The sequence below is a fragment of the Symsagittifera roscoffensis genome, chromosome 5 (assembly GCF_963678635.1).
Source record: "Symsagittifera roscoffensis chromosome 5, txSymRosc1.1, whole genome shotgun sequence".
Classification (NCBI taxonomy): Eukaryota; Metazoa; Xenacoelomorpha; order Acoela; family Convolutidae; genus Symsagittifera; species Symsagittifera roscoffensis.
The window spans coordinates 33,259,539-33,403,717 of record NC_087066.1 but is presented as its reverse complement, the minus strand read 5'-3'; the positions used below and the strand labels follow the sequence as shown (position 1 = coordinate 33,403,717).

Here is a 144,179-nt window from a genome sequence, read left to right as displayed (position 1 = left end):
TGGTTTATTGCGGCTGCTGAAGTGCTCGGGAGAGTCCAACTAATTTCTAAGTTAAATTCAAATCTCTCTGGTGCTGAAATTACAAGTAACTTCAGCACTTACAAATAAGTGGGTTGTTAGTTAGATGGATCATGATTGGTTAATATTAAATACTTTACATTGGTAAAACATTTAATTTATCCAATCATAATATGTAGTTTAGATCAGGTTCCATAAAGTCGAACTCTTTTGTAACAATGTCTTTTTTCTTTTTGTCGAATGTTTTTTCAATAAACTCCAATATTTTTACGTCCTTTTTACTGTTACGTGAAACTCCCTGTTCGTCTTCGGTTGTTGTGTAGTTGGCTCTTTTTTCCCAGGAATGCCAAGCTTTTCTTTCAATCTTTCAAAATGATTTGATTCTGTGTTCAATTAGAAGCATGAAAATTTGGGCAAGCTGCAAGTCAGTTTGATTGCAGTTTTGTGTGGGAAACACTTACAATTCGAAGTCACAAACCAAAAACAAAGTTGAACCCTTCTGTCGCAATGTCTATGTTTTTTTTGTCGAGTAGATCATCAGAAAAAATTAAAATTAGGAATCATAAGAAGTAACGAGTGAAAAAAAAAGCAATGAGTGCTCAAGAATGATTCTAAAACAGCAAACATCCAAACCTAAACTTGCAAGAAATTAAACTCATAATTTGCATCTTTCAGTTTTTTTTCACAATTTTGGATGTTGATAAAGTTCACAGAACATCTGGAATATTTTTCACAAGCTCGCAAAGCAGTTAAAACATTTTAAGGACACAGATCACTTCGTCGTCAATTTCTTTGGCGGTTTATGCTCCCATTGCTTACCTTTTTTTCGACGGAAAAACGTGGAATTATTGAGCTTCTGAGTGGTTTTGTTTCAGTCAAACTTCGGCAATCGAATTAAAAATAATTTTTATTTTCCATTGGAAATATTGAGTTCCTGCATTTTACTGCAACAATATTTTTTACCTTTGATTTTTTAAATTTATTTTTTGGTTATTTGAAAATTGCCATTTAGCCAAGCTCTGATTAAATTAGGCGCATTGCAAAGATGTTAATCATCAAGCTGAAAGCGTAAACATAATTTTACTCACCAAAATTGTTGTAAGCAGAATTGAGTCAAGCTAATCGGTAATATTGGTTTCGTACTACTCAAAATTTCAGACTTGAAATTATAAAATTTGGACAATATCAAGAATCATCAGTTGTGTTGTGCGGGAAAATACTGTAAGTCAAATGTCAGAGAAACTTAAATGTCGGCGAAAAAATAAATAGTCTGTTGTGATTTACATCATGTTTTGCAATTACTGCAAAACATATTAGTTTATTTAACTGGTCACTTTATTATGACCTTCATTGGTCATTCTCTCCGGCGGAGAGAATGATCTCTCATTGTTTTAATGTTTTAACTTACCGACTAATTCATCTTAATTCCATATTCTTTTTATAGTTTTAACTTAGAATTAGCTACAACAAAGTAACATTTTATCATGGCGCAGTCAACTAACGAATCTAACGTGAGAGGAATACCTCCTTTTTGGCAAAACCATACGGTAGACCCTCCCATTCCATGGGAAGACTGGAGCGATCTGTTTCAATTAGCTATCATTGCTAAGGAAAACATTGACATAGAAAATCTATTCAATCCGTCGGAGAGACAACGCCCATTACCTCCAAATTTGGAAAACCCGACAGACGGTGAAACAGATGCCCAAAGACGCTCCAGATTAGAAAGAAACACTCAAGAGCAAAGACGGTATGACGAAGAAGAAACTGCTTCGATAAAAACTGAAACCAAGAAATTCAACGGAATGCGAATAGAAGAAGCAGACAAGAAATTACGTTCGGTTTTATATCTGGCACTGGGTAATGAAGGAAAAAGGATCTTTGGACAAAAATTTACCAAGGTGAAAGTTCTGCAAATTTCTTTTAAGGAATTCTGAGAGTTCTTAGCGATTGCATTCGTAAGAAAAACAAATGTCACATTTGAACGACATAAACTATTAAATAGAAAGCAACGAGAAAGAGAATCCCTTGAACAATTTTGGGGTGCCTTAGCCGAAATGGCCAAAAAGTGCGACATATCCGCAGGAGAAGAAGAGTGGATAAGAGACATTTTCATAAATAATATGAAAAACTACGACATTCAAAGGAAATTGTTAACAGAAACCCTCACTCCACGCGAAGCACTAAATGTTGCACTCATAGATGAAAAAGGAATTTTAAACCACCTGAAATTAACAAATAATTTTAAATCCAACGGATCATCCGTACACAGACGAAGAAACCACTTTAACGTCAAAAGAGAACCAACCCTTAACATCGAAAAGAGTAATAACTGTATGAAGTGCGGCGGTGTATTCTCGAAAGGTCATTTAGCAGTTTGCCCAGCAAAGGACACGACTTGTACTTCTTGTAAATTCAAAGGACATTTCACTAGACTTTGTAAATCTCGTCGCAAAAATGTAACGATTGTAAATACCCAAATTGTAGATAACACAGATTTTAATCCGTCGGATATTCCGGATGTAAATACTGACCTCATCGATAGAGAATGTTGTGGTGTAATAAACGCATGGTCAGAATCTGGACAAAGTGAAAATGACGATTATTCTGTACTAAATGTAACTACGATTTTCGATAACGATGGAAAAGAATTAAAGAAATTATTGAACATTGGACTCGGAAAAGAAAACCAAGTAATTTTAAACATTCAAGTGGATTCAGCAAGCCCGGTGAGCTTCCTTAAGAAAAACGTACTTCACGAATTAAAGTTACGAGACCCTTACTTGAAAATCTATCCAGTGGATAAATCAACTAGAGACTTATACTGTGGATTCACAGATAATGCCATAAACATTACTGGAAAGGTGAAGCTTCCGATATTTTCAAACGGCTGGTCAGACAACGATTGTCAATTCTTCTTAACCGAGGGACACGAGAGAAATATCCTAGGGAATGACAACCTTCCAAAAGTGGGGATAGAAGTCTCTCAGAAACACTTTCCACATTTCCAGACTAACAAACAGTGTAAGTCAATAAATTCCATCTCTCAATCAAACCAGGATAGGGAAAGTTTAAATATAACAAAATCTTTCAAAAATTTATTCCTTCGGATTGGAAAAATAAAGAATCAAATGAAAATCACCCATTTTCACGAACCCTTAAAACCAATCCAACTAAAGGGAAGACGAGTTCCCCTTCATTTACTGGACGTGGTAAAGTCTGAATTAAATAGACTAAAGGCGGAAGGACATATCAAAAAACTAGAAAACTGCGACGAAGACAGATTTATTAGTCCAATAGTCATTACTTGTAAAAAAGATAAATCCATCAAATTAGCCTTAGACTCCAAGTTCATAAACAAACAGATTTACAAGAACAAATATCAAATGCCAAACATCCACGAACTGGTAGACAATGTCGCGGCACAAATTACTAATGATTCCGTTGGAGAAGTGTGGTTTACAAACTTAGACCTGAAAAACGCGTACAGTCAATTAGCATTAGATAAATTCACTAGTAACCAATGTAACTTCAGTATCGTGGGTGGCGACATTACGGGTACTTACCAATTTTTAACTGGTTTTTACGGCTTAGGGGATATGCCTAACGAATTTCAAAGAGTAATGGACTCTACATTAGGTTCAATCCCATTTACCAATTGTTATTTGGATGACATTTTAATCGCTTCCAAAGGATCCTTCTTAGAGCACAAGAATATCGTGTTAAAAATTTTATCAACTCTCGACGAATATAATTTCGCGGTGAAATGGTCACAATGTAAATTCTTTCAAAAAGAAATAGAATGGTTGGGATTCAAAATCTCTAAATCTGGTATTACCCCATTATTCGACAAATCGAAAGCCATAAAAGACTTACCTATTCCGAAGAATTTGAAAGAACTACGTTCGTTTTTTGGTTCTACAAACCAATACATAAAATTTGTCCCAAACTTAGCATCCTTAGGAAGTCCACTTCGACCACTTTTAAATAAGAAATCATTATTCCAATGGAACGACGACCATACAAAAGCGTTTGAAAAAATTAAAGAGGAAATCGTAAACCTAACAGAATACCCATTTCGACGTGAAACGTAAAACTAGAGTAAAAACAGACGCTTCTCATAACGGACTTGCGGCCTCGCTTGAACAACTCCACAGGAACGATTGGAAAACAACCTCATTCGCTTCGCGCTTTTTAAACCCTCACGAGTCTAAATATTCTACGAACGAGCTCGAACTTCTAGGGGTTGTATGGGCCGTCGAACATTATAAGAACTATCTTTACGGATCAGATTTCGAAGTAATTACCGACCATAAAGCTTTATTATCCGCGTTATCACCAAATCACGGGAATAAAACCTACCACAGTAGATTAACAAGATGGGTAGACAGACTATTACCTTTTAATTTCTCTATCAACCACATTGCAGGAAAAGACATGGGTTTTACTGATCTTATTTCAAGAATCCCATCAGGAAATGCCCTTCCAATATCACACTACGACGAAGAATTCGTAGTAGCAAACATTAATAAGATTAATAAATGATTAAATCCGCCGGAGAAACTAAGAACTACCTGCTCAGCCATTGGTTTTAATCTTGAAAATTCCGATTATGCTTTATTACGTAATTACCTAATAGCAGCAGTGTTAAAACTCATTAATTCGTCTTTTCCAATTTGCTCATTTAATCACAAAAAAACAGAATTTTGTACTTCAAATTGCATTCCAACGGATTATTCGAATACAAATACTCTAATTATTTCAATTTCTAATTCCGCATTTCTTTATTTTTTAATCTCTAATTGTAGTTTAATTAATTCACCTGTAGATAAAAAAATTGTAGATACTGTTAATATGAATAATAAGAATATTGTAATTAATCCCACCACTTCCGGTATTTCCGTAGATTTAGACTTTCAACTTTTATCAGACCACGCTAATCTCGTTAAAAAATACCGTGAAAACTTGAAGTTGCCGGATCGACCCTTGGATTTAAATATTTTATTTAATGCCAAGTTAGTAGCTCTCTTGACAGAAGATGATCCCATGTTAAGCCCAATTGTTAAAGCACTTCAAAATAAGGTGGAGAAGATTAATGCAAATTCTCCGTATTTCAAACATTTTACCCGAGACCTGCATGAATCCGACGGATTACTTTATATGGACGGTAAACTTGTTATCCCATTTACTCTACGAAACGCAATGATGAAGACCTTACACGAAACTCACCCCGGGTGTAATAAACGCATGGTCAGAATCTGGACAAAGTGAAAATGACGATTATTCTGTACTAAATGTAACTACGATTTTCGATAACGATGGAAAAGAATTAAAGAAATTATTGAACATTGGACTCGGAAAAGAAAACCAAGTAATTTTAAACATTCAAGTGGATTCAGCAAGCCCGGTGAGCTTCCTTAAGAAAAACGTACTTCACGAATTAAAGTTACGAGACCCTTACTTGAAAATCTATCCAGTGGATAAATCAACTAGAGACTTATACTGTGGATTCACAGATAATGCCATAAACATTACTGGAAAGGTGAAGCTTCCGATATTTTCAAACGGCTGGTCAGACAACGATTGTCAATTCTTCTTAACCGAGGGACACGAGAGAAATATCCTAGGGAATGACAACCTTCCAAAAGTGGGGATAGAAGTCTCTCAGAAACACTTTCCACATTTCCAGACTAACAAACAGTGTAAGTCAATAAATTCCATCTCTCAATCAAACCAGGATAGGGAAAGTTTAAATATAACAAAATCTTTCAAAAATTTATTCCTTCGGATTGGAAAAATAAAGAATCAAATGAAAATCACCCATTTTCACGAACCCTTAAAACCAATCCAACTAAAGGGAAGACGAGTTCCCCTTCATTTACTGGACGCGGTAAAGTCTGAATTAAATAGACTAAAGGCGGAAGGACATATCAAAAAACTAGAAAACTGCGACGAAGACAGATTTATTAGTCCAATAGTCATTACTTGTAAAAAAGATAAATCCATCAAATTAGCCTTAGACTCCAAGTTCATAAACAAACAGATTTACAAGAACAAATATCAAATGCCAAACATCCACGAACTGGTAGACAATGTCGCGGCACAAATTACTAATGATTCCGTTGGAGAAGTGTGGTTTACAAACTTAGACCTGAAAAACGCGTACAGTCAATTAGCATTAGATAAATTCACTAGTAACCAATGTAACTTCAGTATCGTGGGTGGCGACATTACGGGTACTTACCAATTTTTAACTGGTTTTTACGGCTTAGGGGATATGCCTAACGAATTTCAAAGAGTAATGGACTCTACATTAGGTTCAATCCCATTTACCAATTGTTATTTGGATGACATTTTAATCGCTTCCAAAGGATCCTTCTTAGAGCACAAGAATATCGTGTTAAAAATTTTATCAACTCTCGACGAATATAATTTCGCGGTGAAATGGTCACAATGTAAATTCTTTCAAAAAGAAATAGAATGGTTGGGATTCAAAATCTCTAAATCTGGTATTACCCCATTATTCGACAAATCGAAAGCCATAAAAGACTTACCTATTCCGAAGAATTTGAAAGAACTACGTTCGTTTTTTGGTTCTACAAACCAATACATAAAATTTGTCCCAAACTTAGCATCCTTAGGAAGTCCACTTCGACCACTTTTAAATAAGAAATCATTATTCCAATGGAACGACGACCATACAAAAGCGTTTGAAAAAATTAAAGAGGAAATCGTAAACCTAACAGAATACCCATTTCGACGTGAAACGTAAAACTAGAGTAAAAACAGACGCTTCTCATAACGGACTTGCGGCCTCGCTTGAACAACTCCACAGGAACGATTGGAAAACAACCTCATTCGCTTCGCGCTTTTTAAACCCTCACGAGTCTAAATATTCTACGAACGAGCTCGAACTTCTAGGGGTTGTATGGGCCGTCGAACATTATAAGAACTATCTTTACGGATCAGATTTCGAAGTAATTACCGACCATAAAGCTTTATTATCCGCGTTATCACCAAATCACGGGAATAAAACCTACCACAGTAGATTAACAAGATGGGTAGACAGACTATTACCTTTTAATTTCTCTATCAACCACATTGCAGGAAAAGACATGGGTTTTACTGATCTTATTTCAAGAATCCCATCAGGAAATGCCCTTCCAATATCACACTACGACGAAGAATTCGTAGTAGCAAACATTAATAAGATTAATAAATGATTAAATCCGCCGGAGAAACTAAGAACTACCTGCTCAGCCATTGGTTTTAATCTTGAAAATTCCGATTATGCTTTATTACGTAATTACCTAATAGCAGCAGTGTTAAAACTCATTAATTCGTCTTTTCCAATTTGCTCATTTAATCACAAAAGAACAGAATTTTGTACTTCAAATTGCATTCCAACGGATTATTCGAATACAAATACTCTAATTATTTCAATTTCTAATTCCGCATTTCTTTATTTTTTAATCTCTAATTGTAGTTTAATTAATTCACCTGTAGATAAAAAAATTGTAGATACTGTTAATATGAATAATAAGAATATTGTAATTAATCCCACCACTTCCGGTATTTCCGTAGATTTAGACTTTCAACTTTTATCAGACCACGCTAATCTCGTTAAAAAATACCGTGAAAACTTGAAGTTGCCGGATCGACCCTTGGATTTAAATATTTTATTTAATGCCAAGTTAGTAGCTCTCTTGACAGAAGATGATCCCATGTTAAGCCCAATTGTTAAAGCACTTCAAAATAAGGTGGAGAAGATTAATGCAAATTCTCCGTATTTCAAACATTTTACCCGAGACCTGCATGAATCCGACGGATTACTTTATATGGACGGTAAACTTGTTATCCCATTTACTCTACGAAACGCAATGATGAAGACCTTACACGAAACTCACCCGGGTCAATTTGGAATGAAATACTTGGCTCAATACATCTGGTGGCCTCATATTAACAGGCAAATCTACTTCCACGGAAAAAATTGTTCAGAATGTACATCGGCGGGTAAGAATTTGAAAACTGTCATTCCTAAGTCACAAATTAGTGAACTTCCTCCACTATCGGAACCGAATGAAGAAGTAAATTTAGATTTCGCGGGTCCTTTGGATTCTTACTGGGGGTCAAAGAAATACATTTTACTCTGTATTGACAGATTTTCTAAATTCCCGTCAGCAAAAATTACATCGTCCACTTCTTTAAAAACAGTCATAGAATTTTTACAAGAATACATATTCTTACACGGGATACCTTATTCTATAAGGGTAGATCACGCTACTTGCTTCACTTGTCAAGACTTCAAATCATTCTGCGATTCCAACAACATCAAAATAATCTTTTGTACAGTAGGCGACCACCGTTCCAACGGATTGGTCGAAAAATTAGCACACACCGTGAAAATTAAACTACTGGCTATTTCAGAAGAACATGATAAAAGCACTCTACAGAATGCCGTTTCAAAAATCATCTGGAATTTACGTTCTTCTTATCAATCAAAAATTAAATGTTCACCCTTCGAGATACACTATAACAGAAAACCAAATACCATTTGGAAACAATTAGCATCCGGTAAACCCTCCTTTGGAATTTTAGACAAAGGGAAATCAATACTGTCTAAGGAACGAGCTAAGGATTGAAATGCAGATGACAGACTAGAGGACGGCTACAAGGACGACTTGATAGCCAAGAAAAACCAGAACCCGATCGAAAAAGGCTATGACACGGACTATGCTTCTTCCTCGAAAATCACCGCCAATAGACTACCAATCAAAAGTCCATTCAAAGGTGAAATCCTTCGGAAATACAACGGCAATATAAATCGAGACTGTTTCTATAATGAACTAAATAAAAGAATTATAAATTCTTCTACTTCGACTGTAAAGTTATCCGACGGAAAAATAATTCGAAAATCCGATATTGCGATTCCGATTTATACCTCAAATAAAATCAGACCTTTTAAAGGAAACATTTCATTCCCGTATTTTCCTGATGCGAATGTTGAAGTAGGTCAGAAACAGAAAGGACCATCACGGAAACCAAGATCAAGAAAGCCAACCAGAAGAACGGCAAGACAGTTGAACCCGACCACTTCAGACAACCTAACTAGGACATACGTATCAGGGTCCTCACACAAACATACCAGAAGACAAACACATCACGCAAAGAAGTCTACAACACCCCCAGGTTACTTCGCTTCGGATGAATCCATGATAATTCCTTCGGATATTTCGGACACTAGCGAATGGGAATGGATAGCGGGCGGTTTTCCTTGTAGAGACGTAGCCAGGGAACGCTTTATTTCAGACCTAAATACACCTCACGTCTCAATCAAAAATAATCATAATTCCGCTATAACACGTCCCGAAATAAAATCTGAGGTTTTAGAAAACTACATCGACCCTAACAGCGAACAACCTAGAGAACAACCTTACGAGTGTCCAATAAGCATAATACCCGCCGGCAGAACACCTAGTACAGAGGAACAGAAAACGGTGACCCAGGGAGGGGACAACGACAATTCGGAGCATCAAAACGGACAAGATGAGTGTAATCCAACGGACAACAACTCGGTTACAGACTTCCCAGTCTACGAGATTAACGACTCATCCGACGAGTGCACTGTACTTACCGATCCTACTACTAAATCCGGTAAAATTACCCCTACCATCCGTCGTTCTGGTAGAAATGTAGGCCCACCAAAATTTTATGGCAACGTTATTTTATTGATGCAGTAGATAACATACAAGAAACATCCGGTTCGGCGACCGATCCAATCGTGATTGAAATTGAAGAACCACATACGTCAGACAATAAGACGACTCCGGCGGAGCTAATCGTTCTTGACTCAAGTTCATCATCTTCGAACCAAATATCAACCTCATCAACGGACGAATCACTAAGGATTGAACTGGAAAATTTTGGGGATCATTCTGATCTAGATAGTGAACTTTTCAACAAGGAACTCGAAAACTTTTTAAACGATTATAAATCTTTGTAAACAATTTGTTATACATATCCCAGTCACTTGTCTGTCTCATTTTCAAAGAGCTCATACTACCCTATAATCGGTGCTAACCTCAGAGATCAAAACGTTCTTCAGTAATTTCGGATACGCTACCAAAAGGATAAGCGATCCTTTGGATAAACCGTCAGTAAAAGGAAAACAAAAGAAATTGGTGCTCTAAATTTCCCTAATTCGACCTGCTTTTAGTTGGTATAACTCAAACCAGTTATTTCCACCCATAAAACTTGGTGATAATTTTTTTTTTCATCTCGAATTCTTTAAACCCAGCTCATATCCGTCGGAATCCGGATAATTAATTCACAATTCTAGTTTTGAATTTAATCATATAGTGGCGCTTCTGTTTAATGTCATCTCCTTATTTATGGCGCTTGATTTCCTCTCTTTCCTAGTCTTTAAAGGAAAAACTTACGGCAATTTGGCAGTTGGTGTATCTAAAAGCATTACTTCACACATAAAACTCGACGACATCTACTCCATACTTCAATTTTTTCAAAATTCATCTCATATCCGTCGGAATCCGGATAATTACTTCTCAGTTAGTTTTCGAATTTAACCACTTAGTGGCGCTCCAGTTAATGTCAATTCCTTATTACAGCGCTTAATTTCTTTCTTTCCTAGTCCTAAAGGGGGAGAAAGGAGTCAGACTTAGTTAGTTATGGTGCTTATTTTACTCGTAATTTAAAAAAATTTTCCTGCTTAGGGGAATGTTGTGATTTACATCATGTTTTGCAATTACTGCAAAACATATTAGTTTATTTAACTGGTCACTTTATTATGACCTTCATTGGTCATTCTCTCCGGCGGAGAGAATGATCTCTCATTGTTTTAATGTTTTAACTTACCGACTAATTCATCTTAATTCCATATTCTTTTTATAGTTTTAACTTAGAATTAGCTACAACAAAGTAACATTTTATCATAGTCAGATAAATATACCCAAGCTTAATTCTTGTGTTAACTCTGGCCATACACGCTTGCGTTGCATTACTTCAGAATCATTCAATCGAGTTTTTGTTAACTTGAGATAGAAATTCAAAAAACGTTTGATTACGGTATATCCATATGTCCGAATTTTTTTTGGCATACTTTTTTGGAATACCGTGTACGTATTCCAGAAAAGTATGCCAAAAAATATTCGGACATATGGATATACCGTAATCAAACGTTTTTTGAATTTCTATCTCAAGTTAACAAAAACTCGATTGAATGATTCTGTTTGGTGTGTTTTAGAGTTTACCGAAGAAACTAACCAGAGGAGTCAACAATAAAACACACAGTTAGTTGGAGCTATGCATCACTTGCGATACGATGCAAGCATAGCAAGGCAAGCGGGCAAATAGAAAAAAAAATAAAAATTATTTTTCCATTCTTTAACGTCTTCTCGTTGTTTATTTACAATCTTTTCTCGCAAGATTGTCATCACAAAATTGTCTGTTCCCTTCCAAAATTTTAAATTATTTTTGTTGTACATTTTATCTGTTTTTTGGTAGGTTTTATAACTTTGAAATGTTGAAAAGTTTGAAAAACTTTTGTTATTATTTTGATCACCTCAAGGTTAATCAAAAAATTTTTGTAGCATGCAATGACTCTAAGCAAAACTTTGAATTTGCTTTCTTCGAAGTCAAAGAGTGCTCAGTAGTAGTATCAAAATAGCAAACACGCAAATATAGCTTTCGAGCATTAATTTAAATAAGTATGTCGCTATTTTCAGTATTCTTTCAAACACTTGGGATAATGAAACAGTTCACATTACCGAAACAATGGCAAAAGTAATCAAAACCGAAAGTAAAGTTAACCATACAGCTTAGTTCAACTTCCCTGCTGCGGAGTTATTTAGCTTCGAGTGGTTTTCATTCAGTCAATTCTCGGCAATTTTAACACCACTTGAATGACCCAATAAAAACCTTCACTCCCTGAGATCTAGTGTAATTTAAAAATTTAATTTTGATTCAATATTGTTAAGTTCTGTTTGTTTGACAAAAGTCAGTTTTCTTGACTAAATGGCGCGCTCTATGAGTATTTTTATTCATAAAACTGAAAATAGAACGCAAAAAAGTTGTATGTAAAACATACTTGCACGCCTCAAAATTGATCAAAACTGAGTAGAGTTAAGATAAATGGTATGATCAATTACATGCTACTCAAATACTTAAAATCATTAATTGAAGGAAATATCAAACATCATCGGTTGTGTAAAGCGGAATTAATTTGTACGCAAAATTGCGTTGTGTTACGATCTGGCCAAGCTCTGATTAAATTAGGCTTGAAACAAAATTGAATTGAAACAAAAAAAATTAAAATGTGTATTTGAGTATTTTCGAATTAAATATGGTGCTTATTATTTTCAAGTATGTCGCTTATTTCAAACACTATCAAATATCTGTTAACTTGAGATAGAAATTCAAAAAACGTTTGATTACGGTATATCCATATGTCCGAATTTTTTTTGGCATACTTTTTTGGAATACCGTGTACGTATTCCAGAAAAGTATGCCAAAAAATATTCGGACATATGGATATACCGTAATCAAACTTTTTTTGAATTTCTATCTCAAGTTAACAAAAACTCGATTGAATGATTCTGTTTGGTGTGTTTTAGAGTTTACCGAAGAAACTAACCAGAGGAGTCAACAATAAAACACACAGTTAGTTGGAGCTATGCATCACTTGCGATACGATGCAAGCATAGCAAGGCAAGCGGGCAAATAGGAAAAAAAATAAAAATTATTTTTCCATTCTTTAACGTCTTCTCGTTGTTTATTTACAATCTTTTCTCGCAAGATTGTCATCACAAAATTGTCTGTTCCCTTCCAAAATTTTAAATTATTTTTGTTGTACATTTTATCTGTTTTTTGGTAGGTTTTATAACTTTGAAATGTCGAAAAGTTTGAAAAACTTTTGTTATTATTTTAATCACCTCAAGGTTAATCAAGAAAATTTTGTAGCATGCAATGACTCTAAGCAAAACTTTGAATTTGCTTTCTTCGAAGTCAAAGAGTGCTCAGTAGTAGTATCAAAATAGCAAACACGCAAATATAGCTTTCGAGCATTAATTTAAATAAGTATGTCGCTATTTTCAGTATTCTTTCAAACACTTGGGATAATGAAACAGTTCACATTACCGAAACAATGGCAAAAGTAATCAAAACCGAAAGTAAAGTTAACGATACAGCTTAGTTCAACTTCCCTGCTGCGGTGTTATTTAGCTTCGAGTGGTTTTCATTCAGACAATTCTCGGCAATTTTAACACCACTTGAATGACCCAATAAAAACCTTCACTCCCTGAGATCTAATGTAATTTAAAAATTTAATTTTGATTCAATATTGTTAAGTTCTGTTTGTTTGACAAAAGTCAGTTTTCTTGACTAAATGGCGCGCTCTGTGAGTATTTTTATTCATAAAACTGAAAATAGAACGCAAAAAAGTTGTATGTAAAACATACTTGCACGCCTCAAAATTGATCAAAACTGAGTAGAGTTAAGATAAATGGTATGATTAATTTCATGCTACTCAAATACTTAAAATCATTAATTGAAGGAAATATCAAACATCATCGGTTGTGTAAAGCGGAATTAATTTGTACGCAAAATTGCGTTGTGTTACGATCTGGCCAAGCTCTGATTAAATTAGGCTTGAAACAAAATTGTATTGAAACAAAAAAAAATTAAAATGTGTATTTGAGTATTTTCGAATTAGATATGGTGCTTATTTTTTTCAAGTATGTCGCTTATTTCAACCACTATCAAGTATCTGTTAACTTGAGATAGAAATTCAAAAAACGTTTGATTACGGTATATCCATATGTCCGAATTTTTTTTGGCATACTTTTTTGGAATACCGTGTACGTATTCCAGAAAAGTATGCCAAAAAATATTCGGACATATGGATATACCGTAATCAAACGTTTTTTGAATTTCTATCTCAAGTTAACAAAAACTCGATTGAATGATTCTGTTTGGTGTGTTTTAGAGTTTACCGAAGAAACTAACCAGAGGAGTCAACAATAAAACACACAGTTAGTTGGAGCTATGCATCACTTGCGATACGATGCAAGCATAGCAAGGCAAGCGGGCAAATAGAAAAAAAAATAAAAATTATTTTTCCATTCTTTAACGTCTTCTCGTTGTTTATTTACAATCTTTTCTCGCAAGATTGTCATCACAAAATTGTCTGTTCCCTTCCAAAATTTTAAATTATTTTTGTTGTACATTTTATCTGTTTTTTGGTAGGTTTTATAACTTTGAAATGTTGAAAAGTTTGAAAAACTTTTGTTATTATTTTGATCACCTCAAGGTTAATCAAAAAATTTTTGTAGCATGCAATGACTCTAAGCAAAACTTTGAATTTGCTTTCTTCGAAGTCAAAGAGTGCTCAGTAGTAGTATCAAAATAGCAAACACGCAAATATAGCTTTCGAGCATTAATTTAAATAAGTATGTCGCTATTTTCAGTATTCTTTCAAACACTTGGGATAATGAAACAGTTCACATTACCGAAACAATGGCAAAAGTAATCAAAACCGAAAGTAAAGTTAACCATACAGCTTAGTTCAACTTCCCTGCTGCGGAGTTATTTAGCTTCGAGTGGTTTTCATTCAGTCAATTCTCGGCAATTTTAACACCACTTGAATGACCCAATAAAAACCTTCACTCCCTGAGATCTAGTGTAATTTAAAAATTTAATTTTGATTCAATATTGTTAAGTTCTGTTTGTTTGACAAAAGTCAGTTTTCTTGACTAAATGGCGCGCTCTATGAGTATTTTTATTCATAAAACTGAAAATAGAACGCAAAAAAGTTGTATGTAAAACATACTTGCACGCCTCAAAATTGATCAAAACTGAGTAGAGTTAAGATAAATGGTATGATTAATTTCATGCTACTCAAATACTTAAAATCATTAATTGAAGGAAATATCAAACATCATCGGTTGTGTAAAGCGGAATTAATTTGTACGCAAAATTGCGTTGTGTTACGATCTGGCCAAGCTCTGATTAAATTAGGCTTGAAACAAAATTGTATTGAAACAAAAAAAAATAAAATGTGTATTTGAATATTTTCGAATTAAATGATTTAAATGCCAGAGTTTGACAAAAAAAATGCAACTATTTGATCACTTTTTGAATCAAATTTTATTTATCAATATTGCTGACTGCTGAACATCTATTCAAAACATTGCCCGGGCTTAACAAAACTTCTAATCATACGTTATTAATAAACAAAAAAAACATTTGTCATACTTTTTCTTATACACTTTACACTCAAAAAGATAAATAGAATCTTCTTTTGAAACAATTTTCATGTGTAAAATTGTAGTGGAATCGCACTATTGCTTCCGCACTTTTGGTGGTCAAACTTTTTCCGGTAGATTTTGACCATTTCCAAAAAAGTGTGTAGGGTTCAAACATTGTATCATAATAAAACTTATTCATTTCTCGTTTATGCAATTAAATCACAGGATACCCAGAAAAGGAAACAGAAAGAGTTAAATACGAAATAGATTGTTTTGAGATCCGATGAACCATGTGAAAATTTTCATGCTTTTGAGTTAGGACCGAGTTGGTTAACTCATAGAGTAATTTCGGATAGGGTACACCGTCTGCTCGTCACGCTATCTTATTTTCGGCCGGATAGATTCGTGCAACTTCTTAGTCTAATACCGATCCTAATCTTACTCTTATACTATCTAGTCTCAGGTTGTTTAACTAGTCTCTGCTAGGCTCAATAGATCTAGGGTATACTGGTTTATTGCGGCTGCTGAAGTGCTCGGGAGAGTCCAACTAATTTCTAAGTTAAATTCAAATCTCTCTGGTGCTGAAATTACAAGTAACTTCAGCACTTACAAATAAGTGGGTTGTTAGTTAGATGGATCATGATTGGTTAATATTAAATACTTTACATTGGTAAAATATCTAATTTATCCAATCATAAAATGTAGTTTAGATCAGGTTCCACCCATCCGGGTTTTACAGAGTTTTTTAGAATAGTTCTTCTGCAATTTGAAGGATGGATGATGGACGTTGGTTTTTGGCGAACATCATTTTCTTCCGTTTCCTCTTTGTTAAAGAAGTTCCAGGAAGCTGGAGTTAGAGACATAAGACGTTGTGTCTTCTAGTGACAACGACTAAGTCTTTGCCACAAACTCAAATCTGATTTCAGAATGGTTGGCTATGTCAGGTTTTTCTGTTCTGCGTGGAGAACTTCTTTTGTGTCTGATCTAGTTTGGGAATGGCGTGGAGATTGTGCGTGGAGGGGATGCCTGGTTACTCGGATCTGTACGTATACTTGAACATCGAGGTGGTCATTGGTCTAGTTCAATGAAGTCCTTTTCTGCGAAGTCAAGTCGTACTCTAAATCCTTTGAGTTGTGATTGTGAGTGGCATATCGATTGTGGTTGGTCATTCTCTCTCGAGTGTAGTGGGATCTTTTGATGTTCGTCCTTGGTGTTGTATTCTGATCTATGTATTGCATAATGTAATTTACACTTTATAAAACATTTATTAGTTTAATATTTTTTAATTATGATTTTAGTTAGTTGTTTTCACAAAAGCTTTTTGTTTTAGTTCGGTTATTTTGAAGAGTTACTCACACTTGAGTAGCTCTTATTAAAAATAGAGGTGTGGTCACAAAGCGTGGATGTAGCGCGGTGGGTTAGGCCGGCTATAGAGCATGCTCAGGACGTCCTTCCTGGTGGGTTAGGCCAGGAATGGGAGTATGATTTCATGCGGTTTTTGTGAGGGGTCCTGTTATGTGACAACGTTTTATGTTGGGTTTGTTGTGGTTTTTCTTATGTCTTGTTGGTTATGTCCTTTTTCCAAAAAGTAAATTGTTCGTGGTATGGGTTTGTCTTTCGACTTTTTTGTGTTTTATTATTTCTTTCTTAGACTTTATAATAGTCTTCAAAAGAATAAATTATCCAGTTTTAAACTGGGTTAATCCGGTTTGGGTACCGTTGGTTTCCTTTTCTTAGTCATGCTGTTATTCTATGATTTGTGGTATTTAGTAAGCTGCGTTGGTTAGTTTTGTTTAGTATATGATTCCTTTCCAACCGGGTTAAAGGAAGGTTTGAAACATGTTATTATATGTTAGAGTTGTTGAGTGTGAAAACTTGAAACTGAAATTCATTATTTTAAACAATTCTTCGTGGGCGAGCTGTGCGAGTGTGGATAGAATTTCTGTGCGAATGAATGAAAATATCAAAAGGTTAGTACTGCAATTGCGTTTTATTAATTTACTGCATAGAATTTGGAAATTTACTGCTAGTTATGGGGGAATTTTAAGTTACAAATTTTCATCATAATTAGATTTACTGCTTGTGGGGAAAATTTTAGAAATGAATTTATTGCATTGGTATTAAATTTATAAATTTATAAGTGTAAGAGATTAATAGAATTTTTGAAATCTGTTTGATGAAATTTGCGATTTTTATTTGTCTTTTGTGGTTTTTGTAGGTGATTGTCGGATGAAGGCTAAAAATCTAAAGTAAACATGAATAAAGTATGGTGAGTTTTTTAATATTTTAATTAGTTAGTAATATTGATTTAATTCATACTTACCTGTTAGTCGTCGGGGAAAAAACCGTGGGGGAAGATGTCGTGAATTAGTTCTGAAGTTGTTAGCAGTTTAGCTAAGATGCGGATGATATTTTTAGTCTGAAGCAGTGGCCAAAGCAATTGGAGTGCCTTGATAGTGGTTAGTTCTTCAGTGCCAACTGCAAACTCATAAGGTGTGTTTTGGATTAGATTATATAATTTGTGATTGAATTTAGTGTTGTGGATGAATTCTAAAATTGGGATTTCTATAGGTTGTACAAACTCGTGCGGGATAAGGAAGGGTCGGGATTCTTCGGCGTTGAAGGTCTTGGTGATGGGACAGAAGATGTACATTTGGGTTATGGGGTCATAATTACGAAGAATACCATGAAGGTTAGTATCTTTAATGCAATATGTGAAATTTAGGAAAAATGGTGAAGTGTATTTGGAATTAATGAATTGAAAACGATGGTGTGGTTGTCTAGAGGGTGTGTGTAGGTCAAAGTGATTTTGGATGAAGCGATAATAACTATATGTGTGGGTTTGTTTAGTGCGCAACATAATATCGTGTGAGCAGTGTAAATCTCTTTCGTGTGGTGCAAGGAAATGAAAGGTTAGTGAAAGTATTTGGAAGCGTTCTTTAAAACTTTCGTATGCTTGTGTGTCTGTTAGTGCTTCTGAAATAATGTGATCAAACTTTCGGTCGAAGATGTTTAGTGTGAATATATATGGTGTCTTGATGAAAAATTTCTCGGTAATTTGTGGATTAGCGAAGCGATCGTCGTCTAAGAATTGATCTTGGTTAGCTCTGATGATGTTGTGATCATAGTATTCGAGTGTATATTCGTTAGCTCTAGGTGCAGTGTGTGTTTTTAGTGATTTTTTATATCCAACGTAAGTAAATTGTCTAGCGGTTAGTGGTGTAGTGAGTCGATATAGCATGTCCGTATTTCGCTCTATATCGATGTGAGTGTTAGATAAAGGTAAGCAAAGAGGGTTAGTAAAATGATAATATGAGGTCCAAGAGAGGGTGGGCATTAAAACGTATTCATCTACAAAGTTGCGTGTTTCGTTAGTGTCGTGGGGGGTATTTAAGGTGTATTGTGGGAATGAGGGTAAGGTGATGGCTAAAAATTCTTTTGTGTTAGTATGCTTGGGGTGGTTGACGTATTCACGGGCTGTTCCTGGTTTTGCTGGGAAAGGATGGTTGGGGAACTTTCTTTTAAAAGTGCGGTAAGCTCTATTAGTGTTGAGTGAAGATTCAGTTGATGTGGATGATGGTGCTAATGATTCAGTATAATTTGAAGAGGGTGTAGGGGTAGGGGGGTTGGATGAATTTATTGTGGAGGAGATTTGGTTTATGGTTGGGGTATTAAGGTGGTAGGGTTGTTGTTGAAGGGTAATAAAATTATCTAGCTCTGGGGAGATTCGGGGGGTGTCTGGAGAATGAGATGATTGGTCAGAATGGTATGAGGAGTAGGTTGGGGTAACTTGGGAAGCATAAGAGGGTGTGGGAGTGATTGGGTCAGGGTTATTGGATAATATGGGTTGAAAAGGGGGTTGAGAAAAATTAGAAGAGTTATGAAAATTATTGGATGGGGATGGTTCTGAGTCGGCAAATTCATCGGGGGTTTCAATATTCGGGTTATTGAGTTGTGAGATGGAATATAAAACTGAGATGTGTGAATTAGTGTCGGAATTCATGCCTGATGTTACATTACTAGATGGAAAATCGGGTGGCGGAAAAGCAAAAAGTGGTATTATTGGGATTGGAGAGGTAAGATTGGTTGGGTGGGAATTTGATCGGTGTAGTGATCCAAGTTGGCGGCTCATCGTGGGCTAAAAAAATGATTATTTTGAGACTGAAAAGCGGTGGTATGGGGTTGTTCAATAATTTGTTCATAAGTATTTTCATCTTGTGACTGGTGTGTCATTATATGTTGGATGGGACTTTGTGATGTGGTGAGTCGAAAATTTGGATTATGTGTGATGGCTAAATTTCGAAAATTTCGTGGGACTAGGGATAGTGGATGGTTATTTGGTAGGGGTGGTAATTGTGGTGCCGTTGGCGTTATGTCTACATTGTTATGTTCTTCGTCGTATGTATTTTGTCGTGTTGCTATTTTTGTGTTATATTCTTTTATTTGTGCGTCTAAAAGAATTTTGTTTATAGATGTAGAAAAGATTCCAAAAAATCCTGCAAAGAGTATGCGTGCTACGCTTGCTTGTCTGTTTACTTGTGTGTGTATAGCACATGTGTTGTAGATTCCTTTTAAAAGTGAGAAAAGAAATCCAATAAAGTTAAACATTGCGTATAAAATAGTCAATTTTTCTAAGATGTAATAGGGCCATCCTAGAAAATCGAGGATCTCATTTTTGAGTGTAACAAAGCTAAAAATGTTAATTGGTGATATATCTTGGGGACGGTATTTTTCACCGTTTAGATATATATAATCTTTAATGTCTTTAAAATATCCGCTATAGTCTTGCGTGTAGATATCGGCAAATCCTGCGGTTTCTGCAAGTTTGCGTAAATTTTGGTCTATTGATTGTCTTTGTATAGTGTCCATTTGTGTTAATAATTCTTGGAATTGTTGTGTTCTAATGTGATGTTGAATATCTGATTTTGAATAGATTCCTATTGATTGTAAGTCTATATTTGGGTTTCGAGCAATAGCGCGAATGCTTTCTGGTGAAAATTTTTTGAGTGATTGCATTAATGTGGGATATGGAGTGAGAAGATAATATTTATTTTCATCAGGGTTTAGTTGTACTACATTGTGGCTGTTTTCTGATCCACATGGGACTGCGGTATCCCAGAAATAGGTTCTTCGTGAAAGTGTATCCACGAAATGTACTTTATTCTTATAAAAGATAGGGATTCTTTTATAACATCTTTTATCTTCAAAAACGTATAGTGGTGATATTTTTTTAGTACAAGTATAAAACCATAAGATGTTTCCTTCATAGTCTAAAAAATTTGATCTATTTCCAGATAATAAGTATCCTGCATAGGGTATTTTTAATACTGCTAGTGCAAGTGATTGTAATATTTGTGTTCGTTCTAATTCGCATAGTTGGTGTAGTGTTTCTAATTCGGAGAGTGACATTTCTTGAAAAATTCGGCTAATTGTATAATCTAGTTTCATATCTAAATGAATATCATAGTGGATATTACCGAAATATGTAGTATTCATTAGTGATAATTCTTGTAAGCGTGTGCTTCTGGTGTCATGGGGTTTTAGATGTCCACCAGGTTGTCCGTTGCTTTTTTCAAAATTAACTGGTATATAGGATGTTCCTTCGTTTGGAGGATGACCTGTGGCATATGGGTCGATTTTTACTTTTCCAGTGGTCATGTCGAATCCTTTTTCGTATTCAACTAATATTTCAGAGTATTGTGTTCTGTGAAGTGGATTCCTGTATTTACATGCAAGTTCTGTTTCTTGATATATTTGAAAACGTGTCAATTTATTTTCTATATTGTCTATGTTTCTAAAATTAGAACTTAGTTTTCGTGATGGATGGACTTGTTCATATGGAATTGATTGTATAAAATATTTTTCGTGAAATTTTATCATACGAGCGTGTATTCTTGCTACTTGAAATGTTGTACATGTATCTTCGGGGAACCAAACAATTGTTGCTTGTGTTCTCGTTGTAGGGTCGCAATAACCTTGATCATTTTTACAAGGTAATCGGATTCCTTGATAGATCATTGTATTATCTGATAAATCTCGTGTTAGTTGTATTTTTTCGAGTTGTATTTTCCAATCGAAAAACATTATTTCTTGGTATCCTTTATTTTTTGTGTCTGCTTTGCAGTTTGATGGGTCATTTATACCAATGTGTGGTATCCAATGTTTATCGTGTAGGTCATAGGTTAATCGTCCGTGTGCGCCGTTATACGGGTATTTTTCGTCTAGTTTTATATTTCCTTGGTGTCTTTCAAGTTGTGATTGATGTACAGAGTCTGAAAAAACTTGAAAATTAACTAACTTTCTTGCGGAGTTTTTATTTTGTGTGATGTTTAGTCTAAGTAATTCATTTTTACAATCGTCGGGATTGAGATGTAAAAGACGTTCTATATTACTTTGATAGAATGATTCATGGTCAAGTCGGTTTTTGTTTCCGTTCGAGACTTGTGAACAATGTACTTTCTTTTCGGAAAATGTTGCTGTGAATTTATAACCTGTAACTGTTGTTGCTCGGGCTTTTGAATAGAGTGTTGCTATTACATTTGTGGTTTCTATAGCTTGTGGTTCTGTTTCACATTGTGATACTTGATTTATTGCATATTTGTGTAGTGTTTTTTGTTCATTTTCTTCACAATCGTAATGTGTTACTAATAAATCTTGTGGTCCTGTACGAGGGGAAGGGTTTATGTTTTGATTTGAGATTACTAGAAAAAGGAGTTGGAGAAAAATTAATAATTTTAGAATATACATGTGTATGATAATCCTGAGTATGGATTATAAAATGTAATGTAGCCAATTGTGTTTTTGGTATATCTGTCGTATTTGTATATTACTTCAGTAGTTATAAACGGTGGTGGTAGTGATTGAGCTGTTATGTTAGGTGGATTTAATGGGTAGGGATGTTGGGTAATATTATTTAACTTAACTGTGATTTCAAACTTTAATTGTAAACTGTTTTGTTGGAGTATTTGAATATTGTGATCACGGATATCGTTGTGAATATCTTGGCGATATTGTAATCTATTAAGTGCCCAGTTATGAAGGCGGTTACTTTCTTGATGTTGTCCAAATAGTGGTGGAGGTGCTGTAAATGTATTCCAATCTAGTCTTAAAGGAATATTTATTGATGATTGTTCTCGATATCTGGCGTCGAGATTATTTGGAAAATTTAAGTTAAAAGGTGGTGGTGAAATCTGGCTTATTGATGGTGTTGATGGTAGTGATAATGTTTCTGGTAGTGATGAGGATGTTGTTGTATCCGTAGAAATATCTATTGGATTATTGACTAAATTTAATTCACCTTGTGGAAATGAATGTGTTGTCCAATATGGTAGTCGTGATGCTTGGTTTGGGGGGTTAAAGGGATTTTCACGTATTTGTTCAGATGTTGGTGTTGAACCTAAGTAATCTGATGGTAGGCTTGAGGTGCTACGTTGTGAAAGAAGCGTAGGGGTTTCTGGTAATATACCAATGGGGTTTTCTGGAGTGTTTTGTGATGGGGATTGAGGTATATCAAAATGAACTCGTGGAGTTTGAAAATTTCTGTTTCGTCGAGGATGTATAATTTGTCTATTTATTTCGACTGTATTTTGGTTTTGACTAGGATTTCTTATTCTACTTAGTTCTTGTGGTAGTGTTGGGTATAGGTTATATGTTGGTTCGCTTAGAGGTGCTTGTCGTTGAACTGGTTCTAGTGGTTCTGATAAACGAGCATGTCGTTCTTCAAAAGTGTATGGATTGTCTTGAAAAGAAATTCGTGTAGATGTTTGAGGATTTTGAGTAGTTGAAGGTGGTGTTTGGTTATCTTGGGATGATGTCGGTGAAGACTGATTCTGTGACTGTTGGGTAGCAATTTTTGATGGATTTTTGAATTGTTACTTTAGTGGGAAGGTTTATGTTTATTATAGTATTCTTCCAAAAAAAGAATTAGAAGGATTGTTGCTAGGGCAAATGTGAAGATTGCTTTCTTTATACATTTACATATTGTCAAAATGAGGGATGATAAAAATGTTATGAAAATTACAAACAATAAAAAAATATCAGTTCTACTGAAAATTGTTCGTATCATTTAGACAAGTTGTATAAATCGTACCTGTGGATATAATCAAGGGTTTTGGAAAGTTGGAGGAATAGTTCGAGAATAGTGTAGAAAATTAAAAAAATGTTACAAAAAATGATTAGGATTATTAGAAAAGATTCAAGTATATCAAAAAGAAATATTATAAAGGTTTCAAGTATTGTAAAAAAATGTTTAATATTTATGAGTATTTGAGTAACTGATTGAGAGAAGAGCATTTAAGAAATGATCTCTTGGTCGAATATTTTTTGCTGTTTGAGGCGATTTTCTAGTGTGGTCGGATTATTTATTAGTTTTTTGACAAGTGGGTCGAGTTTTGTAAAAAATTGTTGGGGGCAATTTTCATGGTGATTGGGAGGTCGTCTTTTTCTTTATTTTTGTTTGTCAAATGATCCGGGGTATGGTGAGATTTTTATACTTTAGGCTAATTAAAATGTTCATTTTGTTACTTTAGGCTAAGTTAACAAATTTGCTTTGGGGGTATTCGTGGTCTGAGTTGGGGAAATATTGTTGATCTTTGGGTTATTAGATAAGGGAGGGGTACGGTATTATGGTGATATTTATTTTAGTTGTCAAGTTGGAGTGGTTTGCTTATTTTTGACCTGGAGGTCGTAAAGTTATAGTTATAGATGTGCCTGGAGTTCTATATGATTCGTCTAATTGGTCTTAGTTTGAGTTAGAGAAAGTGACGGATTGGATGAATCCTATTGGTCTATTTTGAACTAGAATTATTACGTACTTGTCAGCATGTTATTTTGAAAAATGTAAATGAAAAATGTTTCGGAGGTTTCAAGATTGTGAAGCAAATGTTAAAATTACTTTTGAAATTCCACTTTCTTTAAAATTTTAGATTGGGGGATGAATATTTTATAGTTTTTACGTGGTTGATTTCGGAGTCTTGTTGTTTTTCTATTTTCTGATTTGTCGATTTGTTCTTGGGGTATTATTTGTTCGGTCATTTTTCTATTTTTTCTTTGTTTTGGAGATTCTTTATGGTTTTGTGTATTGATTTTGGTGGCGGTTGGTTTTGTGTTTTGATTTTCGGTGGGGTTATCATTTTGTTCTGTGTTTTTCAGATGTGGTTCATTTTGAATGATTTTTAATCCTGTGAAAGAATATAATTGAGTTAATTCGCGGAGTGCGTATTCTTTTGGGTAATAAGGTAATAGGTTGTTTCGATGTTGAACGATTTCTTTTTTGTTTGAGTCGGTAATTTTATATGTGACATCAGTGGGTTTTGCAATTATTTGGTATGGTCCTTTTCGAAGGGGTTGTAATTTTTTAGAAATTCCTTTTTGAGTATTAAAATTAGGTATTAAAACAAATGTTCCAATTTTTAATTCGGAGGCTGGTGTAAAACGTGAATTGATTTGTTCATTAATGTTTTGTCTTTGTAATAACTTTTTTGTTATTTTTTGATAAATTTCATTGTGTTTTTTATCTCTATTTAGAATCCATTCGGTGTGTGTACCGGAGGCTAGTTTAAGAATTTGTGGGTGATGAAAATGATCTTCATCGTGTGTATGTAAAGGTAGGTTATAACAAATTGAGTCTTTATTTGGTTGACAATAACCTTGTGCGTTTTTATGAGAATTTGCTGTAAACATTATTGGTTTGCGTGGCTTTTGGTTAAAAACCATTTCGTATGGTGACATTCCTAAAGTTGTCGTAATTTGTGAATTATATGCTAAGGGAAATAATTTTACATCTGCTGACCATTCGGTATATTTTGTATCATTTCCGTTGATGATACATCTAAGATATTCTTGTAATGAACGGTTCATACCTTCGACTAAGCCGTTTGTCCAAGGTGCATGAGATGTACGTGGTTTGTGTTTAATGTTATATAAATGACATAGTGTGATAATTTCATTATTTATGAATTCTGTACCATTGTCTGTAACTAAAATTTCTGGTAGTCCGAATTTTGCTATCCAGTGTTCATAGAGTGTTGTGTAAGCGTAATAAGCGTTACAATGTGGTACTGGGTTAAGTGCTACATAATGTGTAAATGCGTCAACAATTACCATAATGTACGAGTTTCCTTCTGATGAGGGTGAAATTGGTCCTTTAGTATCAAATGAGATACGATGATTAAAGTACAAACTTTGTCCTTTAAAATCTTGTTTTTGTGCTATTTGTTTTTGATTTGGGTAAGGTTTATTTAGTTGACATACTATACAGTCATTGCATAGTACTTTTATCCAAATTGGTGCATTTGGGAAATAAAAGTTTTGTATAAAATTTGAATATGTTTTTTTCTGATCCAGAGTGTCCTTTAATATTTTGTGTATGTGAAATATTAAAAGCTATAAGAATCATACTTAAAGGGAGACATGGAACTGTAGATTCATTCAGGTTATACTCTAAAAGGTCTGTATTTTCGTTAATTGTTGTGTTGTTAAATTTGCGAAAGTATCGGAGGAGTGTTTTGTTTCCTAGAATGGTTGAATCTGCTTTGATAGGTTTAGTTTTATATTTGTGCCATGATTTCAGTTGTCGAATTACTGGGTCAAGGTTTTGATATTGTTTCAGTGTTGAAATTGTAATTGTTTCTGTTGGGGGGAGAAAAATGTTTTCGATTTCTAATTTAGATAAAGGTATTGTATCAAGTGGGTCATGGAGGTCAAAAACTTGATTTATTGTGTATTTTGAATCATTTGTTTGTGGTCCTGATAAATTTATTTTATCAGTTAAATCTTCTTTTTCAATTAGTGGAAAATGGTCTTTTTTAGGCGGGTGTTGTTTTGTTCGTTTTTGTTGGGTGTTATTTTTTATCCATTGAGAATATGGGATTGGTTTGAAAGTTGATGTTCCAAGTAAATCAACTTCATAATGATTATTTTGACAATCTAAATAAAGTGGGAAATGTTGTAAGCTATTTATTTGTGATTGTTCAATATCAGTTTTTACTGCATATTTGCATTCCAATCGGGGTGATGTTTCGTTTTCTGCAAGGTAGAATTTTATGTTTTTGGGTATTTCAACTGTTGTTTTTCGTGTAAGTAATTCAGGTGGTGTATTTCGACTTAAGGTGTCTGGTAATGCAAGATTTTTTCCTGCAGTCCAAACTATATGTAAGTTTGGAAATTTCATTAAAATTAGTTGAAATCTGTAAACTCGGTGGTTTGGGTTAGATTTTTGTGTAAAGAGAAAGATGATTGGTTTATGGTCTGTGAATAGAACTGTTGGATGTTTTGATCCAAGTATCAGAAATTCATATTCTGTCAGTGTATTTATTATGGCTGTACATTCTCTCATTAGAGTTGAGAGTCGTAGCTCTGCTTGAGTGAATAATCGAGAATTTGCTGATATGAGGTTCATTTTATTTGTACCATTATGTGATTGTAATAGTGCTGCACCGATGCCAAAGTTCGAAGCATCGCACATTGCATAAAATGGTTGATTTGAATCTGGAATTGTGTTTGAAATTTGTTCAGTTAAAAGTTTCTTTACTTCTTCAAATCGTGTTTGATGTTCTGTGTTCCATTCAAAATTATTTTGTTGTCTAAGGATGTTATAAAATGGTCGTAGATATAATTGCATTTTATAAACATATTTACTTAAAAAGTTTAACATTCCAAGAAATTCTTGGATTTTCTTTTTATTTGTTGGTGGTTGAAGTTTTTGAATAGCGTCAATGCGTGATTTCAATGGAGTGATTGTTTTTCTTTCTATATTATGTCCTAAGAATTTAACTCTTGTCAAAAAGAAGTGTGATTTATCGGGGGCGGCCTTCAGATTTTCGTTCTGAAGTATTTGGTGATATTTTTCTAAAACATTGAACATCTCGTCTTTTGTTTGTGATTGCATAAAAACATCGTCTAAATAGGTGATTGCGTTTTTCTTGAGTATCAGTGGTCTAAAAATTTTGCTCATAAAAGCTGAAAATGCTGCTGGTCCTATGGATATTCCATAGAATAAGCGGTTGAATTCATATTGTTGGTTTCCGATAACAAATTGTGTTAAACGTCGTGATTGTTCATCTAGTGGCATTTGATTGTATGCACTATTCATATCGGCGGTTGTAAAGTATTTGCCGTTTATTTTTGTTAAAATAACTTGTATTGGTTCAATGGGCCAATTACATTTTGATTCATCTATAAGTGAATTGAGGTATCTAGCATCGAGAACGATTTTCAATGATTCTCCTTTAGCTAGAATGATAACAGGGTTGATAAATGTGTTGCCTTTTGGTTGTTCTTCTTTGTTTACTGGTGATATAATGTTGTATTGTTCTAAAATATCGAGTAATCTATTCACTTTATCATGTAAGTGAATTGGTACTTTACTTGCTCTCTGTTTTTTGAAAACTGCGTCTGGTTTTAACGGGAGATGTAGTGATGAACTGATTTTTCCAACATCGAATTTTGATGTTGCATAGACTGATGAATATTTAATTAGCTGTTTGGCTAATTTTTCGAATTCGTCTTGTGTTATTTGTGAATGTTGGAAATTAAACATTGTTAAAAATTTTTGTTGGTCCTCTGTATAGTTACTTATGTTGAATGTAGGTTTGAAATATGGAGTTTTTGTGAAATAATCCGTATTTCTGTTTTCGTTACTTATTATATTATTTATAGATAATTCTTCATTAAGAATTGTAGATTGGCAAATATCTAGTAATTGGAGTATATTATTTACGCGATAGGCTTTTTCGTGTATTGGTGATATTGTAGCGTTGGTTTCACAATATCCTAAAAGTCCTAAAGGTAATGTTACTTGGTAAGGTGTGTTGTTATAGACATGTAAGGAAATGATATCGGAATTCGAATTTTTCAAATATTTTATGGATGAGATTGTGATTTTGAAAAATTTGTGAATAGGTTTGAATTCAAATTCTGACATATAAAATTTTTGTTTGTTTTGTTCTTTATCATATTGGTGAACTTGTTTGATTGAAAAATTATAGATATTTCCTGATAGTGGTTTTAGGTGTTTTCTTTGTTGGTTAAATATCGGGTAGAATTTTGAAAAGAATGGTGGTTGTTTATTTAATCTTTGAAAAAATGTTAAGGATGTTTCTTTTGTTTTTGTATATTTATCTTTGATTAATATTTTACTATTTAGTATGTTAATTGTTGGTATATACTTCGAAATAAATGGTATTCCAATGATATTATATTTAATGTCAGTGATATGGAATATTTGTTTAAATGGCTTATTTAAAATTTTTCTTTGTTCCATTGTTCTGGTGGGGAGGAGAAATAATTGGATTTTTCCGTAGTTTATCAATGTTGATCCTTGTGCTGTTGCTAACTTACTGGAGGTTTCAAGAGGTGTTAGCTTTGGGTGTAAAGTTTTTATTTCATTCCATGTGGGGATGTTTATTATGTTTGATTCTGCTCCTGAATCAATTAAAAAATCTATTTCAAGGTCTGGTGGTTGAAATTCTTTATTTCTTGGGCTTTCTAAGAGAAATGGTATTGTCCAAATTTTTTCTTTGGGTTATTCTTTTTGTATATTTTGATAAATATGGTTTGTATTCAAGCATTTTGTTTTGGTATTTTTATTGGTTTGATCTGTAGTGTTAATCTCGTTTGTTTCTTGCGTCGTTGGTGTGGAATTTATGGGTGTAGTGTAATAATTTTGAAGAAATTCTGATTGGTTTTCATATATGTGTGATGGAAAGGGTTGTTCATATATGACAGATTCATAGTCATTTTCGACTTTTATCATATTGATAGAAAGAAAGTTTTCAGTATCACTTTCTGAATCTGATGATGTACAGTTTATTTGATTGAGTTGTAACGTATCAGTTACTGTGTCATCAATACCTGGAGGGTCTGATGTTGTTTCTGGATTTGACTGTACTTGATTGATTTGTCTTTGATGTTTAGGTGTACTACTTCTGTGGCGATTATTAGAATTATTATAGTTATTATTATTCCGGTGTGGTGATTGGGAATAATTTCTATAACGATTATTATAACTTGAGTGTCGATTTTGTGAATTATTTCGCGATCTGTTTTGGTAATTATTGTTTGGTCTGTTATAGTTCGATCTATTATATGAGTTATTCCTTGATTGATTGTTCGGGTAATTCTGGTTTCGGTTGTTTGAATAACTTCTATTTCGATTATAGGAGTAGTTTCTATTCCTATTGTATGATGAATTTCGTGATTGGTTGTTTGGATAGTAGTTATTTCTTGATTGGGAATTAGATCTAGAAACAAATCGTTGTGTATTTGAATTTGATCTGGAGTAGTTATTTCGACTATTTGGTCTATTGTAGTGATTTTGTGATGAATTATTCGTGTTTCTTCGTTCTGGTGATCTTCCTCTATAACTTGAGTTATATGGTGATTGATTTCTTGTATAATTTGTATTGTTCGGGAGTGGTTTTCCTGAACTGTTGTTGCTGTAGACTGTTTTGTTCGGTAGATTTTGATCTTTTTTCATGTATTGATAGAATGATTTATTTGGTTCTTTATATTTTTGAGGTTTATTTTGATTGTCTTGCTGTTTTTGTCTACATTCGGAAATACTATGTCCGTATCGTCGGCAATAATTACACCATTTTTTGAAAGATGGTTTGCCTTTAAAGTTTGGGTTCTTTTCATAAATATTGAGTATTTCAGTGATTTTTTCAACGAGGTCTGTCTCTGATTCCTGTATATTATTAATATTAGTGGGAGTCGTTTCAATTCTGTTAACGTATTGTAATTTCAGATTTTCCGTTTCTTCTAGTTTCATCGTGATTTCTGCTTGTTCTAATTTGTCTACTAGTTTTCGAAAATCTAAATCGGGTTCTCGAATTGAAGAAGGATGGGATGCTCTCTTTTTTATTGCTATTTTCCTTAATTGTGGTGTTAAGGTCATCATTAAGATTTCTGTCATCTTTGTGTTTTTATAGTCATGTGTATTTAATGAATATGCTTTTCGAACTAGTGTTTCGATTCGTACTGCTATTTGCTTGATGGTTTCGTTTGGTAATCTGCGAATTTCATTACATAAAACTCTTTGTTGTTGTTTGTTTCTTTCGGAGTCAAACATTTTTGAAAATTCCTGTGTAAACCTTTTCCAGTTTGATTTTATTTCTAGAGGTAGTACTGAAAACCATTTTTGGGCTGCGCCATCTAAGGTTGTTTGTATTAACGCTGTGCGTCGATGTATCCAATTTTGATGTAGTGGCGTATTAATTGGTTCAGGTCCAATATTTAAAATCAGGTTTGCTGTTACTGCATTTAAATAATCTTCTACAGAATATTCAGGGTCTGTTCCTGTGAAAACCATTAAAGGTTTGTTTGATGTTATTGATGATCCACCCATAAGGTATGGATTCATTGTCATTTGTAATGATTCTGCTGCATTTGGCATTTGAGAAAAATTTGAAAGTTGGTTTCTTGTTATTTCATGTTGTTGGAGATAATATGGGAGTGGTATTTCATTTTGCATTTGTGATGCTTGATACGAGTGTGCAGTCATTGGATTTTGTTGTTGAATTGGTTGAAAAGATTGTGTATTAATTAGATTTTGTTGTTGAATTGGTTGTTGATGTTGTGCATCTATTGGTTGTGGAGAAAAATTTCTATGATTTGTACGTGTTTTCTGTATTCCTTGTCTACGATATTCTTGAGTATTTGGTGCAAATATATCTGGTTGTAAGAAATCATCATCTGAGGATAAATAATCCATTTGATAAGATGTCTGTTTTTTATTTTTATTTTGTTGAAAAAATGGGTAATTTTCACTGTGATCCTGTGGAGGATTTGTTTGGAAATTTATTGAATTAGGTTGGGTCATTGGGTTATCCCAATTTCGAGATCTTGTATATTGGTTCAAAATTTCTTTGTTGTTGATTATATGTTTTTGATGGATGTGTATAATTATAATTATGGTCTGTAAAGTTGTTTCTAGTGAATGTTTTGCGTGTTTTTGATGGTATTGTCATGGGTCTGTATGTTTGGTAATCCATATGTGAATATTTAGGGGCAACCGAAGGTTTAACGGTTGATTGTAAGGTTACCTGTGTTTGTGAAGGATTTGTATTTCTTGGTGTTGTTAAATTTGGGCGTATTGGTGAAATACTTTGTTGTGTAGTTGTTGTGTGTACAATTTCTTCATTTATGAAGTGTGATGGTGTCTGGATATCTTGTTGAGTAAGATTCCTAGTTCCATTGAGGTTTTCATTGTGTATAACTGTAGAGTTTAAACTATTATTTTGTGTATCGGGCAAAAATGTATTATAGTTTAATGGTGTTGCATCAATGGTTAACGGTATTACTTTTACATAATCTCTTATGTAAGATATCGTACTTATTGCTTGACTTGAGATTGTTTGTGGGAAGCTTATAAATGCGGGATGAGACCATTCGGGGTCCCAAACATAATCTGATTGTTCTGTGATAGCTGTATCATCGTTCGAGTTTTGGGGTCTAAAATTTTTTCTTGCTTGTGCAATTAAATCAATATTGTGTGTGAAATAATCTATTATGAACCATGCCAAAATTTTTTGTAGATCGTGTTTTGTATGTTGTGAAACGTCGTCTTTCGTGAAATTTTCTTTAATGATGTTTAAATAACTAGAGAGTAGTGTGATTTCATGTCGTACTCTTAAATGTTTAGATGTTTCTGTCGGTGAGACATTTGTTATTGGGATTTCGTTTTCTAATATCGAAATATAACTATATATTATTGCGAAAACTTCATTGGTGAATATGGAGTTTGCTCTTTGTGAGTTATGATATTGGATGCTTTTTATATATTCTGAAAAAACTTTTGAAAATTCTAAATCAAGATCGTCTGTTTGAATTGTATATTTTCTATTATTATGGTTTGGTGAGGTGAATTCTATGGAGTAGATTCCATACTGTTGTGTTATGTTGCATATATCTTTTAAGTAGTGGTCTATGATTTGTCTTTTGATTTTTACATCTGGGAATTCTGTTTTACATGGACTGATTCCGGGTTCAAATAAATTTAATAGTAAATTTTTGCAAAATATATGCTGTCCTCTATCAGTGGTTGCATCTACTATAAAAGGAAAGATTTCATCATCATCTGGACTTTCTTCACCTGGGGTGTGCGTTGAGCTCATTTTTTCGTTCGATGACTGTTAATATGTAATTATCAATGTGTCTAATTGGTTGATTCCAATTGTATAAATGTACTGGTTTGTGTTTATACTGCTTTTTTATTCTTCTTTTTCCTCTTTTTGATGAATTTGAAGTTGTTTCTGAGTCAGAAAAATATAATTGATCGTGAAGTGGGTAATTTTTATCTATTGATTCTTTTAGTTTGTAAAGTTCGTCTAAACTGTTGGTTTCTGATTCTGAAAATGCGTTTCGATTTTTTGAAAATCTTTTTCGTGTTATTTGTCTTTGTTTCGTTATTATTTTTCTTTTTAGTGTTTGTCGTTTTGTTCGAATGTATCCAACTGTTTGTGTATGAGGTGTGATTACAAGGTCGTATTTTTTGTTATCTATTTCACAATTGTGTAAAACGATTGTTTGTTTATTTCCTAGGTTTTTAAATGACATAAGGTTTAGGATGACGGATGCAAAAGGTTGTTAAATGGTTTCTATTTTCTTAAACTGTTAGTTCTTACGATTTTTTGGTTAGCTTAACCTGGGTCTGTTTGTTCAGGGTTGGAGAGAAAAGTATATCGATTCCGAAGAATGATTTTTTACTTTCTCGTGGCTAGTATAAGTTAAGGTGTTAACTTACTTAATCTTACTTAGGGGTAGTGATTGTGTTCAAGGGTTGGAGAATAGTAAATCGATCCACAAGGTTCAGGTATAATTAGAACGCGAGTAGTTCGTTAGATACTATTTTAAACTTACTAAGTCTAAGATTTATCCTGGGTCTGGTAAGAGGGGGGGTCAAGTGAAGGATGAATAACCGAAGTTCTTCACTGTTTATCCTAATTTGAATGATTAGTTTTGTTTAAAAATTTCTATTAGTCTTGGGTCTTTAGAAAGGGTTGGGTAGTGAATCGACGTTTGAGGTCGTTAGACACTAATTAAGTGGGTGGGGGAGAACAAAGTTGTTCTGTTTGATCCAAGGATAAGCCTTGATGATCAAATTTGAAATTTAATTAAGTAGAAAATGATTTAAGATCCAAGGATAAGCCTTGATGATCTGGTTTTAAAATTAAGTGAATTTAAGTTTTAATAAAATTTTAAATGTGTGTAAAGGAAAGATTTAGTGTTTTGATGATATTAGTGGGTTTATGATTGCTGTTATGTTTTAGATGATGGAGCTGGAACAACAGGATGATTTATGATTACTAACCATTTATTGTCATGCTACTAATTTTTATTTTTTATTTTTCAATAAATATTTTTCAAACATGTTTTGTATATTACTGCAGAGTTTTAGGAAAACGATCTTAGATCTTTTTATCAATCGTTATTGTATATTAATAATTTTGTTTAGCGCCTGAAATGATTTTGAACATTGACTTCAAAATTTTATGTTTGCAAATGAAAATCTAAATTCATTGCTAGTAGTATTCTAAATACAAAAGTTTGTGTTGGCTTTTGCCGAACTATCATATAACTATATGGTAAGTTTCTACTTTGTCGTATGTCGTCTCTGGTTCGAGGTCTTCTTCCAATTCCGGGTAGTTCTGTTATGGTTCGGAATATTGGCTCTGATCTATTGAGTCGTAGAGACATTTCGATTAAATTATTGTCGTATAACATTTTGTAAATGTTTTTGTCTAATTTCTAATCTATTTTGGTTAATTCTAAGCTATTAAGGTCTTGTTCGAGACTTATGGTCGCACCAGATGAGTTAGGACCGAGTTGGTTAACTCATAGAGTAATTTCGGATAGGGTACACCGTCTGCTCGTCACGCTATCTTATTTTCGGCCGGATAGATTCGTGCAACTTCTTAGTCTAATACCGATCCTAATCTTACTCTTATACTATCTAGTCTCAGGTTGTTTAACTAGTCTCTGCTAGGCTCAATAGATCTAGGGTATACTGGTTTATTGCGGCTGCTGAAGTGCTCGGGAGAGTCCAACTAATTTCTAAGTTAAATTCAAATCTCTCTGGTGCTGAAATTACAAGTAACTTCAGCACTTACAAATAAGTGGGTTGTTAGTTAGATGGATCATGATTGGTTAATATTAAATACTTTACATTGGTAAAATATCTAATTTATCCAATCATAAAATGTAGTTTAGATCAGGTTCCACTTTCGTTCCAGTAAGAATCTAAAACATTGTTTTTGCTTAAATTTGATTTTCTGCGGTGCGATTTTTGTTTTCTTTTTAAGGTTTTTTTTCCTTCGTTAAAACGAGTCCAATTCCACTAACGAACAGCAAACAAGTAAAATTCAAGAGAAAAGTGGTCGAATTCTATTTCGAGAAAGGACTTAAATTTTCACATTTCTCAGTCGAAAAAAAACTTCCAGTTACTGACTCAAACTTTATTCAAACTGAGTTACTTTTACTACAAATAAGTCGATCAAAAAATGTGGTCAAAATCTACGAGTTTTGAGACCAGATACTATTAACTTTAAACAACGAAAATTGTTGAAAAGATATATTTTTCCTGCGTACTTTTACTCTTTTCCTACTGTCTGTCAGTTGGCTATATTTTCATAATTTTCTCATTGCGTGCGCAGCTACTTTTCATCTTTTTTCCTTTTTTTTTCTTTTTTTTTCATCAGTTCTATATACTTTCAAACAGCATTTCTTGCGCAGGTATTTTTTGCCAATGAGTGAAAACTGCATTATTTACTGCCTCCAGGTTACTGATAGCTGTTTTTTTTCTGTGGCGGTTTCGGATGCTAGAGTGCTGATATTGACTATCCGGACAAAATGAAAAAAAAACTCAAAAATCAACACGTTTTTATCAATTGGGTTGACTTTGCACAATCACCAAGAACACAAAACTTGTTTCAAATTTTTTTTTTAATTAACAAGCTTTACTTTCTCATGCAAAAATCAGGTCCAAGATTTTATCCCTGAAACGACTATTTCCGGCTACTGTTAGCCAGTCGAAAATTACGCCAAAACTATTGGTTCAATTGCTGACTAAAGTATATCTCAGTGAATGTCTTATGTAGCTCCACAAAATTGAAGAAGAGTAGAATGTCCAAAATTTGGAGCAAAACGCCTAAAGTTTGTTTTTAGTTTAAAAATTGTATTTAATATAGCAAAATAACATTTTTTTGGTATCTAAAAATAAAAATAAGCTCATTTATACAAAAATGAAAAAGAAAACCATGTTAATTTTTGTGAGGTTCACTGGGTTATTATAATGTCAGAGGCTAAACTAATAGTTTTGGGGTAATTTTTGATTGACTAAAAATGTCAGAGGTTAAACTTACAGTTTTTGTGTAACTTTTGATTGACTATTAAATGTTGGACCCTAAATTTACAAAAAAAAGAATATTATTTCTGCTGAAATTTTTTGCAAATTTCGTGATTATAAGTTTTTGTGCAAATTCAACCCAACTTGAGAAAAACGCGTTTTATTTTTGAAGTTTTGTTCGTTTTGACCAGCATTAGTTTAGCTCACTCGTGAAAACAAATTCAGCGCGAAGGAGCTCTCGTGAAAAAGATTTTAAGCGCGTTGAGCAGGCATTCATTACCTGTCAATTGTGGAGGCACTTAGCATAGCGGTACACTCTAAACAAATTGAGGTAAATTTACCTTGTGGGGGACTACCTTAAATTTTACCTTGTACTACACTGAATTGCTCCAAAAAGATCAAAAGGCTTTTAAATTCTTTCGATTAAAAAAATTACCTCCGAAATAGTTTTTCCAAAAAGTTAGCAAAATTTACCTGAACATACGTTAAGTTACCTTTATTTTTTAAGGTAAAGATTTATCTTAAGTAATTTTAGGGTAGACTTGAGGTAAGTTTTACCTCAACAACCACTTACCTTAAGTGACTTAAGGTTTAAGGTAACTTTACCTCAACTTTTTTTAGAAAGCACGAAAAAAATGGAAAAAAGGACTTTGCTTAGAAACGCCTGATAGCTTTTCATAAATCCTCTGCTAGTCGCAGAGACCCCGATAATTTTTTGGTTTCTCAACTTTTGCAACCAAATTGAAAAAAAATAGGCAATGGAAACGACAATGATTGATGCTGTTGCTGTACGAAAGCGCCAGCCAATATACACTAAAGTTGAGGCTGGAGGGATTCTTTTCTCAAAATCTCTCAAAACTGCCTTAACGCGTAATTTTTAGCCAGACTTTTGTGCAAAAAATTATGGCACAAAAAAGTCTTTGGTATTTTGTTAGACCTCAGAAAAAGAATATAGACCTCGGCCTATAATTAAAGAGTGACAGACTTGGTCGACGAAAACCAGTCCTTGATCCGCTCCTGAATTTTATGATCAGAAACGGCGATTCAACTCTTTTTCGTTTTCCCCTACCACGCAATTCTCGTGTTTCTGTTTAAACTTGAAATCTTATGCCTGGATACCATTTTTGTTTGAACTCAGGTGATTTGTAAAACATACGAAAGACGAAACCGATCAATTAAGCAATCAATTGACCGATTGAAATTTATTTTATATGCGTGATCGACAAAAATTTTGAAAAATAAAAAAAAATCGAAATTTGATTTAAAAAAAAAAAAATTGTAAATTTTTGTTTGGGCGACTATTGCCTCATCAAGGAAGGCAAAATACCAGGGTTGATGCTCTAGCCTTGTATCTGAATAGCAAAACCTGTTCTCCGCACCACCTTAATGTTGTACGCCAGAACTTGTTTCCTTTTAGGAGAGAAACAATTAGCTTTACTTTCCTCAGTTTTTAAGTTTTTTTTTTATTCTTTTTACACTCTCTTGTAATTTTTGAGCTTCGATATTGTTAGTATACTAAGTTTAGTGATTTAGTTGGAGAATCTGGTTTGTGATTTCATATCATTCAAACTATTTTCAACTGATTATAAACATGTCTCAAGTACCTATTGAGCTATCTCCCCGAAGTCATTTTGGGTGTTTTGGAGTGTTTTTCGAAGTCATTTTGGGTGTTTATCAATATGTCTGCTTTTATTATGCTCTGCAGAGAATGGGCGCCTTGTAACCATTCCTGTAGAAGTAATCGTATCTTGGAGGGAAGTATGGCTTCAGTTCGTACACGCCATTGTTTTCGTCCTTGGCCGACAGCGCGAGAAGCGGGTAGTTGTCTCTATCTGGCTCGTCGTAGTCGTACCCAACCCAAGAAGGGCGTCCGTAGGGCACTATTTGGGGCGAGGAGGAAGGAGATATGCCAGATATATTTAGTGATGACATCCAGTTAGTTTTCCACTCAAACTGCTTCTCTTCCCAGTCAAACTTGGCAGCCAGAGAGACCAACTGGTCCGGAAGTCTTTCGTTGAATTCTTAAAATAATATAATTACAATCATAAAAATAAAATGTTTCCGAGTGAAATCATTATACGAACAGAATTACAAAGAATAATTCTTTCACAAAAACATCACTTGAGAGAGTGTCATATTAAGCTTTAAATTAACCCGGGTTGACCTCCATACACCGAAAATGCTTGTCATACAATTCTATACATAAAATTTATCGCAAATTGTTCGTCATAAGGTTTTCGTACAATTTCGAAAAATGGTTGAAAAGAGAAATAAACTAACCCGCACTGACAGAAATGGTTTCCGGTCGATCCAAATCGATTAACCATGTACATTTTACGAACTTAAATGGATTTTAAATCGATTTAAATCGATCTTTTTGAAAATTTAAATCGATTTAAGTGTCTAAAAAATCGATTTAAATCGGTTTCGATGGATTTTTTGACTCACTAAAATCCATCCGAATCTCACTTAAACCCATCAGAATCTCACTTAAATCCATTTTAAATCGATTTAAATTGATCTTTTTGAAAATTTTAATCGATTTAAGTGCTTAAAAAATCGATTTAAATCGATTTCGATGGATTTTTCGATTTTTCTAAAATCGATTTTTTTTGCTAACACTGCGAAAAAACATATCCTTTGAAAAAACTGTTGGAATTTTTTATTCTCGATTTTTTAAACATAAACACTCTTGCCAGATGTTACAGATTTCATTAAAATGATCCACATAAATCAGGTTTTAAACTCAAAAATTTGCGATAAAATCATAAAAAACCATGTAAATCAGATTATGGGCAAAATCTTCTGTAACAAACCAGAAAAGGGTCAGGTAAAATTAAATTGCGATCTCAATAATATGCAATAAAATTATAGAAAAACATGAAAGTAAATAAAATCTTAAGCAACAACTTATGAAACGAATCAAGAAAAGGGTAAAAATAGATCAGTTTTTCAACTAAAAATATGCAAGAAAATCATAGAATTTTATCAATATTTTGGTCTTTTCATTTGGTCTTTTTTATGCTACTATACGCTATAGATGAAAAATGAAAAATCATAGGCAAGAAGAATGCATAAAATCAATTTAAATCGATTTAAATCCATTTTATTCCCCTTAAAAATGAAAACAACTTCAGACTGGAAAAAATGCATTTAAATTGATTTAAAATCGATTTGGATCATTTTTTTAGCTGCGATTTCAGATCAATTTAAATCGATTTCAAATCGATTGAAATCAATCTTCATCTTTTTTTATTTAATCTTCGTACTTTTTTTATACTAAAATCGATCTAAATTTAATCAACGTATTTTTTCATACTAAAATCAATCCTAATCCATTTTTGTCAGTGCGGGAATTTCTGCGGCTGTTTGATTCTAATATTACAGTCGGGTGATGGAAAAAAGCGACTTTTTTGTTTATTGAAATTGCCCCAAATTTTTTAAAGTAATTTTAAAATTGCCCCATTTTTTTTATCCGCAAATCGAATTTTGTACTCAGACAAACATTTTTCAAAATTTTTTTGTGCGTAATGTAGCTCTAGATACACTAATGTTTGCTTTTTTTCCTTTTCGCTTCACAATTATCGCTTCACAGAACAATGAAAATTACTATTTTTTGTATGCAAGTTTATCAATGTCTTGATTAATGCACTATGTGATTAGCGTATGTGATTCACTTTTACTACAAATTTATCGCAACAAAATCCCCGCAATCTGGCAACCAATGGAGTTTTTACAGTAGACTAAAGATTTTCGGATCGGTTTCAATTGAAAGTTTCAAGACAATTTGAACTCGGTTGTTGCTGGTTTTATCATCAATCAGAACCTTTGAAAATGACAGAACAAGAATAATGACAAAAAACTGTGAATTTTTTACTAAAAATTTTTCAAATATCGTGTATAGACTTTTTAGATTCAGTAAAAAAATATTAATCAAAAAATTTTCTACTTTGTTTTTATTTAAAAAAAAAACATATCAATTTTATCTTTTCTTGGAGTGTGTTTTGAGACTGCTGACCACATAATTTAACATTATGTTGACAATGCTTCTTCTTGGTATGATCAGTAAGTTCCTCGCTGCTATATGTATAAAAGTTACAATAGGAACACTTTAAAACAACACAGTGCTTTCGATGTCTTGACGCATCTTTACGTGTGTATTCTCTTCCACATTCAAGACATGCAGTTCTTTCGTTTCTATTCAGTGATGGCATCTAAATAAGTAAAAGAAAAATGGGAGATTTAGATTGTCCCAAATTTTCAGAAAAGAAAAGTTGAAGAGGCTCAAAAAATGAATAAAAGTGAATAAAAACAGCAAATTTCTTAAACAATTGTTTTTAACGTGAAAGAAAATCAGAATAGATATGCTATCTAGTCTAGCTGAAATAAAAATCATCCAATCTAACCATAGATTTTTCAAAAATTTTGCTATCAACCAATCAGAATCGAGCATTCATTATAAGGAAATTTTTATCTTTTTTGATATCAACCAATCAGAATCGAGCTTCAATGATCATGGAATTTTTAATAAATTTTATGTCAACCAATCAAAACTGAGTTCTACTTCTCATGGGTTTTTCCAAAATTTTGATATCAAACAATCGGAATTGATTATTTTTTTGGTAACACTGTTTGTTAGAAATCAACTAATCAGAATCCAGCATTTTCCAAAAGTGAACTGTTTCTTATTTAAAAAAAAACTTTATCATTATTTGAAAAATTTTTATCAAAAAACATCCGATATTCCTCGAGTTACTTAACAAGAAAAAAAAATTCCAATTGATTTTCCTATTGATAAAATAGATGTTGAATCTTACTTTTTGCAAAATTTTTTGGACGTTTATGTTGTCCAAAATAGAATTCTCCGACTAAGTAAAGGTCTCTTCAGAGAAACTTACTCAATCAAAGGGTTAACTTTTGATCCACATAATGCGTATCAAAGCTTCAAACTTACGGCTGAATTACACCTCACCAGGAAAGAAGTTTTGTTTATTCTCGAGAATTTGAAATTAATCAAAAAGTCGTACGATAATATATCAAAATCTCTTTTTATCCCCTACCCAATACCCAAATTTGTAAAAACTCCCCAGCAAAATTCTCTATTCCTTCTTTTCTTTAAGGATTTTCAATGTTCAAATTCCTGCTTGATTAGGTTTGGAATCAGACTTCCAAATTTTTGCTTTGAAAAAGTCATAAACTTTGAGTTATCCTCCAAAATTTACATAAAAATTAAAGAACTTGACTATCTACTTGAAAATCAGCAATTTCTCATTGATTACATACAAAAATTTCAATGATCTTGATCAAAAAATTTGTAGAGAAGCTGCTTGTTTGCTATTCTTTTGTTACTTGTATCAGCAAAATTTCCTATTTTTAAGGCAAACAACTTTTGGTCATTTATTGCTGCAATTGCTTCTGTGTATATTTTTACTTATTTGGAAGATTCAAGTTCTTAATAAGTTCCTCTGATTGCATACGACAACTAGATCAAAAATGAATATTCTTGTGATTGGAAACGACAATGCCCAAAATGGAACTTTGCTTCAGATTGGACACGACTTTTATTCAAAAATTCCATAAAAGGAAGGAAGCCGAAATCTGATTGGACACGACTACAATCCAAATAAGGAAAATCAATTTTGATTGGTTAAACCCACACATTCGAGTTGAAGGTACCCCTAACTCCTAACTAAAAATCATTTTGTTTTCAACTTAACTACCGTCAACTACCTCCTCTATCAGCTCTAAATATCTTAATTTCAACTTATCTTCCGTCAGCTACCCCCTCTCTCAGCTCTTTCTTGTTTTTACACTTTTACTCAATTTATTGCTCAAAATGTTTTTCTCAGTGCAAAACAGCAACCTCATATACTCTGTAGAATTTTCGCCTGATTTAGTACAAATCCAAGTGCGAGAAACAGTTTCTGAAGTTTTTCTGGCACGAATGGACATCTCAATCCAAATCTGGCACACGGTGGAAGTGATGCGAAGGGATTTCAACGAACATCATATGATGCAAGTTCCCATCACAGAGAACCAACTTGAAGAAATGCAAATGATGGAGGAAGTTTCTGATCATGTGGGAATGAACTACCCCGAGATTCCTGACTCAAGATTTGTAGCTCAAACAGTCGACGACTTCCTCTTTCCGTGGGAGGAAGTGGGATCAGCCTAAAACCCCATCACAATAGATGAAGATGAGGGTTTCTCAGAAACAATGTCGCCTCCAGCTCCACAACAACCATCAGCAATGGAACCTCGTCCAGCTCTGCATTCTATAGAGAACCTCCAGAACTCTTCTGCTGCTCGACAGCTTTTTGATTAAATGTCTTTGTAAATAATTGTTGTTTGGTGTTGTTTTTGTTCTTTGTAATTAATTAATTTCTTCAATTTCATTTTAATTATGAGAAAAAATGAGAGGTTCAGGGTTGATTGAAAAACAATAAGAACTTAATTTAGTGTTCCGAACTTGCACATTTGTTAAGAAACTCGAACAATTTTGCACACATATTCGGAAAAACACTATAAAAAATAATACACAAGTGAAAAATACCTGATAGTTTTTGCATCGTGACAAAAAAACTCAACCATTTTCGCACTTTATGGAAAAATAGAAAATTTTTTCGCATTTTGTCAAAAAAAGTGAAACACTTTTCGCATATTGTCAAAAATATTGAAACACTTTTCGCATTTTGTCAAAAACAATGAAACACGTTTCCCATTTTGTAGGAAACAAGTAAAACACTTTAAGCATTTTGTCGAAAAAATTGAAACACTTTCCGTATCTTGTCAAAAAAAGTGAAACACTTTTCGCATTTTGTCAAAAACAATGAAACCTTTTTCGCATTTGTAGGAAAAAAGTGAAACATTTTTCGCATTTTGTCAAAAAAATGAAACACTTTTCGCATCTTGTCAAAAAAATTGAAACACTTTTCGCGTCTTGTCAAAAAAAATTGAAACACTTTGCATTTTGTCAAAAAAACTAAAGCACTTTCCGCATTTTGTCCAAAAAATTGAAACAAAATTCGCATACGCTTTGAAACATTTTTGCCATCTTGCCGAAATAAATAATTACAATTTTTCTTGCACAGTTAATTACTAATCTTTATGAAATTTTTATTCAAAATATAATCCATCAGAAAACTAATTTTTGCATGTCTGTTCATCAGAAACAATTGAAAACCAAGATATTAACATAGGGAATAGCGAAAAAAGTCATCAATATAGAAGTTTTCTAAGCAATAAGTCAACATGCGTTTTTTGCCGCATCACTCAAAAATAAAATTAAAATTTTACATAATTTTTGAAAAAACCAAGAAAAAACGTGCATTTTACCAAAAAAAATTCTTATATTTTTTTTGCATTCTGCAAAAACTCTTGAGAGAATTTTTGGTACACGTAAAAATAATTTTTTCTTTATATTTATATGTTAAAAACTGTTCAAGCTGGAAAAAAAAATTTTTTTTGACAAGATTCTTGTAACAAATGTTCAATTATCATAAGAAAAATTATTTGAAAAAGCCACTCAGAGGGTCTGACATGATTCCTCTACAGAGCTAAGAAGGCGTGTTTTAAATTATTTAGGTAATAAAAAAGTAATTCCACCTGAAAAAATGACGTCATTACACTTTAACTTTTATAGAACAGTAAAAGTTGTGGATTATTTCCAACAGAGAAATTGACGTCTTTATTCATAACATTTTAGAATCTTCTAATTCAGGTTAAATCCTTGAATTTTTTAAAAAGTCATTACACATTAACAAATAGATTTTGCACAATCTTCTAAATTCTAGAAACAATCACTAAAATTTAACCAATCAGAATACCAGAACTAACTCTAAGGTGATGAGGTTGTTGAAAAAAACTTGTGGATATTAGTTATTTTGCTAGTTTTTTAAATATCAATAAAGATACGCAACCAAGATTGTGAATAATAGGAATAGTTTTCAATGAAATTCTTCCCTTTTGAAAAATCTTAGTCAACAAAAAATTCAGTTTTCAGTTTTTTTATGAGAAAGTTTTTTTTTGAGAAATTCAGCACAATTTACAGCTGAAAAACTATATATTTTATTTCAATTGAAAATCTCCTGCAGTTCAGTTCATTTTACCAACATGAGAAGAATTGTTAGAAGAAACGGAAATCTATCTCAAATCTTGAAACCAATCATAATAGAACGGATGAGTAACTGCATCCAGTTTGAAATTGGCACCGAAACTGTCAAGATTCTCAAATTTAATAAAATCTACCAAGCTAGTGAGCAAATTATCATAGATCTTTCGGAATGGAGAGAGCTCGAGACTAGAAGAGTTAGAGATTTTAGAAAAGAATTGGTTATGTCTAAGTCACCTTCGAGAAAAACGTATGGGTTTTCATATGATTCAAAAGAAAAATATTTTGATGAAGTTGTGGATCTGGGATACGGAGTAGTTTTCATTTGCTTACAAGTGAACATTGACTACAAATGACTATTTTTGAAAAAATGGTTGAGTTTGACATCTTCTACCTATATGACTGGCAAAAAATTGAAACAATTCGTGATAGAAGATACAAGACATAAAAATTGTTGGTTGAACTGGATAACATAGCTCTGTTTAGAAGAAAACATGGTGTGGCACATGAAGAAGAAAGTGTCAAGGAACTCGAAAATTAACTCATTTTTTTGATTTTTTACACATTTTTTCAAGTTTCCCATTGAATTGTAAATTGTTTTTTTTCGATCAATTGTATAAATTGTTCCTGAACCAAAGCTTTGTTTTTTAAAGGTTTATCTTTGTAAACTTTTAAGAGCAAATTTGAAGACAATTGATTATTTTATCACAAAACTTACATAATCTCTATGCACAGAATCATGACAATCAATAAAGCAATCAATAATCATGAACAAATCAGAATCATATTTTGAGTTATGAATTTTTCAAATTCTATCCAGAAACGCTGAATCAAGAGTTTGTGTGGAAGCCAGTTTCTGGTTGGAACATAAATAATGTCTCTTGAATTTTTTCCGAATTAGTCGTTTCTTTGCTATACTAGGCATCTTTTTGGCTCTTTTCCATTTTTCCATCGTAAATTATGTTGAACTGCTCGTCTAAGCTGATTGAACATTTCTCCGCATGACGTAACAATACTTGAATAGAATCTGTTTTTGAACAAAGTGTAAAGACAGTCAATTCTTGATATACGTATACATATTTATCTATTCTCTGAAAAATTTGGCTAAGAGATATTCCTATTACAACCAAATGGAACTTAGAATTCTCCAAAGAACATAATGAGTTATGGGTAGAGAACTATGTGTCAAGCTCTTCCCAGCTTTTATTCAGATTATTGTAAATAATCGCTATTTATTTCCGTTTCCAGTGATTTTTACGAAAAATACATAGTAACACATGATTATTGTGTCTCTACCCACGTGTTACTATGTATTTTTCGTAAAAAATCACTGGACACGGAAATAAATAGCGATTATTTACAATAATCTGAATAAAAACTGGGAAGAGCTTGACACATAGTTCTCTACCCACAACTCATTATGTTCTTTGGAGAATTCTAAGTTCCATTTGGTTTTAATAGGAATATCTCTTAGCCAAATTTTTCAGAGATTAGATAAATATGTATACATATATCAAGAAATTGACTGTCTTTACACTTTGTTCAAAAACAGATTCTATTCAAGTATTGTTACGTCATGCGGAGAAATGTTCAATCAGCTTAGACGAGCAGTTCAACATAACTTACGATGGAAAAGAGCCAAAAAGATGCCTAGTATAGCAAAGAAACGACTAATTTGGAAAAAATTCAAGAGACATTATTTATGTTCCAACCAGAAACTGGCTTCCACACAAACTCTTGATTCAGCGTTTCTGGATAGAATTTGAAAAATTCAAAACTCAAAAGATGATTCTGATTTGTTCATGATTATTGATTGCTTTATTGATTGTCATGGTTCTGTGCATAGAGATTATGTAAGCTTTGTGATAAAATAATCAATTGTCTTCAAATGTTCAAGTAAAACAATCACACATAGCAGCAGCTATTGGGAAGAATGTTTTTGCTGAAATTAAGGATTTATATAGGAGAAGTAACGCCTACGCGATTTCGGTATATGTAAATTTCAAACAAAATATTCCATACTTGGTATTACTTCCATATATGGAAATCATGATGAGTCATACTTCTTACTTCCATTTTCATTTAGTCTCAAAATCATTTTTCTCATTTTTCTTCATCTGATCAGTCTGTTCTTCAAAAATGTACTCAAAAAAAGACACTAGTCCCAATTATTTTGTGTTCTCAAAAAATCAAACAAGAATTTGGAGGATTTGTTTGGTTCAAAAAATTCTACAAGGGGAAATTTCATTTTGAGCCCTGCTTTCAACTATTAAAAAATAACGATTCGGGACAAATTGAAAATTCCCAACAAGTCTATCTAAGTGAAAAAGAAGGAGACGCATTATCGACAATCCGGAATACTGTTATTCACGATGCTGAAAACCTTGGACTCGTATATACATATGAAGCCAAATCTGGCAAAGAATCAACTCTGGATCAGGAGCTGGAGATCTGTAATAGAGTATATGAAATAGCAACATACAACATGAAGAGGGTGTGTGTCACAATCAAGAAGTACAGTGTGAACAATCCACCCCACATTCAGATTCGACTCTTCACTGCAAAAGATAATGAAGCAATGAAACAAGTTGCCTATGTCAACTATACTTTGAACGAACTCAAAGAACTGTTCCAAACTATGGGAGACTTTATGTTTGTTGACAATTGTAAGCCTCAGTAAGGCTTTGTGATGTTTTGTATGTTTGTTAATTGAAATATTGTTGGTTCAAAACTATCTTTTGTCACTGAAGTGCACAATTAGAGCTGGGATATCTGAGGAAAAGCCAGACAAATTTAAAAAATTTAATCAAAATTGACATAAAACACTTCCATTTATCAAGAGATTTTCCAATTTTGCTTAGGAAATTACTGAAAAGATTATTCAATAACTGCTTTTATCAAAAGTTAAGTAAAATTTGTCTTATTTGGACAAAATTGCAAACAAAATGTATAGTTAGTTGTAACATTATCATTATTTTTCGATTTCTGAATTTCATTGGTTGTTTTCAATTGCTTTATTTTGAGGTTTTGATTGGCTAGAATTTACTTAAAACTAATCAGTCTCTAAATAATGGAAAAACATTTCATGTTGTTTCCAAAATAAGTAAAAATGGTTCAACAACTCGAGTTTTTTCAAGTTTCTTTGTTAAATTCAGTAAGAAATATGTTTCTATCAAAAGCGTTTTCAATGTCTGAAATGAACATTTATCAGATTTTAAGGTTGAACTACTACAAAGAACAAAAAGGGTGGTGGACAGAAATTGAGTGGTGGATCAGTAAAAAACAAAGGAATGGAAGAGTCTATGAAACAAATAATGAAGATAAGGAACATCATTTCGATTACTGTTTTGAAATTGATACAAATGCAAAATCTAGATTTGTCAGATTATTTTTTAATCGACTATCTAAAATTAAAAAACTTTCGGTTGTTTATATTACAAAATACCAGAAAGAAAACAACAAAAATGTATATTTTGGTAATTTCTCTTTTCACTAGTTAGAAATAGAACAAATCGAAAAAATTTTGAATGAAATTTCAAAATTTGAATTGAGCAATGAAAAAACAAAATAAACCAGACAAGAAATCTCATTTATCTCATTTTGGTGTCAACTGTATTTGTTAGTTAGTTATGTTAGAACAATTCATATAAAATGATTGATTGGGAAGTTTCTTAAAAATATTTTGGTGCTGATCTACACAGTATTTTAAAACCTGTGAACACTTCATTCTGATTGGTTATTACCACAAATACTACCTGTGAAGAAATCCTTGATATCTACAAACGATATCAACATTATTGAAAAACCCATGAGAAGTAGAACTCAGTTTTGATTGGTTGACATTTATTTAAAATTCCATGACCATTGAAGCTCGATTCTGATTGGTTGATATCAGAAAAAATCAAAGTTTCCTTATAATGAATGCTTGATTCTGATTGGTTGATAGCAAAACTTTTGAAAACTCCATAGTTAGATTGGATGATTTTTATTTCAGCTAAGCTTAGAAGCATATCTATTCTGATTTTCTTTCACGTTAAAAACAATTGTTTAAGAAACTTGCTGTTTTTATTCACTTTTATTCATTTTTTGAGCCTATTCAACTTTTCTTTTCTGAAAATTTGGGATAATCTAAATCTCCCATTTTTTCTTTTTCTTTTCTTTGAGATGCCGTCACTGAATAGAAACGAAAGAGTTGCATGTCTTGAATGTGGAAGAGAATACACACGTAAAGATGCGTCAAGACATCGAAAGCACTCTAATGTTTTAAAGTGTTCCTATTGTAACTTTTATACATATAGCAGCGAGGAACTTACTGATCATATCAAGAAGAAGCATTATGAACATAATGTTAAATTACGTGCTCAGCAGTCTCAAAACACGCTCCAATAGAAGGTAAAATTGATATATTTTTAATAAAAACATAATAGAAAATACTTTGATTAATACTTTTTACTGAATCTGAAAAGTCTATACACTATATTTGAAAAACTTTTAGTAAAAAATTCACAATTTTTTGTCATTATTCTTGTTCTGTCATAATCAAAGGTTCTGATTGATGATAAAACCAGCAACAACCGAGTTCAAATTGTCCTGAAACTTTCAATGTAAGTCGATCCGAAAATCTTTAAACTACTGTGAAAACTCCATTGGTTGCCCGATTGCGGGGATTTTGTTGCAATAAATTGGTAGTAAAAGTGAATCACATACGCTAATGAGTGCTTAAGTGTTTGTTGAAATACTATAAAAAACTGAATATTTATAAAACATCGATTAATTGAAAGGTTTTATCTAATAACCATTTTAAAGTTTTCCTTGCTTAGTGCTTGTAAAAGTAATCAAAGAGTAGTGCGTAGCAGCTATTAGGGATTGATTTACTAAGAAATATGGTTTCCTTTTGCTTTTTTTTTCTACGATTCAGAAAAGAAATTGATGACTGACCTGCAAAAAGTATGTTTTGTTAGCTTTTGAAAATTTCAAAATAATACATCATTCTCAACCAAAAATTTACTTGAAAATAGAAATTCAGAGTTGAAACAGCAATATACAGTTCTAGGTCAAGAAAAGTGTTTCAAAAAGGATTTATGGTAATAATTCTGCTTCGGATTAATGAACGTTCGTTGAAATGATACAATTTTCCCTCTAAAACTCAATTTTCAAATAAAACTTTGTTGGAATTGGATTAATTTGGAAGATAGTAGATGAAGCAGAAACTGAGAAAAAATCAAATTGAGATAGAGACTCAATTTAATTCACTAGGAGTTTCGAGGTTTTTTTTAAAATTTAGCTTATTTAATACATCTTGAGAAAAAATCCAACATAAAAGTGTAATGTTTGGAAAAACTTTTATCATTGATATACTAGGTTAACTTATATGAAAATTCAGATTTTTTGAAAATAATTTGTTGTGAAGTAAACCCAACTCCAACATCTTTTGGAAGATGATACATGAAGCATAAATAAAAAACGTACCCTCAAGATCTACATTTCATTTTTTTGGATAAAAAAGTTTGATGTAGAAAGATTTTTGGAGAAAATAATATGGAGCCTGCTGAATATTTCTAAGCAAACTAATATTTCAGCAAAACCAGATGTTTGATCTCTTAATTCTATTAATTTTAACAAGAAAAATTTCAAATAGAAAAACAGTAAAAAATTAGTTCTGTTTAGCTTCAATTTTTTTCTTCAATTAGAAAATTACGTTGAATTATAGAGTTTTTGCTTAATAAATGATTTCCTTTCCTTAATCGATGTTTTAGAGAACAGATCTTTTCGATGTTATAAATGTTGCAGAAATGTGGAACTTAGTTCGCTTGCGTAATGCTACTTCTAAAGGCTTGGCAGATTATAAGTAATAGGACTGCTCTTAACTTATTCTAAGAATTCAACGTAAAAAAACACCTTTATATTCTCAAATTATACATGTGCTTTAGAGTACTTAAATTAGCAGCAATTCTTTCTCACTTTGACTTTTTTGAGAAAACTTCCGACAAAAATCAAGAACAAAAAGCGAATTACAAATTATTTTGCAAGAAAAGTGATAGTTAATGATCTCAAAAGTTGCGTTTTTGCTGAAATAGTTTGCTGTAGCAACTAAACAAGGGAACCTAAAACGAGAACATGTACAAAAAAGATGGTAGTATTTAAACGATATTAGTTCTAATTTATCTCTGCAAAAAATTGTTTGTTCAATTGATACTACTTTCTCCTAAATTCCACAGTTCTGACTAAAATTTCTTGCAAAGTGAGTTCAAGAGCGAAAACATGCAATAAGCAGAAAGCAAAAATAAGCTAAGGATATAGAAAAATTCTACGAAAAAACCATGAAAATTTTGTTGTAGAAGCAACAGAGAGATAATCATCAGTTTTGAAGAAGATTTTGTTGAATATCATACAATCTAATATACTGTTAAAAGAAATATACCCCATTTTTAGTCATTTTAGCAGTAAAATGTTCAATTTTTATCAATGAGCTGGGTCTTATTATTATTAATAATCTTAAAAATGTCTCAGAAGTTGTAATTTTTGTACAAGTTTGGGTGATTATTCCGGAAAAAACTGAGGAGGAGCTGGATCATGGAAATTGATCTGGAAGTTTCAATGAGTATTGCTCTTATAGTTCAACTGAATTGAGTGGTCGATCAGTAAAAAACAAAAGAATGGAAGAGTCTATGAAACAATTATTGAAGATAAGGAACATCATTTCGATTACTGAGAAATCTAAACACTATCTTAAAACATGGTAAGATTGGGCGCCAAAAATTTTTGTGAAAGTTACCATCTCAAACCTTACCATCTTAATTGGGAAACCTATTCCCTATCTTAATACATAGGAAATCTATTCCCTATCTTAAATCATAGCTCGGAGGTCGGATACTCTATTCCCTATCCCATCCCCCTGATCGCCTCACACATATCTTACTAACTTCACCATTTTCCCTAAACTTCACCTATTGTATACAAAATACAAAAACGCGAGGCATCCAAAACTATAAACTATAAGACAAACGTGCATATTCTGCCCACTAAGCAGATAATTTCATGTTGATGAATCCCGCCCACTAATTGTCCCCCTCAATTATATACAGCCCATCAAAGTCCAAATTCTAGAATACTTTCATAATACTAAATACAACCACAAGCAAAAAAACCTAGTTCAAAAACTAAACGCATGAATTTTCCCTAAAAAATGGCGAGCACAAAATCATCCGAGCACTCGAGCTTGTATGGCTTCTCCTCTAAACTAAATACGACATCCTCATGCTTGCCAAACTCCTCGCATCGTGCGACACAATTCGCACTAATTTTCCGAATGGATTTTTTTGCCGATGACGACCCTTTGTAAATATAATTGAGAAATCAAACTAGAAAATTTCAAAGACTACTACACCTTCATTTTATGTTTCACTTTTATTTTTTTTAGAACTAAATCAAATTTTAGAACTTATTTTTCAGTCGTCTAAATCAAATAAAAACAAGTAAAAAGTTGTAAACTCTATTCTATAACTTTTCAAATTCAATTTAACAATTGGAGTATACAACTGAAGTAATCAAAATTTTCTTCCCAAGCAATAAATTCATAAGTTTAAATCACCATAGCAGTAAATTAATATTTCTATTTAGTAAATTCACAAAAACCTGCAATGAATTAAAGAAAACTATCCTTTTTACAAGACGTTTTTTAAACAAGTTTGAATCCTTCATTCGCCCATAAATCACACACTCTTTCCACAATCGCTCAGCTCGCCCACGAAGAGTTGTTAAATAATGAACTTCAAGTTTTAAATTTCATTGATAACAACTCTAATTTGTTTTCACACGTTTCAAACTTTCCTCTAACCCGGTTGGAAGGATCTATGTAATGAGCTGAACTAACCAACGCAGCTTACTAACGCCACAAAAACACAAACTAATAGCATGACAAAAAAAAGAAAGTCTCACGGAACCCAAACGGGATTCAACTCGCAAAAAAATCAGACCGCAGTTCAAACCCGGAGAGGAAGGCGTTGGTTCGGGTTGTGTGTGTGCGTGGGGGGATAATGGGTAACTCATGTGGCTGTCAGGTGGGGTGAATCATTTGGGGGGATGGTTCAAGTGGAGTGGGGGGTTTGGTTCAAGTGGGGGAGAGAGTGGTTCAGATGGTCAGGTTGGGTAAAAAGTTTAGATGTGGAAAGAGAGGGGGTTTGTTGTAGTGGGGGTGATTCATGTGGAGAGATAATGGGTTAAACACTGGGGGTGGGGGTTGTAAGCAGTTAACGGAATCTTGTGGTGAAACATTGTAACATTGGGGTGAAGCAATCAATGTAACTGTCAGGCGGGGTGAATCAGTTGGGGGGATGTTTCAAGTGGAGTGGGGGGGGGGGGCGCTGGTTCGGGTTGTGTGTGTGCGTGGGGGGATAATGGGTAACTCATGTGGCTGTCAGGCGGGGTGAATCATTTGGGGGGATGGTTCAAGTGGAGTGGGGGTTGTTTCAAGTGGGGGAGAGAGTGGTTCAGATGGTCAGGTTGGGTAAAAGGTTCAGATGTAGAAAGAAAGGGGGTTGGTTGTAGTGGGGGTGATTCATGTGGGGAGATAATGGGTTAAACGCTGGGGGTGGGGGTTGTAAGCAGTTAACGGAATCTTGGGGTGAAACATTGTAACATTGTGGTGAAGCAATCAATGTAACTGTCAGGCGGGGTGAATCAGTTGGGGGATGTTTCAAGTGGAGTTGGGGGGCGCTGGTTCGGGTTGTGTGTGTGCGTGGGGGGATAATGGGTACCTCATGTGGCTGTCAGGCGGGGTGAATCATTTGGGGGGATAGTTCAAGTGGAGTGGGGGGTTGGTTCAAGTGGGGGAGAGAGTGTTTCAGATGGTCAGGTTGGGTAACAGGTTCAGATGTGGAAAGAGAAGGGGGTTGGTTGTGGTGGGGGTGATTCATGTGGAGAGATAATGGGTTAAACGCTGGGGTTGGGGGTTGTAAGCAGTTAACGGAATCTTTTTGCAATTTGAGAAACTTTAGGTTTAGAAATCCAGTAAGCCGTACACTTGCCGTAACTTCTGCATTGCTCATTTGCGAATGCAAAACATCTTGCAAAATTTCGCACGGCGAGAAAGAAATTAAGGTGAAAATTTTTTTTAAATTGATTTGAACGCATTCTAATTAAATAAAATTTGATTAAAACTTTAGTTCATTATCGATTATTTATTCCATTTTGTTCTCTAAGTGCAAAAAAAGGAATCGATTATAGTGATAAAATTTTAGACCACAGAAATCCAAGAATTGATTTCTTTTCACTTTTTGTATATGCGGGTAAGTCTGTTTATTGTGAGTCTGTCTGTAATTTGTGTGCGGGTATATATGTGAGTAGTTTGTTTTTGTTTTATTAATTGCTGGTGGCGAATAAAAAACATCGGTCATTATTTTTTGCGCCATAATATTATAATCTTTTTTTTTGCTACCCTTAATGTCGTTTCCGTTCACGTAATTCATTTTCAGTAACTCTGAACTGCTGTTTTCTGCTTTTTAGTCTCTGTTGTTGCTGTTGTTGTTGAATATGGAGGGGCGTCAGTGAAAGCTGCTTTTGCAGCGTCTTCAATGCGGTTGCTCTCGTCAAGCTGGTGCTGGTTCCTCTGTCAAATTGTCGAGACTTGTGACCGTCGATCCGAAGAACTCAAAGGGTGCTGCTGTCGGGTCGTGGCAGAAACCCAGTGTTCTACATTATCCTATCTTCATCACATTTTCTTTACGTAGGGTCAATTGAAGTGTCCATCAAGTTCCTGTATGCTCCAAACGCTGCATGGTGACTGGACCTCAACCGAGCTAGGGTAATTGCGTCTTTTCGTGTTTTGTTGGCTTCTTTATCTGTCTTGCGTGAGAGTTTACTATAGATAGCGGCCACTCTGGTGTGGGAGGGTGCACCGTCTGTGATAGTTTTCTTGATATAGGTCCTTGCCGCTGCTAGAGACACGGGTTGTGGCGGGTCTTCACTTTTAGTTGCTTCGTTATCAAGGGTGTCGGCCATCTCGTTACCGGGTATGTTCACGTGGCTTGGTATCCATTGTATAATTAGCTTCACTGAGACATTTTCATGGTTGTTTCTATGCTCATCTGCATCAGTAGATTTGTTGCTAAGGGACTGCACTAGAGATTGACTAGCCGTGCAAATCAGTACTTTCCGGACATCAGGCTTCGCTTTTCTGATCAACGCCGTCGTGCTCAGCATCGCTTCTCTTTTTTCCTCTTAGGGCGACGTCAGCTCTCTGCCTTTGATCCTCATCTCAGTGACCTGTCGGGTTTTTTGGAACACTTCTTGTGACGACAACTCCTGCTCATTCCTTGCTGATGCCTACCGCAGCTGATACGTCGGTGTAGATCACGACGTTCACGCCATATTCTGTGATGAGCTTCAGTACGTTGCCGCTCCGCTCTCTGTTATGTTCTCGCCGTCCATCTGAGTGTGCGCCTTCCAAATATATTGCGTTCTTTCCAGGGTGGTTGCACTTGCCTTGGACCATCTCAGCCCAGAGCTCGATCGCGACCACCGAGTCACTGGACGAATTTACAGAGCAGAGTCACCACTGAGCAGATACAGATGGCAGAACAATTTAGAAAACAAAATACAGATGGCAGAACAATTTTTTGTTTTCTTTTACTGTGTTCGTTCTATAAAATATGCGTGAGTAGCTAAATTTTTATTTTCCTCACATCAAAAGAACGTGACTTGCACTGCTCACATGAAAAAAGTTACGCACTAAGCAAACCCACACATACACATATTATGAATTTTTTCAACATTTTTATATAACTTATACACCATCACGAAACCCACAACATAGATTCACATTTATTAACTCCAAAAAACTCACCATTCTCCCTAAACGTCATCTATTGTATAAAAAATACTAAAACGCAAGGCATCATCCAAAACTATGACCTATAAGACAAATGTGTATATTCTGCCCACTAACCAAATAATTTCATGTTCAAGAATCACGCCCACTAATTTTCCTCCGCAAATATATACAGCCCGTCGAAGTCCAAATTCTAGAAAAGATTCATAATACTAAATACAACCACAAGTAATAAAACCTAGTTCAAAAACCAACCGCATGAATTTTCCCTCAATAATGACAGCACAAAATCATCCGAGCACTCGAGCTTGTATGGCCTCTCCTCTAAACTAAATACGACATCCTCACGCTTGCCAAACTCCTCACATCATCTGACACTAATCGCACTAATTTTCCGAATGGATTTTTTTGCTGATGACGACTCTTTGTAAATATAATTGAGAAATTAAACTAGAAAATTTCAAAGACTAGTACTCCTTCATTTTATGTTTCACTTTTTTTTAGAATTCACCATTCAGTCTTCTAAATTAAAAAAAAGTAACAAATTGTAAACTCTATTCAGTAAATTTTCAAATTTAATTTAACAATTGGAGTATATAACTGAAGTAATCAAAATTTTCTTCCCAAGCAATAAATTCATAAACTTAAATCTCCATAGTAGTAAATTAATACTTCTATTTAGTAAATTCATAAAAAAGTGCAATAAATTAAAGAAAACTAACATTTATACAAGACGTTCTTTTTTATAATTTTGAATCCTTCACTCGCTCATAAATCACACACTCTTTCCACAATCGCTCAGCTCACCCACGAAGAGTTGTTAAATAATGAACTTCAAGTTTTGAATTTCATTGATAGCAACTCTAATTAGTTTTCACACGTTTCAAACTTTTCTTTAACCCGGTTGGAAGGATTTATGTGATAAGCTGAACTAATCAACGCAGCTTACTAACGCCACAAAAACACAAACTAATAGCATGACAAACAAAAGAAAGTCCCACGGAACCCAAACGGGATTCAACCCGCAAAAAATATCAGACCGCAGTTCAAACCCGAAGGGGGAGGCGTTGTTTCGGGTTGTGTGTGAGCGTGGGGGATAATGGGTACCTCATGTGGCTGTCAGGCGGGGTGAATCATTTGGGGGGATGGTTCAAGTGGAGTGGGGGGTTTGGTTCAAGTGGGGGAGAGATTGGTTCAGATGGTCAGGTTGGGTAAAAAGTTCAGATGTGGAAAGAGAGGGGGTTGGTTGTAGTGGGGGTGATTCATGTGGAGAGATAATGGGTTAAACGCTGGGGGTGGGGGTTGAAAGCAGTTAACGGAATCTTGGGGTGAAACCTTGTAACATTGGGGTGAAGCAATCAATGTAACTTTCAGGCGGGGTGAATCATTTGGGGGGATGGTTCAAGTGGATTGGGGGGGGGGGGTTGGTTCAAGTGGGGGAGAGAGTGGTTCAGATGGTCAGGTTGGGTAAAATGTTCAGATGGGGAAAAGGAGCTCGAATGGCCTCTCCTCTAAACTAAATACGACTTCCTCACGCTTGCCAAACTCCCCGCATCATCCCAAACAATTCGCACTAATTTTCCGAATGGATTTTTTGCCGATGACGACCCTTTGTAAGTATAATTGAGAAATTAAACTAGAAAATTTCAAAGACTACTAACCATTCATTATATATGTCTTATTATTTTTTAGAATTCATCATTCAGTCATCTAAATCATATGAAATTAAGTAAAAAGTTGTAAACTCTGTTCTATAAACTTTTCAAATTCAATTTAACATTTGGAGTATATAACTGAAGTAATTAAACTTTTTCTTTCCAAGCTTAAGTTTAATTCACCATAGCAGTAAATTATTATTTCTATTTAGTAAATTCACAAAAACTTGCAATGAAATAAAGAAAACTATCCTTTTTAAAAGACATTTTTTAAACAAATTTGAATCCCTCATTCGCCCATAGATCACACACTCTTTCCACAATCGCTTAGCTCGCCCACGAAGAGTTGTTAAATAATGAACTTCAAGTTTTAAATTTCATTGATAGCAACTCTAATTTATTTTCACACGTTTCAAAATTGGAAGGATTTATGTAATAAGCTGAACTAACCAACGCAGCTTACTAACGCCACAAAAACACAAACTAATAGCATGAAAAGGGAAAAAAATCCCACGAAACCCAAACCGGATTCAACCCAGATTAAAACTGGATAAAATATATTTTTTTTGAAAATCACTCTCAAGTTTTGATGATGATTCTACAAACACAGTTTTTCATACCATCTCACAATTTAATAATTCCAAAATTGACACCCAAGATGAATTTCAGAACTCCGTTCCCAGCCCGTCCACTTTTTCGCAACCGCCATTCCGTCCACCCCACTCCAACTCCTGATGAACTTTCCCCTGCTCCTTCTTCCTACACCGACGCAACCCCAATTCTCTCCTCAATGACAAGTGACCAACCCGATCCCCCTAGCTCCGTCATTGAAGAACTAGAAAACGAGCTTGTTATTTTCATCACCTAACAAGAACAGCTTCAAAACCCTTACACATTAAAAATTCTTCGCTTATCACAATCCATTTCCTCCTCCGTATCCTCCAACCCAGCCACAACGTTAGAGGAAACCCGAGCCCACCGAGTTTTCAAACGAAAGCATCCCAATACCCAAACACTCCACTACCCCCGAACACCTCGACTATTTCCCTTCACCCGCTCCCCAAAAACACTCAAGAAGTTTTACAAAATAGCTTAGCATTCTTTCCACAATATACTTACTATCGGACCACTAACAACGACCAACAAACTTACGTTGACGAATATAGTCTGGTTCCCACACTCTTATGGATATCATACTACCATTCCACTCACCCATTAGCACTTCCCTTATACAATAACCCACGTGACAATGAAATATGTCAACCTCGATTACAACACCTAACCACAAAACTGCGTGAAAACATTACACAACCATAGGACTAACGCAATCAAGAAACAGGTTGGTTACGCAGAAAGCACACCGATTCTCAATTAACCACTATGATCACGGTTTTGCACGATATCTGGAAGATACAATCTTAGGAGAAGACGAAAAAATACTACCCAACTAACCGAACGTTTTTTCATTAAATCACAATATTTATTTGTCATTAACAGCATGAATAAAAAGATTTGATAATATTGTTTCTACAGCACTCCGAGACAAAAAAACCTAAGGATTCTTATTTTAACAAATTTAATCACTTTTCACTGACTTTTAATTTCCTCACATCAAAAGAAGGTGACTTGCACTGCTTTGCTTGAAAAAATGTTACGCACTAAGCAAATCCACACAACATACCCTTATTATGAGTTTATTCAACACCACTATATAACTAAAACAACATCACAAAACCCATAACACAGATTCACCTTTTCTAAGTCCAAATAAACCTCACCATTCTTCCTGAACTTCACCTATTGTATAAAAAATACTAAAATGCAAGGCATCATCCAAAACTATGACCCCATAAGACAAATGTGTATTTTCTGCACACTAACCGATTGTTTTCATGTTGAAGAATCTCGTCCATTGATTGTCCCCCGCGAATATAAACAGTTCATCGAAGTCCAAATTTTAGAATAAATTCGTAATACTAAATACAACCACAAGCAATAAAACCTAGTTCAAAACACACCGCATGAATTCTCACTCATATGTGACGAGCAAAAAATCATCCGAGCACTCGAGCTTCTATGGCGTGTACTTTAAACTAAATACGACATGCTTGCCAAACTCCTCACATCATCCGAAACAATTCGCACTAATTTTCCGAATGGATTCTTTGCCGATGACGACCCTTTGTAAGTATAATGAAGATATTAAACTAGAAAATTTCAAAGACTACTAAGCATTCATTATACATGTCTCATTTTTTTTAAAAATCATCTTTCAGTCATCTAAATCAAATAAAAACAAGTAAAAAGTTGTAAGCTCTATTCTATAAACTTTTCAAATTCAAGTTAACAATTGGAGTAAATAACTGAAGTAATTAAACTTTTTCATTCCAAGCAGTAAATTTATAAATTTAAATCACCATAGCAGTAAATTAATTTTTTCATTTAGTAAATTCACACAAAATTGCAATAAATTAAAGAAAACTAATCTTTTTACATGACGTTTTTTTTAACAAAATTGAATCCTTCACTCGCCCATAAATCACACACTCTTTCCACAATCACTCAGCTCGCCCACGAAGAGTTGTTAAACAGTGAACTTCAAATTTTAAGTTTCACTGATAGCAAATCTTACTTGTTTTTACACGTTTTAAACTTTCCTTTGACCCGGTTAGAAGGATTTATATAATAAACTGAACTAACCAACGCAGCTTACTAACGCCACAAAAACACAAACTAATAGCATGACAAAGAAAGAAAGTCCCACGGAACCCAAACCGGATTCAACCCAGGTTAAAACTGGATAAAAAGTTGTTTTGAAAGCCACTCTTGTGTTTTTTTTGTTAAAACCAAAAAAAAACACAAAAAACGAAAGACAAACCCAAAAAAAACGATTGTACTGTTGATAAAAGGACACAACGAAAACAAAAAAAGAGTTAAACACGTAGTGTAACAAAAGGTTGGACGTATAAAGAGACTCTTCAAAAGGAAACCATAAAATAAAGCCCACTCCTGGCCTCACCAACCGGAGGGACGTCCTGCGCATGCTCTATAGCCGGCCTAATCCACCCACCGCGCTACAACCACGCTTTGTGACCCACACTCTACTTTTGCTGAGAGTTGCTCTAAATTGAGCGACTCTTTGAAAATACCCAAACTAAAATGAAAACGCTTTTGCGATAACAATTAAAAATAAGTCACAACTAAAACTTAACTAACAAGAAGTAATTATATATATATGCTAGTACGTAAACATTTCTTAGAGCCCAAGGAACGAGCAGCAAAGGAGATGACACTCCGACTCCATTCCAACTCTGGAATGGCAAATTTATTTGGTTTGCTGCAAAAGTCACTACCCTCAAAAGATTTTAAGTATGAGCTCAACATCGCAGCATAGGAAACCCATTGAACCAGAACATTGGCCATCTCGATAATGATCTCACATACCGATCCTAGTAACTTGGCACTTCACATCAACGAGAAACTTCACCCTGCACGTAGTCTCTCTCTAAACTTAATGAAATTGATACATCATTGCATCGATCAGAAGTCTTGACACAATCACCCAAGACTACCCACTATCAACGAGACTCATCTTGAAACACGAACAAAACAATCTTCTTCCATACACACGAACAACTACAACTCTCCCCTTTCCAAGAAGTCACTTCTCACAACTTCTAAAGAAAGCTACATCACTCGTCCTTCGTTATAATAAACAATTAAAAAACTAAAAATTCTCTAAACGCCGGATGGGTGGAACCAGTTCTGAACTAGTATTTATAAACCAATTATATTATTGATAAAACGATCACTATAAAATAATACTAACTTACCAATCATATTCCATCTCTAACATTGACACTTATTTGTAAGTGCTGATACGACTTGTACGTTCAGCACCAAAACAATTTGAATAAACCTTTGAATACAGTTGTTCTCATTCTGGATAAACTCCAAGAACTAACTCGCAAAAACCAGTATAAACTAGATCTATTGAGACTAGGATATATAAGAGTAATATTAAGATTGGTATAAGACTAAGAAGTTGCACGAATCTATCCGGCCGAAAATAAGATAGTGTGACGAACAGACTGTGCACTTTATCTGAAATCATTCCATGAGTACAGGCCATAAAGGTCATAACTCAAAACAGTAAAGATGGGAAACCTTGAAGTTGCTTTAAGAGCAACTGCTTCTCTTCTTCGTCTTGAATCTCAGCATGTCGTATGTCGCGATCTGGACCGTTGAGGAAGAAGTTGGTCTTGGCAGCATGTTGACACACTTGATCCGCATCATGCAACGAGGCCTCCTCTTTTGGTACGAAGAAGATGCTCCTCTGGGGTCTCTCGGGGGGACCCATTTCGAACACTACTCTGTTCTTCTCCAGGATGATGTGGATGAGGGACAGTGGCACAGAAGGAACATACTCCGTCGACTGAAATGCACACTAAAAAGCCTCAACAATTTACGGCCCCAAACTCAAAATGAGCTCAAGAAGATGTTAGATTAAGAATCTTACAAATAGGCTTAATAGTCGTAATTTTATCCAGTTTTTCTGGTTAAAAATATGACAAGAGAGCAGTGAATTTAGAGGGTTAATGCACAACAATCAAATGCTTAGACTGGCAACTCCCAGGAGCTGTCATGAAGCTATCACCTCAATAATGATTGAGCACGGATATGAAAAGGGCGTTTCAACTCTAAAAAACGTCGAATAATTGTAAAGCATTGCCTGTCGAATTTCTCCCTTGCGAAGAAATTCGAACCGTTGAAAAACTTTGACAGAATATGGATCACCAATTTTGGGCCCAATAAAACAACACTTGATGTTCATCTGAGACGGAACTATTCAATCGAACAGTAGATGAAATGGCTAACCGTATTTTCATACAAATAAGTCTCAACAAAAAACATCGAGTTCTCCCCACCGAAGTTTCCCCGTTAATAATCAATTATCTGGCGATTTTTTGTTTGAATGTACATTTTTGTGTTTTGGTATTTTGCTCAGTCGCGCATGTCGCGGAGGTTTGTTCTCAGTTGCGCCGATCTGGAATTAAAAATTTTCAGTCGCGCCGATCGCGCCACCTTAGGTCGAGCTGGTTTCGACGATGTTTTGAGTCGCGCCGGTTGCGGTAATTTTTTTTTAGTCACGCCGGTCTTCAACTGCCAAGTTTCGGTCGCGCCGGTCTGGAATTGCGAATATAAAGTCACGCCGGTCTGGAATTGCCAATTTAAATTCGCGCCGGTCTGGATTTGCCAATTTTGAGTCGCGCCGGTCTTTCATTAAGTCGCGGACCTCGACCCGGGCATCCCTAAAGGTTTTCTGAAGTCGTCTTTACCGCCAATATACAGTAATTTTTCAAGGAAAGCGAGTGCCGAAAAAACGCATGTTTTTGGTCAAAGTTTTAAAACTCTCCAAAACGTGGCCAAAAGGATATTATTGACATCCCATCCCCTCTGGATAAAATCCTAGATCCGCCCAATAAAATTGATTGACTGTGAACGAAGAGAAATAAAAAGACGAAAAGAAGCGCATGTGACACAGTTGTCCCAGCCAAACACTTTGATTTTCGAAAACGAATGGGATCAATCGAATGTTTTGAGTGTAAACGAAGAGTTACTATGAGGAGAAGAGAAGTCACACGTGATATCAGTGTCTTAGCGTACCCAGTGAGGTATATACCCAGTAAGGTGGATCGGTCTATCCCTCGATGTTCAGTTGTATTAAAAGTTTTTTAAAAATATTTGTTTCATTTTCAGATTCGTTTGTGTGTGTGTGTGTTGTGTGTGTGTGTGTGTATGTGTGTGTGTGTGTGTGTGTGTGTGTGTGTGTGTGTGTGTGTGTGTGTGTTTGTTGAGTTGTGTGTGTGTGTTGAGTTGTGTGTGTGTGTGTGTGTGTGTGTGTGTGTGTGTTGAGTTGTGTGTGTGTGTGTGTGTGTGTGTGTGTGTGTTGAGTTGTGTGTGTGTGTTGAGTTGTGTGTGTGTGTGTGGGTGGGTGTGTGTGTGTATTGAGACGTGTGCGTCTGTTAATTTGAGCTGGGTGTGTGCTGTGTCTAATGTGCGCGAGTTTTTATGTGTTTTGGCGTGGTTGTGTGATTGTATATATGTATTGTGTATGTGTTCGCAACACTAACACAGTTAGACAACCTTACACAGCACACACACACATATACACACACAACCCCCCCCCCCCCCGCACCCATCGGAGTCTGTGTTTCTATAGAGAAATTGTATCTAGACTATCTAGCCAAGTTTTCGCGTATTTTCTGTGCAGAAATGATACGCATACGCCGTGAACCAACCCCCTCCCCGGAGCCACCCAACCCCTGGCCTGAACCACACCCTTCCCCCACCTGCACCATCCCCCCAACTGAACCACCACCACCTGAAGTACCCAATATCCCTCCACACACACAACCTGAGTCAACACCCTCCCCACCCGGGTTTGTCTGGGTTCGCACGAGGGTGGGGGTTTGGTTCATGTGAGAAGGGGGGTGTTCAAATGCGTGTGTGCCGTGTGTGTTTTGTTTGCTGTGTATGTGATTTGGTGTGTGTGTTTTCAGGATCAGATTCCAGACCAAACCCGGAGGGTGAGGGAGGTTGGTTCAGGTTGTTTGTGTGTATGGCTGGGATAATGGGTACTTCATGTGGCTCTCAGGTGAGGGTGGAACAGCTGGGGAGATGGTTCAGGCGGCGCGGGGGTTGTTTCAAGTGGGGGAGAGGATGTGGTTCAGGTCAGGGGCTGGGTGGCTCAGGTTGGGGGATGGTTCAGGTGGAGTTGGTTCATGTGGAGGGGTAATGGGGTAAATGGTGGGGTGGGTTTGTAAGGGTGCAAATGCACAAACGTTAGGGGGAGAAGTCAAGGGAATCTTTTTGGAATTTGAGAAAGTTTAAATTTAGAAATCGAGTACGCCCTACATAGGCCGTAAATTCAACATTACTCATTTGTTAAATGCAGTAAATCTTGCAAAATTTGGCACGACGCAACAAAAATAAAGGATCGATTTATTCCATTTTGTTGTCTGAGTGCAGCAAGGGGATCGATTATATTGATAATATTGTAGAAAAAAAAATCCAGTTTAATTGATTTCTTTTCACTTTTCGTAAATGCGGGTAAGTCTGTTTAATGTGAGTCTGTCCTAAAGCGTGTGCGGGTATGTGCGTGTGTAATTTGTATGTGTTATATTAATTGCAGGGGGGGCCAATAAAAAATATCCGTCATATTTTGACCGCCATAGTAATATAATCATTTCTCTGCTACCCTTACTTTCGTTTCCGTTCACATAATTTAGTTTCATTGTTTCTGTAATATTTTTTTCTTTTGTTTAGTCTCTGCTGTTGCTGTTGCTGTTGTTGAGTATGGAGGAGCGTCAGTGAAAGCTGCTATTGCCATCGTCAAGGCTGGTTCCTCTGTCATAATGTCGACATTTGTGGCCGTCCATCGGAAGATGGAGCCGTGGCCAACTTTTGCCCTGCCTGGTGAGAAAGTGCAGGATGTACTTCCCGCCCTTATCCAGCCGGGTACCCTAGACAGCTTTTATTTTTTTCTTCTCTTCATAGGAGGAAACAACATGTTTAATATTGAAGGCCAAACTCCCCGGGTTGACCAAAAATGCTTATCATACAATTCTCATAAACGGGAAATTTCTTTTCATACAACTCCATACGTACAGAAAAGTGTATGAAAACTCTATAATAAACATTTTCCCTTAAATGGAAAATGTATAATAGGTGTTTTCTCCATAAACCAAACCGTTGTTTTTTGTTTTTAAATTTATTTTCTGAAAAATTTTGGGTAGTGTTTGCAACCGAACACAAGTGACAATGACCTTCGATACTCAAATCACCAAAGGTTGGACGGCTTCACATTAACAATGCATATAGAACGAACTGAATTGTTTTCCAGGTGTCTTTCACAAATGATATAACAAAAGTAACAAACTTTTAATTTATGGCAAAATTTTTCAGTGATGATTATTTTAAATGTTTGAATTTTCAAATTATCAGACATTGATCAAGGCATACGTAAACACGCCATTAAAAAGAAATAGGAATTTTCAGCGTTTTTGAAAAAAAAAATCAAGCGAAAAGAAAAAAAAATCCAATATTATTATGGTATCCAGGACTACGTTATTTACACAAAAAATTTAATTTTGCATGCAAAAAAAAACTTTTTTCGAAAAATGTTTGTTTGCGTACAAAATTCGATTTGCGGTTGAAAAAAAATGGGGCAAATTTTCCAAATTACTGTGTTGCCATCAAAAATTGTGTCGCCATCAAAAATGTCAGTCATACAATTTCCATATATGAAAATTGTATGAAAAGCATTTTTTTCAAAAAAAAAATATTTTAAATCAGTTTTTTTTAGTCTGTTCAACTGTTCTGAAAAGCCGCAGACGACATCTTGACGACATCTTGATTTCGCTTTTCTCAAGATGTCGTCTTGATTTCGCTTTTCTCAAGATGTCGTCAAGATGTGTCAATATTATATCCCACGGAACAAAAGAACAACATATGGATAAATTGAAAGAGGTCTTAGACAAGTTAGATCAAGAAAATATGGCTATTTCGGTTAATAAGTGTAAATTCGGCTGTAAAGAAGTCGAATGGCGTGGTTTTGTCATAAATGAATACGGAACCATAACGATGCACAAGAAAACTGACGCAATCACTAAACTCCACCACCCTACAACGTTCAAACAATTAAAAAGTTTTATGGGATCAGTTCATCATTTAAATAAATTTATACCAAATTTGGCTCCATTGTGTGCACCGTTGAGACCACTTTTATCATCTTTCTCAAAATTCCATTACGTTTGGGAACAAAAACATGATAAGGCATTTTAAACCATCCTTACAGCGGTCCAAAACATCACAGAAAACCGACATTTTGTAAGTAATCGAGAGACCAGAATAGTGTGTGACGCAAGCCGCGATGGTATTGGAGCAGCGCTGGAACAAGAAACTCCATATGGATGAGCTACGGTGGCATATGCCTCCAGATTTGAATACGTGCGAAACTAAATATTCAGTAAACGAGTTCGAACTTCTAGCTGCGGTATGGGCCATTGATCACTTTAAATACTATCTGTCTGGCCGCCGCTTTACCTTGATTACTGACCACCAAGCTTTGGTTAGTGCTCTAAACAGCAATAAAAGTAATAAAACATATCAAAGTCGTCTAACTAGATGGATTGACCGTCTCCTCCCATTTGATTTTGATATAAAACACCTTTCCGGCAGCAAAATGGTTTTGATTGATTATATTTTGCGCCACCCGGTGGGGAAACAACAACCCCCCGCGTATTGGGACGAAAATTTTGTAGTTGCACTTATTGATGACTTCATCTCTTGCCTTGAATTTCAAGACAGCACTTTAGCAAACATTGAAATAATCGAAAAACCAAACGGTGTTCAACGCAAGTTACAGCTCGACCGGAACGAAAACTTTCCTCGTTCAGATTCACACGCAAAATCAGCAGAATTCACTGTTAATAATCCACTTCTGAAAAACAGTCACTCTCTACTGAATTCAAACAGTTCCAAACATTTCCAATCAAACAGTTCAAACATTTCTAACCAGTCCACATTCAAGAAAGACCAAAAAGATAAAAACCTTTTTTCGATATCATCCCTAACAACCTTATTTCGTCACACAATCCAGCACTCCACTTTACACAGAGATGAAAAGACAGTTGCAAACAGGGATGGCGCTACCCCCGTTTAAAAGAATTTTACGCAAATGCCACAACGGACAGCAAACGACAGTAACAATCCCGCCTACCAACTTTGCATCATTCACCGAGATCTCAGAAGAACAAACCCCAACATCTCTTTCATTCAGCGATGTAATGCATCAAGTGATCCCGTCGGAAGATAGTTTTACTTTTAAAAAAAATCAGACCAGTTATGCCAAACAGACACTCCAGACCAACCGGCAGAATGTCAAGCCATCACTCTGGAAGAAGAAGACGTACCGCTGTTTCGGAAAAATCTCCTAAAAGCACTCGACGTAGACTTTATCGCGGCGGCCACAAAACTTGATCGAAATCTTCAACCCCTGATTAATATGGTACGCCAACAAAAGTGGGATCAGATCAACGCCTGCTATGGACCATACTTTTGCAATGTGCGTGACCGATTATCTGCCTGTAACAACGTCTTACTATACGATGACCGAGTTGTAATTCCAAAGCAGATAAGGCAGATCATTCTAGACTCCATCCACTTAACTCATCCGGGACAAGGTGGCATGCTGGAAGCTGCCAAGCACAAATGGTATCCATATCTACATAGAGATATAGTCACAGCAGCACAAAATTGCAAGGAATGTCGCGCCAAAGGTAAGAACCTTCAAGTAATATCCGGAAAAAAACACTTCACTAGCCTAGACGCTGTAGTCGAACCGAATGAAGAAATCCAGTTCGATTTTGCCGGACCTTTTCCGGATGAAAATAATAAAGACGTGTACATCCTAGTTGGGGTAGATAGATTCTCAAGGTTCCCATCAGCAAAAGTGGTAGCAAATAACAAGGCAGATACAATCATTAAATTTATGCAAACTCATTTGTAAATCATGGTGTACCAAGAAATATTCTGTGTGACCAAGCCCAAGGGTTTCGAGCTAAAATTTTCATGATCTATTGTAAAAGCAAAAACATTAAACTAATAATTGCTCCAGTTGACGATCATCGCTCAATGGGTATAGTAGAAAGACTTATCAGAACTTTGAAAACTCGCCTCTCTAATATGAAGATAGATAAAAATAATTCAAATATAAACTAGTGTCAGACGTGGCAGAGTTAATCAAGACACTGCGTATTACCCCACACGCAACAACAAAAATTACGCCGTTTGAAGCACACTATGGGCGTAAACCAAACACCCCATTAAGTAATATCTGCACAACACCCAAAATCTCTAATCTCTCTTGGGAAAACACAAATTTTTTGTGTTTAGATGAAAAGATACTAACAAAACCTGCCCTCACGCCCGAAGCAATATGGAATAGAGACATAAACAGTGAGGACGAGCTGAGTGTGGTGTATCAAAGTAACTACCTCCCAGAACCAGACTTTGAACCAGCGGGACCATCAACACAGGCGATTCACAGTAAGACAGCGGGACCATCAAGTAGTAGTCAAACCAGTACACAACAGAAAAAGCAGGTGACACTTTCAGACACTGACGAGGATGAGGAGTTCGAACAAGCTCTGATGAAGAAATACCCAATAGGTGCGCATCTCCCACTTAGTAACATACCCTATGACTTACAAAAGGTTAAACGTTCTTTTCTCGCCGATAACCCGCAACATGATATAGCGAACATTAGAACAAGAAAACCAACTCGTTGGCTTACACGGCAAGAAAAACAACGGCTAGAAAGATCCCCTCTGGTTTTCCTAAAAGATCGTTTTAAAGGACCTCAGAACATCGTAGACCCAAAATTGGGTAAACGTATTGAACAAGTGGTAAGAAAATTGGGTACAATAACACGTAAAACAAAAAATCTGGGGGTATTCGGTGCACAATTTATAATAATCGAAAACGGATCAATTATTAATTACTCCCCGCACACTGCGTGGGTTCGGGGAGATGGAAAACAGCCGAGGGTAATAAGACATGACGTCCTGGCTTTTGTTCCAGATCCTCGAATTTACGGAAAAAATAGACCGGCGCAGCTAAAAGACTTTGTAGCATACAAACATTTACCAAGAGATAAACCCCGTATTTTAGCTGCAGGAGCCCAACACTCAAAACCAACCGGCCCAAAAGTCAAAAAACAGGCACCCAAGGAACAACATAACACGGCGGAGAAATCATCCACATCCGCAAGCCCTAAAAAAAGCCACCCAAAATTATTGAAGAACTCATCCGGCAAACGATGAACCGAAAAGCACTGGGACAACATATTATACATAAGGCAACATCGACAACGTCGAAAAAGCAGCCTCCAAAAAACCCACCAACGGCAACTAAAATTCTCAAATCTCCGAGTCGAAAAGGAAAGGGCAGTCCACAGAAAATACGCAGAGACAACACATACATTGAATTTGAATGTGACACGTCGATCTCATTATCATCGGACGATACTGTCAACCAGGAGATGACACAATCGCCACACATGCCCCCAGCCAAAAAGATTGACAGGAAAAACACGCCGCCACAGGAGAACTTACCAACCCGTAGGTCCACGAGGACCAAAACAAGTGCGTTTGCGAATAAGTTCGGAAATGCAATTCCAATTAATACAATTGCCAATGATACCACTGCGGACAACGAGGTTTGTCACATAATGATGCAACGTGGGAATAATCAAAATGGCGGATCAATGGTCCAGGCAACGGGCACGACTCACGAATCGTCGACAGATATCGATTGCATCGATATCAACGCAAATGACGAAACGCCAGAACAATTAAGGATTGAAAAAACCAATGACTGGACAGAGGGCTATCTCAATTCAATACGCGACACAGCCAGTCCAAAAGACGCACTGTGTATTCCGACAATGACGACCACAAACGCAATTCCACAACAGGATAACCCGAGTGATAAGTTTGTTACGTCGATAGCTACATCAAAACAATCCGGATCACCACAAAGCCCAAACCCACGAGCGATTAGTTCACGTTACGTCATTGATCGACCAACTGGTCAATGACGCAATGAAAATCCTAAAATCCATTTTGCCGACGAAAAATTCCATGACATTTCAACGAGAATGCGAGAGACAAGATCGCCCTAAATGCCCCATAAAATACACAAAAGCGGCGAAAAGCAGCGAATCAATAGCCCAACAAACAGCACAAACCTTGGCTGAAACCAACGCCCCCCCAGACGTCACCTCTACCAAGGGAGGATCAGGACAAAGAAAAGGAGAACATATGATGTGCTCATCATATAAAAGAAGGGGGAATGTTATTCGTACGGATATACTGGATATCCATTAGAACTCAGTATAACGAAACTCAGATATAACTTAGATTGTTTATAGTTCTAACGTTATGCAAACGTAATCATATAGATGTCTGATCTTAATTAAGTACCTATTGAACCTAACACCATATTCAATAATTATTTATGAGTCTCTGTCGCTCTCATGATTTCGAGGTCAGATTCGAATCAGACATAACATTATCGATTGAATTTAAGTTGGTAACAAACTCTTCTTAATTCCTATTTCTTTCACACATTATGTCTCAACTCAGATCTAACCTATATACTCCGAATCCGTGGGTATAACAAATGGTTTAATTTTTTTCTATTGTTTTTCGAAAATGTATGAAAACTGTATGACAAGCATTTTCTCCATACACTTGATGTATGGGTTTGTATGATAAAGATTTTTGTTTTGCGAGAGACGAGAATGCGAGAGACAAGATCGCCCTAAATGCCCCATAAAATACACAAAGGCGGCGAAAAGCAGCGAATCAATAGCCCAACAAACAGCACAAACCTTGGCTGAAACTAACGCCCCTAGACGTCACCTCTACCGAGGGAGGATCAGGACTAAGAAAAGGAGAACATATGATGTGCTCATCATATAAAAGAAGGGGGAATGTTATCCGTACGGATATACTGGATATCCATTAGAACTCAGTATAACGAAACTCAGATATAACTTAGATTGTTTATAGTTCTAACGTTATGCAAACGTAATCATATAGATGTCTGATCTAAATTAAGTACCTATTGAACCTAACACCATATTCAATAATTATTTATGAGTCTCTGTCGCTCTCATGATTTCGAGGTCAGATTCGAATCAGACATAACATTATCGATTGAATTTAAGTTGGTAACAATTTCTTCTTAATTCCTATTTCTTTCACACATTATGTCTCAACTCAGATCTAACCTATATACTCCGAATCCGTGGGTATAACAAATGGTTTAATTTTTTTCTATTGTTTTTCGAAAATGTTTGAAAACTGTATGACAAGCATTTTCTCCATACACTTGATGTATGGGTTTGTAAGATAAAGATTTTTGTTTTATGGAATTGTATGATAAGCATTTTCGGTGTATCGAGTTAACCCAGATCGTCAGAATGACCAAAAAGTCTTATCTCGGTTAACAACAGTAATCGAGCAGATCAAAAACTTCCCTAACTATATCGACGTTGCAATTATGGGTATTTTGCTACGGTTCTCAAAATACCTGTGGGCAGTGCCAGTCTTTGCTGGCAATCACAAATATCCTAACCAGAAAGTCGACGAGCTCCGCCAGCTCTTACAAATATCTTCTGTCAATTATTTCGACACGCCACTAAGACTGAGGAAAAGCTGCCATTACGCAGACGATGTGATTCATCTTACACAGGAGGGTACTCGAGAGTGTGCTTGTGCGGTCAAGGCAGCTCGAAAGAAGTTTTTTGGTAAATGTTTATTTAGCATGAAAACAACGTCTCTATTAACCAAAGCCTTACTGATATTAACAAGAAGATTACCGATAGTAGTAACAGCAACCTGCAAAAATGAGCTTATTTTAATTTTTGTTATTTAAGGCTTTCAAGGATGACGATGCTCCTGCATGATGAAATGAATGCTATTCAACTTAATCAAGAACAGTTCAAGAAAATGGCCTAAAGTTTCAAGTTACTTGTTTGTAATTACCCGGGTCGAGATCCCGCTCAAAGACCGCTCAAGATATGAGCGGTTTGAGCGGTTTTTCAGCAAGATTTGAGCGGTTTGGGCTGTTTGGACGGTTTTTTCGGAAAAACCGCTCAAACCGCTCAAATCTTGCTTGAAAAACCGCTCGAAAACCGCTCGAAAATCGCTCATTTCTTGCGGTGATTTTTGAGCGGTTTTTCAAGCAAGATTTGAGCGGTTTTTAAGCGGATTTTGAGCGATCTTATAAAGAAAACCGATTAAAATCAACAAAAAGGCCTCGAAAGGTAATGTGACCCCGGATTGACCTCCATGAACCGAAATTGCTTATCTTACATTTCCCCACACCGAAAATGCTTATCATACATTTGCCTGCATCACATGTATGGAAAAATGCTATTCATACCATTTTCATACAATTTCAAAATACCAATGAAAAAAGATTCAACCTAGTTTCCTCGGCTATTTGAACCGACAATGATGTTAACAATGAAAACAAGTGTTGATGAAAAATAACTGAGTTTGTTTTTTTTTTTTGAAAAGAAATGTTTATCCTACAATTTCCATTTAAGAAAAATGTTTATCATACAATTTCCATATATGAAAAAATGTTAATCCTGCAATTTTCATTTATGAAAAAACGCTCATCCTAGAGATTTTTAAACAATTTTCTGAGTCTATGAAACTGTAGGAAATTGTAGGATAACCCTAGTCGATCAAGTGAGGTTATCTTGCAAGATCTTGCAAGATTCTTGCAAAAGAGGGTTATCTTGCAAGAATCTTGAAAAAGGGAGGCTATCTTGCAAGAATCTTGCAAGAATCTTGCGAGATAACCATCCCAAAATTTCTGTCGAAAAACTTTAAAACAAAGAACAGGAACTAGGTGTAAGATCAAAAAATCAAAAGCTGTGTGTATGTATGCGTAGCTAAGATTGCTTCCTTCTTCCACGAACGCTACTTGGTTGTCTTCGCGTGTAAAGCTGTTTTTGCCCCAAAAAATTGTATCTTTAAAGATCTTGCAAAAAAGGTTATCTTTAAAGGAGGTTATCTTGCAAAATCTTGCAAGACCTTTTAAAGAGATGCATCCTCTCTAAAAGAATCTTGCAATTTTCTTGCAAGCTCTTGCAAGATAACCTCCCTTGATCGACTAGGGAGGCGTTTTATCATATATGGAAATTGCAGGATAAGCATTTTTGGTCAACCCACGCTAAGATGCAGTTGAAATTTGAAGCAAGATTTGAGCGGTTTGAGCGGTTTTTTTAGACAATTACGCTCAAAATCTTGCTTCAAAATGAGCGATTTGAGCGGTTTTTGAACGGTTTATCTAAAAAAAAGCGCTCAAAAACCGCGCAAGATTTGAACGGTTTTGAGCGGTTTATCTAAAAAAAAAACGAACGCTTTAAAACCGTGCAAGATTTGAACGTTTTTTTTTAAGATAAACCGCTCAAAAACCGCTCAAATCTTGCGCGGTTTTTGCGCGGTTTTTTTTTAGATAAACCGCTCAAAACCGTTCAAATCTTGCGCGGTTTTTGAGCGGTTTTTATTAGATAAACCGTTCAAAAACCGCTCAAACCGCTCATTTTGAAGCAAGATTTTGAGCGTAATTGTCTAAAAAAATTGCTCAAACCGCTCAAATCTTGCTTCAAATTAGGTGAAAAATCTCGACTCGGGATGGGTTAATCAAACTTAACATTTCTCCCAATTATCTTCCAACTTTACATCGTGCTTAAACTGAATTCTACAACGCATTGTTCGAAAAAAAACTAAGAAATTAAAGTTGAAATGATTTCATAGAGAAACAGGGACAATCATAGTAAAAATGATGACACTAATGATCCATGCGAATACAAAACGGTAATACAAGTGCCCAGTTGGCAAAACCATAAAATTTTTCGGGGACAATCTCTACCTCTGATTTTGGTGCAACTTTTTTGTCTCTGTATTCCCGGCTGAGGTGTTCGACTCTTGATTCGACCGACACGGTCGAACGCAGTCCGATTTTAGTCGCAAATTAAGACGGTCGAACGAACACCACAGTCGAACACAGTCGACTCATGAGTCAAACAGGGCCGATTCATGGGTGGAACAAAGTCGACTCATGAGTCGAACAGGGTCGAATCATGAGTCGAACAGGGTCGAAGCATGAGTCGAACAGGGTCTAATCGTGAGTCGAACAGAGTCGAATCATGAGTCGAATAGGGTCGAATCATGGTCGAATAGGGTCGACTCCTAAGTCGAACATGGTCGAAACATGAGTCAAACAGAGTCGAATCATGAGTGAACAGCGTCGAATCCTAAATCGAACAGGGTCGAAACATGAGTCGAACAGGGTCGAAGCATGAGTTAACAGCGTCGAATCGTTAGTCGAAAAGGGTCGAATCATGGGTCAAACAGGGTCAAATTATGGGCCGAGCGAGGTCAAACCATGAGTCAAACGGGGTTAAATTGTTAGTCGAAAGTGGTCAATCATGAATCTACTCAAACTCGCAACACTAGATACTTGACTTCATTTTTACGAAATTTAAATCACTCTGTTTCATTTTGATATTCTGCAAGCGAGATTTGATATTCTACTTCTCCTTCAGCCCCTATTGTAATATCAAGCGAGAGAAAGGGAAAAATAAATTGATCTGTGACTAACATGAGTGAAGGATTTGTCACTGGAAGGGTTGAACTCGCAGATGAAGTTGTGCGGCTCTGTGCAGTGAAAGTCCACGAACTCGAACCAGGGTCTGAAGTCATGAACAAGAGAGTTAAGTCCGGGGCGGCTTTCTCATACAGAACTTCGGATAAGGTTCACCGTCTATTCGTCACGCTATCTTAGTTTCGGCCAGATAGATTCGTGCAACTTCTTAGTCTAATACCGATCCTAATCTTACTCTTTATTTCCTAAACTCAATAGATCAAGTATGAACTGGTATTCTCGCGAGGTTAGAAGCAAGTAAGAGCAACTGTTTGCTAAGTTAAATTTATTCTTCTCTGGCTGAAACTATAAACAATTTCAGCCTTACAAATGTTTTAGTCATGGATCATGATTGGTTAGTTCTAAGTATTTTACAGTGATAGTTATCAATAATATAAATGGATATATTAAATACTTCTTTTGAATTGGTTCCACCGATCCGGGTTTAGGGAAGTTTTTTGTTTTGAGTTTGTTTGTTTGTTCGAGTGAAGGGTGTATGCAGAAAATTATTTATACTTCTTCGAGTAGATTCTTTGAAAAGAGTGAAGAGAAGAGTTACAGCTACTCGACCTTGTGAAAAATTTGTCTTCGTGAAGAAAAAAAGGATTGCGTATTTTGCAAGTGAGTTTGGAAATCTTGTCAAGATTGCAGATTGATACAGTGATGTGTCGGTTCTGTTAAGTAGAGCAAGACTACGTGCATTCTCAACCATTTATCAAATAATGAGATAGGGTTTGAGTTCTCTAAGTGAAGCGCCAAGTGGCATGGATCCGTTTTTCTGAGTTCAAAATTGAGTTAACCTACGCCTTCTTCAAAAAGTTCAGTTTTAGTTATGATCTTTGTTAGTTATTTTCGCAAATCTTTTTTTATATTTTTCGATTAAATTAAAGCGTTGCTCACACTGGAGCTACTCTCGTCAAAATAATGTGAGAGTTTTGTCTTAGGCGTAGATGTAGTGCGGTGGTTGAGGCAGCTATAGAGCATGCTCAGGATGTCCTTTACTGGTGAGTGACGCCAGTTGGAGTTTAATTTTACCGTCTCTTTGAGTAGAGTCTTCATTTGTGTATAAAATTTCTTTTGTTTTTGATCAGGTGTTTTCCTTTTTGTTTTCTTTTCGGTTGTTTCCTTTTCTTAAAAAGGGACTGTTTTTGAATTGTGTTATCTTTGAGTTTATCATAGCGTTTCATAAGACCTTAATAAAACTATAAAATAACGTTAAAAAGAATTTTTCATCAAGTTTAATCTGGGTTTAATCTGGTTTGGGTTCCTTGAGACTTTCCTGTAAATGTGATTGGTAAAGTGGTGTTATTACGCGGCGTTGGTTATTTAAGCTTTGCTTTAATTCGTCCTTCCAACTGGGTTAAGGGAAACTTGAAACGTGTGAAAGCGAGTTAATGTTGTTATTTACATCTTATTTGTCCAAGTAGAAAATCATTTATATTGGCAAGTTGCCTTGAATTGCGTGAAAAGAGTGCGTGAAATAGGGGCAAGTCAAGCGGAAGCGTAAGAATTACGAAATTTAGTATAGGTTAAAAAACTAGTTGTTATCTAAATATATCATTCATTAATAAATCAATACGTCGTATTGAGAATTTATAGCCTAATTATTTTGTTTCAAAGCTGCGACAAATTTTATTGCACTTTGTCAATTTAGAACTATGATTTAGCATTTGTAAGCAAAAGTTTCATAAAGCTTTGAAAAGTTTCAGTTTTGATTTGTTTGTTTACATTGCTTTCAGAGAAACTATGGTGAAATCCAAAAAAGAAAGGTGAGACACACGTGAAATTATGGTGAGTTGAACTTTGAAAAATAGATAGTGAAAATTATAAATTCATACTTACTGAGGGTCGGATTCCGAAACAAAATCTATTGGGGAAGTTAGTTTTTGTTGTTGTGAATGCGTTGACAGTTTTGCGAACATTCGAATGATAATTTTAGTAGGTGAAAAACGCCAAAAGACTTCAAGTGCGCGGATGATGTTGACTTCTTCACTAGTGGCACAAAATTCATGGTTAGTATTTAGTTTGTGATTAAATTTATTTAATGATATTTTATAAAAGGGAGGTTTCAATTGGTTGGATATACTAATAAGGGATGATAATGGGGCGGGAATCTTCAAGAATCAAGTTCTCCGTGAGGAGACAAAATATATAAAATTGGCGGACGCGATCATAATTTCGGAGGATGCGGTAAAATTTGTTTGATTTATAACAATACATGAAGTTAAGAAAACAGGGTAAGATTTATTTGGAATTATAAAATATGTGGTAGTGATGGGGTTTTTGGGATGGGAAGCGATTGAGAAAATGACGTTGGATGAGTCGGTAGTTTGTGTGGGTGTGTGTAAGCTTAGTTTTTAGCTTAAGTTCGAGCAGTTAATGTCACGCCTCTTAGGAATGAGGAAGTTAAAAGTTAGCTGGAAGTGGTCTAATTTGCGAAAACATGATTTGTAAGCTTTGGTGTTTTGAAGTGGATGGTCGATAATGTGATCAAAATTTTTATCAGTACTATTTAAATCAAATATGTAGTCCATTTTCATAAAAAAATGTTCGGTTACTTGGCAATTTATTGCGGGGTCTGTGTCTTATGGTGAAAAATTCATGAAGCGGGAGGCTGCGTGTTTATATTACATGATAGAAAACTTATTAGATTTGCGTGCAATGAAGCGGTTAAGTGTTTGTTAGACTCCAATCTTAGTTAATTGATTGACATGTATTGCAGTGGTGAGTTGGTGCTTGATAGTGTCACAAATTTCATTGTCATCGGTGTTTTTAAGTGGAGTTTATGTGTGGTTGGTAAAGTTATATAAATATATCCAGCAGAGTGTGAGGAGAACGGAAAAATTGTCGACATAGGTGTTACGTTGAGACTGGGCTTCTATTTTGTCAAATGCATATTGGGAGAAAAAAAAAGTTTTTGACTAAAAATTGTGGTGTGATAGTATGACGAGGATGGTTAGTTCGAACAAGACGGGGTTAAGTAAATATCTTGATGGGTTAATGGGATACTTTCTTTTCATGAGTATGGGTTGTACGCGAGTGGGAACGTTGCGGATGGATGATGTTGATGATTCTGAAGTGGAAGCGGAGTCGGTGAACTTATGGATCGTGTTTTGATGCTTAGTGTTGTGAATTTGTTGCTGGTTGTGTATGAAATCATCGAGATCATGCTCAAGTTGTTCATCAGTCATGCGTTGGGGTATCGGGGACATGACTAAAAAGAGGAGAAAAAATAGGAGTAGCGTCGGTGTGCGAAGAGCTGGACGTGGAGAGTACTATGGGTAGTAGGAGTAGGGTAGTTTTTGGGTTATTGGGACAAAGATTGAAAGTGAGATATTAGTAGGGCTTGGTTCGGAATCCAGAAGTTTGTCAGGTGTATTTATATTTTAAAACACCCAAACCTTACGAATCATATTTAAGCAAATTTGATCACTTCCAGTAAATTTTATTTTCCTCATTCCTAAGGAGCGTGGCATTAACACGGAGTCATACTAAAAACCAAGCTTACATACACCCACACAAACTTAACTCAGGACAGGCTTAATTAAATCGGAGCGGGGGTCAAAAACACTGTATTGAATCATCAGAGTGCATATGAGGTGAGGTAGATGAAAAGGTATAAAAAAGGGCTGAAAAGGTAAGGTCTGAGTTGGGTATGAGAGAGAATTGTCGTTAGAGGTGGGAGGGATTAGAAAAATCACGATTCAGTGATATAACCTGGCGAATCATCGTGAGCTAAAAAGATAGTTTTTTTGAGAACGAAAATGTATATTATATGATTGTCCTTTTATTTGTTCGTATGTTTGTTGTATGCGTGATGCTAAGGAGAATGTGATTCTATAAATTTGTGTACTTATCATAGATTACGAATCTGTTTTTTTTTGTGTAAAGGTGATGACTCTGAGTGTATAGAAATTGTATTGTCTTGTGGAGTATCAGTTGTGTTTGCTTTTGTTGATACCTTTTTTTTGTTCGCTAGCTTGCGCATCTGAAATTTTTTTTATTAATTGATATGGAGAAAGTTTCAACAAAACCTACGCCAGCTTGTCTATCTATTGGTGTGTGTGTGTGTGTGTGTGTGTGTGTGTGTGTGTTGTACATGGGCTAACTATTCCTTTTTGGTATCAAAACGAAAGTTCTGAGAAACTAAAGATTGCGTATATCTTTCTAGGATAAATTGGGGCCATCCTGGAAATGCGAGGAGTTCATTTTTTCTGTGTAAGAAAATAAATTAGTGAGAAATCTTATGGGTGTTATTTTCCACCGCTGAGATAAATATAGTTTTTGATTTCTTTAAAATATCCACTGTAATTTTTTTATAGATATCGGCGAAACTGGGTGTTTCAGCTAGTTTTCGAAGATTTTGATCTATAGGTTATCCATGGTGTCCAATTGGTGTCCAATTTTGTGGGGAATTCTTCAATTTCTGATTTAGAGTAAATTCTTTGAATTAAAAATCTGTAATAGGGTTCCGAGCTATAGCGCGAAAGGTTTCCGGTAAAAACTTTTTTTAAAGATGGCACTAAGGCAGGGTAATTTGTCAGACGATTTTACTTATATTCGTTTGGACTGATTTTTACTAGATTGCGGCTGTATTCTCATCAACATGAGACAGCGGTATCCCAAAAATATGTTCTTTGTGATAGTGTATCTACAAAATGAAATTTATACTTGTAAATTAATGATGTTCTTTGGATACATCTCTTCTTTTAGAATTCATATAGTGGTGAGGCTTTTTTAATACACGAAGAAAATGAAAGGATGTTTTTTTTGTCGTCAAAAACATTTGAGCGATAACCTGAAAGTAGATATCCTGCATAGGATATTTTTAAAACGGCAAATGCTAAAGATTGTAATATTTATGTTCGTTCTAGTTCACATAAGTGACGTTGAGATCAGATAGTGATTTTTCTTGAACAATTTTACTGATAAGGTAGTCAAGCTTCATATCAAGTTGAGCATCATAATGGATTGCACCGAAGTGCTGTCACGATGCTCTGGTAGGAGTTTTTATCCAGTGTTTACCTTGTTTTGCATAATGTGACTGGTATGAAAAGTTTTTTCATCCTTTCTCTTTTGATCTGGATGGGATATGGGGTTTATGAGTTAATTTTATTTTCATATCAAATCTTTTGTCAAATTCAACGAGAGTTTCTGAGTGCATATGTTGCCCTGATGCGAGTTGTGGGGTTGCAATATCTTTGATCCTTTTTACAAGATAAGCCGGTTCCTTGATATTATAATGTGAAATCTTTTGAATCGCATACTAAATGAACTTGTTCAATTTATTCAAATTGGATTTTTCAATCGAAGAACAATATTTCCTGATATACTGAGTTTTCGTTATTGAGTTTCCAATTCCATGGGTCATTTGTTCCGAAATGAGAAAGTGTTTCTGGCTATGATGGTGAAGTTGTTTCTGGGGCAATATCGTTTGGTTCGTTAACAAGGTTTGGTTCGCCATGAAAAAAAGGTATAGCTCGTCCAATATGGGAGCCCAAGTGAAAAGGTGGGGGGAAAGTTAAATGGGTTTTCTCTTATTTGTTCAGAAATGGGTATTGAACCTAGGTAATCGTAAGGATTTTTTTGGTGTATTTTGTTATGATGTTGAACTCACAGGTGGAGCGGTGCTTTGTTTTATATTGCTTGATAGATCAAGAAGAGTTGATGTTGGTGATGAAGGTAAGTTCAATTGGACTCGTTGTGCTGTTAGTGTCCTATTTCAACGAGGGTGAAATTTTTGTCGGTCGATTGTGGTAGTTCGGTTTTGATTTGCACCTTGGTGTCTTGTTCGTTTTAGATCTTGTTGTATTGATGATGGATGTTATTTGATGGTTCGTGCTGTGGTTCGCTTAGGGTTGCGTAACGATTGGCTGATGTTAAGGCTTCTGACAATGGTGTATGTTTTGCTTCAAAGGTATATAAGTTTTCTGCGAAGGATATAAGTAAATGTTTGAGGCTGATTTCAATGACTTTTTGTAGGTGTTGACTGGAAGTTTTCGGATGGCTTGTTATATGGGGATCTTTTTAGTGGGGTTGGGTCAAAAATTTTGTGAGTGAAATTTTCAAAATCACGAAAACCATCTGCAAGAAAAATTTTTAGTTGAATGATTGATAAAAATGCAATTATTGCTTTCTTAAGACATTTATGCAGGGTTAAGATAAAAAGGCTATGAAAGTTGGAAAACTGACAAAAACAATCACAAGGGTTTTTTTATTTAGTAGATTTTGTCACAATTAGAAAAAAGTTTATTTCTAGTTAAGTTGTCGACGGTATGGGAAAGAGAAATGTAGATTCGGAGTAGGGAATAAAAAGTTACAAATTGTTAAATAAAAAACTATGAAAGTGATTATTAAAAGTTTCAATAAAAATCGAATGGTAGAAAAGTTCGAAAATTTGGCGTATTGGCTAAAGTTTGTTTGTGAGTTAAAAAAAGTGTTTAAAAAAGTTGTGAAACTGAGTTTAGAGTGAGCATTTAAAAATTGGTTTGCTTTCTGAACTATTTTTTTTATTTTCTTCCCATTTATATCGAGTGAGATCAACTTGTTTTCTCATTTTTGACAAGTGGGTTGGGATAAAGAGATTTTGGTGAGGGGAAGTCTGGAGCTTTTGGTATAAAGTTGCTAATTCCTGCTTTCATTTACGGGTCTTTGAGGATTATCTTGTCTTTTAGGCTGATGAATCTAATGATTTTTTTTTTATTTTAGGCATCTTTATTTTTTTCCTGGGAATTTACGTACTGTGGTTCGCTTAGGGGTGCGTAACGATTGGCTGATGTTAATGCTTCTGACAATGGACATACTTCGCTTCAAAGGTATATAAATTTTTCTGCGAAGGATATAAGTAAATGTTTGAGGCTGATTTCAATGACTTATTGTAGGTTTTGACTGGAAGTTTTTGCGTGCTAAATGATTTTATTCAATTTATTCGAATTGGAATTTCCAATCAAAGAAAAACATTTCCTGATATCCTGAAATTTCGGTGTTGAGTTTTCACTTCGATGGGTCGTTTAATCCGAAATGAGAAAGTGTTTCTGGCTATGATGATGAAGTTGTGTCTGGGTAAATATCGTTTGGTTCCTTGACAAGGTTTGGATTGCCATGAGTATATGTATAGCTCATCCAATGTGGGAGCCTAAGTGAAGAGGTGGGAGACGGTTAAATGAGTTTTCTCTGATTTGTTCAGAAGTGGGTATTGAACCTAGGTAATCGTAAGGAATATTTTTGTGGATTTTGTTATGACGCTGAACTCACAGGTGGAACGGTGTTTTATATTGCTTGACAGATCAAGAAGAGTTTACGTTGGTGATGAGAGTATGTTGAATTGGACTCGTGGTGTTGTTAGTGTCCTAATTTGTCGAGGGTGAAATTTTTGTCGGTCGATTGTGGTAGTTCGGTTTTGATTTGGACCATGGTATCTTGTTCGATTTTGGACTTGTTGTATTGATGGTGCATGTTATATGATGTTTCGTACTGTGTTCCGCTTAGGGGTGCGTAACGATTGGCTGATGTTAATGCTTCTGACAATGGTGTATGAATTGCTTCAAAGGTATATAAGTTTTCTGCGAAGGATATAGGTAAATTTTTGAGGCTGATTTTGAGGACTTATTGTAGTTTTTGACTGGAAGTTTTCGGATGGCTTGGTATATGGGTAAGTTTTTAGTGGGGTTGGGTCAAAAATTTTGTCAGTAAAATTTTCAAAAGCTTGAAAATAATCTTCAAGAAAAATTTTTAGTTGAATGATTGATAAAAAATGCAATTATTGCTTTGTTAAGACATTTATGCAGGGTTAAGATAAAATAGGCTATTAAAATTAGAAAACTGACGAAAACTATCACAAGGGATTTTTTATTTAGTACATTTTTGTCACATGTAGGAAAAACTTTTTTTCTAGTTAGGTTGTCGATAGTATGGGAAAGAGAAAATAGGTTCGGATTGGGGAAAAAAATTACAAATTGGTTTATAAAAATTATGAAAGTGATTAGGAATATTTCAAATAAATATCAATTGGTACAAAAGTTCGAAAATTTAGCGTATTGGGCAAAGTTTGTATGAAAGTTAAAAAAAGTGTTTTAAAAATTTGTGAATTTAGAGTGAGCATTCAAAAGTTGGTTTGCTTTCCAAACTATATTATGATTTTCCCCATTTATATCGAGTGAGGTCAAATTGTTTTCTCATTTTCGACAAATGAGTGGGATATGAAGAGATTTTTGTGAGGGGAAAACTGTAGTTTTTGGTATAAAGTGCTTAATTCTTGCTTTCATTCACGGGTCTTTGTGGATTATCTTGTCTTTTAGGCTGATCAATCTAATGATTTTTTGTTTTAGGCTTCTTTATTATTTTTTTCCAGGGAATTTACGTACTGTGGTTCGCTTAGGGTGCGTAACGATTGGGTGATGTCAATTCCTCTGACAATGGTGTATGTTTTGCTTCAAAGGTATATAAGTTTTCTGCGAAGGATATAAGTAAATGTTTGAGGCTGATTTCAATGACATATTGTAGGTATTGACTGGAAGTTTTCGGATGGCTTGGTATATGGGGAAATCGTTAGTGGGGTTGGGTCAAAAGTTTTGTCAGTAAAATTTTCAAAAGCTTGAAAAAATATTCAAGAAAAATTTTTTGTTGAATGATTGATAAAAAATGCAATTATTGCTTTCTTAAGACATTTATGCAGGGTTGAGATAAAATAGGCTAGTTTTATTCTAGTTTTATTTTCACTTCGATGGGTCGTTTATTCCGAAATGAGAAAGTGTTTCTGGCTATGATGATGAAGTTGTGTCTGGGGAAATATCGTTTGGTTCGTTAACAAGGTTTGGTTCGCCTTGAATATATGTATAGCTCATCCAATATGGGAGCCTAAATGAAGAGGTGGGGGGGGGAGGAAGGTTAAATGGATTTTCTCTTGTTTGTTCAGAAGTGGGTATTGAACCTAGGTAATCGTAAAGAATATTTTTTTGTATTTTGTTATCATGTTGAACTCACAGGTGGAGCGGTGCTTTATTTTCTATTGCTTGATAGATCAAGAAGAGTTGATGTTGTTGATGAGAATATGTTGAATTGGACTCGTGCTGTTGTTAGCGTCCTATTTCGTCGTCATTAATTGTTATCGGTCGATTGTGGTATTTCGGATTTGATTTGGACCTTGGTGTCTTGTTCGACTTAGGTCTTGTTGTATTGATGGTGGATGTTATATGATGTTTTGTACTGTGGTTCGCTTAGGGGTGCGTAACGATTGGCTGATGTTAATACTTCTGACAATGGTGTATGGTTTGCTTCAAAGATATATAAGTTTTCTGCGAATGATATAAGTAAATGTTTGAGGCTGATTTCAATGACTTTTTGTAGGTGTTGACTGGGAGTTTTCGGATGGCTTGGTATATGGTGAATTTTCAGTGGGGTTGGGTCAAAATTTTGTCAGTGAATTTTTCAAAACCTTGAAAATAACCTTCAAGAAAAATTTTTAGTTGAATGATTGATAAAAATCGCAATTATTGCTTTCTTAAGACATTTATGCAGGGTTAAGATAAAAAAAGGAAATAAAATTAGAAAATTGACGAAAACTATCACAAGGGCTGTTTTACTTAGTAGATTTTGTCACAATTAGAAAAACTTTTTTTTCTAGTTAGGTTGTCGACGGTATGGGAAAGAGAAATGTAGGTTCGGAGAAGGGAATAAAAAATTACAAACTGTTTAATAAAAACTATGAAAGTGATTATTAAAAATTTCAATAAAAATCGAATGGTAGAAAATTTCGAAACTTTGGCGTATTGGGTAAAGGTTGTATGAAAGTTAAAAAAGTGGTTAAAGAACTTGTGAAACTGAGTTTTGAGTGAGCATTCAAAAATTGGTTTGCTTTCCGAACTATTTTATAATTTTGTTCCCATCTGTATTGAGTGAAATCAATTTGTTGTCTAATTTTCGACAAGTGGGTTGGATATGAAGAGATTTTGGTAAGGGGAAGTCTGGAGTTTTTGACATAAAGTTGCTAATTCTTGCTTTCATTTGAGGGTCTTTGTAAATTATCTTGTCTTTTAGGCTGATCAACCTAATGATTTTTTATTTTAGGCTTCTTTGTTATTTTTTCTGGGGAATTTACGAACTGTGGTTCGCTTAGGGGTGCGTAGCGATTAATGCCTCTGACAATCTTAATGATCTTAATGCCTCTGACAATGCATTTAAATTTTCTGCGAAGGATATAGGTAAATTTTTGAGGCTGATTTCAAGGACTTTTTGTTGTTGTTGACTGGAAGTTTTCGGATGGCTTGGTATATGGGGAAATTTTTAGTGGGGTTGGGTCAAAAGTTTTGTCAGTAAAATTTTCAAAAGCTTGAAAAAAAATATTCAAGAAAAATTTTTAGTTGAATGATTGATAAAAATTGCAATTATTTTTTGATAAGACAATTATGCAGGGTTAAGCTAAAATAAGCTACTAAAACTCGAAAACTAACAAAAACTATCACAAGGGATTTTTTTTGTACATTTTTGCCACATTTAGGATTTTTTTTTCTTCTAGTTAGGTTGTCGACAGTATGGGAAAGAGAAAATAGGTTCGGAGTGGGGAAAAAATTACAAATTGGTTTATAAAAACTATGCAAGTGATTAGTAATATTTTAAATAAATATCGGTTGGAAGAAAAGTTCGAAAATTTAGCGTATTGGGCAAAGTTTGCATGAAATTTAAAAAAGTGTTTTAAGAATTTGTGAAACTTAACTTAGAGTGAGCATTCGAAAATTGATTTGCTTTCCGAACTATTTTTTGTTTTCTTCCCATTTATATCGATTGAGACCAATTTTTTTTCTCATTTTTGACAAATGGGTTGAATCTTAAGAGATTTTGGTGAGGAGAGGTTTAGAGTTTTTGGTATAAAGTTGCTAATTCTTGCTTTCATTTACGAGTCTTTGTGGATTATTTTGTTTTTTAGGTTGATCAACCTAATGATTTTTTTTATTTTAGGCTTCTTTTTAATTTTTTTTCTGGGAGTTTACGTGAAGTAAGTGTATTCAAAAGTTTTGGTTTTTGTATTGGTTGATAGAAGGGGGTTGTAACTTTTATATGATCTTAATTTAGGTTGTCAAACATAAGGGTACTGCTTATTTTTGACCTGGAGGTCTCTGAGTTATAGTTAAAGTTTTAGTTCAAAATGGAGCTATGTCGCTTAGAAAAAAGTAGTGTTATGGATGAAGAGTGAGATATTTACAATTGATAGAATTGCTTAATTTTTGAATAATTGTTTCTGATTAATTCTGATGATTTTTTTTCTGATAAATCGAAATTATTCAGTGAGTGTTTTAATCAATTAGAGGTTGCTGAACTTCTGCTTTCTTCACTCTCTTAGACTGAGGGATGAAAAATTATAATCTTTTCGTGTTTGATTTTGGAGTCGAGTTGATTGGCGTGATTTTTCTTTTGGTGTATTTCGTCTTGTTAGTTACGATTCTTTGTTTTGTGGGGAGAAGTTTAGAGTGATTTTTTGGTATGATTTTCTTTTTTTTATTTGATGACTGTGGTAGTACGTTCGCAAATCAAGTATTTAGGTTCACTGCTTTCTTGAGATGTTTCAAGAAGGTGTAATCCAGTAAAAATATATAATAAAATTGGCTCGCAAAATTTCTTCGTTGCTCGCAAAGATTTCTTTGTTAAGTTATTTCGTTTCTGTTTTGGTCAATTGTTTGCGTGTTGCATCTGTGGGTTCTTTTTTGTATAATAAAAATTGGAATACATACAAATGATCCTATTTTGAAATCTCAAGCTGGTGTAAAGCATGAAATTTTTTGAAGCTGGACGTTTTGTCTTTGTATTAGTTTTTTTTGCAAGTTTCCTTGTGTGTTTTATTTTTTTTAAATCCATTAGGTTTGGGTACCGGAAGCAAATTTTAAACTTTGTGGGTGATGAAAATGATCTCCATCATGAATATGGGGTGGTAAATTGAAACGAATTGGGGCTTTGGTTGAATGAAAGTGTGCTGTGAAGATTAATGGATTGCAAGACTTTGGTTTAAGAGCATTTCATACGGTGATAGTCCAATTGTTGTTGTAACTTGAGAGTTATAAGCTAGTGGGAATTTCTTTACGTCTGTTGACCAATCAGTATATTTTTTATCATGTTCGTTAAATTATACATATGAGGTCTTCTTCTAACAAACAGTTGATGCATCCAATTAGACTGACTATCCATGAAGCATGTGAGATTCTACGTTTGCGTTTTACATTATAAAAATGACATATTGTGATTTTTTCCTTATTATTAAATTCTGTTTTGTTGTCTGTAACAAGGATTTCGGGTAATCCAAAATTTGCTATCCAATGTTCATGAGGTTATCTGAATTCATACATAAGCATTAGAGCGTAGCGTAGCGTTTAGAGCCACGTAATCTGTAAATTCGTATACAATTACCATAATGAATGAATTTTTTTGGAGTGTTGTGAAATAGGGCCTTTTGTATCAAACGAGATTTTGTGGCTAAAAGATAAGCTTTGACCTTTAAAGTTTTGTTTCTCTGCAATTGTCTTCGACATGGAAAGTATTCATTCAGCTGACAGGTGATACAGTCATTGCAAAATACTTTAACCCTTATTGATGCGTTTGGAAAGTAACAATTTTGTGTAAAATTATGATATGTTTTCCTCTGATTGAATGATTCCTTTTGTACTTAGGTAGTGTGATTCTTGGAATGCTATTCAAATGAAGTACTGTTCTTTTGTATCTGTGTAATGATATTCTAAAATGTCGGTCTTTTCATCAGTTGTGGCGTTGCTAATTTTTCGAAAAAATCTGGGTAACTCTTTGTTTCCTAAAGAAGTGATATCGGCTTTTTCGTGCTTAATTTTTTGTTTATGCCAAGATTTCATTTTGTGTTTTACAGGTTCAATATTTTGCTACACTTTGAGCAGGTCAATTCTCAGGTTAACTGTGCATGGTAAGAAAATATTTTGAGTTTTTTGACATGATAAAAGAAAATTTTGTGATTTATTGCAGTGATTTATTGCAGTGTTGGGTTTGCTAGTGTGTTCTTAATTGTGTTTTGTTCTTTATTCGTGAGGAACAATGTATGGGATTAAAAACGTTTTTTTTTCCAAACATTCCTACCTGATTATGGTTTTTTGGCAATCTCAATAGAGTGGAACTGATTTGAGTGAAAGAAAAAAGATGAATGTATTTTACCGACATCAGAGTTTGATGTTGCATATAATATGGGACAATTTATCAAAAATCTGCTAGCTTTTCAAATTCTTACTGATTCATTTCAGAGTGTTGAAAGTTAAACTTTTAAAAATGTTGCCGTTGGTAAATACTCTTGTTCAATTGTGCTTTTGGACTTTTCAAACGCGGTTTTGAAATAAAGTTTTCTGCAGAAAAATCTGTGTTTCATTTTGATGCATTAGTAAAATTTATAAATGAGAATTCTTCGATTAATACTGTAGATTGACAAATTTATAAACGTTTTTAAACTTTGTTAACTCTGTATGATTTTTCTTGAGTAGAATAAAACATTGCATTGGTTTCGCAAAATTCTAGTAATCCTAGAGTAAGTGTGGTTTTGCATGGAGAGTTGTTGTATACATATAATGCGAATATGTCTGTATTTGGATTTTTTGCATAATTTTTGAATGAGAATAATACTCCAAAGAATTTATGAATTGGTTTGAGCACAAAGTCAGACATATATAACTGTTGTGTGTTTTGATCGTTAATATTTTAGTGAACTTGGTTGGTTGAGAAATCCTGTTGGTTGTAGATAGGGTAAAATTTTAAAAAGAACGGAATTTGTTTATTGAAGCTTTGAAAAAAGTTGAAAACTCTTGTTTGTCTTTGTACATTTATCTTAAATTTCTAATTTACTATTTAAAATAACAATTTATTGTAAGCAACTAGTAAAAATGGTTTAATTTTTACATTACACTTAATATCTGTGACATTAAATGGTTTTGATAGAAGTTTATTTTGTTCGATTGTTCATGTTGGTATGAGAGTTAATTGGAGTTTTCAAAAACTGTTAACGTGAGCCTTGTGCTGTGGCTAGTTTGATTAACGTCTTGGAAAACGGGAGTTTGGGATAAAATAAATGGATTTCATTCAATGCCTAAAAACTGATTCTGTGTGATTCTACTCTTGAGTCTAATAAAAAATCTGTTTCAAGGTCTTATGATTGAACATTTTTTGTTTTTTTTTGGGCGTAGTAAAAAAAGTGGGATTGACCAAATTTTTTCCACAAGGTGGGGGTGTTTTTGGTGTCGTATTGTCAACAACATGTGGCAGATGTTTTTTTTGATTGATTCATCAAAACTTTATTCGTTGAAACTTGAGTTAGCATAATTATTTTGATAAAGATCAGAGTTAATTCATTTTGATTACTTTCAAATTTGTGTTCTTCTTTAAAAAAATTAATGACAAAAGTTTTTTGTTTGCACTTCCATCTTCTGTGGTTTCAAAGTGTATGTGATAAATATGCAATTCTAAAGTTTTCGTGTTATCTATTCCTAATGGCCCTGGAGTTGTATTATTTGTAGTTTGTATTTGATCTATCTATCTTTGATGCTTAGGTGTACTGCTTCATTAATTATGATTGCTTTCTTAAGACATTTATGCAGGGTTAAGATAAAATAGGCTATTAAAATTAGAAAATTGACAAAAACTATTAAAAGGGCTTTTTTATTTAGTAGATTTTGTCACATTTAGAAAAAACTTTTTTCTAGTTAGGTTGTCGACAGAATGGGAAAGAGAAAATAGGTTTGGAGTGGGGAAAAATTACAAATTGGTTTAAAAAAACTATGAAAGTGATTAGTAATATTTTAAATAGATATCGGTTGGTAGAAAAGTTCGAAACTTTGGCGTATTGGGTAAAGGTTGTATGAAAGTGAAAAAAGTGATTACAGAACTTGTGAAACTGAGTTTAGAGTGAGCATTCAAAAATTGGTTTGCTTTCCGAACTATTTTATAATTTTGTTCCCATTTGTTTTGAGTGAGATCAATTTGTTGTCTCATTTTCGACAAGTGGGTTGGATATGAAGAGATTTTGGTGAGGGGAAGTCTGGAGTTTTTGACATAAAAAAGCTAATTCTTGCTTTCATTTACGGGTCTTTGTAGATTATCTTGTCTTTTAGGCTGATCAACCTAATGATTTTTTATTTTAGGCTTCTTTATTATTTTTTCTAGGGAATTTACGTACTTTGGTTCGCTTAGGGGTGCGTAGCGATTGGCTGATGTGAATGTCTCTGACAATGCTGTATGTTTTGCTTCAAAGGTATATAAGTTTTCTGCGAAGGATATAGGTAAGTTTTTGAGGCTGATTTCAATGACTTATTGCAGTTGTTGACTGGAAGTTTTCGGATGGCTTGGTGTATGGGGAATTTTTTAGTGGGGTTGGGTCAAAAATTTTGTCAGTAAAATTTTCAAAAGCTTGAAAAAAATATTCAAGAAAAGTTTTTAGTTGATTAATTGATAAAAATGCAATTATTGCTTTCTTAAGACATTTACGCAGAGTTTAGATAAAATAGGCTATTAAAATTAGAAAACTGACGAAAACTATCACAAGGGTTTTTTTTATTTAGTACATTTTTGTCACATTTAGGAAAAAATTTTTCTCTAGTTAGGTTGTCAACAGTATGGGAAAGAGAAAATAGGTTCGGAGTGGGGAAAAATTACAAATTGGTTTATAAAAACTATGAAAGTGATTAGTAATATTTTAAATAAATATCAGTTGGTAGAAAAATTCGAAAAGTTAGCGTATTGGGCAAAGTTTGTATGAAAATTAAAAAAGTGTTTTAAGATTTTGTGAAACTGAGTTTAGAGTGAGCATTCAAAAATTGATTTGCTTCCCGAACTATTTTTTGTTTTCTTCCCATTTATATCGATTGAGATCAATTTTTTTTCTTATTTTTGACAAGTAGGGTGAATCTGAAGAGATTTTAGTGAGGAGAAGTCTAGAGTTTTTGGTATAAAATTGCTAATTCTTGCTTTCATTAACGGATCTTTGTGGTAGTACGTTCGTAAATCAAGTATTTAGCTTCACTGCTTTCTTGAGATGTTCAACAAGGTGTAATCCAGTAAACAAAATATAATAAAGCTAGCTCGCAAAAATTTCTTCGTTGCTCGCAAAGCTTTCTTTGATAAGTTATTTCTTTTCTGTTTTGTTCAATTGTTTGCGTGTTGCATATGTGGGTTCTCTTTTGTAACACAAAAATTGGAATACACACAAATGATCCTCAAGCTGGTGCAAAGCATGAAAGTTTTCTGGAGCTGGATGTTTTGTCTTTGTATTAGTTTTTTTTGCAAGTTTCCCTGTGTGTTTTCTTTTTGTTTAAATCCATTAAGTTTGGGTACCGGAAGCAAATTTTAAACTTTGTGGGTGATAAAAAAGATCTTCATCATGAGTATGGAGTGCTAAATTGAAACGAATTGGGACTTTGGTTGAATGAAAGTGTGCTGTGAAGATTAATGTATTGTAAGACTTTGGTTTAAGAGCATTTCATACGGTGATAGTCGAATTGTTGTTGTAACTTGAGAGTTATAAGCTAGTGGGAATTACTTTACGTCTGTTGACCAATCAGTATATATTTTATCATGTTCGTAAATTATACATATGAGGTCTTCTTCTAACAAACAGTTGATGCCTCCAATTAGACTGACTGTCCATGAAGCATGTGAGATTCTACCTTTGCGTTTTACATTATAAAAATGACATAATGTGATTTTTTCCTTATTATTAAATTTTGTTTTGTTGTCTGTAACAAGGATTTCGGGTAATCTGAAATTTGCTATCCAATGTTCATGAATTTTTTTGGAGGGTTGTGAAATAGGGCCTTTTGTATCAAACGAGATTTTGTGGCTAAAAGATAAGCTTTGACCTTTAAAGTTTTGTTTCTCTGCAATTGTCTTTGACGTGGAAAGTATTCATTCAGCTGACAGGTGATACAGTCATTGCAAAATACTTTAATCCTTATTGATGCCTTTGGAAAGTAACAATTTTGTGTAAAATTATGATATGTTTTCCTCTGATCCAATGATTCCTTTTGTACTTAGGTAGTGTGATGCTTGGAATGCTTTTCAAATTAAGTTTAGCGGTAGACACTGTACTTTTGTATCTGTGTAATGATATTCTAAAATGTCGGTCTTTTCATCAGTTGTGGCGTTGCTAATTTTTCGAAAAAATCTGGGTAACCCTTTGTTTCCTAAAGAAGTGATATTGGCTTTTTCGCGCTTAATTTTTTGTTTATGCCAAGATTTCATTTAGTGTTTTACAGGGTCAAGTTTTTGCTACACTTTGAGCAGGTCAATTTTCAGGTTAACTGTGCCTGGTAGGAAGATATTTTGAATTTTTTGACATGATTAAGGTACATTATCTGTTATTGTCTAACGGTCCTGCTAATTTGTTTGTATCTTTAAGATCTTCCTTTTCTGTTAATGGAAGTGATCTATTGCGTTGTTGGGTTTGCTTGCGTGTTCCTAATTGTGTTTTGTTCTTTATTCGTGAGGAACAATGTACGGGTTTAAAGACATTTTTACCTGATTATGGTTTTTTGGCAATCTCAATAGAGTGGAACTGATTTGAGTGAAAGAAAAAAGATGAATGTATTTTACCGACATCAGAGTTTGATGTTGCATATAATATGGGACAATTTATCAAAAATCTGCTAGCTTTTCAAATTCTTACTGATTCATTTCAGAGTGTTGAAAGTTAAACTTTTAAAAATGTTGCCGTTGGTAAATACTCTTGTTCAATTGTGCTTTTGGACTTTTCAAACGCGGTTTTGAAATAAAGTTTTCTGCAGAAAAATCTGTGTTTCATTTTGATGCATTAGTAAAATTTATAAATGAGAATTCTTCGATTAATACTGTAGATTGACAAATTTATAAACGTTTTTAAACTTTGTTAACTCTGTATAATTTTTCTTGAGTAGAATAAGACAGTGCATTGGTTTCGCAATATCCTAGTAGTCCTAGATTACGTGTGGTTTTGTATGGAGAGTTGTTGTATACATATAATGCGAATATGTCTGTATTTGGGTTTTTTTGCATAATTTTTGAATGAGAATAACACTCTAAAGAATTTATGAATTGGTTTGAGCTCAAGGTCAAACATATATAACTGTTTTGTGTTTTGATCGTTAATATTTTAGTGAATTTGGTTGATTGAGAAATCCTGTTGGTTGTAAATAGGGTAAAATTTTAAAAGGAACGGAATTTGTTTATTGAAGCTTTGAAAAAAATTGAGAACTATTGTTTGTCTTTGTACATTTATCTTAATTTTCTAATTTACTATTTAAAATAATAATTTATGGTATACATCTAGTAAAAAATGGTTTAATTTTTACATTACACTTAATATCTGTGAAATTAAATGGTTTTGATAGAAGTTTATTTTGTTCGATTGTTCATGTTGGTATGAGAGTTAATTGGAGTTTTCAAACATTGTTAAGCGTGAGCCTTGTGCTGTGGCTAGTTTGTTTAACGTCTTGGAAAATGGGAGTTTGGGATAAAATAAATGGATTTCATTCAATGCCTAAAAAATGATTCTGTGTGTTTCTACTCCTGAGTTTAATAAAAAATCTTTTTCAAGGTCTTATGGTTGAATATATTTGTTTTTTTTTGGGCTTAGTAAAAAGTGGGATTGACCAAATTTTTCCCACAAGGTGGGGGTGTTTTTGGTGTCGTATTGTCAACAATATGTGGCAGATAATTTTTTTTGGTTGATTCAACAAAACTTTATTCGTTGAAACTTGAGTTAGCATAATTATTTTGATAAAGATCAGAGTTAATTCATATTGATTACTTTAAAATTTGTGTTCTTCTTTAAAAAACTTAATACCAAAAAATTTTTGGTTTGCACTTTCATCTTCTGTGGTTTCAAAATGTAGTGATAAAGTTGCATTTCTAAAGTTTTTGTGTTGTCTATTCCTAATGGCGCTGGGGTTGTATTATTTGTAGTTTGTATTTGATCTATCTATCTTTGATGTTAAGGTGTACTGCTTCAATAATTATGATTGCTTTCTTAAGACATTTATGCAGGGTTAAGATAAAATAGGCTATTAAAATTAGAAAATTGACGAAAACTATCACAAGGGCTTTTTTATTTAGTAGATTTTGTCACATTTAGAAAAAACTTTTTTCTAGTTAGGTTTTTGACAGTATGGGAAAGAGAAAATAGGTTCTGAGTGGGGAAAAAAATTACAAATTGGTTTAAAAAAACTATGAAAGTGATTAGTAATATTTTAAATAAATATCGGTTGGTAGAAAAGTTCGAAAGTTTAGCGTATTGGGCGAAGTTTGTATGATAGTTACAAAAAGTGTTTTAAAAATTTGTGAAACTGAGTTTAGAGTGAGCATTTGAAAATTGATTTGCTTTCCGAACTATTTTTTGTTTTCTTCCCATTTATATCAATTGAGATCAATTTGTTTTCTCATTTTTGACAAGTGGGTTGAATCTGAAGAGATTTTGGTGAGGAGATGTCTAGAGTTTTTGGTATAAAGTTGCTAATTCTTGCTTTCATTTACGGGTCTTTGTGGATTATTTTGTCTTTTAGGTTGATCAATCTAACGATTTTTTTTAAATTTTAGGCTCGTTTTTTATTTTTTTTCCTGGGAGTTTACGTGATGTAATTGTATTCATAAATTTTGGTTTTTGTATTGGTTGATAGAAGGGGGTTGTAACTTTTATATGATCTTAATTTAGGTTGTCAAACATAAGGGTACTTCTTATTTTTGACCTGGAGGTCTCTGAGTTATAGTTAAAGTTTTAGTTCAAAATGGAGCTATGTCGCTTAAAAAAAGCAGTTGTAATGGATGAAGAGTGAGATATTTACAAATGATATAATTGCTTAATTTTTGGATAATTGTTTTTGATTAATTCTGATGATTTTTTTTCTGGTTAATCGAAATTTTCAGTGAGTGTTTTAATCAATTAGAGGTTGCTGAACTTCTGCTTTCTTCATTTTCTTAGACTGAGGGATGAAAAGTTATAATCTTTTCGTGTTTGATTTTGGAGTCGAGTTGATTGGCGTGATTTTTTCCTTTTGGTGTATTTTGTCTTGTTAGTTACGATTCTTTGGTTTGTGGGGAGAAGTTTAGAGTGATTTTTTGGTATGATTTTCTTTATTTTATTTGATGACTGTGGTAGTACGTTCGCAAATGAAGTATTTAGGTTCACTGCTTTCTTGAGATGCTTCAACAAGGTGTAATCCAGTAAAAAAAAAGTATAATAAAGTTAGCTCGCAAAAAATTCTTCGTTGCTCGCAAAGATTTCTTTGTTAAGTTATTTCTTTTCTGTTTTGGACAATTGTTTGCGTCTTGCATCTGTGGGTTCTATTTTGTTACATAAAAATTGGAATACATACAAATAATCCTATTTTGAAATCTCAAACTGGTGTAAAGCATGAAAGTTTTTTGGAGCTGGATGTTTTGTCTTTGTATTAGTTTTTTTTGCAAGTTTCCTTGTGTGTTTTTTTTTGTTTAAATCCCTTAAGTTTGGGTACCGGAAGCGAATTTTAAACTTTGTGGGTAATGAAAATGATCTTCATCATGAGTATGGAGTGATAAATTGAAACAAATTGGGACTTTGGTTAAATGAAAGTGTGCTGTGAACATTAATGGATTGCAAGACTTTGGTTTAAGAGCATTTCATACGGTGATAAATCAATTGTTGTTGTAACTTGAGAGTTATAAGCTAGTGGGAGTTACTTTACATCTGTTGACCAATCAGTATATTTTTTATCATGTTCGTTAATTATACATATGAGGTCTTCTTCTAACAAACATTTGATGCCTCCAATTAGACTGACTGTCCATGAAGCATGTGAGTTTCTACGTTTGCGTTTTACATAATATAAATGACATATTGTGATTTTTTCCTTTTTATTAAGTTCTGTTTTGTTGTCTGTAACAAGGATTTCGGGTAATCCTAATTTTTCTATCCAATGTTCATGAAGTTATCTGAATGCATAAATAAGCATTAGCGTGTAGCGTAGCGTTTAGAGCCACGTAATCTGTAAATTCGTATACAATTACCAGGAGGATTGAATTTTTTTGGAGGGTTGTGAAATAGGGCCGTTTGTATTGGGCAAAATTTGTATGGAAGTTAAAAAAATGTTTTTTTTTTTAGAATTTGTGAAACTGAGTGAGCATTCAAAAGTTGGTTTGCTTTTTTGCTTTTCCCCATTTATATCGAGTGAGGTCAATTTGTTTTCTCAATTTTCGACAAATGAGTTGGATATGAAGAGATTTTTGTGAGGTGAAAACTGTAGTTTTTGGTATAAAGTGGCTAATTCTTGCTTTCATTTACGGGTCTTTGTGGATTATCTTGTCTTTTAGGCTGATCAATCTAATGATTTTTTATTTTAGGCTTCTTTATTATTTTTTTCCAGGGAATTTACGTACTGTGGTTCGCTTAGGGGTGCGTAACGATTGGCTGATGTCAATTCCTCTGACAATGTGTATGTTTTGCTTCAAAGGTATATAAGTTTTCTGCGAAGGATGTAAGTAAATGTTCGAGGCTGATTTCAATGAATTATTGTAGGTATTGACTGGAAGTTTTCGCGTGCTAAATGCACTTATTCAAATCATTAAAGTTGGATTTTCCAATCGATGAACAATATTTCCTGATATCCTGAGTTTTCGGCGTTGAGTTTTCACTTCGATGGGTCGTTTATTCCGAAATGAGAAAGTGTTTCTGGCTATGATGATGAAGTTGTGTCTGGGGAAATATCGTTTGGTTCGTTAACAAGGTTTGGTTCGCCTTGAGTATATGTATAGCTCATCCAATATGGGAGCCTAAATGAAGAGGTGGGGGGGGGGAGGAAGGTTAAATGGATTTTCTCTTGTTTGTTCAGAAGTGGGTATTGAACCTAGGTAATCGTAAGGAATGTTTTTGTGTATTTTGTTATCATGTTGAACTCACAGGTGGAGCGGTGCTTTGTTTTATATTGCTTGATAGATCAAGAAGAGTTGATGTTGGTGATGAGAATATGTTGAATTGGACTCGTGCTGTTGTTAGTGTCCTCTTTCGTCGAGTCTGAAATTTTTGTCGGTCGATTGTGGTAGTTCGGTTTTGATTTGGACCTTGGTGTCTTGTTCGACTTAGGTCTTGTTGTATTGATGGTGGATGTTATATGATGTTTTGTACTGTGGTTTGCTTAGGGGTGCGTAACGATTGGCTGATGTTAATGCTTCTGACAATGGTGTATGGTTTGCTTCAAAGATATATTAGTTTTCTGCGAAGGATATAAGTAAATGTTTGAGGCTGATTTCAATGAGTTATTGAAGGTGTTGAATAGAAGTTTTCGGATGGCTTGGTATATGGGGAATTTTTAGTGGGGTTGGGTCAAAAATTTTGTCAGTGAACTTTTCAAAATCTTGAAAATAATCTTCAAGAAAAATTTTTAGTTGAATGATTGATAAAAGATGCAATTATTGCTTACTTAAGACATTTATGCAGGGTTAAGATAAAAAAAGGAAAAAAAAATTAGAAAATTGACTAAAACTATCACAAGGGCTTTTTTACTTAGTAGATTTTGTCACAATTAGGAAAACTTTTTTTTTCTAGTTAGGTTGTCGACGGTATGGGAAAGAGAAATGTAGGTTCGGAGTAGGGAATAAAAAATTACTAAATGTTTAATAAAAACTATGAAAGTGATTATTAAAAATTTCAATAAATATCGAATGGTAGAAAATTTCGAAACTTTGGCGTATTGGTTAAAGGTTGTATGAAAGTTAAAAAAGTGGTTAAAGAACTTGTGAAACTGAGTTTAGAGTGAGCATTCAAAAATTGGTTTGCTTTCCGAACTATTTTATAATTTTGTTCCCATTTGTATTGAGTGAGATCAATTTGTTGTCTCATTTTTGACAAGTTGGTTGGATATGAAAAGATTTTGGTGAGGGGAAGTCCGGAGTTTTTGACATAAAGTTGCTAATTCTTGCTTTCATTTACGGGTCTTTGTAGATTATCTTGTCTTTTAGGCTAATCAACCTAATGATTTTTTATTTTAGGCTTCTTTATTATTTTTTCTAGGGAATTTACGTACTGTGGTTTGCTTAGGGGTGCGTAGCGATTGGCTGAGGTTAATGCCTCTATAATTTTTCTTGAGTAGAATAAGACAGTGCATTGGTTTCGCAATATCCTAGTAGTCCTAGATTACGTGTGGTTTTGTATGGAGAGTTGTTGTATACATATAATGCGAATATGTCTGTATTTGGGTTTTTTTGCATAATTTTTGAATGAGAATAACACTCTAAAGAATTTATGAATTGGTTTGAGCTCAAGGTCAAACATATATAACTGTTTTGTGTTTTGATCGTTAATATTTTAGTGAATTTGGTTGATTGAGAAATCCTGTTTGTTGTAAATAGGGTAAAATTTTAAAAGGAACGGAATTTGTTTATTGAAGCTTTGAAAAAAATTGAGAACTATTGTTTGTCTTTGTACATTTATCTTAATTTTCTAATTTACTATTTAAAATAATAACTTATGGTATACATCTAGTAAAAAATGGTTTAATTTTTACATTACACTTAATATCTGTGACATTAAATGGTTTTGATAGAAGTTTATTTTGTTCGATTGTTCATGTTGGTATGAGAGTTAATTGGAGTTTTCAAACATTGTTAAGCGTGAGCCTTGTGCTGTGGCTAGTTTGTTTAACGTCTTGGAAAATGGGAGTTTGGGATAAAATAAATGGATTTCATTCAATGCCTAAAAAATGATTCTGTGTGTTTCTACTCCTGAGTTTAATAAAAAATCTTTTTCAAGGTCTTATGGTTGAATATATTTGTTTTTTTTTGGGCTTAGTAAAAAGTGGGATTGACCAAATTTTTCCCACAAGGTGGGGGTGTTTTTGGTGTCGTATTGTCAACAATATGTGGCAGATAATTTTTTTTGGTTGATTCAACAAAACTTTATTCGTTGAAACTTGAGTTAGCATAATTATTTTGATAAAGATCAGAGTTAATTCATATTGATTACTTTAAAATTTGTGTTCTTCTTTAAAAAACTTAATACCAAAAAATTTTTGGTTTGCACTTTCATCTTCTGTGGTTTCAAAATGTAGTGATAAAGTTGCATTTCTAAAGTTTTTGTGTTGTCTATTCCTAATGGCGCTGGGGTTGTATTATTTGTAGTTTGTATTTGATCTATCTATCTTTGATGTTAAGGTGTACTGCTTCAATAATTATGATTGCTTTCTTAAGACATTTATGCAGGGTTAAGATAAAATAGGCTATTAAAATTAGAAAATTGACGAAAACTATCACAAGGGCTTTTTTATTTAGTAGATTTTGTCACATTTAGAAAAAACTTTTTTCTAGTTAGGTTTTCGACAGTATGGGAAAGAGAAAATAGGTTCTGAGTGGGGAAAAAAATTACAAATTGGTTTAAAAAAACTATGAAAGTGATTAGTAATATTTTAAATAAATATCGGTTGGTAGAAAAGTTCGAAAGTTTAGTGTATTGGGCAAAGTTTGTATGATAGTTACAAAAATTGTTTTAAAAATTTGTGAAACTGAGTTTAGAGTGAGCATTTGAAAATTGATTTGCTTTCCGAACTATTTTTTGTTTTCTTCCCATTTATATCAATTGAGATCAATTTGTTTTCTCATTTTTGACAAGTGGGTTGAATCTGAAGAGATTTTGGTGAGGAGAAGTCTAGAGTTTTTGGTATAAAGTTGCTAATTCTTGCTTTCATTTACGGGTCTTTGTGGAATATTTTGTCTTTTAGGTTGATCAATCTAACGATTTTTTTAAATTTTAGGCTCGTTTTTTATTTTTTTTCCTGGGAGTTTACGTGATGTAATTGTATTCATAAATTTTGGTTTTTGTATTGGTTGATAGAAGGGGGTTGTAACTTTTATATGATCTTAATTTAGGTTGTCAAACATAAGGGTACTTCTTATTTTTGACCTGGAGGTCTCTGAGTTATAGTTAAAGTTTTAGTTCAAAATGGAGCTATGTCGCTTAAAAAAAGCAGTTGTAATGGATGAAGAGTGAGATATTTACAAATGATATAATTGCTTAATTTTTGGATAATTGTTTTTGATTAATTCTGATGATTTTTTTTCTGGTTAATCGAAATTATTCAGTGAGTGTTTTAATCAATTAGAGGTTGCTGAACTTCTGCTTTCTTCATTTTCTTAGACTGAGGGATGAAAAGTTATAATCTTTTCGTGTTTGATTTTGGAGTCGAGTTGATTGGCGTGATTTTTTCCTTTTGGTGTATTTTGTCTTGTTAGTTACGATTCTTTGGTTTGTGGGGAGAAGTTTAGAGTGATTTTTTGGTATGATTTTCTTTATTTTATTTGATGACTGTGGTAGTACGTTCGCAAATGAAGTATTTAGGTTCACTGCTTTCTTGAGATGCTTCAACAAGGTGTAATCCAGTAAAAAAAAAGTATAATAAAGTTAGCTCGCAAAAAATTCTTCGTTGCTCGCAAAGATTTCTTTGTTAAGTTATTTCTTTTCTGTTTTGGACAATTGTTTGCGTCTTGCATCTGTGGGTTCTATTTTGTTACATAAAAATTGGAATACATACAAATGATCCTATTTTGAAATCTCAAACTGGTGTAAAGCATGAAAGTTTTTTGGAGCTGGATGTTTTGTCTTTGTATTAGTTTTTTTTGCAAGTTTCCTTGTGTGTTTTTTTTTGTTTAAATCCCTTAAGTTTGGGTACCGGAAGCGAATTTTAAACTTTGTGGGTAATGAAAATGATCTTCATCATGAGTATGGAGTGATAAATTGAAACAAATTGGGACTTTGGTTAAATGAAAGTGTGCTGTGAACATTAATGGATTGCAAGACTTTGGTTCAAGAGCATTTCATACGGTGATAAATCAATTGTTGTTGTAACTTGAGAGTTATAAGCTAGTGGGAGTTACTTTACATCTGTTGACCAATCAGTATATTTTTTATCATGTTCGTTAATTATACATATGAGGTCTTCTTCTAACAAACATTTGATGCCTCCAATTAGACTGACTGTCCATGAAGCATGTGAGTTTCTACGTTTGCGTTTTACATAATATAAATGACATATTGTGATTTTTTCCTTTTTATTAAGTTCTGGTTTGTTGTCTGTAACAAGGATTTCGGGTAATCCTAAATTTTCTATCCAATGTTCATGAAGTTATCTGAATGCATAAATAAGCATTAGCGTGTAGCGTAGCCTTTAGAGCCACGTAATCTGTAAATTCGTATACAATTACTATGAGGATTGAATTTTTTTGGAGGGTTGTGAAATAGGGCCGTTTGTATTGGGCAAAATTTGTATGAAAGTTAAAAAAATGTTTTTTTTTTAGAATTTGTGAAACTGAGTGAGCATTCAAAAGTTGGTTTGCTTTTTTGCTTTTCCCCATTTATATCGAGTGAGGTCAATTTGTTTTCTCAATTTTCGACAAATGAGTTGGATATGAAGAGATTTTTGTGAGGTGAAAACTGTAGTTTTTGGTATAAAGTGGCTAATTCTTGCTTTCATTTACGGGTCTTTGTGGATTATCTTGTCTTTTAGGCTGATCAATCTAATGATTTTTTATTTTAGGCTTCTTTATTATTTTTTTCCAGGGAGTTTACGTACTGTGGTTCGCTTAGGGGTGCGTAACGATTGGCTGATGTCAATTCCTCTGACAATGGTGTATGTTTTGCTTCAAAGGTATATAAGTTTTCTGCGAAGGATGTAAGTAAATGTTCGAGGCTGATTTCAATGAATTATTGTAGGTATTGACTGGAAGTTTTCGCGTGCTAAATGCACTTATTCAAATCATTAAAGTTGGATTTTCCAATCGATGAACAATATTTCCTGATATCCTGAGTTTTCGGCGTTGAGTTTTCACTTCGATGGGTCGTTTATTCCGAAATGAGAAAGTGTTTCTGGCTATGATGATGAAGTTGTGTCTGGGGAAATATCGTTTGGTTCGTTAACAAGGTTTGGTTCGCCTTGAGTATATGTATAGCTCATCCAATATGGGAGCCTAAATGAAGAGGTGGGGGGGGGAGGAAGGTTAAATGGATTTTCTCTTGTTTTTCAGAAGTGGGTATTGAACCTAGGTAATCGTAAGGAATGTTTTTGTGTATTTTGTTATCATGTTGAACTCACAGGTGGAGCGGTGCTTTGTTTTATATTGCTTGATAGATCAAGAAGAGTTGATGTTGGTGATGAGAATATGTTGAATTGGACTCGTGCTGTTGTTAGTGTCCTATTTCGTCGAGTCTGAAATTTTTGTCGGTCGATTGTGGTAGTTCGGTTTTGATTTGGACCTTGGTGTCTTGTTCGACTTAGGTCTTGTTGTATTGATGGTGGATGTTATATGATGTTTTGTACTGTGGTTTGCTTAGGGGTGCGTAACGATTGGCTGATGTTAATGCTTCTGACAATGGTGTATGGTTTGCTTCAAAGATATATTAGTTTTATGCGAAGGATATAAGTAAATGTTTGAGGCTGATTTCAATGAGTTATTGAAGGTGTTGACTAGAAGTTTTCGGATGGCTTGGTATATGGGGAATTTTTAGTGGGGTTGGGTCAAAAATTTTGTCAGTGAACTTTTCAAAATCTTGAAAATAATCTTCAAGAAAAATTTTTAGTTGAATGATTGATAAAAGATGCAATTATTGCTTACTTAAGACATTTATGCAGGGTTAAGATAAAAAAAGGAAAAAAAATTAGAAAATTGACTAAAACTATCACAAGGGCTTTTTTACTTAGTAGATTTTGTCACAATTAGAAAAACTTTTTTTTTCTAGTTAGGTTGTCGACGGTATGGGAAAGAGAAATGTAGGTTTGGAGTAGGGAATAAAAAATTACTAAATGTTTAATAAAAACTATGAAAGTGATTATTAAAAATTTCAATAAATATCGAATGGTAGAAAATTTCGAAACTTTGGCGTATTGGTTAAAGGTTGTATGAAAGTTAAAAAAGTGGTTAAAGAACTTGTGAAACTGAGTTTAGAGTGAGCATTCAAAAATTGGTTTGCTTTCCGAACTATTTTATAATTTTGTTCCCATTTGTATTGAGTGAGATCAATTTGTTGTCTCATTTTTGACAAGTTGGTTGGATATGAAAAGATTTTGGTGAGGGGAAGTCCGGAGTTTTTGACATAAAGTTGCTAATTCTTGCTTTCATTTACGGGTCTTTGTAGATTATCTTGTCTTTTAGGCTAATCAACCTAATGATTTTTTATTTTAGGCTTCTTTATTATTTTTTCTAGGGAATTTACGTACTGTGGTTTGCTTAGGGGTGCGTAGCGATTGGCTGAGGTTAATGCCTCTGACAATGCTGTATGTTTTGCTTCAAAGGTATATAAGTTTTCTGCGAAGGATATAGGTAAATTTTTGAGGCTGATTTCAATGACTTATTGTAGTTGTTGACTGGAAGTTTTCGGATGGCTTGGTATATGGGGAAATTTTTAGTGGGGTTGGGTCAAAAGTTTTGTCAGTAAAATTTTCAAAAGCTTGAAAAAATATTCAAGAAAAATTTTTTGTTGAATGATTGATAAAAAATGCAATTATTGCTTTCTTAAGACATTTATGCAGGGTTGAGATAAAATAGGCTATTAAAATTAGAAAACTGACAAAAACTATCACAAGGGCTTTTTTATTTAGTACATTTTTGTCACATTTAGGAAAAACTCTTTTTCTAGTTAGGTTGTCGACAGTATGGGAATGATAAAATAGGTCCGGAGTGGGGAAAAAACACAAATTGGTTTATAAAAACTATGAAAGTGATTAGTAATATTTTAAATAAATATCGGTTGGTAGAAAAACTCGAAAATTTAGCGTATTGGGCAAAATTTGTATGAAAGTAAAAAAAAAAGTGTTTTAAAAATTTGTGAAACTGAGTTTAGAGTGAGCATTCGAAAATTGATTTGCTTCCGGAACTATTTTTTGTTTTCTTACCATTTATATCGATTGAGATCAATTTGTTTTCTCAATTTTGACAAGTGGGTTGAATCTGAAGAGATTTTGGTGAGGAGAAGTCTAGATTTTTTGGTATAAAGTTGCTAATTCTTGCTTTCATTTACGGGTCTTTGTGGATTATTTTGTCTGTTAGGTTGATCAGTCTAACGATTTTTTTAAATTTTAGGCTTCTTTTTTATTTTTTTTCCTGAGAGTTTACGTGATGTAATTGTATTCATAAATTTTGGTTTTTGTTTTGGTTGATAGAAGGGGGTTGTAACTTTTAAATGATCTTAATTTAGGTTGTCAAACATAAGGGTACTTCTTAATTTTGACCTGGAGGTCTCTGAGTTATAGTTAAAGTTTTAGTTCAAAATGGAGCTATGTCGCTTAAAAAAGGCAGTTGAAATGGATGAAGAGTGAGATATTTACAAATGATAGAATTGCTTAATTTTTGGATAATTGTTTCTGATTAATTCTGATGACTTTTTTTCTGATTAATCGAAATTATTCAGTGAGTGTTTTAATCAATTAGAGGTTGCTGAACTTCTGCTTTCGTCATTCTCTTAGACTGAGGGATGAAAAGTTATATTCTTTTCGTGTTTGATTTGAGAGTCGAGTTGATTGGCGTGATTTTTTCCTTTTGGTGTATTTTGTCTTGTTAGTTACGATTCTTTGTTTTGTGGGGAGAAGTTTAGAGAGATTTTTTGGTATGATTTTCTTTGTTTTATTTGATGACTGTGGTAGTACGTTCGCAAATCAAGTATTTAGGTTCACTGCTTTCTTGAGATGTTTCAAGAAGGTGTAATCCAGTAAAAAAATATATAATAAAATTGGCTCGCAAAATTTCTTCGTTGCTCGCAAATATTTCTTTGTTAAGTTATTTCTTTTCTGTTTTGGTCAATTGTTTGCGTGTTGCATCTGTGGGTTCTTTTTTGTATAATAAAAATTGGAATACATACAAATGATCTTATTTTGAAATCTCAAGCTGGTGTAAAGCATGAAAGTTTTTTGGAGCTGGACGTTTTGTCTTTGTATTAGTTTTTTTTGCAAGTTTCCTTGTGTGTTTTATTTTTTTAAATCTATTAAGTTTGGGTACCGGAAGCAAATTTTAAACTTTGTGGGTGATGAAAATGATCTTCATCATGAATATGGAGTGGTAAATTGAAACGAATTGGGGCTTTGGTTGAATGAAAGTGTGCTGTGAAGATTAATGGATTGCAAGACTTTGGTTTAAGAGCATTTCATACGGTGATAGTCCAATTGCTGTTGTAACTTGAGAGTTATAAGCTAGTGGGAATTTCTTTACGTCTGTTGACCAATCAGTATATTTTTTATCATGTTCTTTAAATTATACATATGAGGTCTTCTTCTAACAAACAGTTGATGCATCCAATTAGACTGACTGTCCATGAAGCATGTGAGATTCTACGTTTGCGTTTTACATTATAAAAATGACATATTGTGATTTTTTCCTTATTATTAAATTCTGTTTTGTTGTCTGTAACAAGGTTTTCGGGTAATCCGAAATTTGCTATCCAATGTTCATGAGGTTATCTGAATTCATACATAAGCATTAGCGCGTAGCGTAGCGTTTAGAGCCACGTAATCTGTAAATTCGTATACAATTACCATAATGAATGAATTTTATTGGAGGGTTGTGAAATAGGGCCTTTTGTATCAAACGAGATTTTGTGGCTAAAAGATAAGTTTTGACCTTTAAAGTTTTGTTTCTCTGCAATTGTCTTTGACGTGGAAAGTATTCATTCAGCTGACAGGTGATACAGTCATTGCAAAATACTTTAACCCTTATTGATGCGTTTGGAAAGTAACAATTTTGTGTAAAATTATGATATGTTTTACTCTGATCGAATGATTCCTTTTGTACTTAGATAGTGTGATTCTTGGAATGCTATTCAAATTAAGTACTGTTCTTTTGTATCTGTGTAATGATTTTCTAAAATGTCGGTCTTTTCATCAGTTGTGGCGTTGCTAGTTTTTCGAAAAAATCTGGATAACTCTTTGTTTCCTAAAGAAGTAATATCGGCTTTTTCGTGCTTAATTTTTTGTTTATGCCAAGATTTCATTTTGTGTTTTACAGGGTCAAGTTTTTGCTACACTTTGAGCAGGTCAATTTTCAGGTTAACTGTGCATGGTAAGAAGATATTTTGAATTTTTTGACATGATAAAAGAAAATTTTGTGATTTATTGCAGTGATTTATTGCAGTGTTGGGTTTGCTAGTGTGTTCTTAATTGTGTTTTGTTCTTTATTCGTGAGGATCAATGTATGGGATTAAAAACGTTTTTTTTTCCAAACATTTCTACCTGATTATGGTTTTTTGGCAATCTCAATAGAGTGGAACTGATTTGGGTGAAAGAAAAAAGATGAGTGTATTTTACCGACATCAGAGTTTGATGTTGCATATAATATGGGACATTTTATCAAAAATCTGCTAGCTTTTCAAATTCTTTTTGATTCATTTCAGAGTGTTGAAAGTTAAACTTTTAAAAATGTTGCCGTTGGTAAATACTCTTGTTCAATTGTGCTTTTGGACTTTTCAAACGCGGTTTTGAAATAAAGTTTTCTGCTGAAAAATCTGTGTTTCATTTTGATGCATTAGTAAAATTTATAAATAAGAATTCTTCGATTAATACTGTAGATTGACAAATTTATAAAAGTCTTTAAACTTTGTTAACTCTGTATAATTTTTCTTGAGTAGAATAAAACATTGCATTGGTTTCGCAATATCCTAGTAGTCCTAGATTACGTGTGGTTTTGTATGGAGAGTTGTTGTATACATATAATGCGAATATGTCTGTATTTGGGTTTTTTTGCAGAATTTTTGAATGAGAATAACACTCTAAAGAATTTATGAATTGGTTTGAGCTCAAGGTCAGACATATATAACTGTTGTGTGTTTTGATCGTTAATATTTTAGTGAACTTGGTTGATTGAGAAATCTTGTTGGTTGTAGATAGGGTAAAATTTTAAAAGGAACGGAATTTGTTTATTGAAGCTTTGAAAAAAATTGAGAACTATTGTTTGTCTTTGTACATTTATCTTAAATTTCTAATTTACTATTTAAAATAATAATTTATGGTATACAACTAGTAAAAAATGGTTTAATTTTTACATTACACTTAATATCTGTGACATTAAATGGTTTTGATAGAAGTTTATTTTGTTCGATTGTTCATGTTGGTATGAGAGTTAATTGGAGTTTTCAAACATTGTTAAGCGTGAGCCTTGTGCTGTGGCTAGTTTGATTAACGTCTTGGAAAATGGGAGTTTGGGATAAAATAAATGGATTTCATTCAAGGCCTAAAAATTGATTCTGTGTGATTCTACTCCTGAGTCTAATAAAAAATCTGTTTCAAGGTCTTATGGTTGAAAATTTTTTGTTTTTTTGGGCTTAGTAAAAAGTGGGATTGACCAATTTTTTTCCACAAGGTGGGGGTGTTTTTGGTGTCGTATTGTCAACAATATGTGGCAGATTATTTTTTTTGGTTGATTCAACAAAACTTTATTCGTTGAAACTTGAGTTAGCATAATTATTTTGATAAAGATCAGAGTTATTTCATATTGATTACTTTAAAAATTGTGTTCTTCTTTGAAAAAATTATTACCAAAAAATTTTTGGTTTGCACTTTCATCTTCTGTGGTTTCAAAGTGTAGATGAGAAAGTTGCATTTCTAAAGTTTTCGTGTTATCTATTCCTAATGGCCCTGGGGCTGTATTATTTGTAGTTTGTATTTGATCTATCTATCTTTGATGTTAAGGTGTACTGCTTCAATAATTATAATTGCTTTCTTAAGACATTTATGCAAGGTTAAGATAAAATAGGCTATTAAAATTAGAAAATTGACGAAAACTATCACAAGGGCTTTTTTATTTAGTAGATTTTGTCACATTTAGAAAAAACTTTTTTCTAGTTAGGTTTTCGACAGTATGGGAAAGAGAAAATAGGTTCTGAGTGGGGAAAAAAATTACAAATTGGTTTAAAAAAACTATGAAAGTGATTAGTAATATTTTAAACAAATATCGGTTGATAGAAAAGTTCGAAAATTTAGCGTATTGGGCATAGTTTGTATGATAGTTAAAAAAAGTGTTTTAAAAATTTGTGAAACTGAGTTTAGAGTGAGCATTTGAAAATTGATTTGCTTTGCGAACTATTTTTTGTTTTTCTTCCCATTTATATCGATTGAGATCAATTTGTTTTCTAATTTTTGACAAGTGGGTTGAATCTGAAGAGATTTTGGTGAGGAGAAGTCTGGAGTTTTTGGTATAAAGTTGCTAATTCTTGCTTTCATTTACGGGTCTTTGTGGATTATTTTGTCTTTTAGGTTGATCAATCTAACGATTTTTTTTAAATTTTAGGCTTCTTTTTTATTTTTTTTCCTGGGAGTTTACGTGATGTAATTGTATTCATAAATTTTGGTTTTTGTATTGGTTGATAGAAGGCGGTTGTAACTTTTATATTATCGTAAATTAGGTTGTCAAACATAAGGGTACTTCTTATTTTTGACCTGGAGGTCTCTGAGTTATAGTTAAAGTTTTAGTTCAAAATGGAGCTATGCCGCTTAAAAAAAGCAGTGTTAATGGATGAAGAGTGAGATATTTACAAATGATAGAATTGCCTAATTTTTGAGTAATTGTTTTTGAATAATTCTGATGATTTTTTTTCTGATTAATCGAAATTATTCAGTGAGTGTTTTAATCAATTATAGGTTGCTGAACTTCTGCTTTCTTCACTCTTTTAGACTGACGGATGAAAAATTATAATCTTTTCGTGTTTGATTTTGGAGTCGAGCTGATTGGTGTGATTTTTCTTTTGTTGTATTTCGTCTTGTTAGTTACGATTCTTTGTTTTGTGGGGAGAAGTTTAGAGTGATTTTTTGGTATGATTTTCTTTATTTTATTTGATGACTGTGGTAGTACGTTCGCAAATCAAAGTATTTAGGTTCACTGCTTTCTTGAGATGTTTCAACAAGGCTTAATCCAGTAAAAAAAAACAAAGTTAGCTCGCAAAAATTTCTTCGTTGCTCGCAAAGATTTCTTTGTTAAGTTATTTCTTTTCTGTTTTGGTCATTTGTTTGCGTGTTACATCTGTGGGTTCTGTTTTGTAACATAAAAAATGGAATACATACAAATGATCCTAATTTTAAATTTTAAGCTGGTGTAAAGCATGAAAGTTTTTTGGAGCTGGATGTTTTGTCTTTGTATTAGTTTTTTTTGCAAGTTTCCTTGTGTGTTTTATTTTTGTTTGAAACATCGTGTTGAGGTTGAAAGTTGTGGTGTCTGTTGTTAAGGTTGTTACTTGTAAGTGATCTTTATCTTCTGAAATCGTTGCAATTGCTTCACTCATATGGTATATTTAAAAAAATCGTTCATTCTGGGTTTAACATAAAATCTGTTTCATCTGCTAGAAGTGTTTCATCGTCACTTTGCAGTCGAAAGTTTTTTCTTGCTTGTGCAATTAATTTCAAATAATGAACCATAATGAATACCTTCAAGTAATGAATAATTTTTGAAATTTCTAGGTCAGTGAGTATTTCACGAGTTGAGTCTAAAAATTGTGAAAAGAGATCAGTTTCTTTTCTCACTATTGAGTGCCGAGATGTTCGTAGGGGACATACATAAAATGTTTTTTTTTGGTAATTAGTATTAAAATATAATTGTAAATGATGGAGAAAACATCATTTGTGATGAGTGAGTATGCTTTTTGTGAGCTTTGAGGTTAGATATTTTTAATTTTATATGTAAATTTTTTGAAATTTCTAATTTTATATCAGCTGTCTGTATTATGGGGGGATGGCAAAATGACTGTTTGGGTTTAGTGGTAAAATTTCAATAGTGAAGATAACAGAGTGTGAGGTTATATTGTTTTTACCGGGTAGGTAGTGATCTAGTACTTGTCTTCTTGTTTTTACTTCTGGAAACTCTTGTTTGCATAGACTAATTCTTTTTCGAAGCAAATTTACTATTAAGTTGTTGCAAAATTGGACTTGTCCTTTTAAGGGGTCATTTGTTCGGTCGATGACAAATGGAGGATAGAGTCATCATCAAAGTTTTTCCCATATTGAACCATGTTTCGTGTGGTATTACGGTTAATGTGTAACTTTCACTGTGTCTTATCAGTGTATTCCAGTGATGTAATCTTACTGGTTTTCGAGTATAAGTGTTTTTTGTTCTACGTTTACATTTCTTTTATGATACTGTTGTATTTTCGGATTCGGAAAAACATCGTTGACTGTAAACTGCTTTGTTTTTGTCGTGTAATAGGTCGCTAAGGTTTTTCGCGACAAGGCGGGTTATGGAGAGAGTATATCATTCGATAGAAACATTTTGTACTGCTCTCAAACAAATTTGACGTTCTTTACATCTAAGAAAACTTAATCCGAATTAATTATGAGGGATGGAGAATAGTAAATCAATCCACAAGTTTCAGATATAATAAGAACACAAGTAGATGCTATTTTAGTTTTCACTAATTTCTTGATGGGTTTAAGTCTGCGTCAACATAGAGGAGGGGCTCATGTGAAGGATGAGTAACCGAAGTTCTTCACTGTTTAGCGTAATCGAAATGGCTCGTATTTGGAAAAAAAAATCAATTAAACTTGGGTCGTGTAAAAAAAGTGAAAAACGAAATGTCGTTTGAGGTCGTTGGACACTAGCTTTAAGAGATCCAAAGAAAGTCTTGATGATCTAGTTTTTGGGTCAAAACGAAAAAACAGTTATGAATAAAAGTTTAAGATCTATATTCGAAAATAATTCCTAAGATCCAAGGATATCCTTGATGATCTGATTTTTGGTTTTTAAAGTTAAGGTTTTTTTTAAGCAAACACAGTCCTTGATAACATTTAATTGAAAATTTAATGATTTAAAACAGTTAAATATCCAAGAAAGTTTAAGGTTGGATGCTTTAGATGAAGAAGATCAATAACAAAAAAGTCCTCGAGAAGCAAAGAAGTTTATAATTTTATAAAACTAATCATAAATGCTTTTAACTAACGATTTTTTTATTATCTATTTGTTCAATGAACATAAAATTTTCAATGTTTTTACCAAATTATTGCAGATTTCGGAGTTTTGAGGTAGATACAAACTTTTTTGGTCGAATAGGTATTCCTAAAATGAAATAATTAAGTATTATAGTGAAATATACGGCTTTTTTAAAAATTTTACAGGTCCAATTGAGGCAATTTGCATTAACGAGTGAAAACTCACTGTATAAATAGTTTTGTAGAGAAAAAAACTTTGTAGTCCGCTTCTTCGTTTCATGATGTAGAGGTTCAATCTGTCGTCCTGGCTGTGACCTGGATTTAGCCTTATTTTTGTCTTGATTTGATTAGACTTATTGAGACCTGAATGTAAGCCAATTTGGTTTTCGAGTTGGTTTATCACTTTGTTGATCGTTTCGAATCTAATTTGTTTTTTCTATTTTTTGTTTTGCTAAATCTAAATTAGTAGAGGTCTGTTCGAGACTTAATTGGTCGCAGGCGTTAAGTCCGGTATGACTTTCTCATAGAGTAATTTCGGATGAAGTACACGTCTGTTCGTCACGCTGTCTTCTTTTCGCCCGGATAGATTCGTGCAACTTCTTAGTCCAATACCGAACCTAGTCTTACTCTTATATTTACTAGTCTCAGTAGATCTAGTATATACCGGTGTTCTTGCGAGGTTAGAAGCGAGGATGAGCAACTATTTGTCAAGTTAAGTTTATTCTTCTCTGGCGGAAAGTATAAAAATTAGTTTCAGCATTAAAAAATATCGTACGTTTTAGTCATGCTTCTTGATTGGTTAGTTCTTTTCAATGATAGTTATCAAGAATACAATTGTATATATTAAATACTTGTTTCGAACTAGTCCCAAGATCAATGGAGTTTAGCTGGCAAAAAAAGATAAAAAGTTTCCAAAACACATTAAGTGTTAATTCAATCACCAGTCGAAGGTATAAGTTGAGTGATAGAAAAAGAAATGTATGGGAGAGGGAGTTAAAGGAGACGGTACCGTTTGTTGAGGGGGCTTGGCGATGAGTCATCTGGCAAGTCTTTCCCGGGGAAGAATACATATTCTATGTACTCATCCAAGCGGGACTTGTCCATCTAAAACAGGAAGAGCCCCGTAATTTTCGCCTTAAATTCGAGGCGAAACACAAAATAAAGGTGAAAACGAGAACTGTTTGTCAATAAAAAACCCGAACTGAAACTGTTTATTTGATATCAAGAAATATGTTTTTCAAAAAGGGATGGGGCGCTACCCTCAGGAACTTTACACCCCCTCCAATCGACCTGATGTCATTCTTGTTAGTTTCAAGAGTTTTTGTTTGATTCTACTAGGCATTTTGAAAAATAATGCCTCTGAAGGCTTCCGAAGAGCTCGGAAGATGACAGAGTTTGCAAAGACTGCTAAGAGCCAAAATTCGCACCCCAGTCGTTTTCGAACGCGTCATTGATGAAGCAGCTCGTAATTATCACATTTTTCGGGATGTGTATAGTGAGCCTATGAGTCAAAAAATTACCAGATCCAGAAAACCGATTCACGTAATAATTACATCAATTGCGGAATTAAAGGTTTTTGGAATAAATGTTTCCTCAGCTATAACAATAATTTCAAAATTACGTTGCGCATGGGAAGAGTTATTTTATTCTATTTTTTATTCAATTTATGTCTTGACAAAAAAATTGTCAATTTATAAAAATGTCAGTTTTTAGCTAATGTGATTACGTAGTTGAATCAAGAACTTTCTGTTTACTGATCTGGTCCGCCCATTTTCGGTTTTACTGACCTACCACCACATTTTTCTATGCTGCTCTGAATTGGCTTAAATGATAAAACAGTAATCTGTTGTCGGTTATTCATGTGATCGAGGTATTGGAGTTGAGTTTTGATCGGCTAATTGGTCGAACAGACGGAAAACTGTTCACCCACCTCAGCGGCCAGACACCTCCCTCCGCCGGATAAGCCCTTTCCCTCCTCCTCCACGCCAGCCATTCCCTCCACCCACTCGAACTGTGTCTCGTCCAGTCCCTCCTCGTTGCCCTCCCCCACCCACAGCCAGTGGTTTAAGTTACCAATCGCATACCTGCTGGCTCCCACCTGAATCAAGCTGAACTCACTCTCCACTCAACCAAAGTAATAAATCTAAATTGTCTCAAACTGTTGACCAAAAAGTATAAAACTGGTAATTGTGGTGCATCTTTTTACCTGTCATTGGTAAAGTCTGCTGTGATTAAAATATTAAAGTAAGTTTGGAGTTTGATTAACAAATGATGAACCGACAGTTAGTGAAATTCATGTACCATGTTTGCCTAAATGCACCTGCCGCGTGTTTGGACATAGGTGTCGTATCGCTTAGTAGAGTAGTTGCACTTAGGTATCACTCTTAGCGCCCACCTGTAGATAATCCATATGTGAGATCCTCGAGCAGTTGCGGACGTTGTTGATGACGAACTCCTGCTCATATATATCGTTGAATGCCACCAGGTCATCCATGCCCAACTCTTTCTGGCACATATGTCTGTTCTCCAGCCAGTCTTTTGTCCCATAGTGGCTGCTGAACAAGCCCAAAACAAACATGACAACAAATACATGAAGAGCACACGGAGGCGGACGCTTTATCACATCCCTTTTCGGCACGTTTTTTTTCAAAAATTTGCCTGCCGTGCAGAAAACTGTGTCAAGATAGGGTCTTGATAGTTATCAGGAAGCGCTGGGAAATTTTTTGAAATTGTGCAACTTTTTGAAAATCTGCTTTTACTGGAGAAAATCTTAGGTCCGCCCCTGATTTGCACTACACTTTTTGACAAAATTTACTAATTTGAGAAAAGAAAATCTAAAGCTATTTTTTTTATTCCGCTAGCAATTATTACAAAAAACGCCTTTTCAAACTAAAGTTATCTTCGTCCATGAAATCTTTATCAATTTTTGGTTGTTTTGTTGTTCTTGGTACACAGAGCTAAAAATGGGAAAAAAGAAAAAAATCGTGGTAGTGAGTAAATCGTCATTTCGACGCTAGGCAACTTAAGATCAGGATAACTTGCTTAGCATCTCCGCGAAACATATCAGTCGAAGTCGAATCCGACACCCTACCGGGTCGAGGTGCTCACTTTATGTTTCGACTTTCAAAATCGAGCACATGTTAGTGCTCGACCAAAAAAGAATAGTCGAGAAAGGGATTTGGGTCGAGCAAAAATTCAAAACAGATATCGAGCACGGTCAAAAAGTATCGACTGTCCCGCGGTAATCAATTGTAAGAAAATCTTTCAAATATCAACATAATTTTTAAACATTTTCGACTCAAATTGCAAACCAGTCTTCCAAAAGATGTTACATGGATAAGATAAAAGATGATTTAATTTGAGTTTTATTATCAGTGCCCATGAAATTGAATAATAATTGATTATAATCAATTAAAACTCGATTATAAAGATATTCAAAAAAAAAGGCAAATAAAATAAATTACCCATCAAATAAAAAAATTTTTTTTTTTCATTTTTAAAAAAAGGACAAGGTAACTCCATTATCTCCCAATTTTCCCACTTTATTGAGATGCAAAAATTCACGCACATAAACTGCTTTCTACGTTTCATGCTAAAATTCATTACTTTTTTTCAATTTTATTTTTTTTCTGCCATTACGAGCCCAAACTGTGCTTTTTCTGCATTGTAAGAGGAATCCGCAAAACTACTCTTTTTCTTTGATCTTCTTAGCTGTTTTGGATTCCACAAACGAATACCTAATTCATTTTACTGCTCAAAATTGCTCGAAAAATAGGCGAATTTGCGGAATTCGCAACTGTATTTGCGGAATCCAGAACATTTTATGGAATCGGCAAACAAACGATAAAACATTTGTTTCGTTAAATTGAGCTGTTGCGGAATAAGGAACTGTAAGTAGATCCGCAAATTGTAAGTGAAATCCGCAAATTGTAAATGGAATCCGCATTTTGTCGGAATAAGGAACTGTAAGTAGATCCGCAAATTGTAAGTGAATTCCGCAAATTGTAAATGGAATCCGCATTATATCTTTCAAAAACATGATTCGATTTCACTAGAATAAAAGCTTACTAGAATAGAAATTTACTAGATTAGATCAGTGTTTGGGATTTATGGAATCCCAATTACTGACCAGTATTTGGGATTGATGAAATCCCAAGTATTGAACTAATTCGACGATTTGCTTGGCGTTGGGTTTCTAATCGCTCTCAACCTAATGACTCCAAATAATGGATATTCCACATTATTCCAGTTTTTGGGATTTCATCAATCCCAAATACTGACCAGTATTTGAGATCGATGGAATACCAAATACTGAACTAATTCGGCGATCTGTTATGCGTTTGATTTCTAATCACTCTCAACCTTATGACTCCAAATAATGGATCTTCCACATTATTCCAGTGTTTCGGATTTCATCAATACCAAATACTGACCAGTATTTGGTATCGATGGAATCTCAAATACTGACTTTATTTGACGATATGCTCTTTGTTGTGTTTCCATACACTCTCAATCCAATGACTACAATTACTGCATTTATTCGGCGTTATCTTCCAAAATCAGTATTTGGGATTGACGCAATCCCAAATACTGAACTAATTTGTCAATATGCTGTGTGTTCTATACAATCTCAACTCAATGACTTCAAATATTGAAATGCACCGATCTATGTAACCAATGTTTTAAGACTTGTTCGTGGATTCTGCTGACAATGATTAAGTCTTTGCTTTTAAATTCCGCATTGCTAGAGATAAGAATTCCAGCTCAGCTTTTAATTGTTCATATGCAAGTTCAGTATTGAACAAAAATCAGAATCTACTTACATTTTGCGGAATCCACTTACAGTTGCGGAATCCCGAACAAATAGCTATATTTGCTTGTTGCGGAATCCGCAACAAAACAAATATGCCGACGAAGTTTACGTTACAGATATATGTATGCGGAATCCACTGAAATTTTGTTTGTGGAATCCACTGACTTTTTGGAACATATTTTAAGACTTTTATCTGTAATCCAGGAGTATACAGACACAAAATTGTGATCTTATCCAGTGCACAGTTTAGCCTCGTAATGGCGCAACTTTGATTATTGTTGCCGTTTTTGTTACTCAATTTCTGAATTTTGTTCGTTTTAAACGTTGGGGGCTGGAGTTTAACAGTATCGTTTTGCAATTCGAAAGAGATTAGGTTTAAAAATGGAGTACGTCACCCGCACTCGTTGAAATGGGAAAATAATCGATTATTTTACAATTATAATTGTACTTTCATCAAAATTAAAATTAATTTTAAGCCCTAAATTTAGATGTTTGAACTATTTAATCCATTATAATGATAACATTTTTTGTGAAATAATAATAAACTATAATCAATTATGATTGATTTTAATTTTTTTCCGAAGATCTCTTAGAACCTCTTTTAACCACTTATAATCTCTTATAATCTGTAATAAAATGTTATAATCTTTTTTTTTCTGTCAAAAATCTCTAAAAATTAGATGTCTTGTCACACGTTGGTTTAGCTGAACACAAAGTTTTACCACGAAACAAAAGTTTCATAGAGATCCCTTTAAAATTAGTTGAAAAACTCTCGCGGTAGGAGAAATATAACTCTTCCAAAGAAATCATGTTAAAACCATTTTCCCATTTTTAACATCAACCACCGACTACGAAAAGCAAAAAACACAAGGTCCAAGACAAAATGGCAACCAAAAGGGATTTTAAACGATTATAATCAATTTTAATCGATTTTTTTCTGCAAAACAATTAAATTAGAAATTCGGATAAAATAATCGATTATAATCAATTAGAATTGATTATTTTTGATTTCAAAAAGAGGGATTATAAATTCTCTATTTTAATAAGACTGAGACGACAATTAGATTATAGTAGATTATTAGCGTTTGAAATTGGATGCGGGCTTACACTCTTTTGTTCCAGGATTATACAACAGTTATACCACAAAAAGCCACATAATTGATATCGTTTCACTTTTATTAGATGCGGGAAAATAACAGCTCAAAATTGGTTCATCTCTGTAAAGCAATTAAGATGCAAATAGCTTTAATCTTTTAATTCCGATAAAAAAGCATCATAGATTTGGATATAACGTTAAAATTTGGATTACTCATAAAAGTTTGAAAATTGAAAAATACCCGAATTTGGTGAAGCACGGTCGAAGCATATCTTGCTTGGGTTAAACACCGTCGAGCACATTTGTTGGGTCGAGCACGGATGGAACAAACTTTGCTTGGGAAACAAATTTTGGCCGAGACGCGGTCGAAATATACCGACTTTTGGTAAACACTGTCGAAATATAAAGTGAGAGATCCGGGCTCTAGGGCATGGCTGTTTGGCAATTGTTGTGCTTTTTTTCCCTATTACTTGCACATTTATTAAACCAAATTGCTATGCGACTGACATGCTACCAGTTGTTGCTTGTGATTTAATACAATTGAAAGCTTCATATGCACTTTATCAAATTGGGTTTACATAAAACTAAAATACAGGAGTCAAAAGTTGACTAGAGTCTCAGCAAATTAAAATGGTGCGATCAATTGCGAGATGAGAGTGTGTTGTGGTGTGGCATGTACTTACGACCTGTGATAGTACTCGCGTCCCACTCCATTTGCACCGCCTGCATTGCTCAGCTCCAGCTGGTGGGGCTTTACGAACACGTAGCACTTCTTAGTGGTCCTGTTGCAGAACAACTGGTCGGCTATGGCGCTGTTGTTCAGTCTCGTACATGCCTGCAGCAGAGTCTCGTTTGTCTGGCCATAGTACAAACATGACTCGTTCTGTCTGATTTTCTGGGTGGGCAAGTTGAAGACGTCTACCTATGTAGTACAAACATCACCAATCTCACCCGAGATCACCAAAAGTCGCTATCTTACAACTATTCTTCTAAAAATCTTACCATTTCTCACAAAGTTTAGCTCTAAGGTTGTTACATGATGAGGATTTTTTCTTATAACAAAGTTGTAAGATAGGGACTATTCTTTCGCAAGTTTTTTCATAAAACTTTTAAAAATAAGGTCTAAAAGTTTGTGCTTGTCACAGAGTACAATAACGGAAACTCGTAGGCTAAACAACTCGTTTCGCTAGATGAGTTAACTGAAAATCCCACAGACTTTTTAGAATAACTTTTTGACAGATAACTATAATTTTATCTATATATACCTATGCAACACATACAATACAACACGTCTGCAGCTATATGACATTATTCGTCAAAGTTGGTTTTTTGGTGTCTCCAAAATAATTTTGAATCGCTAATCAATTATAAGTAGAAAATTTATTTAAAAAACATTAACCAACTCTAAGTAGAAAATTTATTAAAAAACATTCGAATTTTTTGTTACAGGAATTTTTGTTCGAAGTGCCTTCATTATAACCACTATCTTACACGCATAATTTGAAAAAATTTCCAAAATTAATTTTTATTGTTCCGACTTTCGAAGAAAACGGAATGTTTATGCTCGGTGTGGTTTTTTTATTCAGTTAATTTTCACCAACCGAAATAATAATTTTCAACAAAATTTTTTACACCTGATTGAAAATATCAACTTCCTGAGTTCAAACCAAAATCTCCGATCATTTTTTGTAAAACTCTTGGGGTTCAAAAATTGCCAAATTTTCCATGTTCGGGAATAAATTATGCGCACTTTGAAGAGTTTATTAATAATCCTGAAGGGACTAAAAGGATTTTCACTAATTTGTTCAGAAGTTCGTGTTGATTCTAAATAGTCCGATGGAACACTTGGGGTATTCTGTTGAGAAATTGTTCGTAATGATGGGGAAGTACTTTGGATTGTATTACTAGAGTGATCCAAAGGGGTTGAAGGTGATGATGAGGGTATATCAAGATGAACTCTGGATGTTGCAAAGTTTCGACTTCTTCGGGGATGGTTATTTTGTCAATGTATTGTAGATGATTGATTTTGGCTTCGGCTGGGATGTGTAGTTCTAATAAGATCTTGTTGGAGTGAGGGGTAGATGTAATACGTTGGTTCGTATTGTGGTTCACTTATGTGTGCGTGGCGGATTGCTGGTATCAAAGGTTCAGATAAGGATGCGTGTCTTTCTTCAAATGCAAAGGGATTTTCTTGAAATGAAATGCGTGTGGATGATTGGGATTGATTTGCTTGACTGAATGTTGTTGTTGTTGGGGGTCTTGGGATGTAGTGTTTGACGAGGATTGTTGAGTTGGTTGTTGTGTAGCAATTGTGAATATTTTGGATACTTTTTTATTAATTAAACTCATGTTGCTTATAGTATTCTTCGATGTAAATAATAAGAAGATTAATGCTAGTGCAAATTTAATAATTGCCTTTTCATGCATATACAAGTTGGGTGTTAAAATTAGGGAAACTAGAAAGATGAGAGAAGTTTCATAAAAAAGAAAGATGTTTTTCATAGTGAATAAATGTCGTATCATTTAATAAGTTGTTGAAATTTCGTTGAGGATGTGCTCAAGAATTTTCGAGAAGTTACAGTAGGCTTTTATGATGGAGTAGAAAATTACAAAAAGGCTGCAAAAAAATTTGAAAAGGAGAAGTGCTATTTCTAAAATATCTATGACAAAAAAATACAAAATTGTAAAAATTATGCAAATGATTATTTTAAAATATTGAGCTGGTCTAGAGAGAAGCAACTGAGAAATGATTTGTTTTGTTGAAAATTTTTTTTTTCATTTTTTTTGGGTTGGAAATTGAGTGTGGTCGGATTATTTGTTTTTTTTTGACAAGTGGGTTAGATATGGTAAGTTTTTGGTGAATTAAAGTCTGGAGGTTAAGAAATTAGCTTATTAGTTTTGTTTTTATTTTTTGCATGGTAGGGATTTTGAAGTTACTTATGTCGACTTAAGGCTATATGAACGTGACACAGTTTGTATTTAGGCCTACTTTATATTTCTCTTTTGATTAACTGTGGGGTGTAAGTTGCGATAATATTGTTGATTGTTGTAGTCAGTGATGTTGGAGGGTTGTAACATTTATATTATAACTCTTTAACTTGTCAAAAATGGGGATATTGCTTTTTTGACCTGAACGTTTTTAGTTATAGTTTCAGATCTAATTGAAGTAAGCAGTTTGTCGGATAGTGAACGTGGTGTCGGAATGGGGTGATGTTTGTGATTGTGATTGGTTGAATTTGAGCTATCTGTTAACGATTGAAAATGAAATGTTTTGGAGAAGAAGTTATACGAGTATAATGAACGTATTTTAATTAATGAGGGTGGTTTCTGAAATTCAACCTACTTTAATTTTTTAGATTGTGGAATGAAAGTTCTATAACTTTTTCGTGGTTGACTTCGGATTTGCGATGATTTGCGTTGTCGTGATTTTTCTTTTGTTTCTTGTATTAAGTTTTTTTTTCTTGTTTACGATTAGTCCTTTGTTTTTGGTTATTTTTTGAATACTCTTTGGGAGTGTTTTCAATTAATTGTTTTTGATTTGTTTCGGGAAAAAATCATGAATGATCTGAAATTTGTCATCATTGTTGGTTGTCAATTCCTGGGGGTTTTTCTACAATAGTTAGTCCTGTAAAGGAGTATAATTGTTTTAATTCGCAAATAGCGTATTTTTTTGGGTTGTATGGTAAAAAATTGTACCTATTTTGTAATATTTTTTTTTGTTAGAATCAATAAGTTTATATGTAACATATATGGGTTTTTCAATAATTTGGTATGGTCCTTTGCGGATAGGTTGTAGTTTTTAGAGCTTCCACTGTGTATTATGAAGTTTGGGAGTAATACATAGGTTTCTATTTTTATATTGGTGGCTGTTGTGCAGCGTGAAATAAATTCAGATTGAATATTCTGTCTTTGTAATCGTTTTTTGGCTATTTTTTAATAACTTTCGTTGTTTTTATCTCGGTTTGAAATCCACTCTGTATGTGTTCCAGTGGAAAATTTTAGAGTTTGTGGGTCATGAAAAGGATCTTCATCGTGTGTATGTAGTGGTAAATTGTAACAAACTTCATCTTTTGTAGGTTGACAAAAAACTTGTGCGTTTTTTGAGGAACTTGCTGTGAACATTATCAGTTTCCGTGGTTTTCGATTGAAAACCATTTCATATGGTGACAGTCCTAGACTTGTTGCTATTTGTGAATTACAGGCTAATGGGAATAGTTTAACGTCTAAGATATTCTTGTAAAGAACGTTTCATACTTGCGACTAAACCATCAGTTCATGGGTTTATGAGATGTTCGGGCTTATGTTAAATATTATAAAGATGGCATAATGTGATGATTTCATTATTCATAAATTCAGTTCCATTATCTGTGAAAAAAATTTCTGGTAATCCAAACTTGATATTCAATGTTCAAAAAGTTTTGATTACGCAAATTAAGCACGGGATTAAGTGCTACATAATGTGTAAGTGTATCAACTTTGACCATTATGCATGAGTTTCCTTCTGAGCAGGGCGATATAGGGCCTTCGTGTCAAATTATACCCTGTGGTCAAAATATAAACTTTGTCCCTTAAAAACTTTTCTGCTAATTGTTTCTGATGTGGATATGGCCCATTTATTTGACATATTAGGCAATCAATGCATTAGACTTTATCCAACTTGATGCTTGGAAAATTAGAAACTTTGAATAAAAAAGCGATCATGTTTTTTCTGATCCTGCGTGTCTTTTTGTTTTTAGTAAATGTGAAAAGTGAAATGCTATTAATATCATGCTCAATGATAGACAGGGTACTTTTTTACTTGGATTTGATATTTTGAGGTCATTATTTTCATTTATTGTTGTACTATTGAATTTTCGGGGATATCTAAGTAGTGTTTTTTCCCTAAGATTGTGATATCTGCTTTAATATGTTGTGATTGATATTTCTGCCAGGATTTAAGTTGTCTGATGACAGGCTAAAATTTTTAGTTTTTTTAGTCATTCTAGCGTTATTCTGCTGTAATTGCTAGAAAGATGTTCTGAATTGCGTTTTTCGAGAGAGATATACTGTCTAGGGGGTCTGGCAGATTGAGACTTTATTTAAGGTATATTTGGAATTTGAATCATGAGGTCCTGGTTAGTTCATGTTATCAGTCAAGTTCTTTTTTTCTATAAGGGGTAATAAGTTTTTCCTATATCACTTTTGTTTAGGTGTTTTTGTTGGATATTGTTTTTGATCTATGATGAATATGGAATGGATTAAAGGGAGACTTTCCTAGAAAATCTACTTCTTAATGGTTTTTTTGGCATTCAAGGTAAAATGGAAAATGTTCCAATGTATTTGTTTGTGTATTGTCGGGATCGGTTTCTACTGCATACTTGCATTCCATTCGTGGTGATGTTTTGTCTTTTGCAAGGAAAAAATTTATGTTTTGTGGTCTTTCTATGGTTGTTCTCCGTGTTGTTGATTCAGGTGGTGTGTTTCGACTAAGAGCGTCTGGTAAAGTAAGGTTTTTTCTTGCGGTCTAAACTATTAGTCGGTTTGGAAATTTCATGAGGATAAGATGAAATCTATAAATTCTATTTTTGGGTTTGATTGAAAATTATAAAATTATTGGCTTGTGATCTGTAAATAAAACTGCTGGATATTTTGATTGTCAAAGAATGGTTTTTCTGGACCTGGAGTTGTGTTTGAGGCCTGCATGAGGAGAAAATTTTTTCAACAAAGCTTTTTTGATGTTTTAAGTTCCATTCAAAATTCTTTTGTTGTCTGAGAATCATATGAAACGGTATTACGTATTATTGCGATTTATAAATATTTTTACTTGAAAAATTTAACATTCCAAAGAATTCATGGTTTTACTTCCAATTAGATGGGGATGAAGTTTCAATATAGCATCTATTCGTGATTTTAAAGGAGTAAAAGTACTACTTTCATTAACATGACCAAGGAAATTAACACGAGGGACAAAAAATGTGATGTATCTGGGGCTGCTTTCATGTTTTTTTTACATACCTCAAACATTTCCTGCTTTGTTTGTGATTGTATGAAAACATTGTCTAATTTGTGATAACATTTTTACTAAGAATAAGGGTCAAAAAACTTCGCCCATAAAGGCTGAAAAAGCTGCTGGTCCCATGGAAAATTCATAGAAGAGTCTATTAAATTCGTTTTGTTGATTTCCAATAACGAGTTGTGTTCGTAGTCGTGATTGCTTGTCTTATATGGCTGTTACCTGGCATTTGATTATATGCGCTGTTCATGTCAGCAGTGGTATAATACTATCCATTTATTTTAGTGAGTATTACCCGGATTGGTTCTATGGGTCAGTTACATTTAGATTCTATAATTAGGGAATTGAGATATCTTGCATCGAAAACAATTTTAATGACTCGCCTCCAGCAAAAATGATAACGGGGTTTGTGAAATTTTTTATTTTTTGGTTGTTCTTCTTTAATTATTGGTGATAAGATTTCATATTGCTCTAGAAGGTCTAGTAGTCTGTATACTTTATCTTGTAAGTCGATGGATACTTTACTTGCTCGTTGCTTTTTGAAAACTGCCTCAGGGTTAAGAGGGAGGTGTAATGATGAATGCATTTCACCAACTTCAAATTTAGATGTAGCACAAACCATTGGGTTTTTTAAAAGCAATTCTGCTAATTGATCAAATTCTTGTTGGTTGATTTGGAAATGTTGGAAATTGGACATTGTGAGAAATTTTTAATGTTCATTTAAGTATTTCAAAATTCGAAATGTAGGTTTAAGAGTTTTTCAAGGATACAGACTGTTTCATAAAAAGTTTTCATGAAACAGTCTGTATTTTGTTTCGAATCAATTGTAACATTTTTAAAAGATGGTTCTTCCTTAAGAATTATTGATTGACAATTATCTAGTAACTTTAAAATGTTGTTTATTCTAATTGCTCTTGTTCTGTCGGATAAATTGTTGCATTTGTTTCGCAATATCCTGAAAGTCCTAGAGGTAATGTGATTTTATATGGTGAGTTGTTGAAGACATGTAAAAATTTTATATCTGAAATTGTGTCTTTTGTCTACTTAAAGGATGAAACAAAATGTTGCTTCAAAAAACTTATGAATTGGTTTAAATTCAAGGTCAGAAAGGTATAATTTTTTTGATCAACATTTTTTTTTATTTTACTTGACTTGTAGAGAACTTATATACGTTACCTTATAATGGCTTCAAATGTTTGCGCTGTTGAATTTTTATGGTGTAAAATTTTGATGAAAATGGGGGCTGCTTATTGCGTCTTCGGAAAAAGGTGAGAGATGTATTTTTTGTTCTTGTATAATTATCTTTTATACGTAATTTACTATTCAAATTGTTGATAGTGGGGATATATTTTGTAACAAATGGTATTCCAACGATACTGTGTTTTATATCTGTTGTGGGGAATTTTTGTGTAAAGGGTTTATTTAAAAGCTTACTCTGTTCCATTGTTCGAGTTGGAACGAGAATTAATTGAAATTTTCCATAGTTTGTAAGACTTGATCCTTGTGCTGTGTCTGATTTACTTGAAGTTTTTGAAGGTAATAGTCTTGGATGTAGAGTTTGTGTTTCTTTCTATAGGGGAATGAATACAATATTTGATTCTGCTACTGAATAAATTAGAAAACCAATTTCAAGATCTGGTGATTGAAATACTTTACTCTTTGGACTCTTTAAGAGAAATGGAGTGGTCCAGATTTTGAGATATATTGATTATTTTTGAATTGTTTTCATTAACTTCTGGAGTATAATCTTTTGGCTATAGTTTTTTGGTTTTTTGTTTTAGCTATCATTTGGTTCTTCATGATTAGAAATATTTGCATTGTTTTGATAACAGCTCGAACCGATTGGTGTTTCGTATTTGTTTTCGACTTGAAGCAAGTATTTTAAAAGTGTGTTTTCTGTTTCACTTTCGTCATCTGTGGTTTCGCAATTTATGTCATGTAACTGTAATCCCAAATTTTCTGCATTGTAATTACCGGGGGGGTCTGATTAGGTTTTTTCTGTTGACTGTTCTTGATTAATTTGACTTTGATGATTTGGTTTACTACTTTTGTAGTTTTGGTGTTGTGAATTTGTATATTGAGTGTTATTTCTAAGTTGTGACTGAGAAAAGTTTCTCTGTCTGTTTGGGTAGTAGTTGTTTCAATTCTTGTAGTTATCACGGGATCTATTTTTGTCATTGCTATAATATGGTCTATTGTTAGAGTAGTTTTGTGATCTTCTATTAGAAAATTTTCGATTTCTATTGTTTGAATAGTTTGATTTTGATTGTTTGATGAATTTCTTGAACGATCATTTGAGTAGGATCTGTTTCGAGAATTTGAGTAAGAACAACCTCTATTATAATCTGAGCAAATGCTTCTTTTTGAGTTAAATCATGAAAAAAAATTGCGATACTGATTGTTCTGACTATTTGATCTGTTGTAACTGTTTTGTGAATAATTCTGTGAATTTCTTCTGTCTGGAGATCTTCCGCGAAAATTATTTCGATGAAGTGATTGTTTTCTATTATAGTAGTAATATTTTTGAAAATTCTTGTGTGAATCTTTTCCAATCTTAATGAATTTCTGTAGGTAGAACCGAAAACTTTTCTTGAGCTGCACCATCAAGTGTGGTTTCGACTCGAGCTTTACGTCTACGTATCCATTTGTGATGGAGTGGTGTATTTACTGGTTCTGGTCCATTATTTAAAATTAAAATTGCTGTGACTGCATTTAGATAGTCTTCTACTGAGTATTCAGGGTCTGTTCCTGTGAATACCATGAGTGGTTTGTTAAAAGATGCAGATGATCCGCTCATAAGGTACGGTTTCATAGTCATTTGAAGTGATTCTGCTGCGTTTGCTTTTTGTAAAAATTTTGTAAAATGAGTCTTTGTAATTTCATGTTGTTGTAGATAATATGCCAAAGGAACTCAGTTTTGCTCTTGCTAAGGTTGATAAAATCGTGTTTTTGTAGGGTTTTGTGATTATATATTAATTTTATATGATGCTGAATTTTGTCTTTGAGAGAGAGGTTGTCGTGGTTGTCGTGTTTGTTCAGAATGTGTAAAAGGTTCACAAAAATCTGCTTGGTAAATATGATCAGGTTGATCAGTTTTCCAAATGTTATTTCGTGGAACATTACAAAATTATTGTTGGTTTTGGTTGAAGTAAACTCCATCCTCTGAATAATGTGGTTGATTATTTGTGAATTGTTTGCTTGTTATATTTTTGTTTTGTTGAAAAAATGGGTAATTTTCAAAGCAATCTGTGGTAGTTCGTTGTTGGTCATTTGTCAGTTGTCAGTTCGTTCGGCCTGATGTGGTATCTGATGTTTTAATATTGCTTTTTTGGTTGGTTGGGATTACGTGTTGTAGGAGGGTTTTGTTAGTGGTCTATTTATATTGTTATTTGCAAAACAAAACGTAATTGTAGTCCGAAAAATTATTTCTATTTGGAGGCTTTTGCTTGTTTGGTTGTCCTGTTTTGGTTACTGGTTTATAAGTTTGATAGTCCAGTTGTGAATTTTTTGTGATAGCAGATGGTTTTACTGTTGACTGAATAGTTGTCTGTGGGAATGGAGTGTTGTTATTATGTGGTGTCGTAAGTTTAGATTGGATAGGAGAAACATTTTTTTTGTGTTGTTCTAGGTTTTGTTTCATTTGTTTCTTCTTTAACAAAATGTGATGGGGTTTGAATATCTTATTGTGTAAGATTTTGTGTGCCATTAAGGGTTTCTTGTTTATTGATAAATGTTGAGTTACAACTATTTCCTATTCTTTCGTTGAACAATGGGTTATTGTTTGAAGTTGTTTCATCAATAGTATGTGGGTAACTTTTACATAATCTTTGTGTACAGAAAGTGGTAATTGCTGCACCTGAGATATCAGTTGTTATATTAATAAAAATAGAGGATGAGACCATTCAGGGTCGCAAATATATTATGTTTGTTCGACTAATACAGTTTCATTGTCTGAGCTTTGTGGTCGAAAACTTTTTCTTGATGTTGAAATGAATCTAGATTGGGAACAAAATAATCAATTATAAACCATGCTATTGTTGGTTGTAAATCATTATTTAAATTCGGTGATGTTTAGGATGTTTAGAACTCTTGACATAATGTTTAGGATAATGGATGCGAAATTCGGATGTTAGAGATTTAATTGTTAAATTGTTAGTTCTTGCGGTTTTTTGTGGTTATTGTAACTTGGGGCATAGATTGTCAAGGTTGACGGGTTGGAGATAAAGTAAGTCATTTCGTTAGAATGGTGTTTAATTTCTCGTGACTAATTTTTTTTTGCAAGAAAAACTTGCTTAATCATACCTATGGGGTTTGATTGGTGATCAAGGGTTGAAGAATAGTATATCAATCTACAAGGTTCAGGTAAAGTTAGAACACAAGTACATTGTTTCATACTATTTTAGGGCTTACGATTATTTTAAGGGTTTAAACCTGGGTCATCTAAGAGGGAGGGCTCAAAAATTTTCATTAGTCCTGGGTTTTTTGATAAGGGTTGGAGAGTTAACCAACCTTTGAGGTCGCTAGAGACTTTAAATTATGAGGGGGAGAACAAAATTGTTCTGATTGATCCAAGGGAAGCCTTGATGATCAGATAGATTAGGTGAAATAATATTTAATTGAGAGTCAGATAAAAGATAAAAAGAAAACCTTGATGATCTGGTTTTTGAAAAATTTTTAAAAATCGAAAGGCAAAAATAGGCCTTGATAAAGTTTAAATTAAAAAAGTAATTTGAAGAAAAGTTATAGACGTGAAATTATTCTAAGGGTTAGAATTTAAATCATGTTAATTTTTTTAAAAAATTGGTTATGTTTTAGGTGATGAAGCGAGAATGAAAAAAAAAGTGGTTTATTGAGAAGCAAGAACTTTTTATATGTTTGGTAAAACTAACGTTAATGTTTCCTTTAACTAGTTTTTCTCTTTTTATGCAATAAGTTTGCAAAAATGTTCAAAATTAAAGTACTGCAGAGTTTGAAAGGAACAACTTTTGTGTTTTTATCAGTCGTTATTTTTGTTATATAGTATAGCTATGAAGCATCAGGTAGGTTTTTGAAGAGATAAAATTAGTCTTCAAATTAAATCATTTTCATTACAGTCAAAGAAAGTTTAAGTTTACTGTATAAAAGATTCTAAAAACAAATAATTTTTGTGGTTTTCGTCGTACTATGATGTAGTAGCTAGGTCCTTCGTTCGATCCTTGTTCACGCCGTGATCTTGTTTTTCGTTCAATACCTGGATTTTCTTGAATTGTTTGAATTATTGGCGTAGATTTATTGAGACGTAGAGTCAATTCTATTAAATTGTCTATTCCATCTAACATTTTGCAATTTGCAATAGTCTTATTTCTAATTCTAATTTGCTCAATCTAAGTTTGTTAAGTTCTTGTTCGAGAATTATGGTCACACCAGATGAGTTATGCTTGGAGTAGCGTACTCATAGAGTAATTTCAGATAAGGTACACCATCTGTTCGTCACGCTATCTCAATTTCGGCCGGATAGATTCGTGCAAATTCTTAGTCTAACACCAATCTTAATCTTACTCTTATATCTCCTAGTCTCAATATATCTAGTGTATACTGGTATTTGTGAGTTAGTTCATGGAGTTCGTCCAAAAGGAGAGCAAATGTAGTCCAAGATATATTCAAACTGTTCTGGTGCTGAAACTACAAGTAGTTTCAGCACTTAGAAATAAGTGTCAATGTTAGTGATGGAAAATGATAGGTAAGTTAGTATTTTTTATAGGGAAAAATTTATCAGTATAATTGGTTTATAAATACTAGTTCAGAGCTGGTTCCACAATATCGGACATATATAATATATAAAGTTGGTCCAGCGAGCAACTGGATATTGACTGGTTGAAAGCTGTAACTGTTAATATTTCTTATATTGTGCTTCAATGTTTTGGTATGTTTCTATCGTCAAATCAGATCTCAAAACTCATTGTAACTTTTTGGGTCATTTTTTGCCAAATACTAGCATGGGATATTTTAAACTAAAAAAGGGTGTTTTGTGAAAAAGGGTGTTTTGTCCTTAGAGATTCAATCCGTGACTCCTCGCAGATCATACGACTCATCTCTTTGGTATGAGTGAGGGAGGTCGATTTCTAAAAATTTAAATCTTGTCTAGGTATATATTTTGTGTGATTCATACTTGTGTGTTCTAGCTGCCTGCTCTGACCTTTTTCTCGCAGATGACTCCGACATCCACCCCATCGTAGCTGGGCCAGCAAGGCTTCGGTTCCAGCTTGCCGTCGCCCCTGAGAGCCAGACAATCTGCCTCGAAGTCCTCCTCCCGCACCATCTGCAACTGCGTCTCGACATTGTTCTTCCACTTCCAGTTGCGCCCATCCTTGGACTGCGCGGCCAGCCAGAATTGAGGACTTTTGTCAAAAACTACGATCGATTATAGCATCGCTCAATCATCTATATTACTACAGCTTTATAATTAGGTTTAAATGCAAAAAAATGATAAATGATGATGATGATTTGTAGTTTATGGCAACCTATTATACTGGTCCTGCGAGAATGAATAAACCGACACCATGACTGCAGTAGCGGATTTGGGGGAAGGGGGACGGACGTCCCTTCCCTTAGGGATTCGACTCCCTGTCGACCCAAAGCTCTGTACTATTTTGAGATACCAATTTGGCAGACTGGCCCTAAAAATTTCTTAAGGCACCTTGGGTTTTTCTCAAGGGAGGAGGCACAAATTCATAGGGGGAAGTCATTGAGTCGACCGTAAGATTTTGCTGGAAAAAACGCGTTTTTTAGGCGCGCGCTCCAGTTCAAAATTACTATAAATCGGCGCCAAAGGCGCCCTTAGAACAATTGTAGGGTTGGTCGGTCGAAAATGGATGTAAAAAAATATACCAAAGGGGAACCCTTTGGTTGGTGAGGGTGTCAAATCCATAAATCCGCACCTGGTTGGTAAGGCGGTCGAATCCCTATATCCCTTGATCCGCCCCTAAATCCACCCCTGATCGAATCCCTAAATACCTAAATCCGCCCCTGGCGTCAATTTATACTAATTTTTATGGGGAAGCGCGCGCCGAAAAAATGCGATGTTTTGGTCAAAGTTTTCGATAAGTGCCTAAAACGCCTTTTTGGCCTGCTGGTTAAAAAAAGTTGGCTGTTGAGAAAATTTGCTCGAAATAGAGACTATACAGTGATTTGTGAGAGCTCGCAAAACCAATTTGGCTGACCTAAACAAATGGTTGACAAAATTTGTTATTAGTTTGCAAGATTTTTACTTCTTGAGTTTTTCAAAGGGTGAATGGGGGATTGTTTTAAGGGTACAAAGAGTGCATTGACTAAATTTGTGGTTCTGTCGCCCGCAGTGACGTTGTGGTTGTTTTGCTCACTGCTCACCCGTAGTAGGAGTAGTGAGTGTCTTCTGGCTTGGCGGAGAAGTACTCTTTGATGATGGCCTCAAACGAGTCCTTCTTCGAGTCAGTGTCCAAAATCACCATCTTGCCACTCACATTCTTCAACTCACCCGTACACAGTCTAAATGCATACCAAATGTTTTAGTTGCACAAATTGTTTAAATGAAGTGTAATTCAGAGGGGAATCATTGAGTCGACAGTAAGAAAACTGAAATTGCTTTACTATGGTGGCCAGCAACAATGTAATGGCAGACTTGCAAACATTGTAATATAAAAGATCTATAGAAACACTGGATTATGGAGAATTTTGATCCAAATTTTGGAGAGAAAAAAAACCAGCACACGAAGAAGAGAACAACTCACTCATTAGCTGTGTCCCAGGACCGCTGGACTTCCGAGAAGCAGAAGCAATCGGAGCCGAAGTCCGAGTTGTGCTTCTCAAAACACATGAAGGTGTGACAATATTTCATCAGTTTATGAAACGTCTGCCGTCCTATTCTTACGTTCTCCTCCAGATCTAAGTTTCTGTGCACTTGTTTCTCCTCTGCCGAAACCGCGGAGCTACCCCCCGGTCCAAAGCGGGACTGAACGCCGCCGATGAACGAAAAATGTTGACATAAGAAGATCAAAAGTATAATTTGGACTGCAATCATGAACCAAATGGCGCACAGATACTGACGATCATTGAAGAAATCGAACACACTGTTTTTCCACAGGCAATCGATTTTAGAATAGGATGCTTCGAACGGATCTGCCGATATTGGTTTCTTCTTGTTGTCAGGCGAAGGTCGACTTGCACTGCCCAAACCTATATTTAAAGAACAATTACATTTTTAAGAAACAGGAATTAGCTTGAACTTTTTTACGATTGTTTTCCAAATGCTCATTAATTACGATAAGTCAAATTTCTCGGCTATAGCTAAAGGTGTCAAGGCAGTGAATGATCAGTGGCGTATATACTCACGGAGTTCGCTGCCTGCGTTACTGTTGTTGACCGGTGCATGACTCATCCGACCAAAATCACTTGCAGAGTCATGGGAATCAACATTGATCACTCCGCCGCCGCCGACATTTGTCGTCATTGTACTTGTGGCATCTCGCACCGCTTGATCCCATAAGCCTGTGTTGTCGTGGTCGTTGTTATTTCCCCCGTCCCACTGACTGTTGCTGAGGATATTGAGGGTGTCCTCGTTGTCATTGCCCCCCGCCTCATTGTCTACAAAGATCTGATACTTCGGCATCATAATATGTTTTTATCGTCAAAAAAACAGCTGAAGAAGTTAGTAAAATTTCAAACTTTGCAATCAATCAACTAAAATAGATAAGTTGGGCAAAAGGCTGGTTCACTTCATCGAATTTCTTCACATTGAGCAAAAAAATTTGAAAAATTATTGAAATTAGTATGAGTATAAAAAGCGAAAAGGATTATTGGAAAAATAATTTTAGGTCAAAACTCCAAAGGAAAAAACTCCAAAGGAATGCAATTCTGGAATGAGTAAGACTCAATGGAAAATTGAATTCAAATTGTTATGTCATTTGACTCGATTTTACTGCACTTTAGACGACAATAACCACTGCAGCAAAAGGTCTGATTGAATTGTATGTCATCGAGTTGATGAAGAAATCAGCTTTACACAATTCACTTTGCGGCAAAAGTGACAAGATAAAAACGACTTTGTCTCGTATCAAAACTTCGCTTTATCTCGTTGGTTTGTCTTCAAACAGATTGCCAAGTTGACATTAGAATAGTCTTAGCTGGTGGCCAGTCAATAAGCAGAATGGTCTAAGAGCAGAATGGGTCCAAAAGCAGAAAAACAGAAAAGTATCAATTTTTATAAGCTATTCGGTAAATAATTATCAGAAATGTCAATAAAACCAAAAAAACTACCATTTTATACAAAATTTGCGTAATTTATCAAGAATTTAAAAAATATACTTACTTATATTTAAAAACTTACTTACTTACTTAGTCAATTCATGCATAATTTATTCGTTTTCTTGGTATTTTTGACGATTCTAATAATTGTTTTATCAATTAGCCCGTATGAACCAATATTAGTAAATTTTTTTCTTTTTTTCTGCTCTTGGACCCATTCTGCTCTTGGACCATTCCGTTTATTGCTCCACCTCCATCTTAGCTATTCTTCTTGCTTCAATGAATTATATGTTGGCCGCAACCACACAATCAAAGAGCAAAAGATTAGAGACATGTGATTTACTTCAATGTTTTGCGTTGTAATTTTGAAATAGTTAGCGAGAACTTGATACTCGGGCCTCTAAAATGATGAGAAATTGAAAAAAAAAATTAGTTTTGGTTTCTCCATGTTCATTTATCAGTTTTTGACAGGTATAATCATAATAATAATAATAACAATAAATTATTTCCAGTATAATTTTTGACAGTTTGTTCCGCTATTTGAGAACCATTGTGAAGCTTTCGGAAAAACTTTTCTCTGGTCCCAAACCCAGATTTTATTAATGAGACATTTTTCAAACCAACAGGATGAACATGTTCTAGAAAAAGGAAAGTTAAAAATATATTGAGCAGAAATCGATGTGAACCAAAAAAAAAAAACTAGCCACAATTTACGAAATGAACATTTTTTCTGTTCACATCGATTTCTGTTTTTTATCTAACAAAATTTCTAGTTTAAGGAAGAAACAATTCAAAAAAAATGCTCACTACGAGGTCAAACTGTGCTCTGGATAGGTGCACCAATTTTCTGTCTGAATGTTCCTGGATTCCAGAGACAAGTCTTTAAACATGCTCCAAAATGTAAGTGGATTCCACTTAAAAAATTTCCGTGGATTCCGCCTGCAAATACATGAAATGTAAATTTTGTCGGCCCATTATTAGTTTTGTGCAGAGTCCGGCAACGAGCGAATTTTGGAAGTGTTTCCGGATTCCGTAAATGTAAGTGGATTCAGCAAAAAAGTGGATTCCGCAAAATAATGCGGATTCCTCTCACAATTTGAGAAATCCGCTGACAATTTGTGGATTTAGCTTTCAAGTTGCGGATTCCACCTACAGTTGCGGATTCCACGACAACTCAATTTTACAAAACACATATATTACTATTTGATTATGCATTCCACAAACTGTTCCGGATTCCGCAAATTTTAGTGCGAGTCTAACAACTTTGGTAGTGGATTCCGCAAATTTGCCTGTTGCGAAGCAAATTTGAGCCCAACATTTTTTAGCTATTGGTTCATGTAAACCAAAACAACAAAAACATCAAAGAAAAAAAGCTTTGTTGCGGATTCCGCAACAGTTTTGTTTTTGGCCTGTTGCGGAATCCGCTTACGATTCACAGAATGCACAATTTGGCCTCGTAATGCTTTTTTCTATCTCAAAAAAAGTGTTTCGTAGCGCGCATGCTTTAATAATCAAATTGATGTAAGGATTAAACTGAAGACAAGCATTTAAAAATCTCTCTTCAAATCAAGCAGATCGACAATAAAAATGTTTTTGTTTCCGCAATCAGGTTTTCTTCATTATAATTTTTGTGACAATCTATTGGTCTGAGAAACCGAGCAAATGTTCCGAATTTCAAGGAAAGTTTGACGAAGTGACCACGGAACTAAAAAACTTCAGGGTTCCCCAAAACTTTGCTGTCTGTTTTCAGTGATCTACTTGTTACTTACTTACTAAATCACCCACTAACTTACTTACTTACTTACTTACTTACTTACTTACTTACTTACTTACTTACTTACTTACTTACTTACTTACTTACTTACTTACTTACTTACTTACTTACTTACTTACTTACTTACTTACTTACTTACTTACTTACTTACTTACTTACTTACTTACTTACTTACTTACTTACTTACTTACTTACTTACTTACTTACTTACTTACTTACTTACTTACTTACTTACTTACTTACTTACTTACTTACTTACTTACTTACTTACTTACTTACTTACTTACTTACTTACTTACTTACTTACTTACTTACTTACTTACTTACTTACTTACTTACTTACTTACTTACTTACTTACTTACTTACTTACTTACTTACTTACTTACTTACTTACTTACTTACTTACTTACTTACTTACTTACTTACTTACTTACTTACTTACTTACTTACTTACTTACTTACTTACTTACTTACTTACTTACTTACTTACTTACTTACTTACTTACTTACTTACTTACTTACTTACTTACTTACTTACTTACTTACTTACTTACTTACTTACTTACTTACTTACTTACTTACTTACTTACTTACTTACTTACTTACTTACTTACTTACTTACTTACTTACTTACTTACTTACTTACTTACTTACTTACTTACTTACTTACTTACTTACTTACTTACTTACTTACTTACTTACTTACTTACTTACTTACTTACTTACTTACTTACTTACTTACTTACTTACTTACTTACTTACTTACTTACTTACTTACTTACTTACTTACTTACTTACTTACTTACTTACTTACTTACTTACTTACTTACTTACTTACTTACTTACTTACTTACTTACTTACTTACTTACTTACTTACTTACTTACTTACTTACTTACTTACTTACTTACTTACTTACTTACTTACTTACTTACTTACTTACTTACTTACTTACTTACTTACTTACTTACTTACTTACTTACTTACTTACTTACTTACTTACTTACTTACTTACTTACTTACTTACTTACTTACTTACTTACTTACTTACTTACTTACTTACTTACTTACTTACTTACTTACTTACTTACTTACTTACTTACTTACTTACTTACTTACTTACTTACTTACTTACTTACTTACTTACTTACTTACTTACTTACTTACTTACTTACTTACTTACTTACTTACTTACTTACTTACTTACTTACTTACTTACTTACTTACTTACTTACTTACTTACTTACTTACTTACTTACTTACTTACTTACTTACTTACTTACTTACTTACTTACTTACTTACTTACTTACTTACTTACTTACTTACTTACTTACTTACTTACTTACTTACTTACTTACTTACTTACTTACTTACTTACTTACTTACTTACTTACTTACTTACTTACTTACTTACTTACTTACTTACTTACTTACTTACTTACTTACTTACTTACTTACTTACTTACTTACTTACTTACTTACTTACTTACTTACTTACTTACTTACTTACTTACTTACTTACTTACTTACTTACTTACTTACTTACTTACTTACTTACTTACTTACTTACTTACTTACTTACTTACTTACTTACTTACTTACTTACTTACTTACTTACTTACTTACTTACTTACTTACTTACTTACTTACTTACTTACTTACTTACTTACTTACTTACTTACTTACTTACTTACTTACTTACTTACTTACTTACTTACTTACTTACTTACTTACTTACTTACTTACTTACTTACTTACTTACTTACTTACTTACTTACTTACTTACTTACTTACTTACTTACTTACTTACTTACTTACTTACTTACTTACTTACTTACTTACTTACTTACTTACTTACTTACTTACTTACTTACTTACTTACTTACTTACTTACTTACTTACTTACTTACTTACTTACTTACTTACTTACTTACTTACTTACTTACTTACTTACTTACTTACTTACTTACTTACTTACTTACTTACTTACTTACTTACTTACTTACTTACTTACTTACTTACTTACTTACTTACTTACTTACTTACTTACTTACTTACTTACTTACTTACTTACTTACTTACTTACTTACTTACTTACTTACTTACTTACTTACTTACTTACTTACTTACTTACTTACTTACTTACTTACTTACTTACTTACTTACTTACTTACTTAAATACTTACCTACTTACTTACTTACTCAATTACATACTAATGACTTACATGGTTATTATTTTATTTACTTATTCACTTACTTACTCGCTTACTCACTTACTTCCTTACTTAGTTAATTACTTTCTTTCTTTTTTTATAAACTTACTTACATAATTACTTTCTGCCTAGTTACTTACATACTTTCCAGTCTTACTTCACTTTACATGAACCTAATTAAATTTAGGCTATTTTACTGAACTTCTTTACTTTACTTCACTTCAGCTTACTTCCGTTACTTTAGTGTTAGTCTTATATTTACCTAACTATACTTTTATTTCTTCCTTTACGTTACTTTGCTTTGCTTTGTTTTATTTTACTTAGTCTTAGCTAACTTAACCTAACTTTTTTTTACTGTATTTACCTGAACTCACAATAAACTTACTCCCTTTACTTTAACTTACTTATAATTTATTTTATCTGCACTATACCTTACTTCATATTGTTTTACTTTACTTTAGTTGAGTTTACCTAATTTACTTAACCTTACAGAAATCTTTATTTTCTTTGCAATTAAATCCTTACTGACTTTTTATTCTTAACGTCTGTACTTGACTGGATATACTCAAGTTTTGTTTCTTTACTTTTTAACATTTACATACTCCTGCTTACCTAATTTTACTTTAAAATACTTCTCCTTATTTTTCTACCTAATTTAACTTAAATTCATTTAAATTTATATATCTATACCTACTTAGTTAACTGCTAAGTCATTTACTGCCTTACCTAAATAATCATCATTAAGATACTTTCTTACATACTTTCTGACATACCAAATAAAAAATATATACACATACTTTTTCAAAGTTTAAAATACACAAATCCATTGATCGATTAGCTGGCGAAAGTGTTATTGTTTTTAGTAACAAAAAGATAATTCAATTCCTGTAAAGTACATGAATCCGAAGTACGGTAGTAATGATAGGTACTTTGAAACTCAGAGATTAATCCGATTTTGCTTATAAATAGCCATATCTACGTGTAGTGACCCTTTATTTCAATAGAATAAAAATTGAAACTTTGAATGGTTGGTTGGTTGGAAAGATGCAAGAGGATGTATGAATGGTTGGACGGATCAATGGATAAATAAATGGCTCGAACGTTGACGGGATGGTTGGTTGACTAGTTGTACAGTTCCTTGTGGATAGATGACCGGCTGAATGGTTGCTTGAAAGGTTAAAAAGATGGTCAATTTTAGTAATGGCGAACAGCTTGATAGACGTAGGGATAGGTGGCCAGATATCTGGATCTATAACTGGATGTATAACCTTTGTAGTACACTAATCTATGCTGCCCTGTTCACTTTAGTCATTACTGTATACAATATAGCTAAACATACAAACATATCCCAAGGTCAATTTTACTTTAAAAAGATGGCAAATCAATGTCACAGGCAATTAAATGAAGCAACAAAATTACTCATTATCTAGCAAGCAAAAAACAATTAGCACATAAATCTTTCAAATAATTGTCGTACTTTAGATGATGATCATAAAAAAAACTTTTAAAAGCTTTCAAAAACTGACGAAAATCTGATTGAAATTAGTTGTTCAGCTTTTTTGTCAATAGATACTTGGTACCATCTGTTGTTTTAGTAACACGGCTAGTTGTTATAGAATAAAAATTTGGGGTTGTTTTGAAGGCCAGAACATTAATCATATGCATTAAGTAAAATAATCAGACGAAATTTTAAAAAAAATCTCAATATTTGGAATAAAAGTCTGTGAAGTAACTTTTCATTATTTAGATAACCTATACAGAGTACCACTGTTATATCAAATGGGTCTCCAGAGTCTGAAAATTTAATGATTAGGCTTTAAAAAATTTATTCGTTTCAAACTCAAACTCAAAAACTTGGTAAGGAAGAGCAATAACAAGGTTACTAGAGGTAAAACTGTTGATAATATGTTTCGTTAAAATTGAGCCTTGTTAACTTTTGGGACGCTATGCAATTAGGACGCTCACTGAGTTTTTAGATTTAGGAAAAATAATTGAACCGAAATCTTGGATGTTTTTCAGTTTTATCCATTTTTTTTTGCTGAAAACAAAGAAAACTTACTCGTTTTACAGTGTCAATTGAGCAAATTAAAACAAGCATAATCAATTAGTAACTTCAACAACGTACTAACATGAACTGATTGATTTCTGTTTGCAGCATGGTCATTTGTTTGATAATAGCGTTATTATATCAAGTGTTTTGCATTTCTAATTGTATTACTTTCGAACGGACTTAAAAATTACGTGGCTCAAGGCACCAACTCTAATTTTTTATAATCAAGCAATAAGGATGGCTGAAAATTGTTTCAAGTCGTGAAATGGCTCTAGAACCTTAAGACATGTTTGCTTTGGGCAAAACTTTGACTGAAGAATGAAACTGCTGAAAGTGTTTTGAAACAAATGATGTAGTTATGCTTTGTTTTGTTTATTGTGTTATTTGGCGTCATCCTATTGGTAGCTTGCTTTAAGATAAATGAGTGAACAAACTCTAATTTTACTTAAAAATAACTTAAAAAAATTTTGAGCTAATATTTGTATTTTGGGTTTCGGCCATAGTAAAGTGATTTGAGTGTTTTGGTGTGCAGTCTTCTAAAAAATTGGACTTTAGTAAGTGTCAAGTTTTGTAATGAAAATATCCGTATAGAGTATGTTCATTTTTTTGAGGTAGCAGCATAAAGTCAAAGCTTCCAAAAAATAATAGTTCTGCAATAAAATTAAAAACGGCTGAAAAGATTAATGTTTTCAGATGACCATGAGTTGTCCCATCTTCGATTTATCTTTGACAGATTTAGAAATTTTAGTTTGATACAAACCAGCCTAACAATTAATAAATAAGGCTGCAGATCAGGTTTCAAAGTCTCACAAAACGCATAGGCATAGCTTTTCGGTTATGCGGATAGCGGACAATAGTTCGGATAGCGGACAATAGCTATCCCCGCGTTGCTTGTCACTTCAATCTTCCGGATCGTCTCCCGATATTATAGTCGGTGTGGTTCAGTTTTTAGTTCTACAAGCACTATTTTTTACCAAATGAGTATTCATAAACATGCTGTTATGTGTGATTGCGCTATCCTTGTTTGCCGAAACATTTCATATAAACTCCCACAAAACACAGAGGCATGGTCGTTTGGCTTAGCGTGCAATAGCTATCCCGGCGTTGCTCGTCGCTACGCTTCTCGGGAACACCTCCCGCTGGTAAAGTCGGTATGGTTCAACTTTACTTCCAGAAGCGTGATATCTATCAAAGTCTAGTCCTAGAGCTGCTATTGTGTGTTAATGCGCTATCCTTTTTTGCCGAAACATTTCATATAAAGTGCCACAAAACACAGAGGCATGGCCATTTGAATTGGCGGGCAATAACTATTCCGGCATTGCTCGTCACTACGCTCCTTGGGAACGCCTCACGTTGGCAAAGTCAATTTGGTTCATATTTTACTTCCAAAAGCGTGATAACTATCAAATGGGTAATCCTAGAACTGTTATTGTGTGTTAATGCGCTAACCTTCTTTGCCGAAACATTTTATATAAAGTCCTACAGAACACAAAGGCATGGCCGTTTGGTTTATCGGTCAATAGCTATCCCGGCGTTGCTCGTCGCTACGCTCCCCGGGAACTCCTCCCGCTGGTAAAAGTCGGCATGGTTCCTCCTTTACTTTCAGAAGCGTGATAATTACAAAATGAGTAGTCCTAGAACTGTTATTGTGTGTTAATGCGCTAACCTTCTTTGCCGAAACATTTCATGTAAAGTCCCACAAAACACAGAGGCGTGGCCGTTTCAATTAGCGGGCAACAGCTATCCCGGCATTGCTCGTTGCTACGCTCCTCGGGAACGCCTCACGCTGGTAAAGTCGATATGGTTCAATTTTCTTTTCCAGAAGCGTGATAACTATCAAATGGATAGTCCTGGAGCTGCTATTGTGTGTTAATGCGCTATCTTTTTTTGCCGAAACATTTCATTTAAAGTCCCACAAAACACAGAGGCGTGGCCGTTTGAATTAGCGGGCAACAGCTATCCCGGTATTGCTCGTTGCTACGCTCCTCGGGAACGCCTCACGCTGGTAAAGTCGATATGGTTCAATTTTCACTTTCAGAAGCATGATAACTATCAAATGGGTTAGAACTGTTATTGTGTGTTAATTCGCTAACCTTCTTTGCCGAAACATTTTATATAAAGTCCTACAGAACACAGAGGCACGGCCGTTTGGTTTATCGGGGAAAAGCTATCCCGGCATTAATCGTCGCTACGCTCCTCGGGAACGCCTCCCGCTGGTAAAAATTGGCATGGTTTCTCCTTTACTTTCAGAAGCGCGATAATTACCAAATGAGTAGTCCTAGAACTGCTATTGTGTGTTAATGCGCTGTGCGTGTTTACCGAAAAACTTCATTGACAATCCCACAAAACACAGAGGCATGCCCGCTAATTCAAATGGCCACGCCTCGGTGTTTTGTAGGACATTATATGAAATGTTTCGGCAAAAAGGGATAGCGCATTAACACACAATAGCAGCTCTAGGATTACACATTTGATAGTTATCACGCTTCTGGAAGTGAAAGTTGAACCATACTGACTTTACCAGCGGGAGGCGTTACCGAGAAGCGTAGCGACAAACAACGCCGGGATAGCTATCGCAAGCTAAGCCAAACAGCCCATGCCTCTGTGTTTTGTGAGACATTGTATGAAATGATTTAAAAAATCCTGATAGCATATTAACACACATCTACAGCCTTAAGAATTTTTTTAGGCTGGTTTGATTCAATCTAAGTTTTCTAAATCTGTCAAAGATAAATCGAAGCAGATTTCTTCTTGTATGCAGATGGGACAACTCATTGTCATTTGAAAACAGTATTCTTTTCAGCCGTTTTTAATTTTTTTGCAGAAATATTATATTTTTGGAAGCTTTGACTTTATGCTGCTACCTCAAAAAAATGAACTAACATACTCTATACGTATATTTTATATTACGAAACTGACAGATATATTACGAAGCTTGACACTTACTAAAGACCAATGTATTAGAATACTGCACACCAAAAGACTCCAATCACTTTACTATGGCCAAAATCCAAAATACAACCATTAATTCAAAATTTTTTAAAGTTATTTTCATGTAAAATTAGAGTTTGTTCACTCATTTATCTTACAGCAAGCTACCAATAGGATGACGCCAGATAACACAATAAACAAACAAAGCATAACTACATCAATTGTTTCAAAACACTTTCAGCAGTTTCATTCTTCAGTCAAAGTATTTGCCCAAAAAAAAAGACGTCTTAAGGTTCTAGAGCCATTTCACAACTTGAAACAATTTTCATCAATCCTTACTGCTTGATTTTTAAAAGATTAGAGATGGTGCCTTGAGTCGCGTAATTTTATGTTCGTTCGAAAGTAATACAACTAGAATTGCAAAACTCTTGATAAAAACGCTAATATCAAAGAGTTGACCATGCTTCAAAACGAAATCAATCAGTTCATGTTAGTATGTTGTTGAAGTTACTAAATCATTATGCTTGTAATAAATTGTTCAATTGAAACTGTAAAACGAGTAAGTTTTCTTTATTTTCTGCGGAAAAAAAATTGGATAAAACAGAAAAACATCCAAGATTTCGGTTCAATTATTTTTCTCATATCAGTGAGCGTCCTAAGTGCATTAGGTAACAATTCGTTAGAGCAATTTTTACGAAACATATTATCAATAGTTTTACCCCTAAAAACCTTGTTATTTCTCTTCATTAACTCTCAAAGGTCAAGTTACTCTCAAATGTCAAGTCGAGTTTGAGTTTGAAACGAATAAATATTTTAAAGACTAATCATTAAATTTTCAGACTCTGGAGACCCATTTGATATAACAGTGGTACTCTGTATAGGTTATCTAAAAAATGAAATGTTACTTCACAGACATTGATTATCGATTCAGTCATTTATCTAGGTTTAAGTGAAGTTAAGTTAAATTAGGTAGAAGAAAAAAAGAGAACTAATTTAAATTAAAATTAGGTAAGTAGGAGTATGTAAAGGTGAAAAGGTAAAGAAACAAAATCAAGTACATCCAGTCAAGTAGACGTTAAGAAAAAATAGTAAGTAAGGATTTAATTGAAAAGAAAATAAAGAATTGTATAAAGGTTAATTAATTTAAAAAAACTCAACTAAAATAAAGTAAAACAATGTGAAGTAAGGTATAGTGCAGATAAAATAAATTATAAGTAAGTTAAAGTAAAGGGAGTAAGTTTATTGTGAATTCAGGTAAATACAGTAAAAAAAATTAGGTTAAGTTAGCTAAGACTAAGTAAAATAAAAAAAAGCAAAGCAAAGTAACGTAAAGGAAGAAATAAAAGTTAGGTAAGTATAAGACTAACACTAAAGTAAAAGAAGTAAGCTGAAGTGAACTAAAGTAATGAAGTTCAGTAAAATAGTCTAAATTTAATTAGGTTTATGTAAAAAAAGCAAGACTGAAAACTATGTAAGTAACAAGGCAGAAAGTGATTATGTAAGTAAGTTTGTGAAAAAATGAGGGTAAGTAGTTAACTAGGTAAGGAAGTAACAGAGTACGCAAGTAAGTAAGTGAATAAGTAAAGAAAATAGTAATCATGTAAGTCAGTAGTATGTAAGTGAGTAAGTAAAAAGTAACTAAGTAAGTAAGTAAAAAAGTTAGTAATTAGTTAAGTAAGTAAATAAGTAAGCAAGTGAGTAAACAAAAATAATTAAAAGTAAAGTAAAGTTAAGTACACTGAGATGAAGTGCTGGTAAAAAAAGAAAAGTTGAGGTAAAATAAATTAAAATAAAGAAAACTAATATAAAAAAAATGGACATAACTGTATGAGTGTATTTATGAAAAGTGTGAGTAAGTATGGGAGTAAGTAAGGAAGTCAGTGAGCAAGCAAGTATTCAGTCAGTAAAAAGTATGATGGTAAGCAAAAAAGTAATTAGGTAAAGAAGAAAGGAGCTGGGTAAAAAGATTTGTAGGTAAGTAAGAAGTAAGTCAGTAAGTAATTAAGCAAGGAAGCAAGTAAAAAAGTAAGTAAGTCACTAGTTGGGTAAAAGGTAAGTCAGTAAGTAAAAAGTATGATGGTAAGCGAAAAATTAATTAGGTAAATAAGAAAGGAGATGGGTAAGTAGATTTTTAAGTAAGGAAGAAAGTCAGTAAGTAAATATTTAAGGAAGCAAGTAAAAAGTAAGTAAATAAGTAATTAGTAAAGTAAAAGGTAAGTCAGTAAATAAGTACGTGTGTTGCTGTTTTGTCTGTCTGTAGGTATCCAAATTTGTGTAAATTTTTGTATGCAACTATGCAAAATTTATGTTTGTTAGTATGTAAGTGAAAAGTGTGTTGGTAAGTTAGTTCTTAGGTTTTAAGTAAGTATGAAATTAGGAATATTTAAGTAAATTAAAGTAAAGTAAAATGAAATAAATCAAAGCATGACAGGTATCAAGTAAAAGGGAAAAAACGCCAAGTGAAAAGAGATTGAAACAGAAGTAAATAAGAAGTAAAATTTAAAACTTAGGTAGAGTAAGTAAATTAACTGAGGAATGGATTTCTTAAAAAGTACCAAAGGGGGGACCCTTTGGGTTGGCAGGGGTTCGAATCCCTGAGACTTTATGTGCCCCCCTAAATCCGCCCCTGCCAATAACTAGAAGTCGTTCACGTTTATACGCAACATTTCCATTTTCGTAATTGGAGAGCCTAATTCGCCTTCCTTCGAGCAAATCCAGTAGCTTGACCCCCCCCCCCCTCATCTAAAAAGAAATAAGTAAACTTAAGAAAAGTAGTAAAATTAGGCAAAGTAAAGTGATGTATGCTTGCTTTTTTGTCTGTCTGTATGTTTCCAAGTATGTGTGTATGTTTGTATGCAACTATGCAAAAAAATGTATGTATGTTAGTATGTAAGTGAACAGTGTGTTGGTAAGTTAGTTCGTAGGCTTAAGTAAGTATGAAATTAGGTATATTTCAGTAAAGTAATGTAAAGTAAATTTAGGTAAATTGAAATAAATCAAACATAACAGTTATCAAGAAAAAGGGAAAAAACGTCAAGTGAAAAGAGATTGAATCAGAAATAAATAAGAAGTAAAATTTAAAACTTAGGTAGAGTAAGTAAATTAACTGAGGAATGGATTTCTTAAAAAGTACCGAAGGGTAGACCCTTTGGGTTGGAAAGGGTTCGAATCCCTGAGACTTTATGTGCCCCCTCCCTAAATCCGCCCCTGCCAATAACTAGAAGTCGTTCACGTTTATTCGCAACATTTCCATTTTCGTAATTGGAGAGCTTAATTTGCCTTCCTTCGAGCAAATCCAGTAGCTTGACCCCCCCCCCCCTCATGTAAAAAGAAATAATTAAACTTAAGAAAAGTAGTAAAATTAGGCAAAGTAAAGTGATGTATGCTTGCTTTTTTGTCTGTCTGTATGTATCCAAGTATGTGTGTATGTTTGTATGCAACTATGCAAAAAAAGTATGTATGTTAGTATGTAAGTGAAAAGTGTGTTGGTAAGTTAGTTCTTAGGTTTCAAGTAAGTATGAAATTAGGAATATTTAAGTAAATTAAAGTAAAGTAAATTGAAATAAATCAAAGCATGACAGGTATCAAGTAAAAGGGAAAAAACGCCAAGTGAAAAGAGATTGAAACAGAAGTAAATAAGAAGTAAAACTTAAAACTTAGGTAGAGTAAGTAAATTAACTGAGGAATGGATTTCTTAAAATGTACCAAAGGGGGGACCCTTTGGGTTGGCAGGGGTTCGAATCCCTGAGACTTTATGTGCCCCCCCTAAATCCGCCCCTGCCAATAACTAGAAGTCGTTCACGTTTATACGCAACATTTCCATTTTCGTAATTGGAGAGTTTAATTCGCCTACCTTCGAGCAAATCCAGTAGCTTGACCCCCCCCCCTCATCTAAAAAGAAATAAGTAAACTTAAGAAAAGTAGTAAAATTAGGCAAAGTAAAGTGATGTATGCTTGCTTTTTTGTCTGTCTGTATGTATCCAAGTATGTGTGTATGTTTGTATGCAACTATGCAAAAAAATGTATGTATGTTAGTATGTAAGTGAACAGTGTGTTGGTAAGTTAGTTCGTAGGCTTAAGTAAGTATGAAATTAGGTATATTTCAGTAAAGTAATGTAAAGTAAATTTAGGTAAATTGAAATAAATCAAACATGACAGTTATCAAGAAAAAGGGAAAAAACGTCAAGTGAAAAGAGATTGAATCAGAAATAAATAAGAAGTAAAATTTAAAACTTAGGTAGAGTAAGTAAATTAACTGAGGAATGGATTTCTTAAAAAGTACCGAAGGGTAGACCCTTTGGGTTGGAAAGGGTTCGAATCCCTGAGACTTTATGTGCCCCCTCCCTAAATCCGCCCCTGCCAATAACTAGAAGTCGTTCACGTTTATTCGCAACATTTCCATTTTCGTAATTGGAGAGCTTAATTTGCCTTCCTTCGCGCAAATCCAGTAGCTTGACCCCCCCCCCCCCCCTCATGTAAAAAGAAATAATTAAACTTAAGAAAAGTAGTAAAATTAGGCAAAGTAAAGTGATGTATGCTTGCTTTTTTGTCTGTCTGTATGTATCCAAGTATGTGTGTATGTTTGTATGCAAAAAAAGTATGTATGTTAGTATGTAAGTGAACAGTGTGTTGGTAAGTTAGTTCGTAGGCTTAAGTAAGTATGAAATTAGATAT

The 144,179-nt window shown here is 34.0% G+C and overlaps 1 protein-coding gene across 2 annotated transcripts; it reads right to left on the bottom strand.

The window, feature by feature from the left end:
- Positions 1 to 37,057: 37,057 nt before the first annotated feature.
- LOC134845841 (uncharacterized) lies at positions 37,058 to 130,341 on the bottom strand. Of its 2 annotated transcripts, XM_063862936.1 has the most exons (12): positions 130,233 to 130,321; positions 129,625 to 129,892; positions 129,024 to 129,468; positions 128,644 to 128,781; positions 127,454 to 127,655; positions 115,970 to 116,208; positions 111,773 to 111,932; positions 111,308 to 111,475; positions 110,387 to 110,481; positions 73,469 to 73,559; positions 60,383 to 60,650; positions 37,058 to 37,643 (listed from the first exon to the last, which is right to left on the bottom strand). In XM_063862936.1, exons 1-12 carry the CDS (start codon positions 130,266 to 130,268, stop codon positions 37,315 to 37,317), a joined length of 2,439 nt encoding a protein of 812 aa, XP_063719006.1. In that variant the 5' UTR covers positions 130,269 to 130,321; the 3' UTR covers positions 37,058 to 37,314. The 2 variants fall into 2 exon arrangements, with proteins under 2 accessions (XP_063719006.1, XP_063719007.1); XM_063862937.1 differs by having other exon boundaries at positions 37,059 to 37,643; positions 129,625 to 130,341.
- Between the last annotated feature and the right edge of the window lie 13,838 nt (positions 130,342 to 144,179).

Coding starts and splice junctions, on each gene's coding strand:
- LOC134845841 (XM_063862936.1), bottom strand. CDS start 130,268: ATGACATACAATTCAATCAGACCTTTTGCTGCAGTG. Junction 111,476..111,772: donor CACATATGGATTATCTACAG/GTGGGCGCTAAG, acceptor AGCTTGATTCAG/GTGGGAGCCAGCAGGTATGC. Junction 73,560..110,386: donor CCAAGCCCCCTCAACAAACG/GTACCGTCTCCT, acceptor TCATGACTTCAG/ACCCTGGTTCGAGTTCGTGG.